Source organism: Mixophyes fleayi, chromosome 4 (assembly GCF_038048845.1).
Source record: "Mixophyes fleayi isolate aMixFle1 chromosome 4, aMixFle1.hap1, whole genome shotgun sequence".
Classification (NCBI taxonomy): Eukaryota; Metazoa; Chordata; class Amphibia; order Anura; family Limnodynastidae; genus Mixophyes; species Mixophyes fleayi.
The window spans coordinates 155,897,324-156,019,219 of record NC_134405.1 but is presented as its reverse complement, the minus strand read 5'-3'; the positions used below and the strand labels follow the sequence as shown (position 1 = coordinate 156,019,219).

The following is a 121,896-nucleotide window of genomic DNA, read 5'->3' as shown; positions in this document are numbered from 1 at the left end:
GGACAGCGTGACAGAGGGCAGAGGAGGGGGACAGCGTGACAGAGGAGGGGGACAGCGTGAGAGGGCAGAGGAGGGGGACATCGTGAGAGGGGCAGTGGAGGGGGACAGCGTGAGAGGGGCAGTGGAGGGGGACAGCGTGACAGGAGGGGGACAGAGGGCAGAGGAGGGGGGACAGAGGGCAGATGAGGGGGGACAGCGTGAGAGAGGGCAGAGTGTCTGGATGCAGAGGGGGCATTTTTGCATACAACTAAATAAGCATTTCTGTCCTGACCTAAATACTTATTACAATTTTTTGACCCAACTACTTCCAAAACAGGACTGCTCGGTAATTATTTTGGAGGGGTGCCTTAAAAAAATTATGGAGACTCCAAGGGTGCCGCGAACTGCAAAAGTTTGGGAACCACTGACTTAGCCCATAAGCCAAACAGGGGAGAAGTCCAAAAGCAGTATCCTGGTGCCTGCTCCCTCAGATCTGTTCTCTCTTCCCGGGCTTCTCCTTGGCGCCAGAAGACTGGGATAAACCATCTCTCTCTCTGGAAGGAGGGGGAGCTCTATTTCTTAGCTCCCCCCCTTCAGTAATGCTGCCTCTGCAGCGATTCTGTGGTCCATATAAAAAATAAAAAGGATTATGTGGCAGAGTAGTGGAGACCTCCAGGGGAGGTCTCCGCAGAGGATAATACCTGATGCCCCCTCCTATGTATGAGGGGGGATCCAGGTATAGCCCCCTTCTCCTCTCCTCCACTATCGAAGATGGCCGCCGTCAATGCAATATCCGATAACCGACGATCTATGCCTGCAGTGGCAGCGCCAGTTATCGGGGAGGCTCCAGGAGTGACAGCGGTCCGTGAGACCGCTTGTCACTCCCAATTCAGGCACCTATTCTTCTTGTCTCCTCCTGTCCCTGTCAGTGAGAGCTGCTGGCTCTCATCTGACAGGGTAGTGCCTGCGCTGCCCTGCTGTGAGTGTGTTCTCTATATTAGAACACACTCCAGCTCTGCCACCTGTAAAAAAAACGTTAAAAGAATAAAATAAATGAAATAAAAGTATAAAAAATTACCTACAGTACTAAAACACTGCCCAACTCCATGGGCACCTAAAAAAAAACTGACAGGAAGAGGCAGGGGGATTGTAAAGGGGAGGGGTCTGTCGGCAGTACTAAAGTTAACTAGTTAGGTGTCAACTCCCCCAAGCTCCCTCCACAACCCATGGTAAGCAGTGTCCCCCAGACTGGATGAAAGAGAAATAAAAAATTATAAACAAAAATAAAAATAAATAAATACATTTTGTATGCAAGACATTTAATTTAAAGGGTATGTTCACCCACCAATAGTCAGCTCCTTCCCTTTACCAACAGCTACTGTGAGCGTTGCATGGCAGGGAACCCTACAATTCAGTCTCCATAAACAAAACTATTCTTATATTTAAATAACATTAAAGACTGTCGGTGTCAGATGAGCAGTGGGCAAGTTAACAGATGGTTGTGCATAATCAATTCTCATTCAACCAAAATGAAGGTATGTAAAACTTATAGTTGAATGGACTTTCTTTTCAGGTTCACCACAAGGAGTACTTTTTCAGCTGTTGGCTTTTCACATTCAGATTGCAGCCTTTTTGAAATGGCCGTAACAAGTTATGAAATCCTTAACATGTCTCCGATTACAGGTAGTTAAAAAGTTTAGAACCACCTCTATAAGCTAGTATGGCCTCTATGAGGCCTGGGATGACGTCTACCAAAATCTGGAATTGCGCCAGAAGACTACTGCACCATTCTTCCACAAGAATGTCAATTAACTGATGGCAGGCTTATGGTGATGGAAAATGCTGTCTCAGGTGTCACTCAATTGTGTTCTGATCTGGTGAATGAAAAGGTCATGACAAACAGGTAACATGAGAGTGATGCTCATCAAACCAGTGGATGACCCCACACACTCTGTGGATGGGGCATAGTCATCATGAAAGTCACCAGTCTTGTCAGAAAAGAAATGCTGTAGCATGGAGTGAATATGTTTACTCAGGACTATTAAGCAGAGATTAGCATTGACCTTGCCTTCCAAGGCAATTACTTCACCCTCACGATGCGTGGAAAATACACATTGCAGCATTTTGGAACCACCAGAACCCTTCACAGTTGGAAACAAGCACGAAGGGCTGTAGAGTTGTTTAGTTTGGTTCCTTCACAAGCATTCATCTGTCAAGAACATGTGGAAGGACGATTCTTCTAACCATAATCCCTTTCCGCCACTGATTTATAATCCATGCTCGACCACCAAACATGCATTTCGACATACGATAAACAGTTTACCACAGCAAACTATGCATATACTGCACAGTGGATTTCTTATTAGACTGTTTTGTTTAAACTGAAATGTGCAGTCAATTGATCTGTAGTTGCTTGCCTGTTTTACCTTGCACTTTTAACTGATGCACACATATCTCAATCCGAAGTATACAGTTCTGCCCCCTGTTGCTCTGTGCATACAAATGTTATTTTCTTGGAGTTGCATGCGGATATCATCTTAGCATGTGAAAAATTAACATGTTGAGCTGTCTTGGTAACTGAAGCTCCTGCCAAAAGCACCCCAAAAATCTACCCCTCTTTCAAAGTCCTCTTGCACCCTGCTAGTTAGAAATATAGGCAACATTGTTAAACATGAATCTGACCATTCTGGGATGTTATTAGCTGAAATAATACATGAACAGCAGATGTGTGGATGCCATTGCTTTCAGTATGTTCACTGTCCTTCATTTACTCATGCTTTTTAATTTTTAGTCCACTACCTGTACATGTGGTACTTTGGCAAGACAAGGGACATGAGAATACATGGGGAAAGCTCTATCTATCACTGAGTGGAAAAAACAGGGGTCCCTATTACTAAGACTACCACTGTATCCAAGTTGCAGACCTTTAAATCTGTGGGGAATTCTACAATGGAAGGAGCTGGATTAGACAATTTCATCCAATATGCCAGGTGACAGCATACATTCTACTCTACTGCATTATTTTTTAAAGTGAAAGATGTTTTATTAATAAAATAATAAAGTTATACTTTTATTGGGATGATCATTATACAAATGCTGTTCTGATATGAAACACTGTTAGGGCAGGTTTATATTTGAGTTAAATGACTTAAGAAACCATATAGAAATACGGAAATAAAATGAACAATACGGGATCAATGAATAGATTTAAAAAAAAAAAAAAAAAAAAAAAAAGGAAATTTTTTGGGGGGGATTTTTGAACGGTGTAGGATGGATGTTATGTAGGCAATTACAAGAAGAGGTCCCAGACTTCACTGAGAAGTGGATACTAAGAAACATGCTATGGATCACTGAATTAGAGAACAGAATCCTGAAACCGGGTATCAGAACTACAATCATTCTACTAGCTGCAACCTTGCAGAAAACAAATACATGGTTGCCTTAATGTCTATGAACCAACTCTAAAGAAGGTTTATGGATAAAATAGGACATTCATATTTTTCAATACATTATGGATATTTTTGCTCATTGCATTTTGAATTAAGCCCAATTATACTGTTTAGTAAGCCAAACAATACACTGCAAAACAAAAACAAAAAAAAAAAAAAAAAAAATCAGGACAGAAGAGGTTTATGTCTTTTAATGTTGGTCAGCTTGTTTTTCACTTCTGAAAAAGAAAAGCAACCTAAATCTATATATAGGAGCATCAAATAGGAGATATTTTTCTGTTTTGTTTACTCATACGATCTATATTGTTCCACAAACGCTGGCATATATCAAAGAAGCATTCTAGATATAATCAACGCTTTGACCATAACAAATTATAGCCCTCTTGCCATATGGAAAACATGTTAAAAGAAGTAGTCAAATGTTTAAAATGACATTTTATGCTCCTATACAAAGCTATGAGTTTTGGGGCATTTTACAATGAACAAAACATTGCCCAAAGACAAATTGGACTTTCTCCTAAACATACGTGGAGACCATGCCGATTATTTTATACCTTTAAAAACAAACGGAACAAAAACAGTCATCATGGTCACCCTTGCTTGACGACATGTAAAGTTTTGGATGTTGTAGAATTTTCTTTAAAAACAAACAGAAACAAACAGAATATTAGACTGAAGTCACCAAGGGCATGCATTATGAAGGATGTCTAAGGATTTTATTTGTTTCAAGTTGTATAATGTTCACAAAATTGCTGCCAAGTTTCCTGAAATTACTGAACTTGTCCTTTGGGTTATGTAGGCGTGACATGATTGATCCTCGTACAAGAACACTAGGATGATTCTTCAACTGTGATCATTTCTGACTTCCCAGTGTCTTTGTCAGTGCAAGTTACATGTAATGATCCATCCCTGGGAGAAAACATACCACAATTATAAATGGCTTTACGTCATTAATAGTTCTGACAAACAAGAAAAATAATTTTCATAACGTCTGCATCTTATACAGGAAAGGGCATTTCTAGGCGCATTTGTACTAATGTAATAAAAAAATAATCAAATGTACAATAGTGGCACATGTAACAATGTGCACAAAATGAAAATGGTCTGGCATACACATTTTGAGGTTTGTTCCAAGTCTGTAAAATTTCTAGTGCTGCTTGTTCGCTTCAGATTATAAATTGTGTTAACTAGAGACCTGCTCGATACTTTAGGCCCGTAAAGACTGTTCCAGGTCAAGCTTTAAAAAGATACCACCTCCTTAGAACAGAAACTTTAGCTGCCAGAATCTGCCAAAACCTTGACATATCTGGCATTAAAGTCGTCGTTGCGAACACAAGATAGCTATGTATGCAGACAACATATCGCTCTCCATCTCTAAACCGCTAACCACTCTCCATAACGTATTTAGAGAATTACATTGATTTGGATCTCTCTCTAACATTAAAATCAAGATAAGTAAAACGAAGACCCTAGTCTTTGTCTTCCACCTTTAAAAAACTTTTTGGAAATTAGCTTTAATTTTCAGCAACAACACAAATTTAAATACCTAGGTATATTCATCACCAAGAAACCAGACTCACTTTTCAACAGAAAAAACTTATTTACCTCTCATTGCGAATATTTAAAATGACCTGGTTACTCGGAAATAATGTTGGCAATCCAAGAAATTAATAATCTCTTACATTAAAATTAATATTCTTCCTATAGTTTTTTCAGACATTACCCTTTAAAATATCCGTTCTATGACTTTTGCCTCCCTTCAACAGATGTTTACAGCTTTTATTTTGAAATTTAAACCAAAAAAAACCCCACAATAATATTATATGTTCTCCAACAATCTGAGCTGGTCGCTGGTTTGGGGCATCCCCAACCTTAAAAAATATTTCTATGCAGTGCAATTACCGCAATGCATTCAGTGGCATTCTCCTCCCGATTCTAGAGTTTGAGTCAACATTGAATCAGATGCACCCTCTTCTTTATCAACGTTCACTATTCTATGGTCTCCACTCTCTGTTAAGCCACCAGTGTCCTGCTCTCATCTAGTTATCCATTAATCCTTTACAATATAGGCTTGCTGTAATAAACTCCTAAATTGGCCACCTTGCCAACCCCTCATATACCCCTTTGGCAATATCCAGACTTCCCACTGGGCCTCAATGCATTCCCCCTTTGGTCATCAACTGGCCTTCGATTCCTTAATCAGCTGGTCATATGAGGAATATTTCCCTCATTCTTAGATCTTCAAGAATCCTATGAACTCCCAACTACCTATTTCCCTCAATTTCTCCAAATTAGGAAATTCTTTTGTTCCACCTCAACCAGAATCTGTGTTAGAGCACATTCCTCCTTTAAGCAATATTGCCTCAGTAGCTGCTCATCCAAAAGCCTAATTTCTTCTCTATATTATTCAATACATACTTTGAGCGAGTCTTAAAAATATTCCCATGAAAAGATGTGGGAAAGGGATAGGGTGAGGACCTGGATGATAAAGACTTCTCAGATACTTGTTAAAGTGTATCCAAATCTATGAGTATTAGAGTTAAAGAAAATGCATATACACATCTCTACCACAGTTCCAGCAAGGCTTCATAAACTCTATCCTAGCACTTCTCATCTCTGCTGGAGAGACTGCCAAGACGTGGGTTCATTATATATTTGGTTGTGTCCAATCATAAAGAGATTATGATTAAGGCTTGTTGTCACCTCAAACACTACTGACCTTCCTTTCCAACCAAAATACTTATTACTCCCACTTTTGTTTCCTGATCTCTCACAATCCCTTAATAAAGTTACCAGACATATCATAAGTGTGGCCACCTGCCTGATAGCTGGTTTTTGGAAGTAGCATAAACCACCCACCATAGCAGCCCTTAGGAAAACCTGGTGTATTTATGAAATGGAACACATAACTAGCATCCTTTGGAACTCATCTGTCTCCTTCCTTAAAACTTGGTCTCGATTGGACTCATTTTAATTATGTTTAAATGTTCTCATTTTTAGCTTCAATTTACATATATGGAGATATCTCTCAAACCATTATACTTCCATTTATACTTTGTTGCTTGAGAGGCTCCATACCAAAACCAAGCATCAAAACAGTTGTTTAATAAAGTTACATTTTGAAGAAATACTACAGCTAATGTGAGACTATTTATGTGTTTGGTGCCATAGAATTAAAGGTGCCCATACAGGAATAATCTGCTTGCTATACCCAATTGCCCAGAGAAAGGATTTGTCAGATTTGCCAATACATCTGGTCAAATCTTAAAGTTGTTTATTTAGCGCTTGAGGACCATTAGTATGGTCAGTCAATAACCACAAAAACTGTCAGATGCGGTCACTGTCCAACCGGATTTACTATCCATCCTTATTAGCACCTAATAGATCTTAACCTTTGGTATTTCTGGGCTCGGACACATGCAATTTGTAGCCTATTAGGTCTGAAACAGACAAACCGATCATCAAAACCAAAAGTATATATGGACACCATTAGACATGAGAAAATGGGTGTAGAGAGATTACCTCTTCATCGTCAGTACAGTCACTATGTCATGAATCCCATTCTCTTTCTTTTGTAAATCTTTAAGTACAATCTGTAAAGAAAAAGATATGGCATAATATATATTTTAATCTCTGTTGAGTAGATTTTGAAGCAAAGCAACAGGTCATTAGAGGATACATTAACTGTACATGACCTTTATTCAAGCAACATTGGGATTGTAATGTGAGTATACTAAACAGGCTCAGCTATCTTGGGTTGTCTTTTGGACACATCAAGCCTGGAATTCAGAGTAAATCCATCCAAAAGTTGCAAATTTGCACCTTGGCAAAACCGTGGGCAGGGGAGTCGAATTTAAAATATGCAGCAGACAGCGTTGGGAGGGTACACATCCTAGAGATGAGATAGATAGATAGATATCTTGCTCACGTGCAAATTTGCACACTTTAGCTGCATTTGCTCCCAACTATGAATGATATATTATGATCAACATAACTAGTTGAAGGACTATGTGGAAGACCATTTGGCAATCCAGGACTCTGTTTAACAAAATTTGAGGCCTGATGCCAATGAGCAAACCTAATACATACCTTAAATGATCAACATTATATACCCAACACACTAGAACGCTTAGCATCACAGAGCCATGGTTTGCCAAATGGAAAGGAAAACCCATAACCCCAATGGTGTAGCTATTGTAAAAGAAATATCTCTATGATATAGCAAGTGCACAAACCAGAGCACCTTGGCGTGACTAGTGTAAAAACAAAGCCCAATGGTATGTTTACTTTACAAAGCAAAACCCCTTTGTCTGGCCCATGTACGAAAACCCGTATTTACAACAAAACTACACATCATTTTAATTTATTGACCTTAAAACACACTCATCACCACAAATTAGAATTCTGAATCAATTCTGTATATAAAACACATCTTGTATGGCACTATTACTATATTCACACTTTTCACCCTTTTTATCACTCTCATTCCTTGTTTACTGGTATTTCTTCCCTACTGCCAGTGAAATACATATGCAAAATAGATGGAGGAATTAATTCAGCAGTATTCTATTGCTGAAGATGACATATGCAATTCCAGAGTTTGAAAGCAGTGGGAATAGAGTGTCAAGATTAAATAAGCTGGATCAACAATTATAGTCCACAGAAACCCAAAAATACCAAAAACAACAAAACCTAGAACGACCAATATAAAAAGTATGTTTTATGAATTGACTGGCACTAAGTAATACAAAGCCACAACCAGTCAAAACATCAATGCTTTTGTAAGCTCTCTATTAATTCACATCTTACTTGTGCAAATTTACAGTTGTCCGATATACTGGATTTACGAACAGATTCATACAGTTCCAGACACACAGAGGTTAACTTTCCAGGTGCTTGTAATGAATGTTGTCTACGAGCAGGAAGTGGTGTACCAGATGGCAGCAAAATAGTGAACTTTTCAGCTCCAGACTCATCAGCTTCCTGTGAAGATACATTCAAGATGAATACCACACCTTCTGCAAGGTCATTCATTACATCAATATGTCCTATTAAAGTGGACCTGTCACCTACACGTAATGGAAGAATACATTTTGAAGGCTGAATATTCTTGCGAATGCAGGCCATGAATTCACCAATAACCAGCACCCCTTTACTTTACCTCATCCAGATAATACATGCATAGACTTAAAGACAGAATGTCAACTTCTCTAAAAGGTATAGGTGTGGCACAAGAACAGGTTTGTAAATAAATATGCAACCGCTAATTTGTTTACAGCACAAAATAACATCTATATATCACAGTAATATCATTATGTGAATGCAGAAAATATGAAAATAGAGAAAATAAATACCTATGTATTCAGTTTTTAAGACTATAGAGACAGAGACTGTAGTGTCCAAGCTCTAATAGTTTAAGATATATAAAATATGTTTAGGAGCCTTATATGTAGCCTGATAATTAGCCATCTCACATTTAACATACTGAATCTGAATATAAAAGTAATTGAGTGTGAAAATAATTTTCTATAAAACAAACCTTAACTAATATGTCACTGGCAGAGCACTCAATGGTAATGGTATCCAGTTCTGTGGATAGATTGTCTTTGCCCAGTAGAATTCCAGCTTCTATTGCAGCACCAATGGGAATGACCACATCTGGTGGTATGCTATTTAACAGCTCTACCTCTGGAAATAAGTCCCTAATTAACTGCTGCAATTTTGGGATGCGTGCTGACCCACCACATAACACTACCTGCAATACAATTGAAGAAAAAAAAAAACATTGTTAAACAATAATAAAACACCGAATCTTAAAATTAATAAATTTAGTTAACCAGTTCATGTCCAGCAGGTTTTTACCCTTCAAGACAATGATTTTGACAATGGTAATTTCATATGGAAAACACATTTTTAAAAATTTATTAGCATACTAAAAGTATATTTGACTCCATGTAAAAATCTATATCCTCCTATCTAACTAGGGGAATAGTGTAAATTTTGATTCTGTTCTTTTGCAAGTATTTATTTGAAATAGATGGCAAAATAGGAAAGAAAAAAAACCCTTATTATTTCTTAAAAATGCTTTATTTCAGATGTACATTTTTCATAAACACACCTTGGGCCACTGGAGAAACACACATTCAGGAATTTCTGTCCTGTATGAGGATATCACACATGCATGCTTTTACCTGCTAGCGGGACATGTGTCAGGGAATAAAATTTATTGAGCACATCTCCACAACAGATTTTATGGCTCGATTTGTAAATGCCAGAATATCAAACACACCTCCAAAATGATACCATATAAAAAGAAATCTTGACTCCTACGGTACTTGGCTAGGGGCAGAGTGTTAAGAATATTGGAATATATATAGAATTTATTTTTATTAACAATATTAGGATTATTTTTTGCTGGTATTCTGAGAATTTGGTGTTCGCTCAAAGTGTTTTGTTTAATATTACTGAAATGGTTTGTGATAAAAAAAAAAAAAAGGGGGGGACATATTCAATTGTTGGCGTTATAGCCAAAATTCTCACAGCATACGCACTATTACCGTCATTATGGTAATAGTGCGCGGAAATATCGGTATTACAGTACTTTTCTCGCTGGATTTCAGCTCGCGGCTCAGGGAGCTGCGAGCTAAAATCCAGCTTACTATTACCGTAATACTGGTAAGTTTTTCTGCGGTGGAAATCGAAGACAATTGAATATGCCCCAAAGTGATTAAATTAGCATATTATATTCAACAGTCTTCTTAAAAAACTATACATGATTATGAGCATGCAGATAAAGAAACACTTGGCAAACCATAGACGCATAAAGCTTTACATGGCATTGTTGATTTATGTATTTATCTATCAGTTATATTTTTCAATAATACATTACAGTTTACTATATTATTTTTAAGGACAGACCTACAAGGAGGGCATTACGGAACTTTGTAAGAAATATTTTCAGCATAAATTGTGGTAAAAACCGATAACACAATTAGATTTTTCCATTTCAGCAACCCTCTGCTGAGAATTTTAGGGTATGTGAAAGCAATCATTATTAAAACTATGACTTCTGATTGGAAAATAAAATAAAAAAACAAAAACCACATTTTCTTTTCTGCCAATAATGTAAGGCTATGAGATACACTTGGAAAAAGCCTTTAATACAGTGGCCAAGATTTGCAGGACAGTGCAAATTGGTAGTTGGTAACATTGCTTATGCTGTTTTGAGAAAGTCCTGCATCTTTTCTAGGCTCATTTTCTGTATGCAGGATATCAGGCAAATGTCAGTCATGCAATCGAACGGATATTATCTGCTGGATAATTGTGTATATGTTCCCAGCAGCAAGCATGATGCTAAAGAAAAACACCAGGCTTCAATAAAAGGAGGATTAATTATTGGTTAAAATTGCTGTGCATATAACTTTATTGTAAAATGTTACACCAAAAGGTAGTGGACAATAAACAGTGAAAAAAAAATATCAATTAAAAATTGTCTGTTTGCACATTTATACCAGGTTATGACATGAAAGTAGGTAGTAAGCCATGCATGATTCATTTATGTCAACTGAGAAATACTGCACAGTTCTGATGGGTCTTTCAGCCTGTCTTATTCAGCTAATACTGTTGCTTGTACTATAGTGAGGTGTAAGAGGCAGTGCACAAGGATGCTGCTCCTCTGTGCTCTACTCAAACAATTGGAGCCCTTGCAACCTACTGCTGGTACTGGCAGTATGCTTAATATTGCGGTCTATGTAATAACTTTTCTAGCGTTTGCTCTTTTTGCTGGCATCAGAGTCTGTCTGGGCTGATGGTTAAGGGGTGTCTGCCTTCAACAGTTTTAACAACAGAACCTACACTTCCTCGACTGTTATCATACTGCTGGGCCATACATTATCTCTATGCCACGCTACGAACGCAAACTAACTGAATAACCCAAGAAACTGAAGCGTTTAAGTACACCAAAATAAAAACTTACAATAATTGCTAAAAGCTAGCAAACACACTAAAACTAAAATATTATGACACAATAAACATACAAGGCATTTTTAAGTTGCCAATTGTCTGGTTAATAAGAGATAATGTGAAGGCAGTGTCTCTAAACACTTAAATGTAAATATAAAACTATATGTATATTATAACATACATGCATACAACCTATAAAACATATTCAACAAAATAAACAGACAACTTTGAAAACATAACTGCTCTGGTGCTCTAACAAAATTTCATACATGCAAACCTAAGTCATTAAAGTATTGAAAGGCACTCAAGGGTCTTCTAAAAAAAAAAAAAAAGTATTAAAACAGAGATTCAGAAGAGATATTTTGAATTACTTACTCCTTTTTTAAGTTACATGTAACCTCATTTTACAATGTCTCTGACCCACAAGTCTGAATATGACCTAATCCATTGGTCCCAAAAGAGCAAGATTTGGGCCCCCACCACAGATATTTAGGGTGGAAAGGGATCCTGTCATGCAGCCTGTTTTTAATCAGCAGATTTGAAACAAGGACGCCTGTCCAGCTAAGCCGGCTTACTTCTTTGGTGACCACTCTATGGGGCGAAGGATGGACACCTTGCAGAATTTTCCGTGTTTTCCCTGACCAACAAAAGTACCCAAATCTCTGACCTTTCAGTTTTGAAGTATTAACTGCGAGAAAAGAGCTCTTTCCTAGTGTGGCCTAAGAGATGATCATGGCCAGTTCTGAAACAAAGAGGACTGTCCCCTCAAAAGGTAATGAATCCTGAGTCCTATTGGACTCTGCCTCCCGTGACTTAATCCAGAGAGTGTGCTTGGCTGCTACCGCTAAAGCAGAGGATTTGAAAAGACTTTGACCGGTGTCAAGGACTGCGTCTTCGAAATACTCTGGTGCTTCCTTCACATGTCTACCAATGACAAACCTGATCTCAGACTGAATGCCCTCACTGATCTGCTCAGCCCACTTTTCTACTGCTATATTGACCCAAGTAGTTAAGAGAACGGGTCTGCTCGATGTGCCTGCTGTGACAAAGATAGATTTCAAAATCTCCTCACATTTCCTGTCAATGCCATCATTTAAGTATGCAGCATTCGGTATAGGAATAATGGTGGATTTTGGAAGACAGACAATGGGGGTATCCACTCTTGGTGAAATCTCCCATTTTCCTTTTCTTCTGAGAAGCGGTAGTTAAACCAAAACCTACTTGGAACCCGAAACCTCCTATCCAGTTTCTGCCAGGCTGCACCCAAAAGTTCAGACAACTGAGGGGATGGGTGGACAGTCTAGTCCTATTTTCTTTTGAATAAGGAAACATCCGGAACCTCTGGTATCTCCACATTCTATATATTAAGGGCTCGTCTAACCGCTAAAATCAATTTCTCAACCACCTGCCATATTGTGGCCCCTGAACCTCGCCTTACTGAGAGGAGAGTTCAGATTTGGAATCTACTAAGAAATGGACATGGGGTGACCCCAACAATTTGGGACTTGCTGGATGATGAAGTCTCCAACAACTTTTCCAGAGAGGAAGACACTCGTGTCAATACCTGTACAGACTTCTCAAGTTCAGACCCAAGGGGACTCTTGGACTGCAACTATAGGGTCTGGATGAAACCAGGCTTCCTGAGAAGGGGGATCCACTTCTGGAATCCCTAAGGGAATATTAGGAGGGATGCATTCAGAATAAAAGCATAACTTGAAAATTACATTGTCCAGTGTAAAGAGAAATACACTGTAGTGATGTCCATACATATAGTACAAGAAAAACAGATCACTTAAACAACTTTCGCATTCCTTAAAGCGCAATATTCACAATGGCCTAGATGGAACTTTAACAGGAAACTTTTCCTATTGATAAACCCCCAAAACGGATTTACCGTGGGTATGTCAAGCAATAAAACCATGCTCTATATATATATAAATCTTGCCAATATGTATTTTCATTTAAAGTAAAAATACATATTGTTTTAATTTGACTGAAAAAAAAATACTGCAACACTGAAGAATTAAAAGGGAAAAACAAACAAATGTATAGAATGAGAAAGACGTTTAAATTTCATACCTGATTCACATCAGTCGTTTTAAATCCAACCTGATCCAACAGCATTTTGATCGGGTCCATGCAGCGAACAAACAGAGAAGAACAGATTAGCTCAAAACGAGCCCTGCAAGAAACAAGGAACAAAATGTGTCCATAATCACGTTATGTTAATACAAAATTAAACTGACAAGCAATGAATTTCAGAAATTTTGATTATACTCTCAATTTAATAGTAATGAAGAAAAAAATTTAATAAGCAGTTATCTCTCTATTTTAAGTGTGAATTGATTGGGGATAACTTTAGAGTTCCATGGATGCCTATGCAGCCACATTTGAAAAACAGACTATTCTGGTATGTTAAATAAGAATATTGTTGTACATGCATTAAATCCATTTCTCGGATTCCATCTGGGGGACACTGATACCATGGGGATATGGAGGGCCATGCTGGAGCTGGGCAATTAGAGTTAATTACTTAGAAGAGAAGCTCATCCCTCTATAGCCTCTCACCTATGTTGCTTCAGTTAATAATGAACAAAGCCCAAAGAGTAGGGCAAGAAAACATATATAAAATTGTCCTTGAGATTTAAGATCCTTCCTTAGTGGAAGTCACTATCCTGGTCCCGCCACCATCTTTAGTATGTCCGTGTACCAGGCTATATTTGGCCAACCTGGCGCCACTTAAATAACTGGAGCTCGCTTCATCTTGGCTTTTTCAGGACATGAGGAAGCATGGTTATTGGAGAAAAAATATGTACAAGGCTAGAGTCCCAAAGTACTGTCCAAGGCAGCCACCAAGAACACCTGAGGATCCCTGGTTCTGCAACAAATTGTGTTATTTTGTGGTGCAGCTGGGAGCCATCATGTCGACCTCTGGCTGACTTCACCTTTCCGTGATCTGATGCAACACCACTGGGTAGAGAGATCACTTTCCTGGGAAAGCTGTATACTCCAGCTGAGGAATTTCACCTCTCCGTATTCTATCCTGGGATTTAAACTGCCGATACCACTGGAATATAATATTTTGCTCATGCCAAGATTTTTACCAACTCATTCATCGCTAGGGGACTTCTTATGCCCCCCTGATGTTATGTATATATCACCTCTGTGGCATTGTCCGATTGAACTTAAAATTGGCCTACCTATCAGGAAGTGTTGAGCTGCACACCTGTCACGTGGCTCGTGTCTGTTTGGCAATTTTGCCTGATATCTAGAACATGTAAAAGAACAGACTTTCTCTAGTGGATTTGGCCTTGGAACTAGTCCAGTTATCCAACATGGGGACAGGGTAAGAACCAACTAACGCTCACAACAGAATCAAGTGAGAAGGAATATGAAAAAATTGCACAAAAATATATATGAGGTGGAAAATGTATGACTGGCAGCAATAGATAGAATCACTCTAGCTACCACACAAGCACACATCAGATTCCTAGCCCTAGCTCCTCCCTCTATACCCCACTTCCTGTTAGCCTCAGTTTATGTTTAACAGAGCCCACATAAAAAGAGGACAATAGAAAGACAAAAAAAAACAACAACATTCTCTTCAGCCACAAAGACAACATGTCATACAACAAGAGAACCAGAGTGTCAAGCGTGGGTGTCCGTTGTCCCCCAATGAACAAAAAGAAAAAAAAAATCCAAAAAGTATAAAAAGCCTATTTTCCCTGTCTTCCTTTGAGGGACACCGGGGACATCCCAAAGCCGCAATCACAGGTGAAAATGCTCAGAAAAAAATGGCACGTAGCACCTTTCTTCCAAAACTTGCATCGTTGGATGCAAATACATTAAACCTGTAAAACTGAGTGAACGTATGCACAGAAGACCCCGTGACCACCTGACACTGCTGGTTCAGTTGAGGTACCATGCCATACCGCCCAGGAAGCATTCACAGACCTCGTGGCGTGAGCTAGAAGATTTTCTGGAACAGGCTGCCCAGCCCCACGAATTACAGCCGTAATCTACAGAGCAATAGTCACCTTAGAAGCTGACCAGCCTCTCGTGTTTATCATTGAGGACCAAAGATGCTCAGTCTTGCACACATCCAGAGTCCTATGCACAAAGCACGCCCCACATCGAGAACGAATAGAAACTTCGTCCTCCGAAGACGGACACTTAAATCAGGACATTGTCATTCCTGCCCTAAGTGAAATCTAGACACTACTTTAGGAAGGACTGAAGGTTTGGTTCGTAGAACTGACCTATCTTCATGAAAAACAAGAAGAGGAAACTTGCAAGATAAGGCTGCAAGCTCTGAAACTCTTATTTCCGTAGAGATGGCAACAAGGAAAACAGTTTTCCAGGTCAGATATTTGAAGTCCACCGAACCAAAGGGTTCAAATGACAGATACTGCAAAGCATTAAACACCAAATTTAAATCCCAAGGCGCTACCGAATAAACATACGGAGGTTGCACATGAAGCACCCACTGAATGAAGGTGTGCACATCAGGCATTTCACTCTTTGAAAGAAGATAGAAAGACCAGACACCCGACCGTTAAGAGAACGCAAACAGCCCGTCCTGCAAGAACATAAGCAACCTGGACAACCGGAAAAAAAAAAAAAAAAAAATGGTTGGACACGCCTTTTTATCACATCAGGCAATATATGTCCTCCAGACCGGATGATATATTTTGGCTGAACTGTTTCCAAACCCGAAGCATAGTTTGGACCTCGCTCTTAGACAACTCCTTAGCTCACAGGATCCAGGAAATCCGTAGCTCTCTGAATTTGTTTCACCAAAGGAAGCAATTCAGAAGATGGTCTCCCAGCCACCAAACCCTCAGAGCTGTTCAGAGCAGTGTTCTACAGCTTTGTAGACCCACACAGACGCCAAAGCGGGTTGCAAGGAAGCCCCAGTCGCCACAAAAATGGACTTAAGGATCCCCTAATTTTACGAGAACCTCAGGGGGAACAGGAGAATACAACTGCAGCCGACTGGACACCTGGAACTTGCGATTCGGTGAACACCAAGGCTCACCCAGCAAATCTTCCAATTGGAAAGAGGAGGGAAAAGACAGTTTGCCTTGACTGCTGCGCAAATAAAGATGGCTCCGCAGCCTCAGGGACTGCCGCTTCAGGAATCTCCAGAACCAGACGCACCGCTCGTATCAATTCCTCCATACTCAGACGGTCAGGCTGAACTTCCTCCACAACCGAACAAACGTCCATTTCCGAATAAACTGCCAATTCACCCTCCTGTTGGGAAGAGCAATCAGAATTTAAAAATAAAGTAAACTGCCCATTCGTCAGGGGGTATAGAGAGAGGATCTAGGGCTAGTTAAAGTTTTTTTTAAGTGCCCGTTCACCCTGTCCCTATTCTATACCAATTCACCCTGGTGTCCCTCCAAGGAAGACAGAGAAAGCTACCTAGCAATATAGGATGTCTGTAGTAGTATAAGTTTTGATAAGGCAACTTTCACAGGCATACGTTTACAAGCTAAAAATGCTTTGGACCTGTATCTTAATGCATATTAAGCTTAGAGGCTCTTTAAAATATTGATATTGTTAATTCAAGGTACACAATAAAACAAAAACACTTTACCTGGAAACATTGCATTCAAAATCAATACCATCGTACAATGAATCCACAAAAGAATTGGCACTTCCCAAGGTGGATAAAGAATGTTTGGCAAGGTCAGCGCTAATCATTAGCTTCATCATGGCGCGGGCATTTTCTTTAATGTCTTGTTTGTATGACCTATAGAGAGAACAGATTTTTAGAAATTTAAGTCCAAGAGACCAAGTAACTGCAGGTAAGTCATGATAAAGATTTTCACAGGTAATTAGTTAAAAAGGCTAATTAGCCTGCAACTGTAGTAGGGTCTGTAGAATTAAATAACTTCTTCAGCTTCATATCGAATTGTCAGCATGCATCATACACTCACCATACCAAACCTTCTATGCCTACTCCAATATATACATGTAATACTAGTCTGTTTTATCCTACCCATGGTACATACAGCTGGTAAGACGCTCTTATTTAATTTAGTCCACATTCAGCCTTGCTCGCTACTAGAATCACTTCTGAGTGTATTGGTTTCTCAAGGGATGGGTGCTTATTGTCCTTCTGCTCCACGGGAGGCTTCTGTCCTCCCCTGAGCTCGCCTTACACCATACCTGATCGCAACTGATCCTAACTTCTGCATATTTTCGTTTCTCTACCGATCATAACTTTTCCCATTTGATTCATATTTTCCAGTCTCATTTACTCCTACCAATTTATACAATTAACTGTATATTTGTGGTCCTTGTATATTTGTGGCCCTGTGATACACTTAACCCAGTCCTCTTATAGCAACTTCTTTCACTTATATTTTACAAGAATCTTCTCTGCCCTTATTTTAAAATAATTTATTCCGATCTCCTTCTTCGAGCATGACTTAAAGGATGCTACGAAAAGAGACCTTCTCAAAGCTAGAACTCCACTTTTGGACAATTTCGAATTATTGCACCTTCCTATGCAGCAAACAGGGAATTCCATCCCACCTACCTCCTGTTTGCTGAAAGTGGAAGCCACAAGCACCAATCTTGCACAAGAAAGGGATTATCTCCATGTCTCCCTTATAGAGTGTTTATACGGACCTCTATATTGGAAGACAGGATGGACTCCCACCTTTTTTTTTCTACTGGTTCAAAGTGTGATTTCCCATCTTTAGGCATGTGGACCTTCCCTTTAAACACTTTATTACAAAAGAAAAATGAAACTCCTCCTATGGTTCTTTTTAACAATATAATTCAAAGTACAGCAAATGGAATGATTAAACAAATAAAAAAACAAAAACATACCTATGAAATTCAGATGCTAGATATTGTGCTAAAGCTTCTGTGAAACATACTCCTCCAATGTCATCATACGTATTTGTTGCAAGGACTCGATATATTCCACTGTTAACTTCAATCACAGTGACAGACAGTGACGTCCCTCCCAATTTGTACACCAAAACATTGCTGTAATCAATAAAAATCTAGTTTAAAGAACAAAGTGATAAAGCAGAGTGAAGCACTGTGGGTTCATACAGACTACAATTTAATTAAAACATCAGATCAAAGAAGAATACACTAACATATCTGCCAGTGTTTCAATGTGTGGACTATATTTATACTAATTAGCTTCTCAAAAAAAAAAAAAAAAAAAAAAAATATATTACACGGGTCTGTAACAAAACGTAGCAGCGAAAAAGGCAAACAGCCTGGGTGGCAACACAATAGGCAAGTGACTGGTAATTCCACCTATGCGCTTCAAACAAAGGCAAGTAAAGAAGATTTTTGTACTTGCGTTAAATCTCTTTCTCCGATTAAATCTGGGGAACACTGCTACCATGGGGTTGACACTTAAATAGTTAACAACTAAGTTTGCTGCCGACTCCTCCCCTCTGCAACCCTGTAGACCTCAGTAATACTAAAGTCCCAAGAAAAGGGCTCAACAATACAACTAACCATAGAACAGCAAAAGGGAAGGAACGCAGTGTCTCCCTGATGGAATCTGAGAAAGAGATTTAACATAAGTACAAAAATCTTCTTTTCTCCTTCATCCACTCTGGGGGACACTGCTACCATGGAGACCTTCTAAAGTAGCCCCTAAGGGTGGGAATGCTCTGGTCTACTAGCCTGCAAAACACTGCAGCTGAAACTGGCGTCCACAGACACAAAAGTTTTGAACTGGCAAAACCTCGTAAAGGTATGAACTGAGGACCTGGTCGCCGCCCTACACAGCTGCTCTGCAGATGGTGGATGGCGAGCAGCTCAGGAAGCTCGCACCGCATGGGGAGAGTGTGCCGTGAGAACCTGAGGCACAGGCCGATTTCTACACAAATAAGCAAGCTTAATCATAGACCTAATCTGACGAGCAATGGTCTGCTTAGTGGTCGGCCAACCTCCTATTAGAATCGTAAAGAACAAAAAGAGTCAGACCTGCAATCAGCAGAAGTTCTGTCCACTTAAACCGTAAAGCCCAGTCCACGTCCAGACTAACAGATGAAGGCCCAGAAGGAGCAATCCCTTCTCTAAAGGCTGGAACCACCCTAGGCAAGAAGTAGATACGGTCCTATGAACTGCCCTATCCTCATGGAACACCAGATAAGGAGCCCTACAGGCCAAGGCTCCAAGCTCAGACACCCATTGAGTAGATGCAAATGCCAGCAAAAACACCACCCTCCACGTCAAGAAATGCAGATCAGACGACTCCAGGCGTTCAAATAAGAACCTCAATAACCAGGTTAAAATTTTACAGGACCAACGGAGGAACTTTGGGAGGCTGAACATGAATCACCCCCTGAAGGAAAGTACAAACATCAGGGAGGAAAGCCAACCGACGCTGAAAGAAAATGGAAAGTCTTAGTCCCACCTCTAACCCATCCTGAAGAAAGGACAGAAAATGGCTATTCTGAAAGAGGCAGGGTTATGACACTTCTTCTTGCACTATTGTACATAGATCCTCCAGACCTTGTGATAGATCTTGGCTGATACAGGCTTCCGAGCCGGCATGAAGGTCTACAATACCCTGGAGGAGAACCTCCTTGACCGCCAGAGGTCGGTTTCAACAGCCACTTCAATAAAGCCAGCAGAGGTAAGTTAAGAGGGTGTAAATGGTTCTCGACTGAGATCGGGCCTGAGAGAAAGAGCCCAGCCTGTCCCTTCTACCAGAAGCAAGATGTTGGCGAATCAGAGCCGCCTGGGCCAATTCAGTTTCACCAGAATGACCGGAAGACCTTAGAACCGGCAGGATCATCGGAATTGGTGGAAAGGGATATCCTAAACAGGATGCCATCAGATCCAAATCTGGCAGGCCCCATTTCCAGACTAACTCCTGAAACACCTGAAGATGCAGTTCCCATTCTCCCAGAATTGCATGCCTGCTGAGATAATCCGTTTCCAGTTGTTCACTCCAGGAATAAAGCCTGCTGAAATCACTGGAACAAATTTCTTTGCCCACAAGACAACCTGTTCCGCTACCTGCATAGCTCCTGCGCTTCTTGTTCCTCCTTGACGATTTACATACGCCACTGCAGTGGCATTGGCAGATTGGAGATGGACTGGTTTTCCTTGAAGGAGAGACTGAGCTCCCTCGAGGGCTAACAGCATGGTTCTTAGCTCGAGAACATCTATGGGCCAAAGCGCCTCCCTGTCTGTCCAAAGACCCTGGAAACGAAGCTGGAGAACAGCTCCCCAAGCCCTTCAGACTGGCATCTGTGGTCACCAAACTTCAAGACCACAGGACAAGAGATCAGCCCATCATCAGAAGCTCTTGAACTAGCCAACATTTAAGAGGCTGAGGAGTCTCCCCAGAGAGTCTGATTCGTTGTGTCCCCAGATGAAAAAAGTGGGGCCCGACCATTGTCTTAGTAGATTCCACTTGAACGTACAAGAGTGGAAGCAACTGTATGGAAGGGTTTCGAACGACGATACCATCAACCCTAGAATCCTAATGCCCAAGCACATGGAAGGACAAGGGTGACTCAGGATTAACCGAGAGTTGTAGGAATCTGTAGAGAAACGTCTGAAAAGTGGTGTCCATAATTAATCTTAGAAACCTCATCCTCTGTGAGTGCATCAACTGGGATCTGGAATAATTGATTATGCAACGGTGTTGCTCCAGAATTCAAATAGACAGGGTCAGTTGCTGATAGAGAAAAGGACCTGATAAGGCTTTGATGTGAAAATAGTCCAAATGCGGAATAATGTTCAACCCCAAGGCACGTAAACAAGCTGACATTAATGCCGCAATCTTTGTGAAAACTTTCTGGACTGTGGAAAGCCAAAGTGAATCTCCCCCTAAATTGACAATGAGAGCTTCCTACTGTAAAAACAAAGGACAGATCCCATCCAAAACTTGTCTATTCGTAGATGTTGGTTCAGCCCCTTGAGGTTTAGAATTGATGGAAACGAACTGTCCTGTTTGGGCACCAAGAACAGAATAAAACCTCCAGTGTTTCTGCCACTCTGGACATGATCCCCAAGATCCAAATATTACAGGTAGATGCCGCCCACTGATCTTTGAATAATTATTGGTGACCCCCTACCCCCGCAGTCACAAGGCGAGAAAGATCCCGTCATGTGGATTATTATTATTTAGTTATTTTTTTATTAAGATATTGTGATTTGGACAGCTTTTGGAGTAAGCTTCTCTATCAGTTTGAGACTGTCCTCATGTTGCAAGGAGTTTACTTCTATTGGCGGGCTGAACTTTAAAACTCATGTTCACAAAACAGGATCTCCAAAGAGACCCAAAACACGGAGCTCGTGGTTTAGGGACATTCACCGTCAGAAAAGTACTTTTACCTCCAGTTGCTTGGCTAATCACTGTCGAATTCTGGACTAAACAGAGAAAAAGCTTTAGTTAAGTGCGTATACATAGCATTATGAGTATATAAAAACACACATACATATCTCCTAACTCTACAGGAATTAAACCCAGAGTTGTACTCCCCAACAAAAACTTGTGTTAATATATATAACAGAATAATCCTCAAAATACGATATGTGTAATGCAAAACGGATGTAAGGCACTTATCCCTCCAGAACCAAGTCTGGGGCAGAGTACCTGCAGATAGAAAGCAACCTGTCAGTCAGTATACTGCTGATCAGTAGCAGCGATACCCATAGTACCAGGCTTTCAGTCACACACAGTATACTGCTGACCATAAACAGTGTCTGTGAGGTAAAACTGCTTAGGAGTTTCTTCAACTGTCTACTGTCCAGTTCCGATCTCATTAACTTTTTGTTCCCCACTGGGGTACTTAGCTGCAATTGTTTTTCAAGGAAGGAAAGCCAGCAGCCAATGGATTCTCCATTATTTCAGTCAGGAGTCTGTCCGAGGTAAACTCTAGCTGAATTTTACCACCTTTGGAGTGCACCAATCAGCAAGGAGGGGGGGGGGGGGGGGGGTCTCCGTTACACTGCCCACACTGGAGGCTTTTCCTTTGGGGAGGATTATCCTACCTGCTCACTGGAGACTTTTGCTTATTATAGCTCTCCTTTGTGTCTTTTGCATTGCAGCCTCTTCATCTGTGCTCATTTTGTGGCCAGATGAAATCCAAGTCCCCCCTCCACCTCAGCGGGAGGCTTGGTATTTCCCTGAAAATGGCCGCTCCTCAGATGCAGTCCCCACACTTTATGCCTGAGGCAGCGCCGGACCTGTCGGGAGAATACGGTGAAAGTCGCATAGTGGCTGTCACTGCCTGCAGGCAGATTCTTTTCTATCCTCTTCTTGTTCTATTTTTAATAAACAAAAAAAGGAAATATATTCCATTTACTAACTAAGTGTACCTGTGTAAAACATACCACTAATCCACTCCTAACCTCACTGACATGTCAGTAACACTAAGAAAATAATAAAAATCTAATCTAGCAGCAAGTACTGCAGAGCAGTACTTAAACAGCCCAACTCCTTGGGCACTTAAATATAACTGATGTCTGTGGGGTTGCAGAGGGGAGGAGTCAGCAGCAAACTTAGTCGTTAACTATTTGCCAACGCCATGCGCCCTCATACAACCCCATGGTAGCAGTGTCATTGTCCCCCAGAGTGGATGAAGGAGAAAGAGACTAAGACAGGTCATATACATGCCAAAGAGAGAGCATGTTTCAATTTCTAACGCAAAAAGCATTTGAATATCATAAATATGAGAGAGAGCATGTCATTTTGTTTACCTTTTACCAGTGGGTGAATCCTGTCCAATTCCATAAGCCAAGAGAGCAGCAGATGGTTCATGAACCATACGCAATATGTTAAATCCAGCAGCTGCTGCCGCTTCCCTGCAAAACGAAAAAAAAAAAAAATCAGGACAAGCGTTAAATAGTTTGAAATTGGGGAGCATTGTTGTAAAACTACCCCTGATCTCCCTATATATATGAAATTAAAATAAAGTGAATGCTAATGTGATTTTATTTGTTTACTTCCGTTAAATCCTTTTCTCTGAAACCATGAGGAACACTGTTGTTTAGAGTGCAGCAATATGAGCTTGAGCACTTTAAATTTAACTGGCAAAAAGTTCAAACTACTCCTCCTCCTCTACACTCCTATTGCTAACTGCTTAGAACTTTTTCTCCTAACAAAGCCCCAGAGGAGCAGAGAACAAAGAGGATGAAGAGCAGAATTAGCATTTTACAACTATAAGAAAACAATTGCAGGATAATAGGAAAACCAACAAAGAAAAACAATAAATCGCAAACAGAGGGCATTCAATCTTTCCCGAGGATTCAGGAAGAACGATTAAATGCAAGCACAAAGTTCAATTTTCTCAATCATCCTATGGGGAGACAGAGTCCCAAAGCTGTCCCTAAGGGAGGGTATGCTCAGATTCCGTGTGCAGCCTGCCTCCTTGGACACAGAGGTGTTAAACATGTACAATTATGTGAATGTGTGCACAGAATACTGTGGCTGTAGTTACTCAGCGGAAGTGCTGTGCTGACCAAGCGGCACCACAGACCAAGCAGAATGTGCCTTCAAACCATTAAACGGGCTGCTTAAAGACTAGTCAACCTCTCTTTTGGGCGTCATAGGGATCCAAAAGTTTCTATGTCCGGCACACATCCTTGGTTTTGGCGATATAAGTCCTAAAAGGCCTGACCACATCTAAAGAATGAAGAGAGCCCTCTTCAGCCTAGGATCTACACTGAGGCAAGGCCAGAACCACCAAAAAAAATAAACTTAAGCTAAAAAAAAAAAAAGCTACCCGTAACAGCCATAACTAAGAGTGTCCTGCTCCAGTGTAAACAAATAAAAAAAAAAAACTGACGTTCCGAGCAGTACTTGTCTATAAATAAAAAACTTCAATAGGCATTGTTACATTTTTAAGAGTGCCACTATAAATGCAAGATGCATCATACCCATAAAATTTATAAAAAAAAAAAAAGCCAGAAATGCCACAAAATGCGAGACTTGGATTCTTGACACTGAATCTGGCTCTGGTCGTGGTTGTTTAACAATAATCTCCAAACTGCTCTTATCGTGTAGATCTTCATTTTAGTAAATTTTGTTTTCATTATTTTTAATATATATTTAATACCCCAAATCCCCAATAAAAAGCTCATGACAATCCTCATTTCTTCAAAAATACTTCAGAGTCAGCAATCCTTTATTGACTTCTGCTTCCTTTAGTAATCACCAAAGACCATTTCTAGGTCACAATCACTGTATGGATTGCATGTCCTGGAGCGTAGTTTCTTCAGCTGTTAAGAAAAACCTAAATAGATTCCTGGGATCCCCCTGGACAGTATTGGCAAAAATTAGGTGATAAATACTCAAACCTGAAATCACTCACCTTTTAAAATGCACAGTAAGTACTTCCTTAAATAACCATGTAAGAAGAGGCTTTTCGGCTGTCTTGTTTGTTAACTGCATAGACAGGTAAACCCCCTCATATTGGAGGGGGCATAGAATAATAGGGATTTTACAGAGAGTACAAAAACCCTCTCTCGTGGGCAAAAAACAACGCTCCCAACTCAGACACTCAGCATGCTGAAGACACTGCCAGTAAGGAAACCACCTTCCAAGTCCCATAGCTCAACCATGTGCACATATGGGGGTAGAACATGAAGCGCCCCCTGCAAAAAACTGACAACTACAGGCAAAACGACCAACCAGGGCTGGAAGACGACTGACAGCGCGAAAACATGTAACTTCAGAGAGGGTAATCGCAAGACCTTATCCAGGCCTGCCTGAAGGAAGGCAAGTGATCTAGTCAGGTTCAAAATCAATCTATGCCCGACTCCAAAAGGGCACTTAGGCTAAACAGAATTCTCCTTCCTGTGGGAGGGGTATAGTAGGGGTGGAGCCACACTCACAGATTTAACTGTTTAAGTACCTTGACTCCCGGGACCACCGACTATACCCCAATGTATTGCAATGTCCCCCAATAGCACACAAAATAAATCGATTTTAAAAAACATATATATATACTTAAATGTGCAAACGGTTGAAGAACTCATGTTGTAAACTTGTACACAAGTGACCTGCATTCACAGCATGAAGAGGGATGCCTGGTATCTGATCTATATGCTAAGTGAATCCAGAGATGCAACAAATAGGTTGCATTTCATTCTAAATTTTAGTTAGTACGGACGAATTGTTAAACAGATCAATAACAAGTGTCAAAGAGAAGTTCACCATACGTTCGCTGCTTTGGGAATGCAGCTGTGGGTGCTACAGATATACTGTATCAGGAGAGTCTTGACTTGTACATTTATCCATATTTTAACCAATGTATTTGGTCAGCACATATTAAACAAAAACCATGAAGAGAGATTTTCTGTTCTTTTACTTCAGATACTGACTGAGAAAGGACATTTCAGCTAGAAGGAAAATCTCAAATAAATAATCCCTATAAATTTAGGAACAAAATAATTGCTTTGCATACATATGCCACTGTGGGAGCTTCAGTTCTACTACATTATTTTCACCAGGAAACAGTGAAACAAAGGAAGAGCACAAGAGTGCTGTTAATTTGCATGCACTCAATTTCCAACTATACATTGTTTCCAAATTTCTGACAGATTAATGAGGGGATACTGCAGACTGCATTTTAGTGTGAACATGTGTCATGTTTATATAATGTGCATGACAGTTCGCTATAATAAGTGGCAAAAATCAAGTAAACTTATAGGTTGCATCACATTGTATTATATTCTAAATAAATGATTACATCTACAGACCTCAAAATTATCTTATATGAAAACAAATGTCAATAAAATTCAGTGTTGAAATTGAGTAATTATACGTTTTCGGTAGTGCAAGATTGCTAAAATGCTGGGATCATGATCAGAGTCCACTGTCTGCCATTGTACTGTGCATACTCAGAGCAGCAGAAAATGTCAAACTATGCACTTGTTCTAAAGGAGAATAAGCTGGAAGAGATACAGGAGGCCTAGACCACACAGATATAATATTAGAGATCTAAATATGCGTTCATTTCACAATGAGAAGTCTGAGAAATGTTCTTACCCAAGATATTTTTTCTGACTTTCACCAAAATCAAAAGGAACAGTGATAACCACATCGGTGATATCCGACCCCAAAGCTGACTGGGCGGTCTCTAAGCAAGACAAAATATGGTCAGTGTGACAAACACAGAAGATCAAGAGCATCAAGGTGAAACATGTCATTTGTACCTTTCATTTTACTGAAGATCAGTTTTGCAACATCTTCTGGACTCACAAGTTTGAGAGTTTCTCCTGTATCAATTTCATACTTGGGTTTTCCTCCTTTCTCAACTACCTTAAAAGTAAATTAAATACATATTGAAAATTAAAATTATACACTGCTGAAGCATTTCAAAGCGTTTAAACTAGCAACCTTACAATGCACAAAGGAATACATTTTTTTTTTTTTAAATATATATTATACCTAGAACAATTACACACTGATCTCTTCCACTGGAAGATTACAATATACAACCTACAATAACAAGCTTTTATAAAAGAAGTTCAAATACAAGATTTTAAATACTGTGTATTAATAAAATAGTTGTCTTATCACACATCAGTGGCCCTGCAGCCTTTTTGGCTTTGGTATATATATTATTTTCAGATTCCAGGCAATAAGATTGATAGAAAGTAACTTAAATATCTTCAGAGCTTCAATGGGTCAATGTAAAGTAACTCCATAGCAGCAAGAGTGACTTTACTTGCAAGATTTATCATTGATACGGTTGGGATGCCTAATCCACCTCCTTAAAAATAGACTATCATTTAGGAAAATCAGATAAGACAATAACCTTCCTTTAAAATAAACTGTACATCATTTCATTAACAGACCAGCACAGGCGTAGCAAAAATATCAAAACATTTAATGGAGTATAAAACACGTTATAAAATCATGCCCAGGGTTGGCATTATCTGTGTGGAGTTTGTATGTTCTCCCCATGTTTGCATGGGTTTTCTCCGGGTGCTCCGGTTTCCTCCCACACTCTAAAAACATACTGGTATGTTAATTGGCTGCTTACAAACTAACCCTAGTCTGTGTTAGGGAATTTAGACAGTAAGCTCCATTTGGTCAGGGACTGATGTGAATGACAAATATTCACTGTACAGCGCTGCAGACTTAGTGAGATATATATATATATATATAAAAATAAATATAATTTTATGATTACACACATACACTCACTGGCCACTTTATTAGGTACATGTGGCAGCAACTCAATGCATAAATGCAGGCTGCATTGTGCAGAGGTTCATTTGTTGATCAGACCAAATGAGGAAGAAATGTCATCTAAGTGACTGACTATAGAAATGATTGTTGGACCAGATGTGGAAAATTGTGCGCAAAATAAAAAAAATATCCAGTGAGCAGCAGTCCTTGGGCGAAAATGCCTTGTTAATGAGAGGTCAAAGAAGAATGGCTAGACTGCTTCAAGTTGACAGGAAGGCAAAGGTAACATAATCAACAGTGGTGTAGAGAACAGAATCTCTGAGCCCATGCCAAACCACTCCTGTCAGCTAAGAACAGGAACCTGGGGCTACAGTGGGCACAGGCTAGAGAGTTGAAAGACTGGAAAAACGTTGCCTGGTCTGACTAATCTCTATTTCTTCTGCGACATGTAGATGGAAGGGTGGGACTTTGGCATAAATAACATGAATCCATCCTGCCTTCTGTTAATTGGGCAGGGATTATTTTCTCGCCAAACTAATTTAAATTAAGGACAAGTGTCTTTTTAGCTTGGAAGGAAAGAGGAGTTACAAGCATATAAGACTAGGGTGGCCTGAACCATTAATTAGGCCCTGACTGTTTATTACTGTAAATGTCATGATCGGCTCTGCAGACCATTTGTTGTGCCTTATAAACATAATAAAAGAAAACACTTTATTGTGCAATTCCCAAATCCATAGTACTCCCATATAATGGAATATGACAGTTTTAATAGAATAACAAACCTGCTAATGAACCAAACCTATTGAGAGTACTTGAGGACTGGAGACAAAAAACTGATTTAGAGAGCAATTTGTAGTTATAGTTCATATGTCACAATTCTGTGCTTCATGTCTCTTAACCTTTAGGGCTAGATTTACTAAACTGCGGGTTTGAAAATGTGAAGATGTTGTCTATAGCAACCAATCAGAATGTAGCTGTCATTATGTAGAATGTACTAAATAAATAACAATAATCTTATTGGTTGCTATAGGTAACATCTCCACTTTTTCAAACCTGCAGTTTAGTAAATGTAGACCCTAGTGTAATTTTAGAGTTCTTTTAATTTTCAGAACAAAAGTGAAACTAGCGAGACTGGAAACATCTACTATACTATCTCTAGCAACATTAGAAATAAATCCAATTAACAGTGACTAAATATTCATTAGTGTGCAAGTGCTAATAGTAGAAGGAGCGCAGGATACACTTACTTTCTTTTTTTTTTTTATTTGAATTTTAGAAATAACTATAGTCTACTTACTGAACATTTGCTTTCAGAGATGTGTTTCTGAGTCTGTGGGTCCTCATAGCTGTAAAAAAGAAAAGAAGAAAAAAAACACATTAGTTATATGATAGTGCTTCTTTTATTTTCCCACATCCACATATCAATTTTACAGAAAAAAACCTATACAACTATAAAAGGAATAGTGTGATTTCACTTAATCATATTTGAATGAACAGGAATATTCTGATGAGAATATTTGATCATAATGTTGGCTTGCAACTGAAGAAATACTTTCGATACATGATAGCTAACTACATGCTTGCCATGGACAAGTGAAAGTTGGGTAGTATAAATATAAAACATGGTTGCGCAACTCAGTTCAAAACTTACAACCAAATATCATGGGTGGCACCCTGGCACAGTGGTCAGCACTGCTGCACAGCACTTGGTTTGAGTTTGTATGGTTGCCCTGTGTTTGCACGTGCTTTTCTCTACGGGCTCCAGTTACTTCAAAGAGTCCAACATTATACCAGTAGGTTATCTGACTGCTGTCAAACCCTAGCGGGTGTGCATTTTTGTGTGGTACAGAGATGGAGACCATAAGCTCCAATTAGTCAGGGACTGATGTAAATTATTAAATATTCTCTGTAAAGTTCTGAGCAATATTGAAGCACTGTATAAACTAATAATAATAATCTATAAGCAAAGCAATCTATATGTGCTTAAGGATAAATAATTTTAAGAGTGAGAACTTATCTTACCTCCTGCCCAATATTTGTTTCACTTTCACAATGGTGTTTGACGCATTCCTAACTCTGCTTTGTTTTGCTGCTAGGCCAACAATCTGAAAAGAAAAAAAATAATAAATAGGTGACGAGGTAGATGCTGCAAAATATTCAAAACTGTAGGCCACAAAAATAAGTTTGGGGGGAAAATCTTACCACTTCATTCTCCAAATATCCAACAACGGCAGGCGTGACTCTGTCACCTGCATCATTGGCCACCACATCAGCACGACCATCCTGAAAAGGGATAAAAGATAAATATCACACATACACCTTTCCAAAGACAAGCATATATGCTATCATCTTATCATAGCATGACAACACTGAATGCAGCATTGTTATACCTGTGTAGTTAAGTATACTTTTATGAAGATTCAACACATAGGCATCTGTAATGATGTAACCCGTTACCCTAGTAGGTTATGCGTTTGTGCTTGAATTGGGTACTCTGTCACTTTTAGGAGACATGCATAGCAGGTTACCTATATGTAGGATGCACACATGATGGATTCCAGGCTACCAGATACATTGAGGAAAAAACAAAAACTTCAGCATTAAAAGTTTATTTAAGCTTAACAACATCAGTTCCAGAGCTGTGCTGATTAAACCCTTTGTTTGTTCCAAAATATAGTTGCAACGGAATTAAAGACAAAAAGTCAGCTGTGTACAAAAATCTCTCCCTTCACCAACACAACGTTATATAAAATATAACTTGGTCTACTAACTCCTGAAACTTTTACGTATGCATTTGTGAATGTCATTAGTATTTATCTTATATAAGCCAGCTTGTATCATCAAGCCCTGCAGCTATCCATCCACTACAGACAAATCTAAAAAAACAGGGGATGTGTCAAAGTATCTAAAAGCATCCTTTGAGCACTAGTACCCACAGAAGGAATACCTTCATTTCAAAGGAGGTCTCTGAGAAGCTATTCTCTGGTGTTCATGTGTGATCAACAGAGCCCAAGTCCTACACTGCGGAAATCATTAAGAAGTCCAAGGATGGGAAGGATCTCTCCCATCCTGGCTTCAATAAATCCAAAGGCTCCCTCATTTTAAAGAGGAACCCATGATGTGGGAGGGGGTTGTAATGCGCATCCTGTCTTCAACAAACTATGGAAACCCTCATTTAAGAAAATATACTCTCCTCTTTCAAAAGATGTGCTCCCTTAGTAGTAATTATCTGGTAAATAGCAGACAATAACATCCTACACTACAGAAAAGTTAATAAATCCAGAGATTGGGGCAGGGTATCTGATGATGATATGTACCCTGTCCTCTCTTCAGTAAACAAAGGTGTACTCATTTGATGCGTTAGGTTGTCTATTTCTAAACATAAACTACCCATGCTATTCCTACACATTTTATGCATTTAATTCAAAACCATACAAAAAAATAGAAAGAACATTTTTAAATACAGATTTTTATGAAAACCTATGTGTAGAATCCTGCTTGGAAAGATGGATTGATATGAAAGCAAAAACCACAAAGTATTTATTGGTTGTGTTTAACAAGAAAAAACCACAAGAACAGATATTGTAGCTTGCTATTGGTTCTCCTGCTTAAACTGACTTCACATCCTTTTTAAACTGCAGTATTTCCTACTGGGTGGAAGGCATCATATTGGAGGATCGGAAGCTGTACTGGGCAGCAATGTGAAAACGTTATCTGGAATGTTTCCAGGAATAAGTGGGATGATCCCTTTACTAAAACTCCCATCTCCTCTCTACATGTTTTACCGATCATAACGGCACAATTCTGAACCCATACAAAGAAAAGTAGACGGCGAGGGTGAATAGTAAAAGTCACATATAGAAATAACATTTATAATATATAATACAAGCACTCAGCTTTAATGTGTGAGATAGCTTAAACAAAGAATACCTCACAGTCCCCCAGCAAAGAGGTAACAGAATACACAATGAAAACCCTCAGAAACTCTCACCTTATACACGGCCACACAGGCACACGTGCAGCCCAAATGTACACCGATCGCCGCCATACCGGCGTCTGGCAGAACAGAAAACGTTACCCGGCCAATGCGAAACCAGAATGGTGAGGAACTGCAACCAATGGGAGAGAAGAGCAGCAGTCACATTGTCAATTAGTCTTTCATGTCCGACCAATCACAGAGCTGTAAGTAAAGGAAAGGGGGCGGGGAGACATCCTGGTTTGACGTCCTGTCTAGAGGATACGTCATATAGCCGGCGGCACAGCGCCTGCTCTCACTGCGTCCTGATAGCAGAAGTGAGGATTGGCAGAAATGAAGAACGCGGTGAACTGGCTGGTTTTGGGCCTGTTTTGGGGGTTCCCAGTAAGAGTGGCAGCTCAGGCTGAGTGCGAAGGTGAGGGCAGGTCCACTCTCTGCCTGCATGGACTGCCATGTATGAGTGCTGCGTGCAGTGGTGGCAGCATGTGCATGGTGTATGTTATAAGGAAACCCTGAGCAAGTGGTCATCTTATTGTATGACTATCAGCTCTTTCCTGGCTCAGTGAGAGCACAATATGACTAACACAGTGGTCATCTTATTGTATGACTATCCGCTCTTTCCTGGCTCAGTGAGAGCACAATATGACTAACACATATGTGAACTTAATGATGTTTGCTTATAGTTGTTCCCCTATCAAATACAACTGTGTGATGCTGCCTATTCATATCCATCTTCCCTGACTGCTAAGTTTGGCAAGGCCTCACACACTAGATACAAATGGTTTACCTTAGACTATTTCAGCAAAGTAATTATTTAGTATTTATGCTTTCTTTCTGTAAAGATTTACCTATTTCTAAGCTTTTTCAGTCAACTGTTCGATGGCAACCAAATGCTGATCTAGACAAGGTAACTGTATGGTACACTCCTCAAATCGTCAACCATCCAACAGTAAATTAAACATTGTGGCAGTGCTGGGGGACCCCATTTGCCTGCACAGAAGTCCACAATTCCAGATACTTTATACAGCACCATTGCCACAAATATGGTCCCTTTACTATTTTATGCGTAAGCAGAATGTTTGTGTCACTGCCAGCAAAGAGGAACAGGGCCCAGTAGACAGTATTGAGCTTCTGTATGTCAATGAAGGGAGACATTTGTAATAGCACTAGGTATCCACTGAATTAGGCCACATGTTTTCATGTAGGTGTCAAAAAAGTAAAACACATCACTTCATGGTTTATGCACAGGGTGAGCAGTAACACTGACTGAAAAAGTTATGGCAACCTCTGTCATCTCTTATTGTCAGATTGGCTGTAGGCAACTAGGGACCTCTGGGTCCTGAGAAGGAGCTTTTATTGCTTTGCTGATAATTTGACACCGCTAACGTACATGCTGTAATTTCACCATATGTTTTACATCCTCAATTAAGTTATGCAGCTAATGTTGAATAGCTGTTTAATTTGTGTTTGCGGTATGTAATAGAGGCAAGCAGACTGGTTGCATGCAAGAAACTAACAGTTTATCAACTTATATAATAGAAAAAGGGTGCTAGGCTCACAATCTTGCATACGCCTAAAAGTCTATCACATTTGTAACTGCAGGTTTTCATAGCGTTAGTGGAGTATATGCCATTGCCTCAATACATTATTGGGTATTTTGTTCCAGAGATAATTTACCAAAACAGATTACTACAGAAGAAAACCGTAATATAAATTCGCAGAAGGAATGAGTGTTCTGGTTTGCAGTATATATAACAATTGTTCGTAGGCACTGCCTGTTTACAAAAAAAACATTTGAATGCATGCAAATTGACAAATCCCATCAAAGTGGAAGAATTTTAGTTTGTTTAACAATAGCCAAAGTGTATTTAGCATAAGGATTAATTTCTTTGCTAGTAGCATTTAAAGAAGAGTTTCATCCAAAATGTTAAATATAGGTGGAGTTTAATCTTTAAATTGGCTATCCAAAATTGTTGCTCTCCAGCTGTTGAGCTACAAATCCTAGCATGCTGTGGCCTGCAGCCATCAGTCACTTACCTTACCTTCTTGGGGATGAGGAAGAAACAGAAAGCTTTTGTAACTGCTTATTATGAGTGCCATGGCAGTAGAATAAGATCAAGAGGTAGAGACACCATGTTTTACATGAAGATCAGTTTGCATAAAAATCTTAATGTAACATAATAACAGCGAGCACTTTTTTCACAGAGAGTGGCAGTCAATGATTGCCTCTTTGTTGATCTTAGAAAATGGCTGATATCACTGGGGGAACGTGGATGTAAACTTCCTGTTGGCCCTAGCTTCACCTTTATAATAAAGTGCTGCACAGCAAGACTTTACATTCTGTAGCTATCTGTGTGCTGTAGTGGTAGTTTAGTAAGGAATTGCCCTCAGGAAATAAAACATGTAAAATGTACGTAGGAGAGGCAAATATAGATTTCTACTGTATTGACACCATAGTCCAACTAGTCTGTACTTAAGCTGAAAAATTCTGATTTTTTTTCTAAGAGAAAAAATACAGAATTCCAAATGCTCATCTGACATCACCGTTATGCAGGAGATGTTTGGAAATATTTTGTAACTGGCTTGTTCAAGGAGCCAGGAAAGAGAAAGATTTGTTTGGGGTCTATAGCAGTGAAGAGGCCCTGGTGCATACGTCTTTAGCTTGGAAGTGAGGAACGCATCATATCATAGAAATCGATGATCCCTAGGTCACCATGCTCTTTACAGGCAGCAGGGATGCGTTGAGTGAGCACAAAACACACTGATTGTAAAATACATGATGATTCCTAGTGTGGATGAGCCTTTAAGGAACAGAAAGGTTGGTAGAATACCAAATCTTTATATAATGTTGTTTCTGAGTTTAAATATATTGTAACTTTTGAATAAAAAATAATTTTTTTTTTTAAATGGTTTGTTTCCATTTGTGTTGCTTTTACAGGAATAGCATGTACCAAAATTATAATAAAAAAGGAGCTTATCTGTAGTAATTGTGTAATTTGTAGTGTGATCATGTTCAATTCTACAGCAATGAGTCCATGTAGGAAACTTTGTTCCATAAAGAAGGAAAAGGACTGAAAACTCCCCCCCCAAAAAAGAGAGTTTAGTGCAATACATTTTTAAGAAACTCTCAAGGTGACCTTAAACTCTACGCTAAGATCCTAGCCACTAGACTCAACCCCCTCCTCCCAACCCTGATCCACCCTGACCAAGCCGGGCTTATTCCGGGTAGACAGGCCCCAGATAATACAAGGAGGGCCATCGATCTGATTCACTCCATTCATGGCGGAAAAGTTCAATCCTTAATAAAGATGTTTGACCGCATCTCGTGGCCGTTCATTTGTGGTGTGCTTGGATTGATGGGCTGCTGCAACAGATTCTTGACAGGGGTTCTGGCTCTTTACCAGTCCTCTGCAATTGTCTCGGCCAATGGCCTTTTCTCTACACCATTTACAGTTGCCAACGGCACTCGTCAGGGTTGCCCCCTCTCCCCACTAATTTTTGCCCTCATAATTGAACCACTTTCCAGGGTATGGGCAAATCAGGCATTTGAGTTGGATCCACGGAGAACAACATTGTCCTATATACCGACGATGTCCTCATCAGCATATCCTACCCGGTTTCCTCTCTCCCTCCTCTACTCTCTGAAATAGACACATATGGACATTTTTCGGGTTATAACATAAACCCGCCCAAAACCGAGTATCTTGATTTCTACATTCCACTTACTGATAAATGTATTTTACTCCTTACATTCCCATTCACATGGCATCTACAGAAAATGAAATACCTGAGCATCTTCCTGACCTAAAGACTTCACCAACTCTTCCAGAGCAATTTCCCCCATACCTTGACCCTAATAAAATCAGATTTAACGACTTTGTTCCAACAGTTTATTTCCTGGATAGGTTATATCAATGCGGTAAAAATGAACATTCTCCTTGATTACTTTACCTTTTCTAAACCCTCCCCATCCGAATACCTCCTTATGTCTTCAAATTTCTTCAACATGGGACATCCAAATACACCTGGGCAGGCAGACGCCCACTTTTTCGGCTCCGGGTGCTTCAGAGGTCCTCTCTGGGTTGGAGATCTTCGTATCCAAACTTCAAGCGTTATTATCTTTCAGCTCGCCTCGCTCAGTGTGTTTTGTGGAACGGCCCTTCGTCCTCCAGGTTTTGGGTTCTTATTGAGACTGAGGGTCTAGGCCTACTCTCTCCTGCGTCCGTCCTCTGGCTCCCTAAGGCACGTCGCCCTAAAAAGGTACTGTTCCATCCCACAGTTTCACACTACCTAGAAATTTGAGATTTAACTTTCAGGCTATATGGGTTCTCCCCGTACCCCTCCCCAGTAATCCCTCTTTTCAACTCTCCAGAGTTCCCTCCAGGTTTAAAGCCCGTCACATTCTCTGGTACTCCCGAAGGGTCTGTTAACGATGTCACCTGTACTTCCTTATTCCCCCAAACCGCAATTGGCCTGCCCACACAATTCTTTTATCAATATTTGCAAATCCGCAATATCCACTCTACAGTCATATCCCACATTACCTCTCGCCCCACTACCATCATTGAGGCATTGTGCCTGCGACGAGCATCAACGCCTGGTCTGATCTCCATCATCTACTCCAAATTGACCTCCCCGACCTCCTCTCCCCGCGATCCTCACAATCTATCTTGGGGATGTGACCTGGGAGACTCCCTTGATTACGAAAACTGGACTGAAAATGAGGACAACGCCGCCTCTAGCTCAATCTGTGTTTGAATAAAAGAAAATGTTTACAAACTCTTGTTTCTCTGGTTCTATGTCCCTATAAAGCTGGCGTTTATGCTCTGGCGTAGGGTCATTCCTGCATATATGGTGGGACTGTCCAAAATTAACCAGAGGAAATTAAATCACTCATAGAATCCATTATCCAGATCAATGTCCCGTTAGAACTGACATTTTTCCTCCTGCCCCTTCGATTCCCCTCAGCTACTAAACACCAAAACAAAGTGGCCCGCCAAATTATATCTGCTGCCACCTGCCAAAATGCCTCTGACTGGAAACATACAGCCCCCCCTTCTCTTCCCTCTATTATTACCAGGATTTGGCAGGTCCACAGCATGGATTTCATGTCTAGCATCATTAACACCATTCCTAAAAAAAAATAAAAAAAAATTCAACAAGGTTTGGGATCCCTGGTTGTCCTATCACCAATATCGCTCCCCCCTTCACATAATTTACATTCCATTCCTCTCCCCTCTTTCCTTTCCTTTTAATCTGTAGGTGGTTCTTTGCCACGTCGCCCCCTCTTTTCCTCTACCCCACTCCTCTTCGTTCACGCTCACTTCTCTCTCGACTGATCTCTGTCTCTTCTTTCTTTCCCCTATCCTTCTCTCAATCTGATCTTTTCTTACAATACAATTAAACCTGTTATACCTACATTGTCCTTGAATACTGCTGTCTCTTTCCTAGTGAGTTTTTTCTTTGCTTTTTGCACTTCAAATTTATGTACCACTGTATTCGGATTTTGTGTTATTTTTTTTATTATTTTTGATCGTTAATAAAGACTTGTTTAAAAAAACAAAAAAAAACTCTCAAGGCAATTTGCTGAAAAAGTATATGCATACCCTAAATATCATAAGCTCAAGCATGAAGTAGTAAATCAGAAACTGCCAGTAAAATTGGCAGGAGACTTTAATACATAATAAAAGACATCAAAATGCCTGTACATTCAAAATAAATAATGAGAGCTTATCTATGATCCAATATTTTCTTTTCTGGATATAACAGTAGTTCTGTCCATATGTGGGATAGAAAAAAACTGGCCAGGAAAAGACGTATACTGAAAGAAGATCCAAAAGTAAGTCCCAAATAGGTACCCAAAGTGTTTTGTCTCAGACTTTCTCAGTTGGTGTGGGGAATGTCGAAATTAAGGCAGTTTAAATAGTCCTGGTTGCTTAAACAGCCAAATGAGCGCTGTGCACTCAAACATCAAAATATCGGAATACAGAGTCACTTCCGCCATAACATCATGTCCATCCATAGATTGAAGATCAGTACTATTTAAACTGCCTTAATTTGGACATTAACCATATCCACTCAGCAAATCAGAGAGATAAAATACTTTAGGTAACTACCTGGGACTTACCTGTGGATCTTCTTTCTGTACATATGGGATTCTTCTGGCCAGAGTTGTCTTTTTATGTGGTCATAACTACTGTTAAGGTTCACAGATAAACTCTCGTTAGTTGTTTTGAATATACAGACATTTTGATGTCTTTTATTATGTATTAAAATGTATTGGGAATTTTGATGCCAGTTTCTGGTTAATTAATTCATACCTGAGCTTATGATATTTGGGGTACGTATATACTCTTTTCAGTGAATTGCCTTGTGTGTTTTGTAAAAACGAATTACACTATATTCTCTTTATTTATGTGGAGTTTTCAGCCCTTTTCCTTCTCTATGGACCCAAGCTTACTACATGGACTCATTGCTGTACAGTTGGAGAGGATCACACTATAAAGTACACAATTACTACAGATAAGCTCCTTTATATTATAATATTGGTACGCGTCTGTGGCTGGATTACTGATAAATAACTTATTTATGGCTGGAGCGCATAGATAAAACTTAATGTAGATATTTATTTTAATTAGGAGTGCAGTACACCTCTGTATATCATTGCAAATGTACCTATATATTTTTATATTGGTATGTGTGGAAATGTATTGACTCCTGAGACAGTAAGTCATTTTTGGGGTTTGCATCTGTCTAGAGACAGGTGATCTTGTGTTAATTAGACCTTTACATCGCTGAGTGACCAAAATCTCTGTTGAGCCTGAAAGACAGGAGGAGGTAATTATACTTGCTGATAGACCCCCTATGCAAATGATCACAGATGAATGTGAGTTTTGCAAGTTAAATTACATTCAAAGCAAAATTAGAGAAATGTTATATCTTGATGGTAAACATTCAATAGAAAACCTCAGATGTAGTGATGCAGATTGCAGTAATGTGTAAAGGTGTTAAACCCCTCCATACTGAGTTATTTGCAGGCTGCATGAAGCACCTGGATTAGTTAGAGGGGCAGGAGGCTGGATTACCTCCTGCCAGGGTATCTGTGTAAATCTGTATAAAAATCGCACTGTTTGATCATGTATTAGTATTATACCATCTGTTCTTTCTGGATATCACTAGTACCTCCAACTAGTGAAAGTAACTCCATTTTAGGACTTCCTGAGCTAATAAACATCACTGCTTAAGGAACCTGTTTTAACGTCTACTTACCTGCTGTAATTCTTGTGATCTGTAGATTAGACCAAATCTTATCCGTTACCCGGCTGTTCTGAGGTTGGAACTCAGCATCTAGTACCAACGCTCTGACCGCTACCCTGTAGCTCTGGCCAGTGTGATAGGCCTGGTGGAACCATCCATAGCATCCCTGATCTGAAGGCGAGAGGTCAGGTGTACCAGCCCAGGAGTAACAACAAGGGGGTACCCTAGTAGCGACAGTTACCCAGAAGGACGAGGTTCTAAGTCCCGTTAAGGAGCCTCGTTATGGCAGCAGCAAAAGCCCCTTTCTACTGTGAGAGGAGGGGCTCATTTGGGATAAAGAAAGGGGACGGTGACAAGGCAAGCCCAGCTGGTCCCCAGCAACACAAAAGACAGGGTAGCATGAGAGGTCCATCCTGTCATAACAGCTTTTCACCTACACTATATATGAACTACTGTTGTTTTACTTATTAAACTGTTTGGTGCTTCTGTGTTTTGTTTTCTAGACTTTTGCACTTGAAAATAGGTGTAAAAGATAAAAAGCTGCTTTACTTTGTTTTTATATTTGATTTTAAAATATATTTGTATATTCACAGTTTTGCACTAGGCTGTTCCCTAACACCACGAGCTTTACTTCTTGATTTCTTTTTACAAGTACGTTCACACTTTTTCAGTTCGAACATACTCCACCCACAGACCACAATTGTGAAGATGTCCTTTTGTAGTATATTGTAAATGTTTAAGCTACATACACAAACAAAACTTACAGCATCACATTTGCATTAAATTCACCTGTCATGTGCACACATTGGAAGCAGTCAGTTTTTTTTTGGACTCAACCTGAATGCAGCTTATCAATTTACTGAAAGCCAGTGCCACATGAATATTTATTATTATTATTATCGTTTATTTGTTAGGCGCCACAAGGTTTCCGCAGCGCCGTACACGGCACAAACAGTACACTATACAGGGTAAAACAATACAGAACAATAAACACAAAGTACCAGAACTTCAGAAACTCCAGGCAGGCAAATACTGTAAAGACGGAGCGGAAGAACAGGTGTGGAGACAGGAGGGGAGAGGGGCCCTGCTCATACGAGCTTACATCCTAAGGGAGGGTAAACAAAATCGGGCACAAGAGGGAGCCAGTGAAGCAAAGGGGAGAGAAAAGGAGCCAGGGGAGAAACAGAAGAGGTGAGAGGTTAAATGGATGGTTGGTAGGCCTTAAGGAACAGGTGAGTTTTAAGTGCCCGCTTGAAGGAGCACAGATTGGGTGAGCGACGGATGGAGCGAGGGAGGTCGTTCCAGTGAAGGGGGGCAGCTCGGGAGAAGTCTTGTATTCTAGAGTGGGAAGAGGTGATCAGAGTGGAGGAGGCGGCGATCATTGGCCGAGCGCAGGGAGCGGGCGGGAGTGTGAATGAAGAGGAGGTTAGAGATATAAGGGGCAGTAGACTGGGAGAGAGCCTTAATTGGAGAAAAAACACACATATATCGCACCAGGAATATCCTATGCATTTAGGAAGTGGCTATTTGCACCAATGTACATATCAATTCTAGTTACTGGAACGCCACGGTCCTAGATGTGGTAAAATAATAAACAACCTAACATTGTGTCAGTGTATTTCTTAGTGAAGGAGAAGGATGAACATGACAGTAATAGGTTATATAATGTGAGCATTCCTGATACATGCTAGTAATTAACAGTAACTGGTTACTGGTTAAAGTCTCCCTTTACAAGGCAGCGCCGCTTTAAATTTAAGCGCTGAAGACGCTGAACTCGCCGGAGTTGAAGAATCCGGAGGTTCATACATTTACCCCCTGGTGTAAACTGTCAAAACTATAGTTAATCCAGATATTAAACAACTGGGATATGCTTTTGAACCAAGAACAATTACAAAATTACAAATGATGATGCCTTTGATTAGGACCTAACATTTTAAAAAAACATTTTGCAGTTATATTCCATAAAACTACATACAAGGAAAGGAGTCCAGTCCCAAATAGCTAATGATTTAATATATTGAATACAATTTACAGTTTTGTTTAGCTTTGACAGCTAACACCTTGTATTCACAATTTGCATTATTTTTCATTACAAAGTTTTGTTAGGAGACTTAACCACAAGTGTCCCACAGGTGGCGATCCTACATTAAAATATAGCTTAAAGTCAGACTAACATGTTCTGTGATTATTATTTTTATCTGTAGGGCAATGTTGAGGAATTCCTTTACCCGACAGTTCATTTGATAAGTTCTCAGTCTGAATAGCTTGTTTGCAGTGAAGGTGAAATGTGCACATGCAGAGCTCATTAGATGATTACTGGTTTGTGCCTAGTTTGGCTTCTAACCTGACAGTATTGTTGGCCATCATGCACGCTCTGGTGACAGTGAGCAAATGTTCCTTGTGACATACCTCACCATGACAGATTTTTAAGAAGCAGATTGTTCTTATGTTGCCTCTTTGCTACTTCTAAACAGTATCAGCTGTATGTAAGAGCACAGAAGATTATGCAAACATCATTTTCCATGCTCAAACGTGGCGTTGGGAAGGGAAAAAACCTTCATGTGGATCCAGACTTCTTTTTGTGTTTTTTTGGATGTGTCGAGTGCTGTGGCTTGCCCATACCGCTAGAGAAGATGTATGTGTGGACATGGTTTTATATTAAGTACTGAATTAATGTAAATTATTAATCAAAACAACATCTGAAAGTACTCTAACCAGTGACTGAACAAACAATAATGCTTGGTAATTTGACATTAGTTAAAACACATGTTACACCTTAAGATTTTAAACTTTATTATTACAATTTCAACTATTTTGAAACCATGAACATTCCTAAGACAACATCTTACCTTTTTCCATTAAAAACATGGAAACAATGTATTCATTTTAAGGCAGTTTCTGTGAATAAAAGTGTAAGTAGCTTACGTATGTAAATTTTATAAAAATAATATTTTCCAAGATTTATTTATTTTATTTTTTTTAATTAAAAAGTAAAGCAGTCTATGGCAGAACAGATATGAGTCTTACCTGGCTTACTATACAAAATTTATCCTCTAACTGGTCCTGTATTGCCAGAGGCTTTACAGAAATATTTGATATGTTAAAACAATAGACTAACAGGATATAAGTATAAGTAAAGGTTTACTGTAATATTTAATACTGGTCTAAGGTAGCACACTAGCTTCAGTTAATTGTAACAGCAAAGACTCCAGGCAATTTTGGAGCAAAGTTACAGGCAATTTTGAATTTACACAATGAAAACTTGACTTTTTCTTTATTATTATTATTTTTGTTTTAACACTTTGGGCCTTGTTTAGAGCATACTTGCCTGAGATATCCCTGCTGAGTCATGGGGGCATGGTTACAAGAATCATCCTGCCCCTGGACTGAACATAACCATTTTCAGTCTATTACAGTAGTGGGCAGGGACACAATTTGCTGTCATTAAGCCCCACCCACTTCACTAATGAACGGTGGTAATGATAATTGCGATACTTATTCTCCTGACAGTGACTTAACAGACAAAAAAAATCTGACGGCTATGATAGCGACATAAAGAAAATGTACACATGTAATAAACATGTAATAAAACAACACATAGGACTTTACCGATAACAGTGTCATGTAGACAGCTGTAAATTCCAAACATCCTGCATGCTGGCAGCTAAGTTTCACATCAGATAAGGAAGTGACAGTCAGATAACTGTATGTAAATGGGCTAGTTTCCCTAGAGGGAGTGGGCTGCATTTTTGTCTGTGGGCCCAACTCCTCTAAGTAAGTCAGCCCTGTGCTGACCAGGCTGGGGCTGGTTCATACCTATGTTAGAGGGTCCCCACATCGTAAATGTCTCTATTATTGTGTGACCAGCCCAGTCTGGCATAGCATGGTGATAGATTTTGTGGGAAACCCAGCCCTAGCTGTGTGCTCTGTTGCTGATTTCAGTTGGGGGATGGGGCATGTTTTTTTTACAAGTATATGCTGATGACCAGAATGATCAGCACGTATCCCTTCAGCAGGGATGGAGTAGCCGCAAATTATATAGACGTGTGTGGAGTTCCGACTGCTCAGAAAAGACCACATCTTCATGGGTGTGCCACACTTCTTTGTGCATTGCAGGCCACACATGCGAATTACGTTATACTCTTACGTTACATGCTTTGTTTTAATGAGCATGACATTTCAATGGAGTTCAGTGCCACTGGAGAGACTGCTGTATATCCCTCGCCAGTGCTCATCACTATGCACAATAGCTACAGTAGGTCCCTTCCTAGGCTGCCAATGAAAGGGTTCTACATCTTGTTAGAAGGTGAATTTTCGCCTGGGCTTGTCAATGAGCCCTGGCACGGTAAATAGCGGTGGTACTACATTTTGTATCACTGCAATATACAAAGATACCAAATTATAGTTACTACTGCCCACTAGCCACTGATCATAATTAGACCCCTTAGGAACAACTAATAACGCCAAACATTGGTTTGTTCTTCCTGTAGCCCTCAGGGAACTCTATTCATTCAAATCAACTTCTTATACAAGCACTGCTGCTGTATTTTTTCACCCTTTTCCTGCACTACCAGTTAGCACTCATGTGAAACATCACTCCTCTGCATTGTAAATACATCTCGTGTACTTTGAAGACTGTTAGAGGCCATGAACATTTACATTATGAAAAGGGGGAGAAAACGTTAAATGCATTTATAATGCTACCTTTAGTAGACCAACCAAGCCATCCTTAGGAAGTGTTTTAGTATAGTACCACAGTATGTATACTGCAACATATAATTATCACATTTATATATTTAAAAAATAAGAATTTGCACTAATGGGTTTACTACCATGGAAAACAGCATGTGATTCTCCTCCTCCAATTGGATAACCTACATTTTTTTTAATTTGTTCATATCTTTTTGAGATAAGTCAATTTACTATAACTCTCCTGTAAACAGTTTTATTTTCTTTGCTTATTTTTAACAATGAGGTCAACTTTGTTCTAGAAATTTAGAATGTTTAAATATTAATTTCCTATCTATAGCACTGTAGTATAACAGCTAATACATTTACAAACACGCTTTATTCCTGTATGCCAGTGGTCCCCAACCGGTGGTACGCGTACCCCCGGCGGTATGTGCAGGGCACTTCAGGGGTACAACAAAAATAATAAGTAGCTATGGACTGGCCCCAACACGCTCCGTTATTAGGGCTGTGAACATCTGGTGACCTGGTCTACACTTTTTCTAAACTCAGAAAGCCGAGACGCGGCTGCGGCTCTCTGCACCTGCGCTGTTAAGTTGTTGCTGTTCAGTCATGTGAGATCATGTGGGATCATGACTGAACCGCCCATGGAGGAGGAGTTGCCGACATCCAGCCGCCCAGAGGAGCTGCACGAAGGACACAGGAGCCATTGTTGAGCAGGTAAGTAAAGCGCACAACCTGTCATTTACAAAAACGGATGAGAAGATAGGAATGAGTAATGGCTGAGGCATGAGGGATGGCTGAGACAGGAGGGATGAGGGATGGCTGAGACAGGAGGGATGAGGGATGGCTGAGACAGGAGGCATGAGGGATGGCTGAGACAGGAGGGATGAGGGATGGCTGAGACAGGAGGCATGAGGGATGGCTGAGACAGGAGGGATGAGGGATGGCTGAGACAGGAGGGATGAGGGATGGCTGAGACAGGAGGCATGAGGGATGGCTGAGACAGGAGGGATGAGGGATGGCTGAGACAGGAGGCATGAGGGATGACTGAGACAGGAGGGATGAGTGATGGCTGAGACAGGAGGGATGAGTGATGACAGAGGCATGAGGGATGGCTGAGACAGGAGGCATGAGGGATGGCTGAGACAGGAGGGATGAGGGATGGCTGAGACAGGAGGCATGAGGGATGGCTGAGACCGGAGGCATGAGGGATGGCTGAGACAGGAGGCATGAGGGATGGCTGAGACCGGAGGCATGAGGGATGGCTGAGACAGGAGACATGAGGGATGGCTGAGACAGGAGGCATGAGGGATGGCTGAGACAGGAGGCATGAGGGATGGCTGAGACAGGAGGCATGAGGGATGGCTGAGACAGGAGGCATGAGGGATGGCTTTAGAATTACCTTACTTATCCAAGAAACAGGTGGAGCGCTAAATTAGGTTATTTTATGCCCAAAAACATTGATTTTTCTAAACAAAATTGCAAAACAAAACCAAAACACGCAAGGGCGGTTTGGCAAAACCAAAACACAACGGTAATCCAGATCCAAAACCAAAACCAAAACATGGGGGTTAGTGAGCATCTCTAGTTATAACAGACTTTTCAGATAAGACAAATAAGTTTGTGAAATGCTTGTGTTATTAATATTATAAAATTAAATCTATGGTTTGTACTTTTAGTGTAGTAATTTTCCTTTTCCAACTTATTTCCTCATTTACACTATTATACATTAAGACAGGCAGTGAACAAGAGTGTCAGTGTTTAAAATCGGCTATTTCAAAAACAAGGGGTACAATTTATAGAAATGGGTTCAAAAGGGATACTTAAGTCGAAAAAGGTTGGGAACCACTGGTGTATGCTATGATATTGTCTGTATACTGTGTCCCTATTACAGACTTTATCTCCGTCCCTACTGCATTTGAATACATTTGCTTCATTTGAATAGGTGCAGAGAGAGCTTTTCTATCTACTATACTTCTTGGAAAATAATTGTATCAGTTTCAACTGACGTGGACTGTTAAAAATATTAGAAGAACTTTTGGTTGACGACTTCTAAAAATGATGTGTTTTGATTCTGTCTTGCTTATGCACAATTAGTATGTCTTGTATGTCGTTTTCGTCAAGGTCAAGATATGTATTTGCAACAGCAAGATCGCATGTACAGATAACATCTGACACTGAGGTGATATGTCCACTTAAACGTTTTAATAAAGAGGGTTTGCAGATTCTGAATAAATTGTTTTAAAATAGTATTTTTTTAAAGTAACCTTTTTAATAAAGTGTTTAAAATGAACCATCAATGGGAAGGTAGAGGGTACAGAACATAAAAATGCATGTGGGAAAGAGGAGTGGGGAACCAAGGCAGATGGGCACATTAAAGGTAACAATCATTACACAGTAGCCAATAACTGTCATATGCAAAGCATATATATATATATATATATATATATACATATATATATATATATGTATATATATATATATATATATATAACAGTACATGACATGTTTGTTTGAGCCATACTCTCCTAGGATGTCCAGGAGACTCCCAGAATATTGCTTGATCTGCCAGAGTCCCAGGAAGATAGGCTAATCTCCCTGATCTTTTGTGTCTCCCATATTGCAAGAAATTGGCAGCTGCTCTCATAAATGGGGGCAGATGTTGCTATAAATTTATCATACACTATTTTCCTCTAGATAACTGACCTTGCAGATTGTCCTACATATATAAAATAACATTGACAGACAGTCATGTATTTAGCAGGATGAAGATCTGTACTACGAGAAAAAGAAACTCTCCTTCGTGTTTGCTCAAGATAACCGGCTAATGAGATTGTCCTGCACACAGTATGTAATAGTAAGTTTCACATCTAGATGTATACTGTATGCAGGATAGTCTCTTTATTTACACAATTATTTACCAGGAAGAGGTGCTCTGCAGGAGAATGGCCACCTCTCTCCTGTGTGTATATGTCTGTCTATGTGTGTTCATTCCTGCGTCACAGTTACCTACTCTTCCCAAATATTGGGAGACCTCCCAGGAAGGTAGGATAATTCTGGAACTGAACTGCGCCTCCAGAACTGCCAGCTTGCGCACGTGATGGCACTAGCCTGTCTGTGCAACTATAAGGAAGTACATTTTTATTGTTTATTTATATATTTTATATATTTTTTTATAAGTTATTATAAGTCCAAAATGTATTTATTAAAGTTAGAGAGATTTTTGATAGTTAAAGACTTTAGGGCCTCTTTATCAAGTCCTATAAATGCAATAAAACATATGTCACATCGATAGATTTTTTTTTTTTTATTTGCACCCCGTTAACACAAGTGTTTGATCCACAATGCAATGCAGCAGTAATGTCACTGCTAAGCTCCTTGCTTATCGATGCTGTTGCCATAACATTTACAGTAAAATAAAAATAATCTTCCCTCCATGTGGCATTCTGTGTGTAGTAGTGTAGGTTCCATGTGGAGGTGCCGGACACACCCCTCAGCAGTGCAATGGGGAAGGAAGGAGAGAGTGTATAAGGGATATAACCAGGGAGAGAGGTTGTGAGTTGCCCTGCCACTCCAGTATGGTGTATGATAAGAGCCTCAATGTGTGTTTTCCAGGGTGTCAATATGCTTCTGAAGTTATTGGGGGTACTATGAATTATGTATGTTTATGTTAGATACAATAGGTTTGCTATGTCCTACTAAAGTATGAATCCCACAAGGAAGGTTTATCTTGTTATCTTTAAATAGCAAGTTAAGTACATTTTAAGCATGTCTCTGCATTTTTCTTAACTGTCTTTCTACAAATTGTCTCCTTTTCAAAATCTCTTAAGAGGCTACAAAAAAATATGGTTGCCAGTTACACAGATATAAGCTCAGTGCTCTCATCATGTCATGTGAAGGCAGAGGGTGGAGAAGGAAGGGGAGGATTTTGCAATACATAGAGCAGATAGAGCTCAGAGTGGTGTTCCAAGCCTCTCTGCTTACTACATCATGTGCCATGTGACTGGGTAACATTTATGTAAAACAAAACACATCATATAGGAATGCTGTTTGATAACAGAGGAAAGCCACATCTAAAATATGCCCTAACAATTTCTGGGTAAGCATGGTATGAGCAACAGTCCAATTTTTTTTATTGAAAAGCTTGTAAAAGTAGTTTTTTATATATATATATATATATATATATATATATATATATATATATATATACACACACAAACAGCACTTTGTAATTATTTTACACAATATTGAGAAGCAACAGGTTGCTCATCCATAAATAAAATTGTGCATGTTATCACTCATTCGGGAGTCTCTACATGAATATCTGTAAATGTGTACGTACCCCAGTCAGTCCTAGTTGCATGCAAGATGTAGTGTATGGATGCAGTGTAGCACAGACACTACCCAGTGTACATTGGATGCCGTGCAAGGAATATGTCTCACCATTAGGGGCTGCTTCTGCAGGCTGCCGACAGAGAGGCAGTTATCACTCGGGTTGATGGCTGCTGTCGGCACTGGGTGCATATTCATCATTTAGCGTTTGCATGGACCCCCGCACAAGACAACACTAGTAGACCTGGCGTGCCAGTAACTTCAGAGTCGTGTGCCACATTTGGCAAGCGTGCCGACGGTTGCCAACCCCTTGTCTAGATCCAAAGGAAGGCAAAGAAACCCCCAGCTCGCAATTAACCTCACAGTGAAAAATATTCCTTCCTTACCCCAAAAATAATTGCCTGGATCAATCACCTGCATGATACCCTCTGTTATTTACAGCTACAGGTACTAATTCTTTTAAGAAAACCATCCCATCCATTTTCAGAGTTTATTAGTTAATTTGCAGTCACCACCTCATATGGTAAGGAATTCCACAGCTTAACCAGCCTTACAGTCAAGAACCTTTTTCCTTTGATGATGGGGAAACTTTAATTCTTCCAGGTATGTTTAATATCCTATTGTCATTTGCACAAGGGTACGAAAACTTCTTTAGACTAATCTTTATATTAACTTTATATAAACCATTAAGTTGTCAAACCTCACTTTACAATTTAAACTTTCCATTTACTTTTTTAATGATGTTGTCTGCCTCTGAGCCCTTATTTTACATTGCATGATAATTACATTCATTGTTTTTAAATCTGATGTCCATTATTATGAAACTCTGTAAAGCAAGTTGGCCTGTGATAAATATTGGTGTGGTAATAACAATCGGTATTTAAAAACATGTAGGAAATAGTCTAATTAAAAGTACAGTGCTCCAAAAATAGGAATTTCATATTATGAATTCATTTCTTTTGTACCTGTTTTTCAGTCTGTAAGGAATTTCTGCACAAATTCTACCAGTCTTTACTAGAAAGGAATATTGACTTTACTCCAGCTGCCATAGAGAGAGAATTAATTAATACCTGCAGAGATGCTACAGGAAAAGAAAACCGCCTGGTAAGAATCAACATGTTTATATTTGAACAGTGGACAAAACTCACATACAAAGCACATTGATCAATAGTGGTGTATACAAATTGTAATTTTGCTTTGAAAACATATGTTATACATTTAGTTTAATAATGTAAACAAAATATTTTCTAAAATCGATAATCATAAAAAATAACACAATAACAATAATACAATTATTTCAACATGGTCTTATAGTTATATATGGCGCTAGGTTAACAAGAGGAAACAAATATTCACAAATACTAACTGAATAAAGATATGTAAGATAATTTAACAATATTCAGTGGGGCACCAAAGAAAAATTACAAGTAGAGCAAAAAATTACTGTTAGTTTTTAATAGGAAAGTGTACTTAAATGATATACCAATCACACACTTCGCCAGATGTAATGTACCTAGTAACACTTAAAAACTATGGGCCTGATTCATTAAGGATCTTAAATTAAAAAGTATCTTATTTCAGTCTCCTGGACAAAACCATGTTACAATGCAAGGGGTGCAAATTAGTATTCTGTTTTGCACATAAGTTAAATACTGACTGTTTTTTCATGTAGCACACAAATACTTGATAGCTTATTTGTACACTGAAATTTAAAGTTGATATATGTGTCCTACATGAAAAAAAAGGCAGTATTTAACTTTTATTATGATCCTTAATGAATCAGGCCCTATGTTATTATTTATGAGGCACCTATTAAGATTTTAAAATGTATTATTTATTTATACTACTGTATTCCTGTTTTGATTTCTCTGTTCTTCTTACACAGAACCAATATTGGTAGTGAACAATTGTCAGTTTCAATGCAAATGTATCAGCGAAAATAACAGGCTTAAAAATGAAGGATACCCACACTGTGCTTGGTTGGACAATGTGTTAAATTTGACCGAATTGACCAACCATTAAATCATGCTAGGGCTTCTAACCAATCACCATTCCTGATCAAAATGTGTCCCTATTGTGTTGGAAAAAGCAGATTAAATAATGACCACCATAACAGCTAGTGCCGGGCCATCTGTGACTTGTTCTCATTCTATCCATTTCTAGTATGTGTTTGTCAGTCTTTTCCTATGCCACAATAATTACATAATTTCCTGGTTGCTGGTGCAATGTGGTGCAATACATTTATTGATGTGTTGCACGGCTTTAGAGACACCATGTACCTGTGTGCTTGGATTGTGATCCAGTTGCTTAACATGATTGTTGACCAACTGGATCTGAACAGACTAAAACTGACTTGGGCAATATACCTAATTTCTCTTCAACAAAATCTATTGGGGCGTATTCAATTGTCAGCGTTAACGCTGAAAAACGAGCGCTCAAAAAATATTACCGTTTATACGGTAATATTGCGCGCGAAAACCGTTAATACGGTAGTTTACTCGCGGAATCTCAGCTCGCCGAGCTGAAATTCTGCGAGTAATTACCGTATTAATGGTAAGATTTTTTGAGCGCTCGTTTGTTAGCGTTAACGCTAACAATTGAATACGCCCCATATGGCTAAAGTAAAAGTAACTTGAAAATGTGAAGCATCAGTATTCATTTCATGTTGACTGTTGGAGGCTGTAAACATTGATTCTGCTGGGGTATAAACATTACCTTGAATGGCACTACTCTACCCAAAGGCGCAGAGTATAACGGAACAGGTGGTCTTCGCCAGGAACCCCCGCAAGGAGGTATGGTCTTTGCAGCCCCTGCCCCACAGGTCATGGCCCCTTGGGTGAGCACCAGACAGACCCGCTTAGGAGAATGGAGAACAGATAGACACTAGCTAATGGTAACTGGAAACTCTGGAGAGACTGGAACAGCGTGAGGTCCAGTACAGATAGTCTGCGGATAGGTAACACTGAACTGTAGGCTGTACACGAGGAGGTGACACTGAATAGTGGCTAATAGAGTCACTGGAACAACATGGAGTCCAATACAGATATAAGAGCAGAGAGGTATGCAGAAGCATGTGGAGCCAGAACCTAACACCACAGTGAAGTAATCACAAAGAACATATTCTGTCAGGTGCTTTAAATACCCCACCAATGAAGAGGGACCATTGGGAGGGGATTGGAGAGTTATTAAATAGAGGAACGGGTCTGTGCATGCAGCTCGCCACTGGGAGGACGCTGCATCACTCGCCGGAGAGAATGCTGTCATGGAGTAGGTAAGTCCGCTGGCACCTGCTTGCGGGTCTGGCGTGTGACAGTCACTAATGACATTTTGCTGATGTGCAGGTGAATTTATGCGTGTCATTATCTCTTTACTCCAAAAAGACATAACAAATTATTCTATCTGACACGATGACCTCTGGACATGTTCATAATATATATCTAATATGTTTTACATACTTCTTTCAATAAACTTTTACTGCTATAGCATTCAAGAACTGATAATGCAGCGTAGAGATTATAAAGTCACCCCAAGATAATACTGGGTCTGGATACTATGTATAGCTTATCTTGCAACATTAGACCATTATAAAAATTATCCATGACCTCAGTTGGGGTGGAATCATTTCATGTATTTAATAGACATAGATGGTATGTTGTTAGGGCTGGAACCATGGGGAGCTGGAGTAGAAGGGGGTGGGTGGGAAAATATACAACATCACTGAAAAAGTTGCCTAGGAAGGCACACAATGGAAATATGGACCTGTTTGTATCCGTATTTACCCATTCCAAAATAATAACAATGATTTCTCCATAATTAGACTGTACCAAACACTTACAAACGTTGCATACTTTTATTACTACAATTATGCTTTACAACAGGAAATTACCTGCTTATACTTCTAGAACATAATATAATAGATGTCTAGGGAAATGTTAAGCATAAAGCTGACATTAGAGAAGATTTAACTCAGCAGCCTATTTTAAAATGTACAAAAATGTAGGTGGCCCAGCCCAAGATAGCACACTATGGGACCGGCCCGGGGGGCAGATGCACCCCAGCCCAGCCTGCAACTGATTCAGAGTCATCGAGGCACAGAAAAAAAGGGATTTTTTTTTTCAGAATTAGCAAAATACATCAGTGTGATTATTTAATTAGAAACAAATTGAAGCAGAGTTGTGTGTTTATATTAAATTATCTTAATTTATATTTTTCTGTGCATCTATTCATTTATAGGATCTCTCTGTTGCAACAAACTGACAAAAATGCACATTGTCTTTTTGTTGTAAATTACTTCTGCAATACAGCCTGAGTCATCGCAAGCCCTGGTGGAGCCCTAGGCAGTGCTCCACCCCCAGTGTCGGACTGGGGCATGAAGGGCCCACCGGGGGACTGCAACGCTAGGGGCCCACCAGTGGGGGTGTGGCCGGCCATCATAGAGGCGGGACCAAACACTAGAGGGGGAGTGGTCAGCTCACGAAGGACAGCTAGTACCATAGTGTAGTATATAAAGAATGCAGTGTGTATATAGAGTACACAGTCTTGACATGCCCCTTAGATTGGGTAGAACAGTCACCAAAAATTGGGATTGTTCCAGTAAACCAGGCTTGGCTAACCTGTGCCACTCCAGGTGTTGTGAAACTACAAGCCCCAGCATGCTTTGCCAATATACTCCAAAACATACTGCTAGGTTAATTGGCTGCTATCAAAAAATTGATCCTAGTCTCTGTCTGTCTGTCTCCCTGTCTGTCTATCTCCCTCTTTGTCTGTCTGTGTCTGTGTGAGTGTGTGTCTATATTAGGGAATTTAGACTGTAAGCTCCAATGGGGCAGGGACTGATGTGAATGAGTTCTCTGTACAGCGCTGCGGAATTAGTGGCGCTATAAAAATAAATGGTGATGATGATGATGATAGCAGCTTATTGCTGGAAGGGTATGCTGGAACTTGTAGTTTTACAACACTTGGAGTGCCACAGGTTAGCTAAGCTTGCACTAGACTCAGAACATTTGACAGACTGTCCTACCTGTTGTTGTCACTTTTATCACCTGTGGCTTCTGGTTTCTTTAGTTGCGGCTTGTCTGTATCCTGGAATGTTGAGGGTCCTATTTGGACAAAATAATGGATACATTTAGAAAACACCAACCATCCCCGCTATTAAATCAACAGCACCCACATTTAATAAATAGGCCTCTCTCCAGCCCCAACATTAAAGTAATAGTTCTTACATTTGATAAATAGATCTATTTTCCTCCAACCGACCCCAACATTAAATTAATACTATTCCCATTTAATAAATAAACCTATCACCCTCCCTCCAAACAGCCCCAGCAAGAAATTAATAGCATTTACGTTTAATACATCCATTTCCCACATTAAATATTAATATTCACATTTAATAGATAGCCCTCCTCCCCACACTCAGCCCTACATTCAATTATAGACCCAAACCACCCCAGCATTAAATTAAAGGTCCCATCACCCCCTCCCTATAGTGTTCTCTGTACAGCCCCCCTCCCTATAGTTTAGCAAAGGCAGCCCCCTCTAATTATAGTTTAGCATAGGCAGCCCCCCTCACTATAGTTTAGTATAGATAGGCAGCCCCCCTATGCCACATAGTAGTGCCCCCAAAACAATATTATGCCACACAGTAGTGCCCCAAACAATGTTACTCCACACAGTAGTGCCCCAATGTTATGCCACACAGTAGTACCCGAAATTCACATATGCCACGTAATACTGTCCCCAATTCATATTATGCCCACAATAGTGTCCCCAATTCAAATTATACCCTCAATAGTGCCCCCCAATTCACATATGCCATGGAATAGTGCTCTCTCAATTCGCGCACACACTAATATATATATATATATATATATATATATATATATATATATTATATATATATATATATATATATATATATATATATATTCTCTGCAGTAAGCCTCTGCTTACCCAGTAGCTAGAGCACAGATGGAGGATATATACATAAGATAATTCTGTGTCAAGTGAAAGTCCTGGAATTTGGAGGAAATTAAAAGACATATCCAATAATATTAAATAACAATAAGAAAATCTACTTACCCATATTTTGATTGATGCAGCCTCTGCTCTTTAGTCCTTCAGCGGCGGCGGGAGCATAAGACAGTCAGCTGACAGGGGGAGGAGGGGGCAGGTCACATGATCGCAGCTGCAATCGCATTTGAAAGATGACTGCAGCCAGTCATCTGTAGCAGCAGGGACGCCGATCAACAGGTGAGCTGACCCCCCCTCCCTTTGATCCAGAACGTGGCTGCCGGCTGGATGACAGGATACGTATGTTCAGCAGCCATTCATTAATTTCTGGTTTAAGTTAAATATTCTACGAGTATTCCCTTTATTATTCCGCTCACGCTCAGACAGTTTGTGTGTAACACACTTACTGACAAGAAGTCTGATGTGCGTAGGGGGAACTGTTCCGTGGTCAAACCTTATCTGGAAATATCTGACAAGAATCCCTGGACCTGGTCTCCCAGCAGGCACACGCTCCTTTGTCTAACACGCTGGCAGGATCTGGGCACACGTACTGCGTGTAACACGGGTGATATCAGGATGGTGATTGGGGAACTCTCCACACCAGGCCGGCAGTGAGAATGATTACAAAGGTTTATAACAAGCAGACGAGAGCAGTGGCGCACGCAGGGGGGGGGTTTCTGAGTCTCTAGAAACCCCCCCTGCGCTAACTAAGTGGCCACTGTCCTATACAGCAGCCGCGGCGCTGTCAAAGAAGCGTCCGCGGCGGTGCTGTATTGTATACAGCACCGCCGCAGACGCTTCTTAGACAGCGCCGCGGCTGCTGTATAGGACAGCGCTGGCGAAACGGAGCTGCTGCTCTCTCGTTTTTTTTTTGTTTTTGTTTTTTGGGTCGGCGGGGGGAAACCCCCCCCGACAATCCTCCGTGCGCCGCTGGAGATGAACTCTGTACACACAGCAGCAGGGATGCCGGGGAGGGCAGCAGGGATACCGAACATGTGAGCTGAATGGGCTCCGCCCACTTCTAGAAGGGGGTGTGGCCGTAAGGCAGAGGGGCCTACCGGTGATTTTCCGGTAGTCCTGTGGGCCAGTCCGACACTGTCCACCCCCACTTGTAAGGGCACACCCCTCGGGCATTGCATCCCCACCTTTGCTGCTTCTTATCTTAGTATGCAGGTGGTGGAGGCGGAATCAAGTATAGGAATGTGAATCCTAGTGCATCGGTTGTTGGTTGGAGAGTGTGCACAGTGTATTAGATACAATAGTGAGTCAGTCTTATTTGTGGTATAAATGTAGATTTATCACAATCAGTAAAGAAATATAAACACAGAATGCATTACCTTACAGCACTGGGGTCATGAGTTCAATTCCCGACCATGGCCTTATCTGTGTGGAGTTTGTATGTTCTCCCTGTGTTTGTGTGGGTTTCCTCCGGGTGCTCCGGTTTCCTCCCACACTCCAAAAATATACCTGTAGCTTAATTGGTAGGTTAATTGGTTGCTATTAAATTGACCCTAGTCTCTCCCTCACTGTCGGCCTGTCTCTCCCTCACTGTCGGCCTGTCTCTCCCTCACTGTCGGCCTGTCTCCCTCTCTGTCTGTGTGTGAGTGTGTGTCTATATTAGGGAATTTAGACTGTAAGCTCCAATGAGGCAGGGACTGATGTGAATGAGTTCTCTGTACAGCGCTGCAGAATTAGTGGCGCTATATAAATAAATGATGATGATGATCCATGTTAAGCTCATCTTATGATGATGATGATTGTATAGAAGCAATAATAAGGCAGAAAGTTATTTATTATTTGAATATACAAGTAAATGTAACAATATTGTTATGCACATAGGTATAGTAATTAGAAGTATCTTGCCTGGGGTTGGGTACGAAATTACGACTGTGATGCCACCGACAACGACTATACTGACAAAATAAATTTGATTTGAAAAATGACTATAATACAAAATGCAGATTTAGCATTAAAATGACAATCTATATCACCGGCATGCTTCTGTATACTGAAGGATGGCAAAGACGGCAGTTTGTATTGACGTCACTTTGCATAGAGCCTTGCAGTTTTCTGTATTTAAAGTGGCAATGCCAACAGCCGTGTGTAATGTAAAACTCTTTAGCTTGTTAAATGACATAGCAAACTATTTGCCTGTTGGCATTGTCGCTTTAAATACAGAAACTGCAAGTCGCAAAGTGATGTCAAAACAAACTGTCGTCTTTGCCAGCCTTCACTATATAACGGAAGCGTGCCAGTGATGTAGATTGTCATTTTTATGCTTAGTCTGCATTTTGTTTTTATAGTCATTTTTCAAATCAGATTTTTTTTGTCGGTATAGCTGGTGGCGGTGGCATCAGTGTCATTATGATGACTACCACCGCGAGCCTGGAGGTCGACACAGGAAGAGTTGTTCAACAGTATGGATGATGACTGAGATCGAAAATGTTTTTGTATCCGGGGTTTTTTTGTGAAAATGGGAGAAAGTACTTATACTGGGTATTAATTTGGAGAGAAGAAATATGCAAGAAATCGTGGTAATCAGTTCTGTATTGGTGTTAGATACTGTTGTGACTATCATGGTCTGTGGCAAATAGTGAATCATATGTGCAGAATGTAATAGGATATCTTTAGCGGTATTTGGTGAAATCTAGTAAGTCACTTACAGTTTAAGTTGCTGGGAAAACCACTTGTTGTTTGTTGCTGGTCCAGGTGGTTGCTTCGGCTGCCACCTTCCTCTGGAATTAGGGGAAGGCAGCGTTAATTTGCCTGCTGCTGCTGCATCCCATTCAGCTGTATTTATTGAGAAAAATGTATGATGTTTGCTGCTGGTCCAGGTGATTGCTACGGCTATCACCTCCTTCTGGATTTATGTGGAGGCAGCATTGATTTGCTTGCTGCTGCTACATCCCGTTCCTGGTTTGCAGTTTAGAATGAAAGTGAAAGATGAAATAAAGCTTCATTTGTAATGATTCTATTTTAGTCAATCTAAGGATAGTAGTAGTGATAATTCAGTTAGACACTATATTCAGTATCCACAGACGGTGCCAAATGGGCTGGCAGTATGTGGTTTCTTCAGGGAAAATAGTAAGAATGAACCTGTCATGGTTAATAGTTATACCCCGGCTGCATTATATGTAGAATTCAATCGGAAGAATACAAATTAATAGTACATTTTTTCGTTTCCTGTGCTGTTTGTTCGTTTCTGATGCTGGAGGTAATGTTTAAGATCAGTGCATATTATGTACTTGTAGAGGAATATCATAGCATTGCTTAAGGTGGCTGAAGAGTTGCAGATTTCGTTCTCCCATATATGTTTCTTAGGGGCACATTTATCAATGCTCGTCAAAAATGAAATAGTTATCAATCCTTTTCGCATGGATAAGGATTGAACTATTTCTCAAATTAAAAAACGGATCACAGAAACAGCAGTTCCGATAAACTGCTGTTTCTGTGATAAAAAAAAAAATCAGTCTTACCCCGCCTCTTCGAAACGCGATGTCCTCCAGGTCCTCTTCATTTGTCTTCACACTTCACAGACATCTCCGCTCTGTCTCTGCAACTATAGTTGCAGAGTGAGCGGTGAGTTACAGGGAGGGATCATGTGATCCCTCCACACATGCACTGTCCAGCTTTGCTCTTCAGAGCAGAGCTGACAGCACTGAAAACTTTCAATTATGATAATGTACACCAGGTTCAGCTTCAGCTGGTGTACATTAACATGACAAGTTTCCGTTTTTTTTTTATTTTCGGAACTTGTTAGATCGCGGCTGGGAGCAGTCACCATACTGTAAAATGGTGACGGCTCCTACAAACGAAAAGGAGTGCAAAGCAGCAGATATCCATGATATCTAATGCGATGCAGCCTTCTTAAATATGCGAGGGACACAGAGGGATGTTTTTTTAATGATAAGTGCACGATAGTGCACTCTCATTATTTGTTAAATATGCCTCTTAGGGTCATATTTATTAATTAGCACATTTTTGACACAATAAATTTCATTCCTTATCGCAATGATAAGGAATGAAAGATTGTGAGCATTTATTAAATGTGTTCTGCAGGAACAGCAGTCACGATAAACTGCTGTCCCTGCGAACACACAAGAGTACCTATATCCTATCTTCTCTATGGTCACTATGACCACCTTTGTGATCGTAACAGGAGGGAGAGCAGGTAAGATGCGGTGAGAGATCTGAAGATCCCTCTACAGTAATGCTTGCAATTCGCAAGAAAACACTGCAGTTTTAAGTAATCCCTCTATTTAGGAGCTTATTAAATAGACCCCTTATTGAGAAGTAACATAATGTTGTTTTAAGTTGCTTGGGGGTTGTATATTTTGTAGTTTCAAAGTTAATTTTTGTAGAGAAGTATTGTAGGTGTGCTGTAATTAATTAGAAAACTGGGTTTTTAGCTATTGTGGGAAGTCTTAAGAATCCTGGTAGGATCATATTCACTTAGAAGTGCATATTTTGTAAAGAAATATCGTAGTGTTATATTGGGTGACTGAAGAGATGCATATTGCATTCTTGCATATTTATTTCTTAACGAGAAATACTGTAGAGTTGCTCTGGGTTGCTTGGAAGTTGTGTGTTTCATTGGTACAAAATTTACTATTGTGGAGAAATATCGTAGCGTTGTTATAGTTGATTAGGAAACTGGGTTTTGTGCTGTTGTGTGCAACATACATGTCTTAAGAGTCCTGAGAGGATTGTAATATTAACTTATTATGATAGTAATAGTAAGTTATTATTAACTTAATAAGCATAGAAACAGAACATAAAAGTTTGTATTGTATTTAAATGCATCTATTGTGCTTACTGGGGATGTCTTGGTTCTGTGAAGGTAACATAGCAACATGAAAATCTTTTAGGTTCCAAAAGGGTTAGTTAAGTTTAACAAAGAATACACATAACTCTACTTGATGAAAATGAGGAAATAAGTGTTTAGTTGTTCAAATGAAGTAGCACAAAACTGTTAATAAAGCAAGTGGAACATAGCATATTGAGGGAAACTCAGACTTGCTGAATCGAAGGATCAATGGAAAAATAAACAATGAGAACGAGACACAGGAAATGAGTATATGATAGATGAATATTAAGACTATATTAACACACTGGCCCCCTCTCACACACACACACACACACACACACACACACACACACACACACACACACACACACACACACACACTATATTAACACACTGGCCCCCACTCACACACACACTATATTAACACACTGGCCCTCACTCTCACACACACTGGCCCCCTCTCTCACACACACACTATATTAACACACTGGCCCCCACTCACACACACACTATATTAACACACTGGTCCCCACTCACACACACACTATATTAACACACTGGTCCCCACACACACACACACACACACACACCCTATATTAACGCACTGGCCCTCACTCTCACACACACTATATTAACACACTGGCCCCTACTCTCACACACACTATATTAACACACTGGCCCCCACTCACACACACTAAATTAACTCACTGGCCCTCACTCACACACTATATTAACACACTGACCCCCAATCACACACACTATATTAACACACTGGCCCTCACTCTCACACACACTATATTAACACACTGGCCCCCACTCTCAAACACGCTATATTAACACACTAGCTCCCACTCACACACACTATATTAACACACTAGCTCCCACTCACACACACACTTTATTAACACACTGGCCCCCACTCAAACACTATATTAACACACTGGACCCCACTCATACACTATATTAACACCTGGCCCCCAATCACACACTATATTAACACACTGGCCCCCACTCTCCCACTCACAAACTATATTAACTCACTGGCCCCCACTCACACACTATATTAACTCACTGGCCCCCCACTCACACACTATATTAACTCACTGGCCCCCCACTCACACACTATATTAACTCACTGGCCCCCCACTCACACACTATATTAACTCACTGGCCCCCCACTCACACACTATATTAACTCACTGGCCCCCCACTCACACACTATATTAACTCACTGGCCCCCACTCAAACACTATATTAACACACTGGCCCCCACTCACAAACTATATTAACTCACTGGCCCCACTCACACACTATATTAAAACACTGGCCCCCACTTACACTATATTAACACACTGGCTAACACTTACAGATTGTCACTGGAAATTAGGGACGGCTGGAGAATGAAAACTATGGTATACTATTTGGTTCTGTAATGCATAGACTTTGATATACTCTGTATATTAATGTCCATTCACATGTTTACTTGTTCTGTAAACAATTAATCTTTATTTTCTGCCATAGTGTGACCATGCCTACAATATAAAAGTTATACATGATGGTAAGAAACAAAATTGCATAACCACCCAAGGCATAACCACCTTAATTCTTCATCAGTATAATGAATTATTTATGGGTAGTAACATATTTAAAAATAAGATAAATGGAGGTTGAGCTTCTCCGCCCAAAGAAAATAAATAAATCATAACTTCTTTCAGTATACTTTCAGGGTAAAACTATACTGTGTAAAAACTGTCACAGGAGAAGTGTAGGTATCCAGGGTAAACATTGTGGGTGCACTTTTTTTACCAGTAGTATGGTACAAAATGAGTGAGATTTCTGCAAAAAAAATCTGTGCATAGTGTCTTGCGGGCGTTCTGAAGACACCTCGCACGGATATTTTCTCGATTGAGTCTGCCTCGAAGGAGCTAAGGATACAGGAGCACAAGTACTGGAGACACACTGTGGTCACATAAGTTTAGAGATTGCATACAGGATCATACTGGTGTTATGCTTAGCAGGAAAAAAGGTGAAAGTCACTGATTGAAGTAAGCAGACAGAGCCATAGCAGGACTGAAGACCCACTGTAGTCACATGAGCTTAGGGATTGCATACAGGGAAACACTGGTAATACACATACTTGCCAACATTTCATTTTTTTTTTCCGGGAGCTGCTAGTAGGAGGTAGGCATGTAGGGTGCGGGGCCCCGAAAATCGCGTCATTTTAGCCCCGCCCCCGTTATGTAATGACGCAAATCGCGTCATTTTACAGTGGGGTCGGGGCCAGACGCCGCGATTCCCGGTGAATCGCGGCGTTTGAACCGTATTCTGCCCACTTCTGGGCAGATCAGGGAGATTGCCACATTCTCTCGGGAGTACGGGAGACTCACGCAAAATGCGGGAGTCTCCCGGACGTTCCGGGAGAGTTGGCAAGTATGGTAATACATTGACCAGAAAACAACTCTAGAGTCACTGATACAAGTAGCCAGGCTGAGCAAAGCAGGACTGAAGACACTCTGTAGCCACAGGATCTTAGGAATTGCATAAAGGAACACACGCACGAAAACAGGGTCAGGCTGGGCAATAGCAGTATCATCATCAGCTTGTATCTTGCACCAAGTGTCCTCCTTTTAGGTGTATCTGTGAGTGCTTCTCCCTCTGAATGTGCCAGAATTACGTTAACACTCCCTTACTGTATTTGGCCTACACTTTCATGATCCTTCCCTCCCCGTTCTGCCTCTCTATCCAAGTGTAAGGTGAGGAAGGTTATTTTACAGAAAAATAGGACTTATGTCCAACTCTGTATAGGCAGAGACCTGCAGAGAGTCAACTGGTCAAGTCAATGACAATTAAAACTGAAATAATTAAATTGTATGTAAAATTATTGAGCAAATTAACATACTGGCTCAAAAGTATAGTCTGATAACATATATTAGAATCATATTTATCCAAGCGTGAAGAGTCATACATGTGGCAGAAACTGGGTTTATTAAATGCCATAGGGCTTTTTTACTTAAGGAGCAGAGAACGGGAGGAAGACACTATATTATTTCCTTTGCTATAACACTGAATACTTTTATCTGTGTCTGTGGCTTAGTGTTTTTATTAGGCTGCTATATAAAGCATCTGGTTTCTATTTTTAGTACTGTATTTTTGCCTTAATTGGACATGACTTATCTGAGTTCTGATTCAGAGTTATCTTGAAATTATAAGCCTGTATCTTGTTGCTTATTAACTTTGGTGAGAGATTTGTCCTAGGATTCTTTGTCCCAGCCTTTAGAATAGGGATGTGCACCGGCGACTTTTGAGGTCTCGTGTTTTGTGTTTTGGATCCGGATTTTCATTATTTTTGGGGTTCGGATTTGTCTCGCAAAACACTTGACGAAAGGTCTCGGTTCGGATTTAAGGTTTTGGATTCGGAATTTTTTTTGAAAAAAACATAAAAAGTTTAAAAATCAAGTTTTTGGGCTTATTTTCACTCCTACGCTATTATTAACCTCAATAACAAGCATTTCCACTAATTCTGAACACCTCAAAATATAGTTATTAGTCCAAAACGTTGCAACGAGGTATCTTTCTGGACTGCGTAGTGGAGTGGTCCCCACAATATAATAAGAAAACCATCAACTGGTATAAATCGCACCGAATAAAATACCTGGACTGCGTAGAGGAGTGGGTCACCACAATATATATTAAAAACCCTGAACTTGTATGATTCGCACCAATAAATGTACCTGGACTGCTTAGAGGAGTGGGTCACCACAATATATATTAAAAACCCTGAACTTGTATGATTCGCACCATTAAATGTATCTGGACTGCGTAGAGGAGTGGGTCACCACAATATATATAATAAGAAAACCATCAACTTGTATGATTCGCACCAATAAATGTACCTGGACTGCGTAGAGGAGTGGGTCACCACAATATATATTAAAAACCCTGAACTTGTATGATTCGCAGCAATAAATGTATCTGGACTGCGTAGAGGAGTGGGTCACCACAATATATATAATAAGAAAACCATCAACTTGTATGATTCGCAGCAATAAATGTACCTGGACTGCGTAGAGGAGTGGGTCACCACAATATATATAATAAGAAAACCATCAACTTGTATGATTCGCACCAATAAATGTACCTGGACTGCGTAGAGGAGTGGGTCACCACAATATATATTAAAAACCCTGAACTTTTATGATTCGCAGCAATAAATGTATCTGGACTGCGTAGAGGAGTGGGTCACCACAATATATATATAATAAGAAAACCATCAACTTGTATGATTCGCACCAATAAATGTACCTGGACTGCGTAGAGGAGTGGGTCACCACAATATATATTAAAAACCCTGAACTTTTATGATTCGCACCAATAAATGTACCTGGACTGCGTAGAGGAGTGGGTCACCACAATATATATTAAAAACCCTGAACTTTTATGATTCGCACCAATAAATGTATCTGGACTGCGTAGAGGAGTGGGTCACCACAATATATATTATTAATAAGAAAAGACTCAAGCTTTCAAGTGTAGTGTTTATAAAATATAAACAACAATACAGTAGTTATAGTCAGAGCACGTCAATACCTCTTGTTTTAAATTATGACAGGGCATTTTACTTTTGGTTCAATTTCTTGAATTTGTTTAAATTTGGTTTTACTTTTTGAACATGGCAAACGACTGTTGATTGGTCACATAATGCAAAAAACAAAAGTTCCAAGATGGAATTGTCCTTGGGCCCTCACACCCACCCTTATGTTGTTGAAATAGGACATGCACACTTTAACAAACCAATCATTTCAGCGACAGGGCCTACCAAACAACTTTGGCTGAAATGATTGGTTTGTTTGGGCCCCCACACCAAAAAAGCTATTCATCTCTCCCTGTACAGACTAAACAGGCTCTACTGAGGCAAGATGTCGTCCTCATCCTCAACCTCTGATTCCTCTCCCCCTACAGTGTGTACTTCCTCCTCATCACACATTATCAATTCGTCCCCGCTGGACTCCACAACCACAGGTCCCTCTGTAGTATCTGGAGGGCAGTGCTGTACTTCATTGAGGAATTGATTATTCATTTTTATAAACATAATTTTTTCAACGTTATGAGGAAGCAACCTCCTTCGCCGCTCACTGACCAGGTTTCCCGCTGCACTAAAAACTCTCTCCGAGTACACACTGGAGGGGGGACAACTCAGGTAAAATAGAGCCAGTTTGTACAGGGGCTTCCAAACTGCCTTTTTTTCCTGCCAGTAACAATATGGACTGTCTGACATGTCTACTTGGATGGTGTCAGCAAAGTAATCATCCACAATTTTTTCTATTGTGACAGCATCCAATGCAGCGAGAGTAGACATGTCTGCAATGGTTGGCAGGTCCTTCAGTCCGGACCAGATGTTATCAGCATCCCCGCCAGCGCCTCTTTTGGGAAAACTGAGCTTTTTCCTCGCAGCCATAGATGTGGAAGAAAATGAGGGTGGAGCTGTTGGCATGTCACGGTCCTCTTCAGAGGACAATCTCCTGACCAGCAGGTCTTTGCACCGCTGTAGACTTGTGTCCGCCGGAAACAGAGACACAACATACGCTTTAAACCGAGGATCGAGCACGGTGGCCAGAATGTATTCCTCTGACTTTAAAAGAGTGACCACCCTCGGATCCTGGCAAAGCGTACGAAGGGCTACATCCACAAGAGCTACATGCTTGGTGTAATCGCAATGGCTTACCAGCTCCTCCCTCACTTTCTCCAGCTGCTTCTGCAACAGCCTGATCAGGGGAATGACCTGACTCAAGCTGGCAGTGTCGGAACTGACTTCTCGTGTGGCAAGTTCAAATGGCTGCAGAACCTTGCACAACACGGAAATCAGTCTCCACTGCGCTTGACTGAGGCGCATCCCCACTCCTTTGCCTATGTCGTAGGTGGCTGTGTAGGCCTGAATGGCCTTTTGCTGCTCCTCCATCCTCTGCAGCATATAGAGGGTGGAGTTCCAGCGCGTCACAACCTCTTGTTTGAGGTGATGGCAGGGCAGGTTCATGTTTTTTTGATGTGCCTCTAGTCTGCGGTAGGCACTGGCTGAATGCCGAAAGTGTCCAGCAATTTTGCGCGCCACCGCAAGCATCTCCTGCACACCCCTGTCACTCTTGAGGTAATGCTGCACCACCAAATTAATGGTGTGGGCAAAACATGGGACGTGCTGTAAATTGCCCATATTTAATGCCCGCACAATGTTACTGGCATTGTCTGACACCACAAATCCCCATGAGAATCTAAGTGGGGTAAGCCACTGGGAGATAATTTCCCTCAGTTTCTCTAATATGTTGTCAGCGTTGTGCCTCTTATTAAAGCCTGTAATACACAATGTTGCCTGCCTTTGCACGAACAGCCATTTTGTAGATGCTGCTACTGATGCAGCTGTTGCTGTTGCTGCGGAAGGGGATGCATCTACCCAGTGGGCTGTCACAGTCATATAGTCCTTCGTTTGCCCAGAACCACTTGTCCACATGTCCGTGGTTAAGTGGACAGTGGGTACAACCGCATTTTTTAGGGCACTGAGGACACTTGATCGTACTTCTCTGTACATTTTTGGTATCGCCTGCCTAGTGAAATGGAATCTCGACGGGATTTGGTACCGGGGACACAATACCTCCATCAACCCTCTAAATCCCACTCCACTGATGGCGGACACCGGGCGCACGTCTAACACCAACATTGCAGTTACAGCCGCAGTTATACGCTTTGCAATAGGGTGACTACTATCGTATCTTGTGGTCATGGCAAACGACTGTTGGACGGTCAATTGTTTTGTGAAAGACTTAGCGGTCTTACGACTTCCCCTCTGGGAAGATGACCGACTAATAGCAGCAGTGGCAGTAGTAGGCGTACCGCTGCAGGATTCCTCGGATGAATCCCGTATTGAGGAGGACTCAGTCTGGCTGCTGACTTGGGCTGCAGGACTGAATCTGATGGAGATTGTGGAGGAAGTTGACGAGGAGGGTGTTGCTGGTGTGTATCCAACTGGACCACGGGATTTAGGTGTCCCTGTACCGATGAGGGTCCTAGCCCCAGTTCCTGAACTAACCACTGAACTATGAAGGTTATTCAGGTGACGTATAAGGGAGGATGTTCCTAGGTGGGCAAGATCCTTACCCCTGCTTATTTGAGCTTTACATAAGCTACATATGGCCATACATTGGTTGTCTGGATTTGGATAAAAATAACTCCAGACCGAAGAGGTGCATTTTTTGGTCTTCTGACCAGGCATCACGATGGGCTTTTTCATCCCATGGACATCAGCTGTTTCCCCCCCTGGTGCCTCATTTACAATAACCACATCACCATCCTCATCATCAAGTTCCTCCACAGCGCCAGCTACATCATCAATAGGCTCCTCCTGAGCCACCTCTTCCCGTACAGTGATGGGAAGGTCAGGCTTGACAACCACCAACACCCTTGGACTCGCCTTGAGGATTTGTGATAATTTCTCTTTAGAAGGCAGAGTTGTTTGCTGTTTTGTTGCTGACAGCATAACTCTCTTCAATTTTTTGTAGGGGGGGGGAGGAGGAGGAGGGATAAGATCCGTGGGTGCAGCTGAACCACTAGTCATGAACACGGGCCAGGGCCTAAGCCGTTCCTTGCCACTCCGTGTCGTAAATGGCATATTGGCAACTTTACATTTCTCCTCAGATGATTTTAAGTTTCTCTTTTTGCTACTTTTTCTTAACTTGGGCTTTTTGGATTTTACATGCCTGGTACTACGAGATTGGGCATCGGGCTTGGAAGACGACGTTGATGGCATTTCATCGTCTATGTCATGACTACTGGCAGCAGCTTCAGCATTAGGAGGAAGTGGGTCTTGATCTTTCCCTACTTTATCCTCCAAATTTTTGGTCTCCATTATATGTAGCACAAGATACTGCAGAATGTGTGAACTTGGTAATATTGCAGTACCAATGGACTTATACTGCTGGATTGGTTTTGCAAATTTGGTTATAATTACTTTTTTTTCTTAATTTTTTATTTTAATATTTTTTATAACTTTTTTTTGATTTTTTAAAAACTTGGGAATAATGGGGGAAATAACTATGCCCTTAGAAGCACAGAGCACAGGACACAGCACCACTGGACTGAACAGGACACAGCACAGGACCCAGCAGCACTACGGAACTCAGCAGGACAGAGCACAGGACACAGCACCACTGGACTGATACTGCAGAATGTGTGAACTTGGTAATATTGCAGTACCAATGGGCTTATACTGCAGGATTGGTTGTGCAAATTTTGTGGTAATTAAAAAAAAATGTAATTAGTTTTTGGTATTTTTTTTAAACACAGGGGAATAATGGGGAAATAACTATGCCCTTAGAAGCACAGAGCACAGGACACAGCACCACTGGACTGAGCACAGCACAGCACAGCACAGCACTGAACAGCATGAGATATAGCAGGACAGAGGACCACCTAACACACCCTCCCTCTACCCTGATCAATGCCTGAGTGAAGATGGCGGCGACTAGCGGGGAATTTATAGGATCCGAGTATCGCGAGATCCGACAACGGGATTATGAGTCAGAGCCTCAGTTTCAGATTTGAATTTGGCGCCAATACCCGGATCTGTCTCGGATCCGACTTGGATCGGCAACGTTCGGGTGGGCTCGGATTTCATAAATCCGAGTGCGCTCATCTCTACTTTAGAATGGCCACTTTGCCCAGGATTTGATATTAACGGGTCTATTTATGAAAGGCAGATAAATCCTAAATCCTGTGATAAAGGACATTTTTTGCAAAATTTAGGGCTTCTCCCTGTTTACCAAAGCCTTCAGTCAGTAAAGGCTCTAGCCTGCTAGAGGGGGCCTCCTGTGATGCATACCCATGTACAGCATGGGGAGCATTTTTACCATTTACCACTGCTATCATCCAGGGCCCAGATTAACCCGAGGGCTTTCTGGGCTAGAGCCCAAGGGCCTCGGGCATCTGGAGGGGCCCTTGAAACTATTTTATCTTGATTTTTAATTTTTTTTTATTTCTGTACTAACAGCATTATTCATCAGGCCGGGGGCATCCCCTCCCCTGGCTCTGACTGTCAGGACATGGAGAATTGCAGGCTGCTGCCTGCTGTTACTGTAGTGCTTCCACGGTGCGCAGTAATCTCCTTACTGAGGAGATCTTGTGAGAGTGAGACTAGGAGTCATAGTCTCACTCTCATGAGATCTCCTCAGTAAGTAGCTTACTGCGCACCGTGGAAGCACTACAGGGAATGACCGAAGAACGCCTGTTGCAGCCTGCAGTGACGAAAGGACGGATCTGGTCCACAAGGAATAGGAGGTAATCGCTCAGCGGGGCAGGAGTAAAGTAGGAGCAGAGCTATTATATTATGCTATAATATATTTATCGGGGGCTCACAGTGACTTTAGCCCAGGGGCCTCCATTCCCTTAATTCGGCCCTGCTATCGTCTGATTGCCATGGGCTGGTATAGACTTTTCCTTTATGGGGGAGCAGTTTATCAATTAATTCCGAATCCTCCCCCTCTCCAGTCCTGACTCCTGTTACCCCTGTGCTCTACAACACTAAGTGTCTCACAAAGTAAAGTATTTTAGGACACAAGTCGGTCAGGTTTGTTCTTTGCTTTATTTTAAGTAAAACGCAATATAACTAAAAAAATCACAACAATAAAAGCAACAAATAACAGATAGGTCTCCACCATCATCACTTTAATCCCCCTTCATTACACTGTGCCCCTTCAATACACTGTTCCACCTTTATCACACTGCGCCCTCTTATCACACTGTGCCCCTTATCATACTGTACCCAGCATTACATTGTGCACTCTTATTACACTTTCACTATTATCACACTGTGCCCCTTATCACACTATTTGCATCTTATTACACCTTAATATTACATTGTCCTTATTGTCACTATTCAGAAGGTTGGATCCTACGGTTTGCCTAGATTTGCACTACTCAAGTAAGGCGCAGAGTCTAACAAGGAGATGGTATTCACCAGGGACCAGCCGCAAGGCGGTTTGGCCTTTGCTGCGTCTGTCTCGCAGGTCGCGGCCCTTACCAGGAGTACCAGGCGAAACCTCTAGAGGAACACGCAAGATGGTCAGCAATGGCAGTCCACACTTAGAGGAGAGTAGAAGAGATTGGCAGGTGCCACTGGAATGGCGGAGAAGGACTGAGTGCAGGGTCAGCTCTGCGGACGTCAGGTTACCACTGGGATAGCAGCAGGAAAACTAGGAAGTGTCAGTACTGAAGTAGTAGGTTACCACTGGAACGGAGGTGTAGCGCAGAAATAGAGTGTCAGTTCTGCATACGACAGGTTACCACTGGAATGGCGGCAGGAACACTAGGCAGTGTCAGTTCTGTAGTCAGCAGGTTACCATTGGAACGGAGGTAAAGCGCAGAATAAAATGTCAGATCTGTGGACGACAGGTTACCACTGGGATGGCGGCAGAGACACTTTAGGAAGTGTCAGTTCTCAAGGCAGCAGTTATCACTGGAACGGAGGTGAAAGACCAATTAGAGTGTCGGCTCTGCAGTCAATCAGGAACAAGGGAGCCACGTCTAGCACCAAGAAGGTAACATAAAGAACAGGCACCCAGCATCCTGGGGAGGTGCCTTTTAAAGTTTGGAGCCAAAATATTCAACCAATGGAAGAGGAGCAGAGGAAATGAATAGGAAACGTAGACCCGAAACGAAGATGGCGGTGGCCAGGACGGAGCAGATGGACGGCGGAGAGAGGTAAGAGCGGTGTGCAGCCCGATCGCCCGACGTGTGACACTTATTATCACACTGTTCCTTCATCACACTGTGCCCCTTCAAAACACAGTTCCCTCTTCATCACACTGTGTCCCTTCATCACACAGTTCCCCTTCACTAAACTGTGCCCCTTCATCACACTGTGCTCCCTTCATCACACAGACCCCCTTCACCACACTGTGCCCCTACATCACACTGTCCCCATATCACACTGTACCTCTTATCAAACTGTGACCTCTTATCACAGTTTCCCTTATTACAATGTGCCCCTTTATCACACTGTCTCCCTTATAACATTGGCCCCCATATCACACTGTGACCTCTTATCACATTGTGTCCCTTTTCACAATGTGGCCCTTATAACACTGTTCCCTCATCATACTGTGCCCCTTTCACACTGTGCCTCTTATCACACTGCCCCCTCATCACACTGTGCCACTTCATCACACAATTCTTGCTTACGTTTCTATTGTCTTATTTTCTTCTGTCCTTTTCTTTTCTGTCAGCTACTCATCTCAGCGCAGCTATTCATAAGGAGAAGGGAAGGCGCAGGGAGCGGGAGCAATAGTGAGGCACAGTCCCATGCCCTGGAAGTGGCAGTGTGCTAGGGGGCGAATACCCTCCTGGATCTGGCCCACTGATTGGAATTCTATATTAAAATAAAACAGCAGCTCTTTACCAGACTTCTTATAGTAAGTAGCTATAAGTCCATCAAGGTCTGGATTTGATGAATTCTTGAGAGATTTATTTATCAGGAGGATAGCTTTGAATGTAATTTAATTATTTAAGGCATCTGATTGAGCTTCTGATAATCATGGAAGGTTACACTTGTAGAGGGTGAATGGAGACTTAGGAAAGAAAGAGAGGCAAGTGGGAGAGAAACACCTACTTACTTGACTCACTATGTGAGAGTCTGGCTGTCCTCGGGGAACATCTTCACTCTCACCAACAACAACTGCGCTGATGGAGGGGAGGGGTGGGTGTTCTAGTGCTGGATCGCAATAACGGAGGGAGACACTTGTCTTGTATGCTGGGCACTCAATTTGCTGTAGGGGAAAATACGAGGACGACAGTTCCTCAGGGTAAGCGCACCACCAGGAACGGCCCTTGCTGGACTGTACTAACGAACTAGTTGTTCACTACAGCGAATCCTTCAGTCCCGGCTAACTTCAGGTGGGTTGTATTATTTGTGGGGGTCTTCCAATGCTCACATTTGCCAATCGATACCTGAGGACAGAGTACAACCTCCCTGCCTAAGCTGTCCCTATCCTATCTGCAGCAATACTCTCAATTAATGCTTGTGCACGACCCCGGCTGAGGCCTAGGGCCTGTAGTAGGCTGGGGCCTATGGCTTCAGTCTGACTGGGGCCTTGTTCCTGTGGCTGCCTGGGGCATAGTGGAAGGGTGGGGCAGAATAAGCCTGAGGTCCAGGAGATTAGAGTTATGGGGCCTACATTTAGAGGGGACTAGGGTTGGAGGGTGGATTGGGCCTGGGGACTGGTTATGCCTGAGGTTTGCTGACCTGGGACAACAGGACTGGCACATAACCAAACAGGCACCACTTACCTGGTCCTGCTGCTTCACTGTAGGCCCCACCGTCACTGCTTGCCAACGTGCGTAAGGCTTCTGCTCTTCTTAACAATCAGTAACAATCTGCATGTGCTCTCCTTGACAAGGATGGATACCCGCATACTCCTCTTGAGTAAGTAGCGGGGTCTCAACAAGAGTAATATTGGGCACAATGTGGGGAGCTGTAAGGCTAAGATCAATCGTTGTAGTTCCCTCACCATGTGTCACATACATGTGCCTTTTGAACCACTTCATCAGTGGGGAGGCTGGGGCAGTGGAGTAGGGCACACCCAGGGTTTCCATCTTAAAACTAATTTGGACCTTAGCTGTAACCTTCTTCAGAGTGGGAGGAAGGACGGCCTTCCATGACTGAGCTATGGTGGCTCTTGCATCGATTAGGATGTGGTTATAGACGTACCTGGCATGAGTTGGGAAGTGCAGTGGGTAGAAGAACGATTTCAGGTGAGGGAGGGGAGATTGGTTGGTGACTTTATTAGCCATGTCGAAGACCTGTGTCCAGAATGGTTGTAGCACTGGACAGGTCCAGAAGACATGAAGCAGGTCTCCTACCATGGAGCATTGGTGCCAGCATAACTTTGCGTGGGAGGGCCACATTCTGTGAAGTCTGGCGGGTGTGAGAGGGTGAGATACAGTTGATTAATTACTTTAATGAATATTTCTGTATGATTTAAGCATTTGGATATATGATGAGAGTTTAAAAAATTGCTTCTCACTGCTCTTCGGTGAAAGTTCTCTAGAAGGGCTTGGCGTAGCACAGCTGGCAGCTATACAGGACCCAGCAGCTGAGGGTTCCTGGCATGCCCCCTCAACTGCTAGGCATTTGCAAATTATGCCCCTGCTGGGGAATCTGTCAGGATTTGAAACCAGGGCCTCTGCTGCTCAACTGACTAAGCTATTCTGGCTACTGGACAGCATAATGCCTTCACCCTGTGTTGTAGCCCAGTTTCAATACTCTCCTGATGTTCCAGCATGTTCTGACTCCTCCCCTTGACTTCCTATAAAAGCCTTCCTTTTTTCCTTGTCAGATTATTGTGCTCCTGCCACTGATCTTGTGTTGTTAGCTATTACCACTCATGTACCGAAATTGGCTTGTCCTCGACTACTCTTCTCCTTGAACCCTTTACTTATAGACTTAATGTGTACCTAACCCGGCTCTTTATTATTCAATCTTCATGCGGCTTGTCTTCCTTACCGCCACTGGGCTTCTATTCAGTCTCTGGACCATTACAGCATCTTAAGTAGGAGGGCTCTAAAAAACAGCTTCCCCAGAGGCTACCAGCGCAGTGGTTTTCAGGGTGTGGGGTCTGTAATGAACAAGGTTGGTGTAGCAACTTTGTCATGCTAAGACCCTTGATCATATATCAAAAGAGTAAAAAGGTTAACACGTATGCAGATTTTTAAAATACATTTTAATTGAATAAAAGACTAACCAAAATCCATGTTTTTGGAGTATAGGAAGAAACTGGACCATCAGTAGGAAACCCATGCAAACACGGGGAGAACATACAAACTGCACACAGTTAAGGCTCTTGACCCCAGCACTCTGAGGCAGAAATGTTAACCATTGAGCCACCATGCTCTCTCACTGAGTTTGTGTGATTGGCTAGCGGTGAAGGGGAGTCTCAAGTCACTGAGGAAGCTCACCAAATCAGGGCAGATGTAGCTGTAACTATGTGCCCTCCTACTGCACTGTGCCCTGTGCAGTCACATATACTGCTATTATAATCTGCAATTTGTTGTAGCTGGTGGAAGATCTTAGAGAGAGGAACAGGCGAGTGAAGAGTGAAGCCTCTATGTTTTGAATGGGAAAGTTAAAAACCAACATGCAGCACAGCTAGTTCTTATGCTGTGTTGCAAGCTGAGGAGGGAGTGAAGGAGCATTGTTCCCAGGAATACTTTTAAAAAACAATAAAATATATATCACCATAAAAATATGTTTTATGTGTTAATTAAATAAAAAGATAAAGCGGCAGTGTCCCTATATATCTAGTCTACAATTATACTGTGTATTGTTGTTCTATTAGTGGCAAGGCTTCGTTTAAATAACTAATGAATTCCTTTATATAATCTAATTAACTGTGTGTTGGAGATACTGAGACTCTGGCTCCATGACACAATCCTTACACACTGGCAAAAATGGTGTTGACATAGTCCATACATCTCAAATGGCAAAGCATAGAGTGTCAGAATTTCTTGTTGCAACAACTCTGACTTAGGTGTGACTCCAACAAACTGTAGCAACCAATGAATACCTGTCACTCAAACCCAGGCTACTGTACTTTCCCACACATCTTTTATTCTAGAATTACATCCCACCCACCTTCTCTTCCTTCACTCCAGTATCTGTGGAGGAAGTCTGCACTCCTTTATCTTCCTCACCCCCATCACCTGCCCCCTTGACCCCATCCCCTCTCACCTCCTTCACTCCCTCTCTCTCTCTCGAGGCCAACTTCCACCTTGCTCACATCCTCAACCTTTCCTTCTCCTCTGGTACCTTCCCCTCCTACGTTCTCCTTTATTTTAAAAATAACGTCCCTTGACCCTGCATCTTTCTCTAATTACTGCCCTATCTTCCTCCTTTCTTTTGCCTCCAAACTTGTCAAATGAATTGTTTACAATCTTCTCATCTCCTTTATCTCATCTCACTCCTTGACCAACTACAATCTGGATTTCTCTCCCTCATCATTTATTTATTTATATATCGCCACCAAATCCTGAGTGCTGTACAGAGAACCCACATCAGTCCCTGCCCCAATAGAGCTTACAGTCTAAATTCCCTAACACACACACACACACACACACACACACACACACACACACACACACACACACACACACACACAGACTAGGGTCAATTTTGAGAGCACCCAATTAACCTACTAGTATGTTTTTCCTCCGTGTGTTTTCCTGGGAGGAAACCCATGCAAACATGCTGAGAACATGCAAACTCCACACAGATAAGGCCATGGGTGGGAATCGAACTCATGACTCCAGTGCTGAGAGGCAGAAGTGCTAACTACTAAGCAACCGTGTTGCTGTACTCCACCAAAACTGCCCTCAGTAAAATCACTAACAACTAGAGATGGTCACTGACCCCCGTGTTTTGGTTTTGGATTCGGTTTTGGATCTGGATTACCGTCGTGTTTTGGTTTTGGTTTTGGTTTTGCAAAACCGCCATTGCGTGTTTTGGTTTTGGTTTTGGTTTTGTTTGGTTTTGTTTTGCTATTTTTTGGGAAAATCCATGTTTTTGGGCCTAAATTAACCCAATTTAGTGCTCCCAACTGTTTTAGAGACAAGTAATCTAATTGTTGAGGTAATAAATCATCCAAAAAAACAGTTTAATTCTTCGTTGGTAGGCCTTCATTTATTCTACACACAAAACAGATTGTCTTCCTCTCCATCTATGCATATTGGCAATGCAGCCATCGTCTTTGGATGTATATTACACCCTACACTTATAGTTAAATATGCAAAGAAATGGAAAAAGACAGTTTGCTTTCTGTCTCTATAGGCCCCCCTCCACTTTTTTAAAAAAACCAAAAATTCAGCCATTATAGACTGTACAATATTAATTGACATGGAGAAAGCCAGTTTGGTTTCTGTCTCTCTAGGCTCCCCTCCACTTGTATAAAATACTAATAAATTCAGCCGTTATATACTGTACAATATAAATTGAAATGGACAAAGGCAGTTTGGTATCTGTCTGCATCAGATCCTCTCTCCACTAGGAGTAAAATAGAAAACTATTCAGCCGTTATATAATCTAGAATATAAATAGAAATTGAGAAAGGCAATTTGGTATCTGTCTGCATCATAATCATCAACATCATCATTAGCGCCCTCGTCGCCTACACAAATCTCCCCCTCATCCTCTTCTAATTCCAAAGTGGCATCCTCAATTTGGGTATCACCGGCTACACTCGGGCTATTAAGGCACACATCAGAAGAATGCTCACGATTAGACATCCTACTGTTGGATGGACTCTCCACAGGGATTGTTGTCATTTGTGAATCAGAGCAAATATTCTCCTGTAATGCCTCACTGTTATCTTGCAGCTCGGCTTTGACGCGTAACAGTAGTTGTGCACCAATTGTAGGCTGGGTAAATTTTTGGGATCTGCCACTAATAGCCAAAGGTGAAGGCCTCATTCTCTCTTTGCCACTGCGTGTGTAGAATGGCATGCTTGCAATTTTTTTTTTTATCGTCACTTAACTTTTGCTCAGTTACACTTCTTTTTCGCTTCAATACAGTAAATTTTTTTGGGGGTTTTGTTTTTTGCACTAATTTGAAAACACTCTGTTGTTTGACATCGCCTTGGCCAGATGACGTACTGGGAACACTAACATCAGGACTGGTGACAGAACCTGGTTGCTCATTCAGATCATATGTGGACTGCTTTGAATCCATTCTGAGCGCAAACCACTGGGGAGTGCTAAAAATTATTTGGTAGATACTGCTGACAGATATGACTTTTGACAGCCAGAAATATTAATGCACAATTAGGGAGTACACCCCAAAAGCACTGAGGAGTGCTAAAAATTATTTAGTAGATACTGCTGACAGATATGACTTTTGACAGCCAGAAATATTAATGCACAATTAGGGAGGACACCCCAAAAGCACTGAGGAGTGCTAAAAATTATTTAGTAGATACTGCTGACAGATATTACTTTTGACAGCCAGAAATATTTATGCACAATTAGGGAGGACACCCCAAAAGCACTGAGGAATGCTAAAAATTATTTAGTTGATACTGCTGACAGATATGACTTTTGACAGCCAGAAATATTAATGCACAATTAGGGAGGACACCCCAAAAGCACTGAGGAGTGTTAAAAATTATTTAGTAGATACTGCTGACAGATATTACTTTTGACAGCCAGAAATATTAATGCACAATTAGGGAGGACACCCCAAAAGCACTGAGGAGTGCTAAAAATTATTTAGTAGATACTGCTGACAGATATGACTTTTGACAGCCAGAAATATTTATGCACAATTAGGGAGGACACCCCAAAAGCACTGAGGAGTGCTAAAAATTATTTAGTAGATACTGCTGACAGATATGACTTTTGACAGCCAGAAATATTAATGCACAATTAGGGAGGACACCCCAAAAGCACTGAGGAGTGCTAAAAATTATTTAGTAGATACTGCTGACAGATATGACTTTTAACAGCCAGAAATATTAATGCACAATTAGGGAGGACACCCCAAAAGCACTGAGGAGTGCTAAAAATTATTTAGTAGATACTGCTGACAGATATGACTTTTGACAGCCAGAAATATTAATGCACAATTAGGGAGGACACCCCAAAAGCACTGAGGAGTGCTAAAAATTATTTAGTAGATACTGCTGACAGATATGACTTTTGACAGCCAGAAATATTTATGCACAATTAGGGAGGACACCCCAAAAGCACTGAGGAGTGCTAAAAATTATTTAGTAGATACTGCTGACAGATATGACTTTTGACAGCCAGAAATATTTATGCACAATTAGGGAGGACACCCCAAAAGCACTGAGGAGTGCTAAAAATTATTTAGTAGATACTGCTGACAGATATGACTTTTGACAGCCAAAAATATTTATGCACAATTATGGGGGACACCCCAAAAGCGCTTTGGGAGTGCCAAATATGAAGAAAAAATAATAAACCTCTATCCTCCTCTCTGCACTAGCGATTTTGGTTAGAGCAATTGCAAGAACAATATTGTATTCTCTGTCCCTGCTCTAATTAGCCTATGACTACACCCTGCTCTGTCCCTCTGTCAAATGGCGATGGATTGCTGTGGAGGCGTGTATTTATAAAGTTGAAGTATCGCGAGAACCGAGATCCGACGACGTCACAATGACGTTCGGCCTCGATTTGGATTCGGAATGGGCGGGAGAGTACCGAGCTGCTCAGCTCGGTACTCAGATACCCAAAGTTCGGGTGGGTTCGGTTCTCGGAGAACCGGACCCGCCCATCTCTACTAACAACCTTCTTTCCACTAAATCTATGGGACACTCCTCTCTTCCTCACCTGCTCTACCTCGATGCTGCCTTCAATACCGTTGACCACTCACTCCTTTTGCAAACTGTACAATCTTTAGGTTTCTGTAATGCTGTACTCTCCTGGTTTTCCTCTCGCCTCACCAACCACTCCTTTTCAGTCTCTACACCCGACTCCATTTACCTGTCTTTTTTTGTTTCTTTATAATGCATCTTGTAATGTGTTATGGATCGTTGCTGTCTTTGTATATTATACTTGTATAAATTTCATGTACAGTGTTGCAGACCTTTTGTGGTGCCTTATAAATAAAATATAATAATAATTAGGAAAATGTCAGTTTTCACTAAAAATAATAAGACACGTGGGGGGAATTCAATTGTCTGGCAAGTGCCGTTGGAGCCTTGCACAATGTGCTCCTGCTTACACTGATGGTTCTTACGGTGGAAGTATCTGATAGAGGTGTGTGTAAAGATGAGTGGGTATTTCAGGCTTGACATTGCTGTGGAGTTTCAGCACGCAAACCCTCGGAGGCACTTCACTGTGAATTAGAATGCTCGAGATTTTTAGGCTGCTCGATAATTTTCTTAGTCAGTCACAGTATATCATATTGTGTAAAGACTTTTCTGTGTCTCAAACAGGTTGTATTGTTTAATGCTTTTATTGGAGTATAATAAAAATATCTGGTTTCTATTTTTAGTAGTGCATTTTACCTCTATTGAACAAGACTTATCTGTATTTTGATACCGAGCTATCTTATCAATATAAGACAGTATCTTGTTATGTATGAACTTTGGCTTTGAGCAAACAAACTTTGCAGACTTACAGTGTTGTCCACTGATGTCTCGGTGGCCAGACTATACATTTGTAATGGTGTTTGAAACACAATGCTGCCTTGAATTAATGTTGTCCTCCAATGAGCAATTTAAAATACAGGCATAGCTATAATCATGGTTAGTTTTAAAGAATGACTGATATATTGCCCTAGGACTTTGGCCATTATAGGGGCCTTTTGGCCCAGGTTTTGACATTAATATTGTTATTAATTGAAGATATTGAAGTTACCTGTATGAACTGAAGATATTGAAGAGAATGTATGACCTAATGTCTACTTAAGAGTACCCTGCAGTGCAGATTGGAGATCAGCTGGGGGGAGAGATGCCCCATGGGGAAATTATGCCAGGGGGAAAGGAGAAAATCTGATATAACTGAGGATAGTGATTCAGAGTGGCATCCCCAGAATGAGAGAATGTCATCTCTGGTTTTTGTGTAAAGTAGCATCCTTAAGTACCATTTAACTAAGTACTGTTCAGGATGAAAAGATGTGATAAAAGTAATGGTTTATTTAATCAGAGAATGGTCTGGCACCCACCTGTTTGTACTGCTATACAATGCCTGTGCTAGATCTGCACACTTAAACTACTCTTACCAAATGAAATGCGCAGGGGTATCTCTGTGGGGAACTAGTCAGTGATCCTGGGATGAAAAAGACTGAGATAAGCCTAGGTGGCAAACATAAATATCTCCAGAGACAGGTGCTTGAGAGTGCACCTATACCACCTACAAACTGACCAAATTTATCAGAATATGAAAATCTATCTATTGCATTTTGATGAGCCCTCACTATGCACTTATGCAAAATATCTTCATGGATTGCGTTTATTGGCTGGTTCATGACATAATATTCAGTCTAGTAGCAATCATTATCAACCTGTTTTTTCATGTAGTATACACATATCAACTTTAAATTTCAGTGTACAAATAAGCTATCAAGTATTTGTGTGCTACATGAAAAAGCAGTCAGTATTTAACTTATGTGCAAAACAGAACACTCATTTGCACCCCTTGCAATGTAACATGGTTTTGTCCAGGAGACTAAAATAAGAATCCTCTTCATTTAAGATCCTTAATGAATCAGGCCCATTGTTTCTGAACAAATATATACACAAAATATTCACAAAAATAGGTGAAAAAAGCATTTAGGCAAAGCAGAGATAAGCCACTCTGGACATTTAATTATTGTTGCTAGTTATATATTATTGTTGCTAGTTATATATTGTTGCTGTTAATTTAATTAGGCATTCTATAGATTTTCATATGCATTACTGCAACATTGTGTTTACTTGGTTTTACAATAAGTGTTATTAGATAAACAACAATAATAAAAAATGACAAAAGCCAAAGAAAAAGTAACAAAAGCAAGCAACAAAAAGATCCAATGAGCCTAAGCATTTATTAAATAAAAACATGTATATTTTCCATTGATCAGAATCCAGTTCATCTTGTTTATGACTTGACCAATGGCAACACTAACCATTTTCTAAGATCTTGCCAGAACAATCCGGGCTGCTAAAAAACCCCATTGAAGATTAGTTTGTTTTCATATTTCTGAGACAGTTCCCCAGTTGTATTGAGGAGGACCAGCTGAGGATCAGGTGGTAGATGCTTATGAAAGACATAATCCACCACAGTAAAAACTCAGACCCAAAATTGTTTGGTTTGGGATAAGTTAACCAAATTTGGAATAGCATGCCCTCACCTCCACAAACTCAGAAAACACAGAGAACCGAGGAGAATATTTAGCAACCATGTAATTGACCATATACCAAAGCAGGGGCGAACGGAGGATTGTCGGGTTGGGGGGGGGGGGGTTCCCACCCACCCACCCACCCACCCACCCACAATAAAAAACACCCCCCAGGAGAGCAGCTCCGTTTCTTCAGTGCTGTCCTATACAGCAGCCGCGGCGCTGTCTAAGAAGCGTCCGTGGCGGTGCTGTATACACTACAGCAGCTGCTGTATAGGACAGTGCAGCTATAGCGGCCACTTAGTTAGCGCAGGGGGGGGGGTTTCTGGAGACTCAGAAACCCCCCCTGTGTGCGCCACTGCAAAGTATAAGCACTTTATAGAAAGTTTCTGATATTGATTTAGTAATTGAGCTTTTACATACTGCCTTGCAGATGTTCACTCACACATCAGGTTCTAAATCAAATCCTAGACTTTTTTACCATAACAATACAGTAAATTTGCAGCAATCTCTGCTCTGTAATCTTTTGGTAACATGCCCTTTCATGAAAAATCCACATTTAAGAACGTTCATTCAAAACAATGCCTTTGTTGATACCAGAATGATTAATTTTCCATAATGACAGATTAATTTATTTTATTGTCTGTTTTCTGTAATGAAAGTTCTGTATGTTTAATACAAACACTGTATTTTGTAAGTGTTATTATTTAGGGGCCACAAGTGACGCAGCAACAAAAATTATAAGTGAAGTTACTCGTCCTATGAGTGCACACGTTCCAGCATACAAAATCTGTGAGAAACTAAGAAAGATAGACCTTCAGATCTGTGAACTGAGATATGGTATGTATTGTACGGGCAAGTGCATTATCACAGTAGAAGCCATATGTAAGAATATATGATAACATGAGTCACGGCATTAAGGGCTGTCCCCCTTTACAAGATCTGTGAGGGTGGTCTACTGTTCCCGGAGTCCGGAATTATTCCCAGAAACCGGGGAGATGAGTTTTGTTATCGATAACATAGCGACAAGGTTGTTATTCCTAGTGAAGTCAGAATTCTGTTTTCCAGTCAACTGAGCTTGTTGTTTAATCGTGTAACTTGGCAGTTATGAAAATGCATAATATTTATATACTTAACAAAATAAAAACAAAATAATAGAATCCACCTACGAAAATTATCTCTCTGAGAATAAAAACATAACTAAATTTACAATATCTACTATTTGCAACATATACATAATGACAGCATATTATACAGTACGTCTCCTACTGCTTTGATTGTAAAACTATGAAATAGAAAAATAGAATTCCCCTACATTTTCCATATATCGTATTGCCTCGATTCTAAGATGCACCATTTTCCCCATATAACCATCTCTAAAACTGGGGTGTGTCTTAGAATGGAGGATGCATCTTTAGCGTTTTATTTTATACATAGGAATCATTCTTAGGGTGCGTGTTACAATCGATGGTGTCTTTAGAATCAAAGAAATGCAGTGTGTGTATGTATGTGTATGTGTGTGTGTATATATATATATATATATATATATATATATATATATATATATATATATATATATAAAAATATATATAATTATATACGTGGGTGTTTGTGTGTGTGTCTGTGTGTTGTGTCTTTACTTTTTACATACGTAACAAGTTAAATTGATATATGGTTGATATATAGTTGACACTATAGTTTAGTTGCACCTGTTTGATTGAAGCTTCTAGTCACTGTTCTCAGCTGTTGGGTAACTCTGCTTCTTTTTCCTTCTTGGTCTGTGGCTACCTGCTTCCCTCCATTGCCTTTCTTTCACCATGATAGTGTCCATCACATGCAGCCTGCCCTCACCAACATAATCACATGAGTGGACAATACACTGCCTCTCACAATATATATATATATATATATAGCCTTACAGATGCACTGATTGGCTGCAGTGTTCTTCCTGTCATGTCCTGCCAAAAATTAGATGAACATACTAGTACAACAGGTGCCTCAGTGAAATAAAGCACCTAAAAACAGTTGATGCAGTACCACTTATAGTCAAAAGGTGGTGATAAAGGACCAAACTATTTTTCCAGAACTTATTTTTCAGAGGCTGATGGGGTTATTTATTAAAATGCACCTTTTTGCATTGAATGACAATAAATTAATATTTCCTGCTTTTCCCCTGATTTATAAGTATTAATAAGTCACAAAAGTGTTTTATAAATGTCTTTCATTTAAATAAGGCAGGGTGATGTGTTTGCCACATATATGTTTGTATCCATTATATGTATAATATTTTTGTTACCTTCATTAATTCATGAGTGCTACTTTGCATACTACTCTGTTCCATAGATACTGCAGAATACACACATGAACAGTGTAACATGACAGTCTTTGCTTAAGAAATTGTTCTTTTTCAACTCCCTTCTGATTTTTTTTCTCCCTTGCCTAGTCTAAAGCTATTGAAAAACACAGCAGACAGCTATTTCGAGCTGGCAAGCTTAGTTTGACAAGGATGTTTGCATGCATACTGGTACCTCATATGTGCGCTAGTTATATGAAATACACAGTCATTGTTTGGGAACTTGTATATATTTGTGATCAGAAAAATCAAATGAAATCAACTTGTATTTAGCAATATTTGTATTGATGTTTGGGCCAGTGTTAGAGTGCCTTACACTAACATAAAGTCTGTTTTTCTACACTCATGTAATTTGTCTTACAGAGAAGGAATTAGATCTAAGTTCCATGGACCTGGCTAAGATGAAGGTGGCAGACCTGAGGAAGATACTGGACAACTGGGGAGAAGTGTGCATAGCATGTATAGAGAAAACTGACTATGTGCAACTTATAAAGGAGCTGGTTCCGAAATACACAGTGAAAAGCCAAAGGGCGGATCTTTAAAACTACCATAAACAAACTAAAATAATAAATTTTATTAAACAAGTTCTGGCATAAAATTATTTCATTATATAAAATCAAATAAAATGTGGAACCGTAACACCAGCAATTATATGTGTAATGTTCTTTTTCCCCAATAAGAGTACCAAAGAGTCCTGGGGAGAGAACAAATGCAGGGTCTTCATGGGGTTCAGCCAGAGGAGATTCCATCTTCATACAATGTGTTAACATACTGTCACTGTGCAATCATTCTGATTAAACACTTTATGCACAGAAACATTTTCTTACCAAAATCCATGATATCCCTTGTAGTGAGTCCAGATGAATGTTGAGTCCTGTTAAAGTGTGTCGAGTCCTAATGCAAAGTGAAGACATGACAACCAGCAAGAAAGTGGACATATCAATCTAATATTAACTCAGTTATCCTTTCTACACATTTTTGTGGAATCATTCATTATGTAAAAAGAGATTTCCTAGTTAGGCATTCCCCGTTACTTCACATGCGTTAGGAACATCCTAATCTGAAAATGAGTCAAAGAACATTAATTAACTAATAATATCTACAGGTGTTGCAAATGTAGTGGGTTACAAACGAATTTCCCGATTGACAGGCAGGGGTGTTAATACCGAGTAGGCGATAACTCAGGGTCAGGAAAGAAACATTGGATAACATACACCACAATGGGGAAAATTCAGATGCACAAAATGCACAACACATATCAACCCTTCTTTAAATGAGCAAGAACATCTCTAAGTCATTTTCTTCTCATGCACCACAATGCACAGTTTGCATACTGTACTAAATCACTACACGTTATAGTATTCTCTCAAGTTACCCCTCCGACACACCTTTTATTTACCTTATAAACAGCTACATTCTTCCAGAAAAGTCCCATAATGTGCTGGTCTGCAAAAGATCTTCCCCGGGCTTTGCTTTCTGCTTAGGCAGTCTTCAGTTGGTCCCCAACCTGTTCACTATTATCTCCCTTCCTCAGCAGAGAACACTAAAAATAATGGTCCAAAATATCAAACTTTGAGCCTAACGCAAAGTACACTGAAACATTATAATATATGGGAATAGGGGACAGGGACTGATGTGAGTGAGTTCTCTGTACAGCGTTGCGGAATTAGTGGCGCTATATAAATAAATGGTGATGATGATGATGAATAGGAGAACGTTAATAAGAGCAGTCAATAAATCTTCTTTCATCTGTATTTTACACATCACAGTTATCCTCAGTGTATTATTATCATTAACATGTATAATGCATTATGCATTTTATAAATATTGCCTATTCTCTTTCCAGCTGTCTTCCTTATAAGGCTCTCTGAAAGTACTGATGAAATAATCTTGAACTGGGACATTGGCTGGAAACACCTGCACCTATACCCAATCCAATAGTGTATCACTTCACACACAGACTATACAGAGTAAACATGCCTTTGTACTCTATGCAACATTGCATACACAAACACACCACACAAAAACTATGCTAATTACAATTGAATGTACTTGTATTTTCAATTGCACTTTATGACAGTAACATGAATTCATAATAATGCACAAGGAAAAACACACAACTTGTAAAATGTACTTCCATGCTTCTAAACAAAAGCAACGCTATATAAATAAAGAAACAGACACACACATTTACAGGGGAAGATGCATACACTGACACATATGGGGCCTGATTCATTAAGGAACGTAAATGCCGATACTTGCCGTATTTTGTGTTAAATTACTCTGCGCATGTCCAGAAACTAACTATACGTCAGTGAACACAATTCATATTCAAGCACAAAGGACACTTACAACAGCCTACGATTTCATGGGAGGAATGGGGAGGAGAAGGGACGTATGCACATAGTGAATTTACAGTAAAGGTGAGTGCGCACAGCAGCACCTGATTCAAGCTTTGGGCATCTCTAAGGTACATGTTTTTCAGTCGTATCATTTGCACCAGCTACGCGTTAAATCCCTGCACTGGCTGCCGATTACCTCCAGAATCCAATTCAAGCTGCAAACCTTCACCTACAAAGCCCTCACCAGTTCCTCTCCTTCATACATCTCTAATCCCTCCCATGAGATAGGCAGGAGGAGGCATATGGTGATTTGGTAATTTACTGGCCAATCACTACACACCTACTCCTGCACAAGAGTGACAGAAACAGTGATTGATTTTAGACTGCTTTAATCACTTGTAAGAGTCATCTATACATTAGCAGTAATTACATTTGTTTATCATGATAGGGTTGTGTGCCCATATCACACCCACTTCCCCGCCCTTCAGCTGATGTAGAAAACATGTAAAATACATAAGAAACATGCAAAATGTTGCAGCTACAAACTTAATAAAGTGAATATTCCACGGAACAGATTGGAAAATTTCATTAATGTCTAGTATGTCTTTGGTTTGTTTTGCTGTGAGATATAAGAAATGATTTCAGTTTTAAGTCTGACAAACGTGTAGCTCTTAGGAATACAAATCATGTTCACTAAAGAAAAATGAAACATTAATGACTATCATTGCCTACCATTAAAGGAAGATATACATACTCCATTTTAATCCAGTATAGCTATTTGTTTTGCATTTATCATGTTAATTAATATTATGTTGTAGAGTAAATGTATCACTAAATATACATAGAAAATGCTTGACTGATAACAGATAATGAAGCTCTTTTTTGAGCTAGCACATACAGTAATGTGTATTTGTTTTCAGTGCAAGTAGCTTATCATACCGATAATGCAGCCATGGGTATGATTCATTTATAATCCTCATTTTACGCTGTCTGCCAGGCAAATCACTTCTGTTGTGGTTGTCCCAGGACAAAATTAAACTGCATGCTTAAGCACAGTGTCTGTTAAATAGTAATAGGACATTTTAGTGTTTCACAGTGATTGTAAAAAATGATTGTAAGTTCTCACAAACAGCCCTTTCTCCTAGTGTTTTACTTATGTAATTATGTAATTTTGTGGGTTTTAATTACGTAATATGTATGCACAAATTTACTTAATTTTGTCATTTTGTAGTACGTCTTAACCCCCTTTGTACGGCACTGCAGAACCCTTGTGTCATCCTATAAATAAAAGGTAATAATAATAATGATAAAATGTTGAAATAGATAATAGTATAAGTACAAAATATATCATATTGTACATATTCATGGGTGAAAATATTCACACATCTGGACCTAATGAGTTTCATCAAATGAGTTAAACTAATTCTGAGATTATAGGCCTGATTCATGTTCGGACACATGTCCATTTGGCGTATCTTGCAGGAAATAGCTCTGCACATGCTCAGAAATGGACTGCTATTATATGCAATACATGTCCGAATGCAAATGACACTTACGGCTGCCTACGACTTGAGAGGAGGAACGGGCCAGGGAAGTGGCAGACTAATCTAGGCCATTTACAGTACGGACGTTCCAACGCAGGTGCGGTTGACTCAATACCTGGGTTTCTCGTAAGTGCGCTTGTTTATTGACGTATGATTTGCACCCACTACAGAGATAATGTAAATATCAAATGATAGTGTTGACTGTAACAAAATTATGTCTATGTGCCGCTAGCACAGAACATTTGTATGCAAGGAAGACAGACCATTAAATGCATTGTATGTACAATACGCATTTTATTTATGTAAATAATGTAAAATGAAAAAAATAATATTTGAAATGTAATATTAATATAAATGATTATGCTGATGACAGTAGTTATTTTATTTAATAATCAAAAAATGTTTGACTGCTCTCTTCTGTGACCTTTTGTTGTGTATATACTGTACTCTGTTCTGCATTTCTATATAGGCAAGTACTGTGTAGGCAGAATGTACATATACCAAGATTCAAATGAAAACATATCTTGAGATACGCTTGGATTTGAATACAGTTGCAACAAATTCAGTGCTCTTTTTTCAAATGCAAGTTAAGTGCAAGTTGAGTTCGGACTTGTATCAGGTCCTTTGTGACTACTGGTTTTATTTCTAGCAACTTTTTATAGGCTTATCTGATGCCCTTCAAGAATAGCTACAGTTTTCTAATAAATACATCATGTTGCAAGGTATCCCTTCCATAAATGCTCACTCATTAATAACTTCCATAAAAATCTGGAAACCATTATTTCAAAATATACATTTTTAATTAACATGGTGGAAGACTAAGTACATATGTCACAATATGATATGCCACATTATTTAATACAACCAAGATATTGATATATAGGTAAAAACTGCATATTGGTCCAGCCAGATAGGTAGAAAGTGCTTACTGGGCTATATGATCCAGTTACACAGCAATATTGGTCAGGGTGTCAGGAGTCAGATGGTTGATTGAGTATAAAACGAACACATGCAAGTCCTGGGTGAACTGTGTAGAGGCTGGCAATAGCCTCTACAAAGTGGGTGCAGCCCAAAAAAAGTCCTGTAACCGGGAATGGGGGGATGAAACGAGTGTGGATGAGAGATGCAGATCTTGTGCAGAACAGAGGTGTCGAGTTGGGTGATATATTGAGACAAGTGAGGAGATGTATGTTGGTTCAGTTTTGTTGATGGCCTTGTATGTTAGTAGAAGTATTTTATATTTGAAAATGTAAAAAATGGCAACCAATGTAGAAGAGTGGAGCAGCAGTGGAAGAGTGATTTGCAAGGAAAATCAAGCCGCTGCATGTAAAATATATTGTAGTGATGAGTTTGGTTCTGGAAAAAGTTTGGTTCTGGTAGGATAAGAACAAGGATAGGATAGTGTCCTAAAGAACGAGTCAGGTGGAAACAGGGGCGGATCTAGACATTTGTCCTATCCCGGGTGATTTTAGGAGGGGGGATTTAGGCCCCGCCCTCTTTCTGACGTCTATGGCTGCCGGCGGCTGCACAGTATGTGCAGGTCCTTTCAGCAGTGACAGTGTGCTGTCCCGCTGCTCTGATTGTGTTTAAAACACAATCAGAGCAGCCGGGCAGCACACTGTCACTGCTGAACGGACCTGCACAGTGTGCAGCTGTCGGCAGCATGCCCCTGGTAGGGGGGGCGATCTCACTGGATCCGCCACTGGGTGGAAAGGATTAACATGATTGTGACTTAACATGATTGTTATTGTGACCTTTTTTGAAGATAACATATGATCTCTGTTATACACATTCATTTGTACTCCTTATGTCCAGTTTGAACTAGTGTCTGGGGGAAGAGGTGGCTTTGGATATAGGGTTTATCAGATCGCTAAAACCCAAATAGCATTAGCTTCAACTGCAATGTCAGAGAAGGCTATGTCCAGCAGATATCCTTATATATTTTACTGTGTTATTTAGCAACAGGATTCCTCAGGTAAAGATATTTCTCAACAATCAAATTGTATACCGCAGCTAAATACCTACTTATTTTATATATATCTTTCATAGTAAACATTTGTATTATTGTTTTTTACATTTATTCTTGTCTGTCAATCATTGTAATCTCACACCAGAATATAAGAGTTAATGTTTGTCTTGTGACACCTAGGTATTGGAGCGTTTGTATGAGGAGAGAGTGGTCAGCAGTGTCAAAGGCAGCAGAGTGATCCAGGAGAATCATAAGCGAGTAATGGCGTTTAGATTTAGCAGTTATCAAATCATTGTCAACCTTAGTCAGTGTTGGGAACAAACGCCTGACTGAAAAGGGTCCAATAGGCTGTGTGAGTAAAGAAGGAGTGTAAGGCGAGTGTAGGCAATTCTCTCATGAAGCTTGGAGGGGCATTGGGGCTGAGAGATGGGGCCGTAATTTGAGAGAAAGTTTGGGTCAGATTTGTTTGTTTTTCAGAATAGAAGAGATCAATGTGTGCTTGACAGTAATGATACCAGTAGAGAGAAATAAATAATTAGATATACGAGATTTACACCAATGACCTTTTGCTTTGGGTGTTGCAAAGAGATAGAAAACTGTTGAAAATGAATAGCATTAAGATTTCTGTGGGTAAAAGGATGTTTGGTAGAGTTTGACAGCAGAAAAGTTAAAGTATTGGTGGAGAGCTTGTAGCTGATAATGTGATAATATGCAGCACTTTAACTGGCATTTAAAGTAAATAGCAAAGGGTTCCTTAAGATTCTCATAGTTTATATGAATAGTTTTATTTATCACAGTATTCTAAGACATGTATGTAAAGAAAGAGAAAGTGGCAGGTATAGTGGCAGATATTGAATGAGAAAGGTTGGGAACACACTTCTTTAGGCAAACTGTACACTGGAACATTAACTGCTCAAAGGGCATAGAAAAAAATGATTTTGTTCATTTTATTCACTTTTTTCCTTTTGATGTTTTTTTTATTGTCACAATTACTGATTAGGATGTTTTTACTGACACTGCCTACAACAGCACCAACTGCAATGATAGCCCTGCATGGCAGTTTTGGCCTCTGTTAACTGGGAGGAGTATGAACATATAACAAATATATAAATGTAATGCTTACTGAATTTTGACAAAAACGAAACATGTTGCAAATTAGTTTCACTGCTATCATCAGATGATTTAAAGCTGAATTGTTTTCATAATATATTCTTGCATATCTTTGATGCAATAATGTAGTGTCAGTGCTCTTTACTTTTAAAGCATCAGTATAGAAATGTGTTTCAGTTAAAGAAAGAACAATATGACTTTCCTGTGGTGACATGTTATATCAGCGTGTAGTAAAAGCTGGGATGTGAAGTATGTCAGAATGCCCAAATAACACAGGATATCTCATGATGCTCTAGAACTAACTCGGGAGCAATAGATATATTAGAGAAATCACAATACAGCTCCTTCAGGGTTTTTTTAAGACAACATATTAGAGATTAATGAATGTTGGATAAAGCATCTGTATAAATCTGCAACATTTAATACAATAAGGCTTAACATTGTGGAAAACAGATATCACTTACTTTTTAAAGATTGTGACCTCACATACTGTCATGCTCGGTCATACTAGTAATAGTACAGTTTTATAGTGACACAAAATTGAGTATTTAAGGCCTGATTCATTAAGTGAACGCAATTAGCGTTTGTTTTCTTTGTAAATGGATGGAAAATGCAAGCAGGTACGCCCATATTGAACAAGAAGAGCATTTTAAGTAATGTTTCTACTTGAATACGGGTCTAAGTACGCTCTGCCTATACAGTACTTGCCATATGTAGACAGACACAACACACTGCAGGATACGCACAATGCACACACACACACACACACATATATATATATATATATATATATATATATATATATATATATATATAAAAGTCCCATCAGAACACACAGAAAAAAATATTACAGACATTAACACCTGTTAATAGTATGGGGCCTGATTCATTAAGGATCTTAAATTAAAAAGTATCTTATTTCAGTCTCCTGGACAAAACCACGTTACAATGCAAGGGGTGAAAACTAGTTTTCTGTATTGCACATAAGTTAAATGCTGACTGTTTTTTCATGTAGCAGATGGCATATTCTAGATGTCAAATAATTAACCTTTCTAGTACTGTTTTTAAAATGGTATTTTAAGACAATCAGAAATGAACGCATTAATTTATTTTCAAAATGAGGTCTGGTCAGTCAGGAAGTACCAAACACAAATAAATCAAGATGTCTAAACTAGAATGAAGTAATACCATCCACTAGTTATGGTATAATCATTGTCTGCAGCATATTGATGTCATTACAACAACTGAAATCAGTATGATCTCATTGGTTCATGTTGTGCAATAAAATTACATTGACAACTGAGTGTGATTCTCTTTGTCAAACAAAAAGGGAGTCTGGACTATTTCTAAAAAGGCGGATAAAACTTTTAGGGGTATATTTACTAAAATGTGGGCTGACAAAGTGGAGATGTTGCCTATAGCAACCAATCAGATTCTAGCTATCATTTTGTAGAATGTACTAAATAAATGTTAACTAGAATCTGATTGGTTGCTATAGGCAACACCTCCACTTTTTACCCTTTAGTCTTTTGGAACATATTTTTTTTTTTATACTTTTGGGGTTAAATTCCTAATTGAAAGGATAACTTCCTAAAATGGTTGTCCACTTTTGGAGAAACTAGCTAATATAACAGGTATAGCAGAGGGGGAACCCATCTTCTATTACCTGGAACAAAATAAAAATACTTGTTCCTGTTATCTTTTCTCCTGGTACTACTGATGCATGTTGCATCCTGGTCCCATTTGTGTTTTTATTAAATTACTTGTCTCGGAACAAATAGCTGTAGAGAAGTGCTGACTGTCCTCAGCAAAGCTTCTTTAGCCTTACTTCAGCCAGACGCATCTCCGCTTATCGCCACCATTACCAGTTTTTAACCAGTTTCCCATCTCCTGATAGCAGAATATTGGTCTGAGTCTCAGTCTACATAAGTGGTATTCGCACCAACATGCCCGTAATGTATTTTGGCTACGCTTACAAGCTCCTTGTTCCCATATTCCACCTCTTCAATTGTATGGGGCTGCAAGCGGTTGAAAGCACAAGAGACAACTTCATATGGCCGCAACAGTAACTAGTGCTTTTTGCGCATGTGCAGAAGTAAAAAGCGTATGCAGCAGATGGCACTTTGGAGTCATTAAGGAGAGCAAAGCATAAAAAATGAGTAACATTTTACCTTGGCAATACCATGTTGCATTGGAGGAGGTACATTTAAAATGTTGGGACAGATTTATAGTTGGGATAGGGCATTTCAGTATTTATCTTATGTGCAAAATAAGAAACTCATTTGCACCCTTTGCATTGTAACATGGTTTGTCCTGGAGAACATTTACTCCTTATTGGCCTTACTTTCCTTAATGACTCTGGCCCTTTGTGTCCAACTCTACATGACCATGTATGTTTGATAGTGTGCTTAGAATTTATTTTATGGTGATAAATCTCACTTAATGACCTTATCACACTGTGGTCTATGCTGTGACCTTGGCCGTTGGCAGTTATGCTATAGCAATACATTTTCTGTATGAAGCATGTAGTATATTGCAACATGGTGTGTATGGGAAATTTACAAGATATTATTAAATACATCTTACAGTTGAGTCATTTTACTTGCCGATTACAGGAAGGTTAAAAAGATCCTTAGGAATGTTCCAAAATGATCTTCACAAATTTATTACAATGACAAACCTTTATGATTGTTTGTCAATTTAGTTTTAATGAAAGGCTACACTATACTAATATGTAGCCAGTATTGATCCAATAATATTGCAATTGTCTATGCCTGTGTGAATCTCACAAGATCACTTTCCAACTGGTCTAATTGTCCTAATATCTAAGATGTTTCAAGGCCTCAATTTAGGTGCAACTAAAGTAATGTATTATCAGCTTGGTCATGAAGCAACAGCGCTAGCAAAGTTCCATCAAACCTGGTTAACCCTGTTCTCACACAGTCTTTTTGTGACTCAGTTAAGGACCTCAAAGGCAAGATGATTTGCCCAGGCTCCTGGCATCACACGGTCCCCTGGATTAGAATCAGATTTAATAATTGATAGTATTTACAATGTTGCAGGTCTTGTCTTTTTTTAATAGAATCTTATTTTGCTGGAAGTATTTAGATAGCCAGTATATTTACTTGTGCAACCTTATTTGTACTAGCTTTCATTATAATGAAGAGTCTTTGGATTTTCTTTTACTGTATTTAAATAAATAAAATTAATAAATTGCAGAGGTTATACTTAAATTTCCAATGCACAGAAAACAATTGTAAACTCCATCTAATGATTCAGTGAAAGTGTCATATCACTACAAGGCATCGATGGCTTTGCTACAAGGCAGAGTACTACGCGCTGGAACTTGAGACATTCCCTGCAGTTAAAAGGTTAATTATTCAGGGCCCTGACAGATCCTAAACGTGTAATCTTGATCTTCATTACAGACATCATTTTCATATATTTTTGTCCATGAATATTTTAAGGGGGTAACAGGAGAAGGTTATTCTTTTGTTATGATGTCACTGATACACACTTGGATACACACTTGGATACTAGTATGCTTAGAACGATCAGGCTACACTGTGTATTCACGTGGAGCGAGGTAGCTCCATTTGCAATGCAGCAGCTTTATCCTGACCTACAACTGTAATAGTAGATAGCTGTGGAGCTGTTTTGCTGGATGTTTTACTAGCCGCTAAAAGCTTGGAGCATAATGAAAGGAATTCTCAGTAAATTTCTCTCTAGTTACCTCAATGGTTGCACTGTTTAAAATCTTGTGGTTGGGGCAATCGAGTGAGGGAAAAGAAAGCAGCTGTCTGTTTCAGAATCTCAGAGGATTATAGGAAGTTACTAGATTTTGCTCAACATTTTATTACTTCTTGATCTTTTCTCTTGAAGCTGCTCCTTGAATTTGGGATCCTGGTTATCTGAAGTCTGTGATGTTAACATGGAACAATGTTGTTGTTTGTGGAGACAAGGCTAAATGGTGACTCCTGTTCCTCCCCACCAGGCGCACGTTGAGAGGCGACACTTGCAGATACAAGGTGAAGATACAACATGCATGCATTCCCCTGTTCAGGGTTTCTTACCTGCTTTGGGCACGAAAGGGAGAATGTGCCTTTTGACCTTCCTGGCACCAATGCACTTGATGTGCAAAAAACAGATGCTGGTTCTGTTGTTGTTAAGCAGCCATATGCACATGTATCCTGTGTACAAAATATGAAGATGGACTCCGTCCCAGAAGATAGCAATCGATGCTGTTATTCAGAAAGAAATGGCTTTGCAAGTTGTAATTCGAAGGCTGCCTCACAAGGTGACTCCAAGCTGTCAGATAGCAGCACTGCCTTAGGATCTGAACCGAACACTAACTTAGCCTCCATCCACACTCACATTCCCAGGCCTACAATAATCACTGTGCCAACGGTAAGTGCTACTAGAGAACATCTGATATATGGAACAACAACAAAAGATACTGTAAATATTTAGCTAAATATTTTATGAAAATAGCAAGGAAAGTACATTGTGGTTGCACTGACGTCACTGCCTATTTGCATGGAGCTAGATAACTCCATACACCAGTGGATTCCAAACTTTCTCAGTTCGAGGCACCCCTAGGGTCTGTATAATTTTTTCAAGGCCCCCCTAAGCCAAAATAATTACCAAGTAGTCCCCCGCCTTGCTTACCACCGGTCCTGGTAACGACACCCCTGTGAGATCACCGCAACACCCCAGGGAGCCACGGCGCACAGTTTGGGAACCAGTGCCATATACCATGTAGTCGCTTTATCCTGACCTAAAACAGCAGGGTGTTTCTGTGATGGGCTAGTATACAAGTGACATAGCCTACCTTATAGAAAATGAGTTGTATGTAAAATATAATTAACAAAACCATTGACAGTGCTCTAATAGAAATGATCTCATATGTACATGCTATAAGCTTAGTTGCTGCTCCTTAATGGCAAGAAGAGCAAAACAATAATCAGGTTACTTCCATATTATTCTTATTTTTATCTTTACTGAAGTTTTTTTTCGCAATTCTAGGCAACTCTAAGTAATTTACAGAAGTTTTATTGCTGGTTCAAACAAAAAAGTTGCTTAAATAGACACTTAACATGTATAGAATGACCTTTCTAATGTACATTTGTTCAATTCGCAATTTATTTTTTTTAAAAATAGATTTTAAATGGCAAACTATAAAATATAAAACATGTATAATCACATACAATTTGCTTTAAATAAATGACATTTTCAAAGAAAATTTTGTTCCTAATCAAGAATTTTTATCAGCACAACCTTAGGCAACTGATTTACTATGAAACTTTGAATTGAGCACAATATTGAAATTTGCCAAAATGTGGAAATCACCTTTTCAATAATTATAAATTATTCATGATTAGCAAAACTGGGATTTTTCAGCAATGTACCTATTGATCACTAGTGAGCAAAATCATATATATTCAACAATGCGTTATGCTCATCTTTGGTTGTACAGTGCTCTGACATAATTGACAAATGTACTGAACACTTGCAGCATTGACATTTTATTACAAACACTGAACTCCTTGGAAAATTATGTTAACGTCAGTAGATTAATTTGTTTCTGCTGCTACTTGCACTTCAGATCTATGGGCACATAACAAGAAATACCTTTCAAAACTTTTGTATAACACTCTTTTTCCACATACCAGAGATGGGTTATTTTATTCAAGACATTGAAAATTACAGCTGTTCAGCAGGCAACAATGACGCGCATATATTTAAATGTTAATAGTTATGGATGATATAGATCTTCCTTACATGAACATAATTTTGAAAGAAAATTGGCAGAACCACTCAAACTCTGTGTAAAATGTATAAAGACAATTACACATAGGGGGTAAATTTGCTAAGTGGTGTCTCCGTCAAACCAGCGATTCTCGTCATCATTTTTTTTAAAATGCCAATTTATTAAAGACAAAGCTCTTTGAGTTTTGCCTTTAATTAAATTGCCGTTTTAAGAAAATGGTGGCAAACCGCCAACAATCAGTGTTTTGTCGGAACTGCCGCTTAGCAAAAATAGGGTTTAAAAATAACTCCTTACCATTTTTTTCTAAATCTCTCAAATAGTTTTTAAGATAAAAATACAGAGCATTATGTTGCACTTTTAAACATTGTCTGCATTTTAGATCTCACACTATTTGAAAGATATTGTGACAGAGTTCATTTATTTGTTTTCCTATCTATACAGTTTTAGCATTACTGACCAATATATTTTAAATTTTGTCTTCGTATATTCTCAGATTTTTCTTGTCTAATTAGGTATCATTTTAAAACATGTGCTTCAGTACATACAGTATTATGTATTCACAATAATATTGGACAATAAGATGAAAACTCTCGTCCTGATTCATAAAGGAAAGTTAAACAAAAGTAAGCAAGTAATGCAAAACCATGATGCATTGGAAGGGTGGTACATTTAAAATGTGATGGCAGATTTATAGTTGGGGTAGGGCATGTCCTACATGAACTTTAAATTTCAGTGTACAAATAGGTTATCAAGTATTTGTGTGCTACATGATAAAATAGGCAGTATTTTTGTTATGTACAAAATAATAAACTAATTTGCACCTTGTGCATTGTAACATGGTTTTGTCCAGAAAACTTGAGTAAGAAAACTTACTCAATTGTTTGCCTAAGGCTTAATGAATCAGGCCCTCTAACTGTAAGTATTTCTCTCTAATTTGACTGACAGCTAAGAATGTGATTCCTGTTTTTGATTTTTCCTCTCCTTTTTTTATTAGTAATGTCTCCCATTCTTAAGGGTCATACAGAGTGACAGGACACATGTTAGGTATCATAAGACTTTGACTAAGCACCAATGGCTCTGAAATAGATAGAAATAACATGACCACATAGGCATGATATATTCAGTGATTTGCAAAGGCCCTCCAAAGTGTGCTGAAAATTGAATACCACTATCAGACTCAATAGATCTATCAGATCTCAATAGACACACATGAATGAAGAAAATATATTTTAAAAATAATCTTGCAGCCTGTGGTGCTGAAGGTCACTTTTTCAGCAGAATAAAATGTATCACCTTTGCAAAATAATGAACCACTACCTGAATGGATTTATATCTTTGAGATTAAGAGTGTTCAACAATAACATTCATGGAGATATCTCTCTCTCTCTCTCTCCAAGATCTCTGAGGTACTGGCAATGGTTGCAATAAGTTTGCTGGCTGTTGATGAGAGGATTTCATTCTGATATACTGTGGGGATGTTTCCACATATTGATAGATCTCTTTACAGATCTTCGGCCACCAGTAATATTTATTGAGTCAAAGATTTTAGCTGTTCCCAGATGACCTGCTACTAGAGAATCATGATATTGTTGAAAAACAATCTGTTTCAGAGAAATAGTAAGAATAAATACTTTTGAAAAACAGATAAGGCAATTATCTGCCTGAATTTGCTGTTTAGGAAATCTGAGCATCAACTTAACATGATCACATGATCTTTAGTAGCAATCTTTTTTCGCAATGAGTAAGTCGAAAGTGTAGCCACAATATGCTTAGGCTGTAAAATAGTCTCTTCAGAGAGTCAAATTGTAAAGATAAGACATTTGCTTTGCCATTGCATGATCCCAGAAGCTTTGTCACAATGAATTTGAAACAAGAAAAGAAAAGAGCTCAATAATTTTGGCAGGGGTTGAGTCTTTTTACCTTTTTCAAATATTCAAGATTTTTACGATCAGTATTAATAACAGTTGGGAAACTAAAACCCTCATGCAAATATCTCCATTGGTAATAAAATAGTCAACAATTCTCTATCACACACTGAGTAATTTTGTTCTGGAGCAATCAATATTTTGAGAAAAATGCACAGGGATGCAAACATTTTCAAAACAGGTCCCAACATTACAGGATCCAGACAAGAATCCAGTACCAGGCTTTAGCTGATTAGCTGTATTTATTCATCTGTTGTTATCATCTTTAATAAACAGAAACCTGTTTAAGTTACAAAAGCGTTGTGGCTTAGCATCCACATTAACACCGCTGAACACCTTTATTAACATCAAAAGGTATAAGCAACATAAAGTACTCTCCGTGAAGTTTGCTCCTCGCTTCATTGTTCCACTTCCATAGAGCATAGGTCAGCAACCCCTGACAAGCATGCCAGATATGGCACGCGGACCAGTTTTGTCTGGCACACCGAGCTCCGCAAGCTGCTTCACTAAACCAGTCGAAGATGGCTGAAACGGAGCTGCTGCGTATGAACAGCAGCTCCGTTTCAGCCATCATCGGCTGGTTTAATGAAGCAGCTCCCAGGATTCACTGTAGAACGAAGATGTGTTTGCTGAAGGAAAGTTTGAGGCACACTATGAACTGGGGGCAGATGTAAGTGGCATACTATGTATTGGGGGGCACATATAAAAGGCATACTATGTACTGGGGGAACATATAAATGGCATTCTATGTAATGGGGGCACATATAAGTGGCATTCAATGTATTGGGGGCACATGTAAGGGGCATTCAATGTATTGGGGGCACATGTAAGGGGCATTCAATGTATTGGGACACATGTAAAGGGGATTCTATATATTGGGGACACAACTATGTGGCACTCTATGTAATGGGGGCACAACTATGTGGCATTCTGTGTATTATTGACACAACTATGTGGCATACTATGTATTGGGGGTACATGTATGTGGCATTCTATATATTGAGGGCACATGTAAGTGGTAATCCATGTATTGGGGCACAACTATGTGGCAATCTATGTATTGGGGCACAACTATGTGGCATACAATGTATTGGGGGCACAATTATGTGGCATACTATGTTTTACGGGCACATCTATGTGGCATAATTTGAACTGGGGCACTACTGTGTGGCATATTTTTTTTTGTTGGCCCTATTTCTATTAATAGTATGATATTAACATCATAAAATAAGACATAACTAAATGATAGAAAAAGGTTGCCAACCCCTGCCATCGAGCAAGTAATCATCCCAGTAGCTTACAAACTCAAACTCCCTCCACTCCTGCGAATCCCAAACTCCTTCCACATATCCTTGTTGAAGCCTTTGATCTTCAATAGGTTTCATTCTATATTCCCTAAGACTCCTAAAATCCAAACTCAATGAGGATTTGAATATGAAGTAAAAAGGATACTAGATTCACAGATTTGTCATGGTCATCTTCAGCACCTTATCGAAAGGAGAGGTTACGGTCCAGAAGAATGAGCCTGGATTAAGCTACTGATGTATATGTTCCAAACTTGGACCGTATCTTCCACGCAAAATTCCCTTTGAAGCCCAAGAGGTGTCCAGGGTCCACTCACAAAAGGGGGGTACTGTCGCGCACCAGGCTCTCAGGTCCTGTTACTTATCCCTCCGCTAACTTTCTAAGCTGTCCCTGCAGTCCGCAGCCTCTGCTGGTTTCAGATCTCTCTGCAGGGTGCTGCCCAGTCTGTCTCCAGTCCAGTGTTCCCTCCAAAACCAGTGCCTGGGTGCCGCCATCTTGAATCCAATCACCTGATCCCTCTCAGCCAGTCAAATGCTGCTTCACCTCAGATGACTGAAGCCTCCCATCAGCGGATAGCAGTTACAATAAAAGGGCTTCTTGGAGCCCTAACCTGTTGCCAGTGCAATGTTAATTACTCAGACGTCAACCTGGTTTCTAGCAGTCTGCAGTATACTCAGTTCCTTCTGCCCAGACAGTGCAGGATGCATTCCGGTTCCGTTCCCATTCCAGCATTCCATTCTGTTCTGGTTCCAGCATCTCAATTCCAACATTCCTGTTCCATTCTTGTTCCGGTTCCAGCATTCCAGTTCCATTCATGTCTCAGCATTTTGGTCCCAGCATTCCGATTCCAGTCTGGTCCAGTTTTTTCGGTTCCAGTCCAGTCTTCTTTGCTAATCTGATCACTATCTTGCTACTCTTGACTTCTTTCCAGTCTCCTATGCCACTCATACATCTCTTGAACTCTCAGCAACCACCACCTGCACTTGTTCTTTCCCTCTCATGCGAAATGACATAATTAGGCCAGCCAGCTTTGTGCACGTAGCTACCATTTCAGCTCCAGAGACACAACCCAATCCAGGTACAGCCAAATCCCCAGGTGTGACATTAACCTGCTTTTTATTGGTAATATAAAGGCAATTTATATTCTACTGAATCAAGCACAGCCAACTCAGCAACATTTTCTTGTCGCTTTAAACAATGTTGTTGACAAAATTAGGATGCAAAAGACTGCATTTATGTCTGCCAATCAATAGAAAGATTATATGTAGACAACAAATGCCTACCCCACAATGGACAATAAAGGAGACTGTACCACATGACCATTAATTGTCTGCACAAACAGTGCTACTGTCTCTGAAGTACCTGGGCCAGACACGATGGTAAATCTATCAATAGGTTCCAATAGAATAGCAGTGGTCTTTTCCCGTGGAGCCTAAATCTACCAATGCATAAGTAGAAATTGATAACGTCCCGATTTCCAAAGATAGCAGAATAGCAACATAACATTTTGGAATACTACTAGATACAGTGCACCTACAGATGGAGAATTTGCTTTCAGGGGGAGGGAATTGCATGCAGTGTGCCGCATTCATCAGACCCCCATGATGTCCAAAACGTTAAAGATTAAATTTTAAGGAAACCTGTTGTAGGTAAACCAAAAATAACAGATAATAAAAAGTTTAAGGTATTGTTTTTAAGTTACAAAATTAGAAAGTGTAAATGTAGGTGGATTAAAATAGCTACTTGTAGTTTACCCATCATATGATTAAAATTCAAAGGTTTTTTAAATCACATAGATTGTATATATGCAAAACATGTTCGCTGGGATATGCAAAACATTTAAACAACTCAATCTTTCTAATACGATAAGCTTATTTTGAAGTCCTGTACTCTATTGCTCTTCTGTCCTGTGTAATATGTAAATTCCTTTACTGACATTCTGGTTGTTAGGCTTTTTTTGCGTGTTTTTTTTTAAATAAGATGCTGATATCTGCCATAGTTGTTCCTTTCTGAAAGGTGGAGGTCTTGCTGAAAGGCACCTGCTTATATTCATAATAGGCCACACATAAAAGCCGATGAACACTGTTGCACCATAATATTATATTAACACCATTGAGTATTGATCTACCACTGTACTTTGTGAATAAACAGATCTATTTGAATTTATAACTTTCTTAGTTTGATTTTGTTGATATTATTTTTAAATTAGTTTAAACATGCTGGGCCTGAGTCATTAAGGAGAGCAAAGCAAAAAAAAAAAAGGAGTAAGTTTTTACCTGGTCAAACCATGATACAATGCAAGGGGTGCATGTATTTTACACATAAGTTAAATACTGGCTCTTTTTTCATGTAGCACACAGATACTCAATAGCTTTATTTTTACACTGAAATATATAGCTGATCAAGGACATGCCCTAAACCAAATATAAATCTGTCCCCACATTTTAAATTTATCTCCCCCTCCTATGCAACATGGTTTTGCCCAGCTGCAAAGTTACTTCTTTTTATGCTTTGCTCTCCTTAATGACTTAATGGCCCTCCGAGTTCATTATTCAGGCAGGGGGGGTGCACTGGTAACTTGAGGATATGATCACTAATCTATCTAAACATTCATTTTTATATGCATATTGTATATGTTTTATTTGAATTTTGTCTCAGATGCACATTGATGAAAACAAAATACAAAAAATGTAATAATGCTTCATCTGCAAAAAAAAATGTTTTACCTATTTCTCTATAAACACACACAGAATTGATGGGGAGAATTGCTTGCATGTAACGATACTGGGCAAATCTGCCGAAACTGAAGCTCTTGGAAAAATAAAACATGCTAGGATTTCTAAACCATGCTGCATTGTGTATACTTTGCCTTTAAGACAAACAGAAAGCTGTGCATTAGTAAAGTGTTTGACAAATAGGTTTTCTCGAAATCCGGAACCCAGAGTAAATGTTTCACACCAATGTTGTTTTTTTGTCCAGAACTTGTGACAAAGCTCAGGAAGTCTGACCAATTCCTTTGACAGCAATACTAATGCTACTTGCAAAAAACGTTTTCTCATTTGCATCACTGTCCATTTGGGCAAAAAAACCTTTTGTCACTGATTACAAAATCGATGCACCAATTTCATGAACAGTTTTCTTGCTAAGTTCAAAACTCCAATTCCACTGAGTGTTTATGCTGATTGTAGTTTTATTTGCAACAAGCACATAGCAGATTCCTTTTGCTGTCACTGGGCCTGATTCATTAAGGAAAGTTAAGCAAAAAATTTAGTAAGTTTTCTTACTTAAGTGCTCTGGACAAAGCCATGTTGCAATGCAAGGGGTGCAAATGAGCTTATTATTTTGCACATGAGGAAAATACTGGCTGTTTTTTCTTGTAGCACATAAATACTTGATAGCTTATTTATACTCTGAAAATTAACGTTGATGTAGGACATGCCCTACCCCAACTATAAATCTGCCATCACATTTTGAATTTACTTCCCCCTCCAATGCAACATGGTTTTGCCTTACTTGTTTACTTTTGCTTATCTTTTCTTAATTAATCAGGCCCACAGTCATTACACTGCATTGTTCATTTTTCCAATTAGACCAATATTTCTTTAAATGTTTTCTTACAGCAAAAACACTTTCTACTGTACATTTTTTTTGGTTGCATAGTTTCTCCAACAGTTAGAAATATTTTAGCTCTCGCTAATGGTCACTTATGAAGTGCAAAAAGTGACCTGCACTTCTTTCTGAGAGCAAGTGCGCCTATTGTCCGAGAAGCGCATTTGAAGATGCGTGTTCGCTTCCCGGTCCAGTGTCCTGGACAAACATTATGCAGATTTGCGGTTTGTGGATTTACATGAAACAAAATCATGGTGGAAATAGTGAAACATCACTACAAAGTCTGACTTACTACCACTTTAGGACTAACCCCTTTATTAATTTCCCATTATATATTTTTCTACCAAGCTTCTGGTTAGTTTAGCATACTTTCTGTTGTAAATTAAATATAAGAGTGTGAGGACATTAAGACTTTGGGGGAAATGTATCAAGCTGAGGTTTTTGAAATGTATTTCCCAGTGGTTTGGGGGGCCCAAATGGAAATTAGCGGCGATGGTAGGATGGAGAAATGCCATGCATGACAAAAAATGGCCATGGAAATGTGCCCTCTTCACCCCTGTGTCTCATAACAATAATCTCACTGTGCAAAATGAAATCTCACTTCTACACTGCACTACAATTGCAATCAATGCATTTGCTCAAACTGAGTTACTTAGTAGCGCAAAAGGTGTATTCATAAAATAAACAAAAACAAAAGTAATAACATGTCCAATAAGTAATGTGTGCATATTTGACCCTCCCGTAATAAAGATATGTATACTCAGCAAGTAAACCTTATATCTACATTAGAACCCAAAAAAGGGGTATATTGAGGGAGTAGTAATCAATTGTTACAATGCAATAGATATGGTGGAATAGGAAGAGGCGTCTCAAACCATTTATTGGGGAGTGGGGAGTGTTATTGCAGGGTCTCAGCTCATACCAATATGTGTGGTGAAAGCTTTTCCAAAGTTATGTTATAAGACTGAGGGGAATGGTGTCAATCAAACTCTCCCAAGAGGTAAAGAATAGTTGTACCTTAGAATCTGTTTGTAAAGTTGTTTCAACCCAGTCCGTGCGAAATATGTGATAAAGCTTCTCTCTAAAGAGAGAAAATGTAGGAAGTATGGCCTAGGCACAGACCTGGAGTTTACTCTTCCTGGCAGCCGCCAAGATTGCTAATAACAATTATTATTATATTTAGGTGAAATCTAAAGCATAGTTGGTGCCATAATTGGCGGGTGGTCATTAGTAAAGGATTATGGAACACTTGCTTAGGAACTTCCTGGTCATGTAGGTGGAGAAACGCCAGTAATCCAATGTTAGGTAGGGAACTCGTGTCTAGTGGTGGAGTTGTAGGTATCAGTGTTGTGAATTCAGTCCCTGAGGTGTCTTAATTGGGCTGCCTGATTATAACAAGTGACGCTTGGCAAATTGAGGCCTCCTTGCATTCTAGATTGCTGCAATTTTATCAGGTCTATACAAGGCTTTTTGGAATTCTAGATGAATCTGCGAAAAAACGAGTTTATCCTGACTGAATCTGGGCATGTGAGCAATAAGGGTAAAATTTGGAGGGGATATAAGAGTCTAGGGAATGTGATCATCTTAATTAGGTTTATTCTACCTCCATATTCAACCTCTTTTGTACAAGGAATGAATATCCTTTGGTAGGTGAATGCCCAGGTATGGTATGGCAGACCCAGCCCAGGTAAGTGCTATATTTCTTGCCCAATAAGGACATGTGGTTTTATCATTTAGCGCTGTTGATTTGTCAAAATTGACATTAAATTAAAGGGCTTAGAGAAGTCTCGGGGTTAGATATAGACAGTAGTAAATCATCAACGAAGGCAGTCAATTTATGTTCCTTGCTACCAATCCATATTCCCTCCAGGAGACTCCAACTTTGTAGCACTCGGAGCATAGGATCCAGCACCAAATTAAAGAGAAGGGGAGAAAGAGGGCAGCCTTGTCTGTTACTTGTGTATAACTTAGAGTAATGTGCCTGGAAAGCTGCAAGAATCCCCTCGGAGTCAATGAGAAGTTTGGAAGAGTGTGACCTAAGGGCAACTATGTGACCCCTCCTTTTTTGGGGTCTTGTTATATTTGCTAGGAGTCTACCCACCCCCCCATATGAAAAACTTATTTTTTTGTGTAATCAATTTGTCGCTTTGCTTGAGAAGTTAGGTAGCTTTCAAGCAGTTGTCGTGTCTACTTATGAGCAGCTAACTCCACTCAATCAGAAGCCTCTTCTGATTCAGTGGAGGCGTAAGAGGCATAGGTGTCCGCCAATGTTTTGCATAGAGTTTCATTAGTTTCCCTAGATTGTCTGTTATGGTTGGACACATATGGTATTATGTGCCTTCACATCACAGCTTTTGAGGTTTCCCATAGAAGCATACAGTCGTCCCAATAATCAGCGTTATCGTCGACAATTCTGCCCATTTGCCTTTCAGATGTTCCTGGAAATGCTCAGAGTGGTACAAATGGGAAGGAAATCTCCAGTGTCGAGTCCTCTTACCTGCACATGGCAGGTGGAGGGAAATTGAGATCACAGCGTGATCCGATATTACTATGTCAGCTATTTCTGTTTTACGGATCTGTGGTATCAAGGAGTCTGCGATTAGCATACAGTCTATCTTGAGAAAGAGCCATGAACGCTAGAATAAAAAGAGTAGATTCTGTCCGTAGGATTCAGTAAGCCTCACGGATCAACCACACCACACCTAGCGGGCAGTTGAATAATGTGCCCTAGTCCCGAAAAATTTGGCATTGGGCGGAACATATGATCTATCCAGATTTGGATTTATCACTGAGTTCACATCACCTGCTATAATCAGATTGGGAGTATCGCGTTGCATGATCATTTGTGTGATGGATTGGAAAAATGACTATTCAGCAGAGTTTGTGGCTTAAATATTAAAAAATGTGAATTTTGAGTCATTAATCTGTATATAGAGTAGCAAAAATCCACCTTCTGGGTCAGCCAATGAGTCTAAGATGGTATATTGCGATGTTGGGCAATAATTATGGCTACCCCTCTTGACTTCGAACTATGAGATGCCGTGAGACAGTTCCTATTCAGGGGGCACGCAGAACAGGGTCATCCTCCCTGCAATGAGTTTCCTGTAGAAGTGCTATGTCTGTGCAGGATTATTTAAGGTTAGCAATTACTTTCTTAGGCTTCACTGGGGTATTCAGACGACCCACATTCCAGGAAATAAGTGTTAGGGAAGGGAGCGGAAGGGGTAGTGGCAGATTCTGATGAGTGGACTGCATGGCTAGTCTTCACCCATCAGTGGATGAAATATGGAGCGTTTGATGTGGAAAAGGACAGCTGTATTGGTCATCTTTCCAGCCATCCTAAAGTGTTTAAGGAGTGGAGGAGGGAGCATATCTGAACATGTGTGTTGTGCATAAGTTTGGACATTGAAAAACATTGATGAAAAACATACATTGAGCTCTACTTAACCATGTTTTTAACTTCAAATCATTTTCTAACATTTTCCTAACCAAATCAAGTAACCAAGGATCTCTGGAGCTGACACCAGAGATTCCGTAATAGACAAGTAGTAACATTGGATAACAAACTAGAAAGAAAAGTAGAGAGAGAGAGTTCACAATATTTTAGGTAAACATATATGCAGTCATTTAGACAATGATTATAGTACTTTAACGTCCCTGAAACGTTTTAGGGCACTTTGTCCAATCAGGGTGGTGAGCAAGGAGATTGTTGAGGTCCAAGTGAGGAACTAGAGGGTGAAATAGATGTCTGTAGAGATCGTCTAGCTTCTGCTGGATCATCAAAAATAAATGTTCGGCCATTCTCAATCACTCCGAGTTTGTCCAAATATAAAAGCGCAAAGCATTTGTTATTATCTGTCAGATACTTACAGAACGGTGCAAATTCTTTGCGTTTTTGCGTAAGCATGGTCGATTCAATTACTGACCCAGCCAAATAGATTAACTCACCTGTGCATGATTAAAGAAATCCTGAAAACATCAACTGTTGGTCGCCCTTGAGGACTGAGTTTGGACACCTCTGTACTAAAGGGTAACTGTATCAAACCTTCTAAAAAGGAAAAGTGGAGGTGTTGCTCAGAGCAAGCAATCATATCCTAGCTATAATTTTTACAATGTACTAGATAATAGCCAGATTCTAATTGATTGCTATGGAAAGCACCTCCACTTTTCCTTTTTAGAAAGTTTGATACATTTACCCCCAAATCTTTCTTCTGTTCTGCACCTCTCAGAAATCTGGAAAGTAGTTTGCTGTCCCCTATTCTGGTGGAAGGTCAATTTGAGTAGGGGATGGAAACTTTCTAAACATCTAAAAAAAAGTTATAATAATTTATAATACCTTATCTATTGGAAAAAATAATAAGAAGAGGGGGTATCCACTATATATGTACATGGGGAATGATTAAAAAAGTAATTTGCCCCCAAATCCTGGGGTAAGAGGAGATAGAACTGGAGGTTTACAGACAATAATCTAAGTGATGGACCATTTTGTATTGTTTTGGGGTAACATACATTCTTTGTGATATTTACGCATGTGTGTGTGTGAGACAGTTATGCAAACAGTGTCCACCTCATGCAGAATAGGATGAGCTGGGAAAGAGTTGGGTTTGGGTCAGTGTCGGACTGGGGCATGAAGAGCCCACAAGGGGACTGCAATGCTAGGGGCCCACCAGAGGGTGTGTGGCCAGCCATCATAGAAGAAAGACTAGACACTAGAGGGGGAGTGGTCAGCCCACGAAGGATAGCTAGCACTATAGTGTAGTATATAAATAATGCAGTGTGTTTATAGAGTACACAGTCTTGACCTGCCCCTTAGATTGGGCAGAACAGTCACCAAAATCAGGATTGTCCCACTAGACCAGGCTTAACCTGTGGCACTCCAGGTGTTGTCAAACTACAAGCCCCAGCATGCTTTGCCAATATATAGCAACTTATTGCTGGAAGGGTATGCTGGGACTTGTAGTTTCACAACACCTGGTATGCCACGGGTTAGTCAAGCGTGCACTAGACTCACTGCACTAGACATTTGACAGACTGTCCTATCTGTTCTTGTCACTTTTACCACCTGTGTGTCACGGGCACTAGGAGTCTTTACCCAGGGATCACCAGGTGGTAGGCTTACCAGAGCAATGTAGATGGTAATAGGGTACTCTGGTAGCTGGGTGATCACGGAACAGGAAACAGCAGATGATGAGGTGCTCAGGGAAGTCTATGACTAGCAGCACTGGTAATATGGAGGTAATAGTACACGAGGAACTGTAGGACAAGGACACGTGAAGGTAGTCAGTGGTCTGCGATAGCAAGTTGTACCACTGCTATAGTGAGGAGGAATGTCCAACAGAAACGAGGAGGTGATGAGAGTCAGCGGTCTGCGGGTAGCAAGTTGTACCGCTGTCTGAGTGAAGGAATGAAATCCAAGTGGAGGTATCCGGGGAGTCAGTGGTCTGCGATAGCAAGTTGTACCACTGCTAAGTGAGAGGATACTGGAACAGGTGATACTGGAAACAGGGATCAGTGGTCTGCTACTAGCAAGTTGTACCACTGAATATATATGTGAGGAGGAGATCGGGGAGAGACTGCAACACAGGATATACACAGGCACCTTATATACGATCCACAGTAACATGCACAATATATATATAAATGACTGAACAGGTCTGCAAATATAGGAAGTCTCTTGAAGTAGTCCAGCACAAGTTAACACAGTCAATGATGGCAATAGACTCAGCGGATAGCAGACTCCAGAGGAGAACCAACACAGTCCAGCAAGATATGCAATACACCAGCACAGTCAATGAGAAGTATGCATACCGTGGTTCAGAAGCAGGCAGTCAGATAGGAGTGCAGGGATACCTGAGCGGCAGGAGGCCGGCTGGATGAGAAGTCCCAGGATACCTGAGGCAGCGGTCAGTAGGTGCAGCGCACAGATAAGTAGACCAACAGGGACACGAATCCACAGGAATCAATAACACGTGGAACTGGACTCACGCAGGACCCAGGAGAGTGGAGATGATCCAGCAGAGGAGTAGTAGATGAGATACAAATCCAATGCAGACAGGAGGGTAGACCTGCGGGACACGTGAAGGCGTGGAGAGCGGATCAGCAGTAGATGGATGATAGCGCGGTCAGCAGCAGCAGGACTCTGCGGTACACGGAGGTAACCAGTAGCAACCAATAGTTGTCAGTAGCGATGGAACACGGGAGAGCAGAGTAGACCGGGAGCTGTTGATCACGGAGAGTAGCAAATGGCAATGAGGGCAGCAGTCTCGAGGAAACACAGGAGAGCTGAGAAGAGGCTGCAGTACACAGGAGCAGCGGATAGGAATCAGCTAACTTGTCACGATGATGAACACAGGCGAGTTGTAGGCTGGAGGCTGTAGTGCACGGAAGCAGCGGATAGACAACAGCTAACAGTCCCGATAATGAACACAGGAGAGTTGCAAGCTGAAGGCTTGTAGTGCACGGAGGCAGCGGATAGGAATCAGCTCACGGAGTTGATGAGGAACAGGTGAGTGGATGTAAAGTAACGGTTGGAGTGCACAGAGGCAGCGGGTAGGAACCAGCAAACAGTCACAGTGAAATATAATAGCGATGATGTGGATTAGAGGACTGAAGTGCACGGAGGCAGCGGATAGGAATCAGCAAACAGTCACAATGATAAGTAATAGCGTTGAAGTGGTTTGGAAGACTGTAGCGCACGGAGGCAGCGGATAGGAATCAGCTAACAGTCACGATGATACAGTTGATGGTAGAAGTGGTATGGGAACCACAGTAGTAGAAGTGGTTTGGAAACCACAGAGGTAGAAGTGGTTTGGAAACCACAGGAATCAGCAGCGCTGAAAACACGAGGAATACAGGAACACCTTCAGAGACTCATAGGGAATGAGACTCCAAGATCAGGCAACGTGGTGTTGACCACAGGTGCTTAATATAGGGAGTGTTGCCTGATCTGCCAATTAAGTTAAAGGGACATACACTGAAGGGTAGGAAAGGGCTGCGCATGCGCAGACCCTCAGGATGGAGGACGGCCACGGTTCCTAAATGTCCGGGAAGAGGCACTCACGGTCCGGTGAGTGACAGTACCCCCCCTTTTAAAGGTGGGCACAGAACGCCTGGAACCGGGCTTGTCCGGATTTTTGGAATAAAACTTCTTCAAAAGGGCAGGAGCATTAAGATCTTCAGCTTTGATCCAAGAGCGCTCCTCAGGACCAAAGCCCTTCCAATGAACGAGGAAACGGAGGACTCCTCGCGAAATTTTTGCATCCAATACCTCAGTAATCTCGAAATCCTCCTCCTGATGAACTTGAACTGGCTGCGGAGCTGAGGGAGGAGTTGAGAAACGGTTGATGATAAGAGGTTTGAGTAAAGACACATGGAAGGCATTGGAAATCCGAAGATTCTTAGGAAGAAGAAGTTTCACACATACTGGATTGATTACTTGAATGATCCTATATGGACCAATAAAGCGAGGGGCGAATTTCATAGATGGAACCTTCAAACGAATGTTTTTAGTAGATAACCAGACACGATCTCCAATTTTTAGTGGTGGAATAGCCCGCCTCTTCTTATCTGCAAAAGATTTATATTTGATAGATGTCTTCTTTAAACAGGTTTTGACCTGAGACCAGATATTTTTAAAGGTCTGACAAGCAATCTCCACCGCAGGAACTTGGGTGGGCGGGAGGGCAGGAAATTCCGGAAAAGACGGATGGTGACCGTAGACCACAAAAAATGGAGTTTTGGATGATGACTCGTGATACATGTTGTTATGGGCGAATTCAGCCCAAGGGAGCAACTCTACCCAGTTGTCTTGATTGGCTGATGAGAACATCCTTATAAAAGTCTCAAGATCTTGATTGACACGTTCAGTTTGTCCGTTGGATTGCGGATGGTAAGAAGATGAGAGTGCTAATCGTATGCCCAAGGTTTTACAAAGGGCTCGCCAGAATCTGGAAACGAATTGTACTCCTCTATCCGACACAATCTCAGACGGACATCCATGGATACGGAAAATCTCTTTAATGAAATGTTCAGCCAGAATGGACGAGGAAGGCAAACCAGCCAGAGGAATGAAATGAGCCATCTTCGAAAATCTGTCCACCACTACCCAAATAGTGTTATGATTCTTACTAGGTGGTAAGTCAGTAACGAAATCCATACTAATATGGGTCCACGGTTTGGACGGAATGGGTAGTGGTCGCAGCAACCCTGCTGGAGTTCTGCGGGAGGATTTAAACTGGGAACATAGCTCACAGGAAGCAATGAACTCTTTGACGTCTGTCCTCATTGAAGGCCACCAGTAACTTCGAGAGAGAATCTCAAAGGTCTTGTGTTCACCGGCGTGCCCAGAAAAACGAGAGGCATGGAACCACGAAAGGATTTTCCTCCTTAGAGTAGGAGGCACGAGGGTCTTCCCAAATGGTAGCGTTTTGGTGGATGAAGCAGCCAGTGAGATACATTTGGGGTCTAGAATGGTATGGTTGGAAACCTCTTCTATATCAGAGGACGTCATAAAAGCTCTAGATAAAGCGTCAGCTTTTTTGTTCTTGGCAGCTGGTTTGAAGGTTATTATTAATTCAAAACGGGAAAAGAAAAGAGACCATCTTGCTTGACGAGGGTTCAAGCATTGGGCAGACTGGAGATATGACAAGTTCTTATGATCTGTGAAGATCGTCACCGGATGGTGAGCTCCCTCCAATAAGTATCTCCATTCCTCTAATGCAGCTTTGATAGCCAGTAACTCCTTGTCCCCGATAGTATAATTCTTCTCAGCGGGCAGGAGACCCCGAGAATAGAAGGCACAAGGATGAAATTTTTGCTGTTCCGAGCGTTGGGAGAGAATAGCTCCTAAGCCCACATTAGAGGCATCTACTTCCAGGAAGAAGGGGAGTGTCACATCAGGCTGTCGAAGGATTGGAGCCGAAGCGAAGGACTCTTTTAGTATTTGAAAGGCTTGAAGAGCCTCAGGTGACCATTGCTTAGGATTAGCCCCCTTCCTAGTCAAGGCCACAATAGGAGAGGCAATGGAAGAAAAGTCTTGAATGAAGCGTCTATAGTAATTGGCAAAACCTAAGAAACGCTGGATGGCACGAAGAGTAGTTGGCTGGGGCCAATGTAGTACAGCATTCACCTTGTCGGGATCCATCTTCAGGCCAACTCCGGAAACTATATACCCCAAGAATGGAATCTGGGGTAATTCGAATGAACATTTTTCTAATTTACAGAACAATGAATTTTTCCGTAGCCTGGAAAGGACTTCTGCCACATGTTGGTGGTGAGAAGGCAGGTCCTGTGAAAAGATCAATATGTCGTCCAGGTAGACGACGACACATACATATAATAAGTCCCGGAAGATCTCATTAATGAAACCTTGAAAAACAGCGGGGGCATTACACAGCCCGAAAGGCATTACCAGATATTCGTAATGCCCGTCTCTGGTGTTAAACGCTGTCTTCCATTCGTCACTGGAACGGATTCTGATTAAATTGTAGGCACCACGAAGATCCAACTTAGTAAAGATACGGGCTCCCTTGATGCGATCGAATAGCTCAGTGATCAGCGGAATGGGGTACCGATTCTTGATAGTAATGGCATTGAGTCCACGAAAATCTATGCAAGGGCGTAAAGATCCATCCTTCTTTTTAACGAAGAAGAACCCAGCTCCAGCGGGAGAGGTGGAAGGTCGAATAAACCCACGCTGGAGGTTCTCCTGTATATACTCAGATGTAGCTTGAGTTTCAGGTAACGAGAGTGGATAGACCCGGCCCCTGGGGGGAGTCTTGCCAGGTAGAAGGTCAATCGGACAATCCCAAGAACGATGAGGAGGAAGACGTTCAGACTGAGCTTTATCAAAAACATCAGTAAATGAAGCATATTGAGGAGGGAGTCCCGGTGAGGTAGATGAGATGGAAGATTGCTGTACTTTGAGAGGAATGACTTGGGAAAGGCAACGATGGTGACATTCAGGCCCCCAAGACATGACTTGAGGGGTGCGCCAGTCAATCTGGGGAGAGTGACACTGAAGCCATGGAAGGCCTAAGACAATTGGACTTGTCGTAACAGGAAGGATTAAAAACGATATTTCTTCATGATGCAGGGCACCAATCTGAAGGGTTACTGGAGACGTACTCTGAGTGATGAGACCGTTGATGAGACGTGATCCATCTATAGCCGTCACAGTAATGGGTGTTTTTAAGGTAATCACAGGTAGAGACCATTGATTTACTAATGATTTGGAAATAAAATTTCCTGCTGCTCCGGAATCAATCAATGCCTGTGACTCAAAGGTTTTGGTAGCACAGGAAATCGTAACGTCAAAGGCGCAGACTTTAGATTTCATGGAAGATGGAGAGGACTCCAGGGACCCTAACTTCACCTCTCCAGAACTAGTTAGGGCCTGGCATTTCCCGATCTCTTAGGGCAAGAGCTGAGCATATGAGTGGAATCAGCACAATAGATACAGAGTCTATTCTTTACTCTTCGTTTCCTCTCCTCTGAAGATAATTTGGAACGTCCTATCTCCATGGGAATCACAGAGGGTGAAACTGGACGAAATTGAGGGTTAGAACGAAGAGGTGCTTTAGCAGAAGTTGTTTCCTCAGCCTCTCTTTCACGAAATCTCATATCAACACGATGGCAAAGAGAGATCAGATCTTCAAGTGACGAAGGAAGCTCCTGGGTAGTCAGTGCATCTTTAATTTTATCGGAGAGCCCCTGCCAGAAGGCGGCAACTAGAGCTTCAGTGTTCCACTGAAGTTCAGAGGCTAAGATCCTAAATTGAATGACATACTGTCCTACTGTATGAGATCCTTGTCGCAGACGGAGGATGCTGGAAGCAGCGGAGGTCACACGACCTGGTTCATCGAACACACTTCGAAATGTAGCAATGAATTTGGCACTATCTTGCAATATTGGGTCGTTTCTTTCCCACAGAGGGGAGGCCCAAGCCAGGGCTTGTCCAGAAAACAAAGAGATAAGATAGGCCACTCTGGAACGATGGGTAGAAAAATTTTGAGGTTGGAGCTCAAAATGGACTGAACATTGGTTAAGAAAACCCCTACAAGTTTTGGGGTCCCCATCGTACTTTGACGGAGTAGGCAGGTGAAGCGTAGAAGCTGTAGACACCTGGGATGGCACTGGGGAAGCGGAGGAAAGCACAGGAGCCTCAGTAGTAGCTGTCACTGTCTGTCCAGATGTTCCTTGGGAGGTTAATGATTGATAACACTGAAGTAACAGCTGTTGGCGGGCATCCTGTTGCTCTACACGGCTGACCAGATGCTGCAGCATCTCTTTGGCTGTAGGTTCCGTATCTGGGTCTGTCATGGCCTGATCTTACTGTCACGGGCACTAGGAGTCTTTACCCAGGGATCACCAGGTGGTAGGCTTACCAGAGCAATGTAGATGGTAATAGGGTACTCTGGTAGCTGGGTGATCACGGAACAGGAAACAGCAGATGATGAGGTGCTCAGGGAAGTCTATGACTAGCAGCACTGGTAATATGGAGGTAATAGTACACGAGGAACTGTAGGACAAGGACACGTGAAGGTAGTCAGTGGTCTGCGATAGCAAGTTGTACCACTGCTATAGTGAGGAGGAATGTCCAACAGAAACGAGGAGGTGATGAGAGTCAGCGGTCTGCGGGTAGCAAGTTGTACCGCTGTCTGAGTGAAGGAATGAAATCCAAGTGGAGGTATCCGGGGAGTCAGTGGTCTGCGATAGCAAGTTGTACCACTGCTAAGTGAGAGGATACTGGAACAGGTGATACTGGAAACAGGGATCAGTGGTCTGCTACTAGCAAGTTGTACCACTGAATATATATGTGAGGAGGAGATCGGGGAGAGACTGCAACACAGGATATACACAGGCACCTTATATACGATCCACAGTAACATGCACAATATATATATAAATGACTGAACAGGTCTGCAAATATAGGAAGTCTCTTGAAGTAGTCCAGCACAAGTTAACACAGTCAATGATGGCAATAGACTCAGCGGATAGCAGACTCCAGAGGAGAACCAACACAGTCCAGCAAGATATGCAATACACCAGCACAGTCAATGAGAAGTATGCATACCGTGGTTCAGAAGCAGGCAGTCAGATAGGAGTGCAGGGATACCTGAGCGGCAGGAGGCCGGCTGGATGAGAAGTCCCAGGATACCTGAGGCAGCGGTCAGTAGGTGCAGCGCACAGATAAGTAGACCAACAGGGACACGAATCCACAGGAATCAATAACACGTGGAACTGGACTCACGCAGGACCCAGGAGAGTGGAGATGATCCAGCAGAGGAGTAGTAGATGAGATACAAATCCAATGCAGACAGGAGGGTAGACCTGCGGGACACGTGAAGGCGTGGAGAGCGGATCAGCAGTAGATGGATGATAGCGCGGTCAGCAGCAGCAGGACTCTGCGGTACACGGAGGTAACCAGTAGCAACCAATAGTTGTCAGTAGCGATGGATCACGGGAGAGCAGAGTAGACCGGGAGCTGTTGATCACGGAGAGTAGCAAATGGCAATGAGGGCAGCAGTCTCGAGGAAACACAGGAGAGCTGAGAAGAGGCTGCAGTGCACAGGAGCAGCGGATAGGAATCAGCTAACTTGTCACGATGATGAACACAGGCGAGTTGTAGGCTGGAGGCTGTAGTGCACGGAAGCAGCGGATAGACAACAGCTAACAGTCCCGATAATGAACACAGGAGAGTTGCAAGCTGAAGGCTTGTAGTGCACGGAGGCAGCGGATAGGAATCAGCTCACGGAGTTGATGAGGAACAGGTGAGTGGATGTAAAGTAACGGTTGGAGTGCACAGAGGCAGCGGGTAGGAACCAGCAAACAGTCACAGTGAAATATAATAGCGATGATGTGGATTAGAGGACTGAAGTGCACGGAGGCAGCGGATAGGAATCAGCAAACAGTCACAATGATAAGTAATAGCGTTGAAGTGGTTTGGAAGACTGTAGCGCACGGAGGCAGCGGATAGGAATCAGCTAACAGTCACGATGATACAGTTGATGGTAGAAGTGGTATGGGAACCACAGTAGTAGAAGTGGTTTGGAAACCACAGAGGTAGAAGTGGTTTGGAAACCACAGGAATCAGCAGCGCTGAAAACACGAGGAATACAGGAACACCTTCAGAGACTCATAGGGAATGAGACTCCAAGATCAGGCAACGTGGTGTTGACCACAGGTGCTTAATATAGGGAGTGTTGCCTGATCTGCCAATTAAGTTAAAGGGACATACACTGAAGGGTAGGAAAGGGCTGCGCATGCGCAGACCCTCAGGATGGAGGACGGCCACGGTTCCTAAATGTCCGGGAAGAGGCACTCACGGTCCGGTGAGTGACACTGTGGTTGCTGGTTTCTTTTGTTGCGGCCTGTCTGGATCCTGGAATGTTGGGGGCCCTATTTGAAAAAAATAATGGGTACATTTAGAAAATTCCAACCAGCCCCGGCGTTAAATCAATAGGACCCACAATTAATACTTAGCCACCACTTACCACACACACATTACATTGCCACAAGCCCACTGTGCCATCACACACTACTGTGCCCCTTAATCACCATGCTGTGCCTCCTTTTGATCACACTGTGCCCACCATGTTGCTTTTGCTCCCCCCTTCTCCTGGCCCCTTTTCATCACCTTGTGCCATGCTGCTTTGGCCCCCCTTCACACTCTGCCATGCTGCCTTGGCCCCCCTTCACACTGTGCCATGCTGACCTGGCCCCCTTCACACTGTGCCATGATGACCTGGCCCCCCTTCACACTCTGCCATGCTGAGCTGGCCCCCCTTCACACTCTGCCATGCTGACTTGGCCCCCCTTCACACACTGCCCTGCTGACCTGGCCCCCCTTCCCTCTTTCATCCCTCTCACCATTTCACTCAGGGCTTCTCTGCTCTTTTCTGTTTAAAAAATGCTCACTTACCTGTCTCCTCTGTCTGTGAAAAGCTCCGGCATCCTGGTCCTCTGGGCGGCCGCGGCTAGTGATGATAGGAAGGCAGCAGGAACTCCTCCTCCCCTGCTGAAAGTGAAAAACACACTACCGCGCAGATGCAGAGAGCCGTGTCTGGGCCCTCTGCACCTGTGCGGTAGTGTGCTTGTTACCGAAGTGTCGTCACTGCCGCCGCCATCGCAAGTCAGGTCTTCCCCATAAGCTTAGCCTAACATCAGAGGGGGCGGAGCTTCAATGCGGCAGGCCTACCGGTGACTAGCCTGACTGCACAGCAGGCCAGTCCGAGGCTGGTTTGGGTGGCTGACAGGGATTTTTATTGACAGGGATATTATTTTCTTTTTTATTCTTTTTATTTCATGCATATTACTGTATTTTATATCACTGTTCTTACTGTACTTATATTATATTTTATTTTATAAATTTTTTACTGGGATATCACAGAAGTATCTTTAATACCCCACAATGGCATGCCAGATAGCATTAGATCACTATTAACAGCAGTAACAGTTATATGGCTAGTCCTTTGAGGATGTTTCCAAGGTAAGCTTCAGCATTGCGAAATACAGAGCTCTTTCTTCTACTGATTGGGTGCATTGAAACCAAATGAAATGGTTCCTGGACACAGATCTGGAATCAGAGGCTATCAAGAACAGCTTGGCTCCTGTGGCAGCATATTAAAACACGTGAATGACTGCAATTTTAACTGGGTGCAAATCTGCATCCTGTTAAAATACAGTGGCTACTGACCGGATATAAAAAGCATGTTGAAGGTTCGGAAGAGGTTAAGGTAAGTACATGTTATACATGTTACATATTAAAAACAGTTTTGTTATTGGCCTTGTGTGTTACTAAAAGTATTTCATATTGGACTCAATAAAGTAATAACTCACAGTGTGGAATAATATGAATATACCGGGCAGGGCCATCTTAACAACACTATGGGCCCCTGGGCAAAGCAGTGCACCGGGGCCCCTACATATATATATATATATATATATATAGAGAGAGAGAGATACAAATATAGATATAGATATATAGAGATAGATAGATGTACTTGCTCAGTGACCCTTGAAGTTTTTTTTGCAGGTTTTTTTCTTTTGCAGGATTATTTATTCTAATTAAGAGCCCTGCCTATGGGGCCCCCTTGCCCGTGGGGCCCCCGGGCACCTGCCCATCATGCCCAATAGAAAAGATGGCCCTGATACCGGGTTTATCTGGCCCAATGTTACACAATTCATGCTGGCTGGCCACCCACGGTTGCCTTACTATGCCAGTGAAGTCTACCCAGTACCTTCTAGGGTTCTCATTCACTCAGGCAAATGCAGTTAGAAAAGCAATACATTTATTGCAATAAAAACAATCACTAGAGATAATTATGTACACACAGTAAATAAATGTCAGGTAGGTTTACCACATCATCTGTCCCTTACCCCACTAGCTTAAGGAGTTACAGTTACCTGGCTGTCCAGACTTGACGACCCATGGATTTCTCTCATCTGCATATGTAGTCTCCGGTAGAGAACGACAACTCAAAAACCAGACCTTGCACCTCTCATGAATGAAATCCTAGAATGAACATCATTTCCCCCCTTGAGTGGCTTCTTATATCTAGGGTCAAATTTCCACAGTGCTTTCCCCTCCCTCAGCAAACCTCTGGGTCTCTCTCTCTCTCTGGATCAGGGGTTTGGAGGGGGGAGTGGAGATGAGCTGTGCTTCCACAAAAGCCCCCTGCTGAGACGCAGACAAAACGTCTGGACTAGTCCTTTAGAGGACAATGGATACTAATTGGCTTGCCCCACCTCCAAAGATAGGGTAGCAGTCAGCCCCTTCTAAAATTAACCCCTTACACTACTTTGTGATGTCACAGGATCCCCAGCTGTTCCACGTTTCCTGTAGAGGAAGAATGGGGAAGAATGAATTCAGCTCCAGCCCCCACACCTGCATCCTGGACATCACCTGATCTTTACCCATAACCCACCTGGTTTCACTTTAAAGGACAATGAATAAAAACCTCACTGCCACATCATCAATATACAATATACATATTTACAATGAGCTACAATGTGCCCTTATCCACATGTAATTAAAAACTGCAGTGGTATTATATTGAGCTGGGGAACAAAAGCAAGGGCTATAAAAGTACATGCTATAATCCACATTTTGTTAGAAATGAGGAACAGGCTGGTTACAGTGTTATCAAACTCGTTTCGTCACAAATAGCAATAGAAGAATGTTTTACAAAGATAAGTTGTCTAGCCACTGTATTCAAAAAAGATTGTATGGTTGAAAGTCTGGTTAGGGGAAGACTTGTATATTGGGAACTGTATTATTCAATGAGGAATATTACAAGCGCATGCATGAGATACATTTACATTCTGGAAATGTTTCTTAGATGTGTGTAACAGTATTTAGGTACAGAGTGGATGTGTAGAACAAAGTGGAGTTTTATGTCAAAGATAACACCTAAGCAGCCACCTTAACGGGTAGTGTATATTGTCATGTTGTCAACGGAAATAGAGATATCACTTAGGTAGCTTCTGTTAACTGGTGTGGAGAGTATTTGATCAGATTTTGAAAGATTGAGTTTTAGGTGGTGGGGGGACATCCAAGATGAAATGACAGAGAGACATTCAGTAACACAGAACAACACAGATAGCAAGAAATTTGGCTAGGATAGATATAGCCAAATACATGAAAACCAAAAGAGAAGTGATGTAGATATAGAAGACTAGAGGGCTTAGGAAACTTTGGGGTTCTCCAACTGATAGAAGAAGCGTGGAGGAGTTGGGGTCAGAGATACTAACATTGAGGACGTGGTTTGTTAAGTAGGGTAAGACCTAGGACAAGAAAATGTCCTGAAGACTTCAAGGTGAGTATTGGCCTTTAGACTTACCATTGTTGAAATCTTTAGCCACAATAATTAGTGCAGTCTCTGTGAAATGTTGGGAACAGAAGCCTGACTAAAGAGAGTTCAATTGACTGTGTGTGGGTCAGACTTAGCTTTTTCAGAGTAATGCTTAAATAATAAAGGGGAGCTACAGAGAGGGTGTTTATTAGAGATGTTAGTTAAGACAGGGATGAGTACAGGGGACAGTAGTTCATATGCCTTTTAAGGGGATAGGATCAAATGGACAGATAGTGGAGCGGAAGGCGATGAAGATGGTAGATACTTCTTAATTTTAGGGATTAAACAAGGAGAAGGTGTAAATAGACATCAGGACATTACATTTTATAATGAAAAAAAATATCTATTGTCCTGTCCTCTTTTTTAAATATAAATTGTACAGCCTTAGTTTGTGACTGCAATGGGAACGGGCTTTCATTGTCAGTTATTTATGAAATGCACTGTTCTAGTGCTTGGTTCTAGTATTATGACATACCATGGGCAAGCACAGGGGATGATTACAGTTGTCTGATATTCCATCTTTAGACCAATGTTATAAGTTTGTAATATGAAGAGAAGCTGCTACACAGCCACTTGCAAACATAGTAAGTCATTTATGAAGTGCCCCCAATGTGCAGTGCAGAACATCACCATTGTGCCTGGATAATTCGCCCAGCACACCTGAAGATACCTCTGCAAACTACAGGTGTACATTGATGCAGAAAGGTAGAAAAATACCTCCTACCACTTGAAAGCCACAATGGCAATAAAATGAATGTTTCTGTGATTCTTATAAATTACTTCTCGGTTTAGCTCTATGGGGCATATTCAGTTAGCTTCCGGGATCACGGCATCGCATGGCCGTGCACATAAAGTGCAATTACAGTACTGCTACATTTCGGATTTTCCTTTACAACCCTGCCCTGACAGCCATGGGTATGCTGGAGCTTGTAATACTAATATCAGCATGGGTCTGATTTGTATACCCACATTTCTTTCCAGGCCAAACCCCCCCACGTATCGTAAGATATACACACCTCTGCATACTACATAAATTGCAAGCTTTTAATAAGCGTATTTTATGCATGAGGCCCAGTGTATCAGTTTGCATTTCAGTTAGTGGGATATATACAGGTGTCTCTGTAATCACTCCCCTAAGAAGCTATGGAGAAAGAAACAGTTTACATTGACAATGTAAAAAAAAAACCCTAAACCTAAATTATAAGTTTCCTTATATAGAAGCGTTTCCAAACTGTCACAAATAGATATGTGGTAAAGGTTTTTTAGACATTAGTTTATTATTGTATTTAGTTTGCTGGGCAGTTGAGGTCAAGTTATTGTTTTCGGTCATCAGTAATTTTCTGGCTTGAAGATGCTGACTTTAGTGTATTTCAGTAAACCTAAATACAGGAAGTCTTTGAAAAAAACATCCTACCCCATGATCACAACATCACCATGTATAAAGTATTTCAGTCTCTAAAACTTTACATATATATTTGTGAATGCTACTTGTAGCTCTTTTAAATGCAAATTATAATTGTAGTGGTCCATTAATTAACACAATATAGTAGACTATAGTAGGGCATGATTCATTGACTGCAGTAAAAAACATGATACCTAATCTTTCCATTTACCTGCTGATGCCATTGTCCCTTGTTGTATATGACTGCAGCTATAGAAAACTTTATATTATAGGGTGCCTACCAAATCTACCAATGTGTGCTGGAAATAGAGGCCTTGTTAGCTAACACCCTTCACTTATTTTAGCTGTAGTAATAAGTACTTTTCACTGTCAGTAAAGCTGGGAATGCACACAGACAGTGCAGCCACATTAAGAGGAGAATGACGACATACTACTAACAATAGTAAACAGTCACAGAAATAGACAGTTTCCTGTGTCTCTGTGAATTTGCAGCTTTATGTGGAAAAATATATGGATTAAAGAAAACATCCATTCAGGGAGAACATCATAATTTATAATCATCAGTTCCATAAAATAGATTTTTTTTTTGTCCTTGAATAGCCCCATATCAGCTGCTTCAAGTTGCTTTGAGTCAGAAAATTTGCCTGATTGGCATGTGGATTTGGTGAATTACACATCTATCCTAGCACTATATTCACTAGAAAAGGGAGATAGTAAATTGTATATATGCTACTAATGAGTCCCAAGTGTAGAATCCCAAAGCTGATTAAGTTTGCTAACCCTGAATCTGATTCTTCTCCAGGACTAAAGTGGCAATCCCTTGGGCTACTCACTACTAGGCTGCTTACTATTAGTAATGGGGATGGGCAAACAAAAGAGTGTGCCCTCCTCTACTAATTGCAACCAGCCCCAGCCTCTGCACTGAAGAGCATGGGTCTATTCCAAACCACCTGACAGCCGCCCATCCCCACTGTGATGGACAGATGCCTTCCTCTCACCCTATTGATAGCCCTGTCTCATTGCTTAGCAATGAGACACAAGTATCGGACACTTCCTCCTGGTGCTGCTCAGTCACTCTGTGCATGTGTGCCTGTTGCTAGGCAATGGGACGCACTTCTGTCTAGCTTTTTTGCGATCAGTAATATCACTGACCACTCCATTCAGCTCCTATAAAAGGCAGACACTGGCAATATGTGGCTGCCAGGTCATTTACCTGCTTCAGCACATGTTCCTGTTACCTGTGTCTTTTGGATTCTGACCACGACTTGTTCCTGACTGCTCTCCTGGTTCTGTTTTGTCTCTGATTGATATTCTGGTTCTGACCCGGCTGATTGACTACTCTCCTGGTTCCGCTTTGGCTCAGATTGATATTCTGGCCTTGTCCCGGCTGGCTGACCATTCTTCATATCTAGCCTTACCCTATTATCATCCGGTCTGCTTCTCTAGCATTCACCGACCGTCCCTCCAGCGACTGACACTGAGGGCTGAGACCTGCACGTCTCTTGTAGCTGAGTCCAAACTCCATTGCGGGGGTCCCTGGTGAAAACCAAAGGTGTGTTAGACTCCGTGCCACCGTGTGCAGCAGCACCAACTGCTGGTAGGTGTTCACCATCTATACCATTGTGGATTGTGCCACCACCCTGGCATGGTTTTGGCTAGGAAACATAAGGAACCCTCAAAAAGTGGCAACCTCTCTAGGGAACACACTTGTATTGGAAAAATGGTCCATAAGACCCCTACCCAATGTACAACTCACCACATGCAATAATGATTATGGTGAGGATATCCGATAGAGGGTTTCTTTGTGGTGTGTAAGTATCACGTGATGGCCAGAGAGGATGCCTCAGTGATGATGCTCTAGCTGGGTTTACTGCAAACCATTCCTGCTCTGCCGTTGAGCCGGCAATCCTGCTCCAGGACGTTTTAAAACATGTTTATTTTATTTTGAATACTCTTTTCTTCTTTATTTGTCCTTCTTCTTTTGCCATCTTCCTTCTTACGTTCCTTGGCATCTATTTTTCATTCTTCTGTCTGTCCATCTCAGAAGAGATACTAGAATAGAACTCTAATGCTGTTACTTGTAGAATTCCCTATCTGTTAGGAACAGCAAGTAATTGCTGTTTTTATTCTGTCAGCTGCAGTGTTGCTGTCAGCCTGGGTGTGATCACATGAACTCCTCTCACCTGCAACTCTATCTGACACCTGTCCTGATTGGCTACTATTGCTTTAAAT

At 40.8% G+C, this 121,896-nt stretch overlaps 2 protein-coding genes across 2 annotated transcripts; one reads left to right on the top strand and one right to left on the bottom strand.

The window, feature by feature from the left end:
- Positions 1-3,604: 3,604 nt before the first annotated feature.
- On the bottom strand, positions 3,605-31,648 carry HSPA14 (heat shock protein family A (Hsp70) member 14). Its single transcript, XM_075208675.1, has 14 exons — positions 31,529-31,648; positions 29,740-29,820; positions 29,560-29,642; positions 28,835-28,883; positions 26,556-26,661; positions 26,389-26,479; positions 23,097-23,201; positions 18,237-18,398; positions 16,993-17,148; positions 13,470-13,572; positions 8,968-9,183; positions 8,238-8,411; positions 6,951-7,021; positions 3,605-4,337 (listed from the first exon to the last, which is right to left on the bottom strand). The coding sequence occupies exons 1-14, from the start codon at positions 31,583-31,585 to the stop codon at positions 4,259-4,261; spliced, it is 1,533 nt and encodes a 510-aa protein (XP_075064776.1). The 5' UTR covers positions 31,586-31,648; the 3' UTR covers positions 3,605-4,258.
- A 127-nt stretch (positions 31,649-31,775) lies between these two features.
- CDNF (cerebral dopamine neurotrophic factor) lies at positions 31,776-82,419 on the top strand. Its single transcript, XM_075208676.1, has 4 exons — positions 31,776-31,928; positions 48,771-48,898; positions 80,181-80,322; positions 82,199-82,419. Exons 1-4 carry the CDS (start codon positions 31,847-31,849, stop codon positions 82,375-82,377), a joined length of 531 nt encoding a protein of 176 aa, XP_075064777.1. The 5' UTR covers positions 31,776-31,846; the 3' UTR covers positions 82,378-82,419.
- Positions 82,420-121,896: the final 39,477 nt, after the last annotated feature.

Coding starts and splice junctions, on each gene's coding strand:
- HSPA14 (XM_075208675.1), bottom strand. CDS start 31,585: ATGGCGGCGATCGGTGTACATTTGGGCTGCACGTGTGCCTGTGTGGCC. Junction 29,643..29,739: donor GATATTTGGAGAATGAAGTG/GTAAGATTTTCC, acceptor TTTTCTTTTCAG/ATTGTTGGCCTAGCAGCAAA. Junction 7,022..8,237: donor ACAACTGTAAATTTGCACAA/GTAAGATGTGAA, acceptor TTTTCTTTACAG/ATTGTACTTAAAGATTTACA.
- CDNF (XM_075208676.1), top strand. CDS start 31,847: ATGAAGAACGCGGTGAACTGGCTGGTTTTGGGCCTGTTTTGGGGGTTC. Junction 31,929..48,770: donor AGCTCAGGCTGAGTGCGAAG/GTGAGGGCAGGT, acceptor CCTGTTTTTCAG/TCTGTAAGGAATTTCTGCAC. Junction 48,899..80,180: donor CAGGAAAAGAAAACCGCCTG/GTAAGAATCAAC, acceptor GTATTTTGTAAG/TGTTATTATTTAGGGGCCAC.